The sequence below is a fragment of the Bubalus kerabau genome, chromosome 1 (assembly GCF_029407905.1).
Source record: "Bubalus kerabau isolate K-KA32 ecotype Philippines breed swamp buffalo chromosome 1, PCC_UOA_SB_1v2, whole genome shotgun sequence".
NCBI lineage: Eukaryota > Metazoa > Chordata > Mammalia > Artiodactyla > Bovidae > Bubalus > Bubalus kerabau.
Genome location: NC_073624.1, coordinates 100,163,403 through 100,307,581, shown reverse-complemented (window position 1 = coordinate 100,307,581; position 144,179 = coordinate 100,163,403). Strand labels below are relative to the sequence as shown.

Sequence of the window (144,179 nt, the reverse complement as noted above, 5' to 3'; positions counted from 1 at the left end):
ATTTATATTTCTTCTTCTGAATTCATAATTTGGTCTCTGAATTCATACTCTTCATGAGTATTTTATATGAGGTGTCTATCCTATACATATTAATTTGTAGATGCTCTTTCTATATTAAAGACAATAATTTTTTACCAGTAGTGGGTGCTTCCAATATTTTTCCCCAGTCTTTGTTTATCTTCCTCTCTCCATATATATCCATATACGTTTATGAATAGGTGGTCTCAAGGAGGTCTGATACAATAAGTCTAAATTAAGTGACTCCACTTTAAAAATAGAACAAAATATCATGGAAAATACATTTTTAAGTTGATTTAGTCTTAACCTTAAAATGATGACAAGCAATTAAGGTGCTATTTTTCTTATATTAAGTTTAATTCTAAAAATTAGCCAATTACAAAAAAAAAAATTATTGTTTCGCCACACCATGAGGCAAGTGGGATCTTAGTTCCCTGACCAGGGATCAAACCCTCACCCCCTGCAAGAGGAAGTACAATCTTAATCACTGGACCACCAGGGAAGTCTCCCAATTAGCTAATTTTAAAACATCCAAAGACAATTATTTTATTTTGATAGTAGGTTAGGTGTAAGTCAGATTGTACTCTAGCCCTTTAAAAAGCCTTCCACAGAATAAGTGCTTTCCCACTATGATCATAAAGAGGATCTATTTTGTAGAAATATTAGAGGGTTTTATTCTTTTGCCTAAGGGCCTCTAAAGTAGCTGTTAACTGCTCTGACTCTTCTGGATCATCATTTGTCTGCGACATTGCTTATGATTCAAATAATTCTCCAACATCACTGTAATCACTTAAGTGAAAATCCTAAAACATTTATAAGATTTGTAACTTCACTTATCAATCAGGTTGTTTTGAATTGTTTATTCACTGTTTGCAACATCAGACAATAATTAGTTCACTGACATAATGGGTAGAAATAGGTATTAGTATACTAGTTAGGGAAGGGATTCCCGGGTGGCTTAGCAGTAAAGAATCTGCCTGCAATGCAGGAGACACAGGAGACATGGGTTCAACTCCTGGGTTGGGAAGTTTCAATCCCTGGATAGGGAAGATCCCCTGGAGAAGGGAATGGCAACCCACTCCAGTATTCTTGCCTGGAAAATCCCATGGACAGAGGAGCCTGGTGGGCTATGGTCCATGGGGTCTCGAAGAGTCAGACATGACTGAAGCAACTGAACATGAATACTGTTCAGGGAAGGAACAGGAGTGTTAATATTTAATAAACATTTTTGTATTATGAAAATTTTGACTCTGCTGAAACTGAAGGAACTTGGATAATAAACTTCCTGAGACCTAAAACTCTTAAGGTCAAATCTGTATTTTCATATTTTTTTTCCATTATGGTTTCTGAGTTTCCTGTCTTACTTAGAAGTTTTCCTCAGTCTGATGATAATATTTTTACTACTTAGTTTTCCCAATGGCTTTTACTGTTCTTCCTTTTACAATGAGATATTTACCCCATCTGGGATTTAACTGTGAAATACCTATGAAACTTTATTATTTTTTACATTTTATTCAAAGAATAATTTTCTTAACACATTTTTGAATAACATTTTTGATAGTAAATTTTGAATTTTATAGACCAGCAAAGTCTAGATATTTGTGGAGTTGACACATAGTTGTTAATCCTTCAGTTCAGTTCAGTTGCGCAGTCGTGTCCGACTCTTTGCGACCCCATGAATCACAGCATGCCAGGCCTCCCTGTCCATCACCAACTCCCAAAGTTCACTCAAACTCATGTCCGTCGAGTTGGTGATGCCATCCAGCCATCTCATCCTCTGTCGTCCCCTTCTCCTCCTGCCCTCAATCCCTCCCAGCCTCAGGGTCTTTTCCAATGAGTCAACTCTTTGCATGAGGTGGCCAAAGTATTGGAGTTTCAGCTTCAGCATCAGTCCTTCCAATGAATATTCAGGACTGATTTCCTTTGGGATGGACTGGTTGGATCTCCTTGTAGTCCAAGGGACTTGCAAGAGTCTTCCCCAACACCGCAGTTCAAAGGCATCAATTCTTTGGTGCTCAGCTTTCTTTATAGTCCAACTCTCACATCCATACCTGACTACTGGAAAAACCATATCTTTGACTAGATGGACCTTTGTTGGTAAAGTAATGTTTCTACTTTTTAATATGCTGTCTAGGTTGGTCATAACTTTTCTTCCAAGGAGGAAGTGTCTTTTAATTTCATGGCTGAAATCACCATCTGCAGTGATTTTGGAGCCGAAGAAAATAAAATCTGTCACTATTTCCATTGTTTTTCCTTCTATTTGCCATAAAGTGATGGGACCGGATGCCATGATATTAGTTTTCTGAATGTTGATTTTTAAGTCAACTTTTTCATTCTCCTCTTTCACTTTCTTTTTATTTTATTTATTTATTTATTTTTTTAATTTTATTTTTAAACTTTACATAATTGTATTAGTTTTGCCAAATATCAAAATGAATCCGCCACAGGTATACATGTGTTCCCCACCCTGAACCCTCCTCCCTCCTCCCTCCCCATACCATCCCTCTGGGTCGTCCCAGTGCACTAGCCCCAAGCATCCAGTATCGTGCATCGAACCTGGACTGGCAACTCGTTTCATACATGATATTTTACATGTTTCAATGCCATTCTCCCAAATCTTCCCACCCTTTCATCAAGAGGCTTTTTAATTCCTCTTCACTTTCTGCAATAAGGGTGGTGTCATCTGCACATCTGAGGTTATTGATATTTCTCCCGGCAATCTAGAGTCCAGCTTGTGCTTCATCCAGCCCAGCATTTCTCATGATGTACTCTGCATATAGGTTAAATAAGCAGGGTGATAATATACAGCCTTGACATACTCCTTTCCCTATTTGGAACCAGTCTATTGTTCCATATCAGTTCTAACTGTTGCTTCTTGACCTGCACACAGATTTCTCAGGAGGCAGGTCAGGTGGTCTGGTATTTTTATCTCCTTAAGAATTTTCCACAGTTTGGTGTGATCCACACAGTCAAAAGCTTTGGCATAGTTAATGAAGCAGAAGTAGATGTTTTTCTGGAACTCTCTTGCTTTTTTGATGATCCAGTGGATGCTGGCAATTTGATCTCTGGTTCCTCTGCCTTTTCTAAATCCAGCTTGAACATCTGGGAGTTCACAGTTCACATACTGTTGAAGCCTGGCTTGGGGAATTCTGAGCATTACCTTGCTAGCGTGTGAGATGAGTGCAGTTGTGCAATAGTTTGAGCATTCTTTGGCATTGCCTTTCTTTGGGATTAGAATGAATATTTTAGACTTAAATTGTTAATCCTTAGCTTATCCAAATAGGGATTTGAAAACCATCATGTTAGCATCTACAGCCTCCACTGTTTCATAGAATGACTCCAAGGAGTGGAATTGCAGAATTAAAATAGCTTACAGTTATTGAACCTCCCTGACTTAACCTTATTTTTCCTCATTTCACAGTGGATGGGTAAGAATTTGATCACAGAGTGAAATCACTGTGGGTACCAGTAAGTAGAATCAACTACTTTAAATAATAACTGAACTCTGTGATTGGTTTAAATTCACAAACATTGATCCTTAGTTAGGGAGGCCATGTAACCCCTGCATCTCAGAGCAGACAGATTCCCACCCAGAACAGAGACATGCTGTTATACATGATAATGGCAACACTCCACCCTTTATCATATTGTAAAGATTCTGAAGCTCTGAGCATGACCAAATTACTGGAAGAAACGAAAAACTGAAACGGATGGGACTCGTGGGAATCATGTAGAAGACACTTTCAATGGAAAGCACCTAGTACTCAGCACAGTTCACAAAACTCAATTATGAACAACTGGCTGTGCTGAATGAGGTCAGTCCCACCACTGACTGATGTGATGAGAGGTCATTAGAAATCTCTAGTTGCTCAAGTAAAGGAAACAGCTAGAATGTTGCAAGAAGAATAAGATACTCTTAGCATGTGTTTTCCAGGAGTCTATTATTGCAGGATAAATTGTTGAAAATTTGTATGTGGCGATTTTTTATTCTGTGCCTCTATACACATTTATAGAAATTATTTCACCCCATACCTAGGAAGATTACATTAATGCAGTAATGCGGTTTGAATGTCAGTTGACATGTTCCTTTGTTTATCACTAAGTCTGGCTGTGTAAGCTACTTATTTACATAGTAGTGCTGAATAGTACTTGTAAAGCTATCATTTTATTCATCTCGAGTTCTCTGTTATCCAAATAAAAACAAATCTCCTCAGGCATCAGTTTGGGAATGTTGCCTTTGAAATCTAATAGTGAACCGGCTGCCTCAGCATCTGTGGAGCCCAATTCATTCCATCATTGTCCAGAATTATAATTCTCCATTTGGATGCTTGGAAATGTAGTGATTGGGGGAAAATCACATTTAGAAAAGTGACAACCGATCAGAGCATTCATAGTGCTACAAGAGGAATTTTTATACCTTTGCTCCTTTTAGTCCCTTGGTCTGAACAGGTGTTGCATTTTGCAGAATAGCATGCCTTTTAAAAAGTTGTCTGTAAGGTGAATTTCAATATAGCAAATCATAGCTGTCTATTTATCTGTAAAATTAAAGGTATGTTTGTCAGGTGGAAAAAAATCAACCCTCCTTATTAAAACTTATATATGCCTCACACCTGCATTTAAAAAGAAAAACCTAAAAATTTTAAACAAAACATGAGGAATAACTTCAAGAATAAATTACAGAATGAGAACGCAAAGGAGCTTGGATTGTTTTGCATTTGGAATAAGAAGCATGAAGATTTAAAAGAAAAATAACAACATCATACTGAACAGAACACGCCAGGGGCAGAGCTGAACAGTCTTATGAAAGACATTTTTCATCCTTAACCAGAGTATGCTTGTGTGTACAAGACGACAAAATAATCGAGTGAAGAGTGAGTAATTCATCTCATCAACAGGTTGTTTCGTGTTGAACCAATGCAATGCCAAGCAGTTAGTTTGGCTATTTTCCCCCTTGGGATATTTGTCTAAACAAATACTCTTAAAGGAAGAAAGCAGCTGCATTTCAGTAAAATGAGCCCTGAGCATAGATTCTGAAAGCTTGGATCCTGTGCCTAGATGTGTACTTCTGGGCAACTTGCTTGAATTACCCATTTCCTGACCTGGAAATGGAGGACATGACCACTTCAAAGGGCTGTGAGGGTAAAATTAGAGAAAGTGCATTAAAGTATCTGGTAAATAATATACACTCAAAACAGGGCTCAGAGATGGTCCAAGCACTTGTTTTTTATGGCGTGTGCTGCGTATTTCATAAAATTTTGCATAGTTTGTTTTCTGTATTAACAGTTTGTAGATGACCTACAAGGAGAACCATGTGGTCAGAATACTGCATCTTCTGAGTGATGAGCCAAGGTGTGTCCTAACAAAAGGAAAGCTTGGATACCACTTAGGATAGATCAACTACCGAATAATTTGTAATCATTCACTAATTCACTTTCCAAAGCACGTACTTGTTGTCTACCCTATGCCACGCACCTGCCAGGGCTGACCAGGCCAGCATCTGTCCACTATGCCCTTACAACCTCTTTGGGAAGAAGGGTGATATGTAACAAACTTTGATTAAAATGTCATAAAGGCTACAGTAGAGGTTGGAATGAAGTATACGAAGAAGAAATTTGTATCATTTTGGAAAGTGTCACATAGAAGCTGATATTTAATAATTTAACAAATGCTTTCATTTACAATTTTAAAAATAGATTCATCTATCATGGCTTTTCCAGTAGTCATGTATAGATGTGAGAGATGGACCATAAAGAAGGCTGAGTGCTGAAGAACTGATGCTATCAAATTGTAGTGATGGTGAAGACTCTTAGATCAAATCAGTCAATCCTGAATATTCATTGGAAGGACTATTGCTAAAGCTCCAACACTTTGGCCACCTGGTGAGAAGAGCTGACTCATTGGAAAAGACTCTGATGCTGGGAAAGATTGAAGGCAAAAGGATAAACAAGGGGCAGAGGGTGAAATGGTTAAGTAGATAGCATCACTGACTCAAAGGACATGAATCTGAGCAAACCCCGGGAGATAGTGAAGGACAGGGAGCCTGACGTGCTGCATTCCATGGGGTCTCAAAAAGTCAGACAACTGAGTGACTTATCAACAAAATCATGGAATCATCTTGCTATTCCTGTATGTATGTGTACATGCACGCATGTAAATGTATGTGTGTGTATTTTCATTTTTATAATTTATTTTTTACCTTGGATAATTCAGGAAGTCTTTCTGAAAGCTCAGTGCTCGCTGACTTAACTCCCACATGAACAGTGATGCTAGCTTTTGTATCAGACACAAAAGACAGTAAAGCAGCTAGTGGAATCCTTTCTTTCAAACACTATTCTGATATGGCTAATCTTGCTATTTGGTCAAATAATGCAGCTCTGTGCTAACTGTACTAGTTAATTTATACAGCTTAGAGGACTGCTGTTCAAGGCAGAGGAAAAGGAAAACAGAGAATTAGCTGTGGTGTATAATCTATATATAATCCCTCTTCATATATTTTTATGCCTTGACATTCAGAATAAACCAGAACCATCAATTCCCCAGACTCCTAGATCATAATTACCTGGAATATTTGATTCTCTGAAAGATGTGAGAATTTCTAAGCTTATCTGCTTTTATACAAATTTATTTGCTAAGGAGATTTCATAAAAAGCAATTTAACTCTGGGTCTCTTAAGGAGATATATATATATATATATATATATATATATATATATATATAATGAAAGAAAAGCATTCAATTTTCAGTTTTCTTCCCTCCACTGACTTCATTTATCTGCTTTTACTTTTTTAATCCACAGAGATTCTGCAGGCAGTGATCTAAGGAAATGATTTTATCGTATCATCACGTCGTTTGCATCTGGGCTACCACAGGTGTGTGAGACCGCGCATGGTGTGGAGGAGCAGAGCGTGGTGGGAAGGTCTGGACTGGGTGAGCATCAGAACCATCAGGAAACCTTTCCAAAGTGCACGTCCCTCTTCACCTCCCTCCTCAACCTCAACCAGTTACAGAACCAGTGATCAAATGAGCTAAAATGGCCAGGGAGTATGTTCCTACAGGGAGCAAAGAGCCGTAAATCATTCAGGTACAGACATTATACATCTTGTCAAGAAGCGTACTTACAGGGGCAGAGTAATGTGAAAGAACAGCTATTAATTTATTAGTGTGGATTTTTGTCATCAAGGAAAGGTTTTAGTTGTCATTTACATAAGAACCATGAACAGCCAGCTGGGAAACTTCTGAACCAACTTGAGTCCTCTTACTTAGCAGTTCACTAAAGTTCCCTTATGAGTGCAAAAGAAATGTTTACACAAATATGTTGGTAATAGCTTCCATATAGGTATCTATTCACATTGTTATAAAACCACTGTCAAAGCCAAATCAACTAAGTCAGATAAACGGGATTATTCCTTGTGCACAGTCATACAGACATGTAAGATGCAAAACGATGATGTACAAATTTTAAAAAGGATTCACTAATTCAGACTCATTAATAGGAAGGGCCAGCCTGGAAACCTCCAGAATCTGATCCTAAATCAATCTTATGTATGTGTAGTTATTTTAGAGAGGTGATTCCAGGGAGCAGGAGTGAGAGACAAGAGAATTGAAACGAGGAAGGAGGGAACTTGACACAAAAATGGCTTTTCCAGTTCACCATTGTTGGGGTTAACTGGTGCTTGCTGCTACAGAATCTTTGGAGGAGGTTTAACAGAGGCATCTGGGAGCTGGCCATGGGTGATGTAAGGAGGAAGTGCTTCATTGGCTCCCATCCCACACTGGTCAAGGGTGCACTCATGGGCATTAGCTCCCAGATACTTCTGGATTGTGCAAGAATGAGTGGCATGGTTTCCCACAAATGTCCTAAGTATCAGAGAACTGAGATGAGATACTGCCAGCTTGCACCTGCTAAAACTGGTCAAAGCTTCATGAAACTGGTTATTGCATCTGAGGTTAGATAAGAGGGGGAATTGAAAGGACTTAAAATTCACATGAGAGATGGTCGGTGCATTACAAATTGAACATCTTTTAAAACTAAAACAAAACTTTTTCACAATGCATATATTCAGTACCCAGGAAACAATGGAACTCTGAATGGAGAATCTTTAATAAATAGGAAGCATGGGAAATGGGTTTAGAGTAAAATATGACAGGCCCTAAATCTGATACTTTCTGGCAGTATGAACTTAGACCAGTTACATTCTATTTTGCTGAGCCTCAGTTTCCTGATCGCCAAAGACAGGGGTAAATGATATCTTTCTCATGGGATCCTTGAATGCTAAATGAGATGCTGAATGTAGCAGTACGGTTAGCATTTCAGAAAAGGGGCACTCCTAATAATAATTATTAGCATTCAATCAAAGTCAGCACACAAGGCAACTTGGAGGGACCCTGCCATTGTTAGGGGCTGTGGATTTCAGTCAGCCGGGACCAGGGGAGAGAGAGAACAAAGGTGGCAACAGCTGGTGGGAGCTAGTGGAAGAGCTCTTCTGCGCCCTGGGAACTATAGATTATGCAGAACAATCAAAACGGAGTTGGGAGGGTCAGGGGTCACAATGAGGTCAGAGATCAAGTGTGGTGACCTCTGATCCAAAGCTAGGAAATAGAATGCTCAGAAGTGGAGGTCAAGTCCTGTCAGGAGTCAAAGACAGGCAAACGGTTGTGCCAGCCCACATGTTGCTCTGTTACCAGCTTTCCTTGTCAGGAAGCTTGCCATTGCATTTCCCGCCATGCTGAATACAGATAAGACTTCCAAGGTGTGGTCAGCCAAAAGTCTGAGAGATCAAAGATACCAGTCCCACAAATGCCTAGATTATGCAGCAGATAACAGGAAAAGTTCTATTCAAAACATCTGTATTACGTACCTATTCCAAGAAGTTATGCACTTTTCCCCAAAGATGTCTATAACTTGAGTTCTTAGTTACAAAGTGTGACAAATTTTTCTGATATTCTTTGAACTTCCTATATCCTTCTGCCCTGGCCCTGTGCCTTTAAATGGGTATTGTGAACAGAACTCAGTTAAAAGAAGCTCTTTAACGTCATGCTTGTAAATGTCTTACGTCTTAACATGCTTTACATTGTTCCATACTTCAGATCAGCCCTGGGATTTCTTTGGAAGGAATGATGATAAAGCTGAAACTCCAATACTTTGGCTACCTCATGAGAAGAGTTGACTCATTGGAAAAGACTCTGATGCTGGGAGGGATTGGGGGCAGGAGGAGAAGGGGACGACAGAGGATGAGATGGCTGGATGGCATCACCAACTGGATGGACATAAGTTTGAGTGAACTCCGGGAGTTGGTGATGGACAGGGAGGCCTGGCATGCTGCGATTCATGGGGTCTCAAGGAGTCAGACATGACTGAGCGACTGATCTGATCTGATCTGATCTGATGCTTCCCTGATTTCAAACAACCAACCATCCATCCACCTACATTCATCTATCCATCCATCTGCCTTAGTCTATTGGGCTTCTATAATAAAATATATAGTAGAATACCATAGACTGTCACTCTGGAGGCTGACAGATTGCGTGTCTGGTGAGGGAGGGCCTGTTTCCTAGTTCATAGAAGGCTGTTTTTTTGATGTGTCTTCACCTGGTGGAAGGGTCAAGGGAACTGTCTGGGTCTCCTTTATAAGAACACTAATACCATCACGAGGACTCTACCTCAAGACTATGTGTCTCCCAAACACCCCCAAATACCATCACATTAGGGATTAGTTTCCAACATATGAATTTTAGAGGGACACAAACATTCGGTCTAGGACACCACCCATCTATTCATTCAACTATTCAATAATCTGATAATTTAATCATTTAACTAGAAAACATTGATTATGTGCTTTCTAAATTACTGTTGCAAAGTGTTGTGAGTGTATCTGACAAATAGTATAAAGCACAGGGGTGCCTCATGCATTTGTCCCTTAGATTATGCTGTATATTTTATAAATTTTCATACTTTGGTTTCAATATTAAGCCCATAGGTTACATGTGACATTTAAGTAGGTAATTGTGTAGTACTATCTCACTGAGGTTTTAATTTCATTCAAAGGCTAATGATGTCGAACATCTTTTCATGTATTAATTCCTTTCTGTATGCTCTGTGAAATGTCTCTCCATCTCATTTGCTCATTTTCTAACTGGATTGTGTTTTTACTATTGAATTTTGAAAGTTGTTTGCATATTCTGTACACTTGTCCTTTGGATAGGTGGTTTGCAAATATTTTTTGCCAGTCTGTATCCTGTCTTTTCATCCTTTTAATAGGATTTTTCACAGAGCAAAAGGTATGATTTTGATCAAGTCTAATTAAGTTTACATAATAATTTTTTTCTTTTATAATTTTTGCCTTTGATGTCAAAACTAAGCATTTTTTGCCTAGCTCTAGATCCTGAAAATTCTCTCACTGCTTTTCTAAAAGCTTTCACATTTTATTTTGTACATTTAGGTCTATGATCTGTTTGGAGTTAACATTTGGATAAGGTGTCAGACAGGTTGAGGTTCAGTTTTTGTCTGTGTATCTCCAATTGCTCCAGCACTAATGAAAATGCTGTCTCTCCTGCTTTGAATCGCTTTTGCACCTTTCTCAAAAATTGGTTGAGTATATTTGTGTGAATTTACTTCTGGGTTCCTTCTCTATTCTGTCCCACTGACACATTTATGTGTCTATTCCTCTGCCATGACCAAATATTCTGATTATTGAAGTTTTATGATATGTCTTGCAATCAAGTACATGATTCCTCTTACTTTGTTTGTTTAGGCTGTGCTGTACAGTTTCTGAGAGCTTAGTTCCCCAACCAGGGATTGAACTCAGGCCCCAGCAGCAAAACTCCAAGTCCTAACCATTGGACTGCCAGGGAATGCCCCACCCCTCCTCCCACTTTATTCTTCTTCACAATTAGTTTATCTATCTTAGCTCCCATGCCTTAAAAAAAAAAAAAATGGAAATAGTCTTGGCTACATCTACAAAACTCTTGCTGGGATTTTGATAGGAATTGGGTTAAAAGCTGTATATCAATTTGGGGAGAATTGACATCTGTCTTAGGTTGAATCTTTTAATACGGTATGCCTCTCCATTTGATTAGGTCTTCTTTGATTTCTTCTGTCAGCATTTTGTAATTTTTAGCATGTAGGTTTCATACACATTCTATTAGATTTATACCAAAGTGCATCATTTTTGATTGACTGTTCTTCCCTGATGATTCAGATGGTAAAAAATCCACTTGCAATGCAGGAGACCCAGGTTCAATCCCTAGGTTGGGAAGATCCCCTGGAGAAGAGAATGGACACCCACTCTAGTATTCTTGCCTGGAGAATCCCATGCACAGAGAAGCCTGGAGAGCTATAGTCTATGGGGTCACAAAGAGTCAGATGTGACTGAGAGACTAACACACTCACATGCATATAGTATTTTATTTTTAGTTTAGTGTTTATGTGTTAATTGCTAATATATAGAAATACAACTGAATTTTTTATGCTTTTTGAATCCTGCACCTTGAGAAACTCATGTATTAGATCTAGGAGGTTTTTTTTTTCCTTTGTAGAAAATCACATCATCTGGAAATAGGGGAAGTTTTATTTCTTTCTTGCTAATTTGTATGCCCTTTATTACCTGTTTAAAATGTAATTAGCTTAAATATTTCCTCAGTAAACATTTGGAACCACATGAGACGTTGTTATAATTTTTGTTCCAACCATCAAACATAATTTAGAAAACTGAAAAGTTTATTGTAATTTAATCTTATTATTGCTAATCATGTTCTTTCTTTTTTCCTAACATTCTAAAGTCAATCTTTTATCATTTCCTTTCCTTAGAGAATTTTCTCCAGCCATTCTTTTTTATTTATTTATTTATTTTAATTGGAGGCTAATTACTTTACAATATTGTACTGGGTTTTGCCACACAGTGACACGAATCAGCCATGGGTGTACGTGTTCCCCATCCTTCTTTTAGGAAGTTCTGTTGGTGAGAAATTCTCTTTGTTTTTATTCATCTGAGAATCTCTTGATTTCTCTTTCATTTCTAAAAGGTATTTTCACCGGATATAGGATTTTGCAGTGCCAGTTCTTTTCTTTTAGCACTTGAAAAATGATGTACTGCTTCCTTTTGTCGTATTTCTGATGTGAAATCCACTTTTATTCAAGTTGTCTTTCCCCTGTAGGTAAGGTATTGTTTCTCTCTCACTGCTTCCAAGATTGTTCTTTGTCTTTAATATTTAGTCATTTGACTATGATGTGCCTTTAATGCGGATTTCTGTATTTCTGTGTTTGTGGTTAGCTCAGTTTCTGGAACCTGTAGGTTATGTCTTTTGCCAAATTTTGGAAGTTTCAGCCATGGTATTTGAGCACTTCTTCAGCCCCATGTGTTTCTTTTCTCCTTCCAGGACTACAAGGACACAATATTAGATCTTTTGATATTAGTTTTACATGTTTCTGAGATTTTTACTCATTTTTTCCCCAGTATATCACCTCTTTGTTCTTTATACATTTATTTTTCTAAAGAGAGAATTATATTCAAAAGTCAAAAGGTAAAATATTTCAAATGCTTCCTGATGAGATTAGAAAGCCCTTTAGCCTAGGATGGCTATGGATTTCAGCCTGATCACATGCCAAGCAGTAGGATGGGCTTGGATCCCCTATTTTATTGAGGCTGTTGGTGCAGTGAGGGTTTAAGCCACACAACATAGGAAGTACCACTATTATTACCATTTGACAAATGAGTAAGATGAGGCTTCGGGAGAGGTAGAGTAATTTGCCAAAATAACACAGCTAATTAATGGTGGAGCTACAATGTGAACCACGGGGCCCCTGTGATCTCCAAGTACAGGATGTATCACTGACCAGGGTGCCCAGCTACAGCTCAGTGAAATTGACTGCAGGCATGCTGCGCGGGGCCATTCCTGGATCACATGGCTTCTCTGACAGCTCACTTTGCCTTAAGAACTCCAGAAGATCCTTGCCACATCTTTCTTGGACTTCACAGCAGATTGAGATGCTTCCACCCAACTTCCCTCCCTCTCTCTTCATTCAGGGTCAGACATGCATCACTGATAATGGCTCGCCCAGCCTATCCCAGCTCCCTCTCTTGTTCTCTCCAATTCAGGCATTTCCCTTAAGAAAACTCTTCCATGTTGAATCCATTTTGGCATCTGTTTTCTGGAGGGCCTAAATTAACACAATCGGGTAATCTGATTTAAGAGCCCGAGCTATTGACTACCCCTCCATAAGTAGTGGAAAGAAATAAGTGCTTCTGAGGAATTACTTGAGATTCCACTGGGGCGCTCAAATAAAATAATATATGTGGGAAGATTTTATAATCTCTTAAATTGAATGCAAATGCAAGTTGTCCTTATTGTTTATAGTTCACACAGCATAGTTTGCCTTGGACTCTGCCTGCTCTCAGCCCCTGGCTTAGATGTGGATGATCTTCAATTTATCATATAATCTGATGATTGCTGTCTCATGAGAATTGCAGACTTATCACTTTAATTTTTATAACACTTACCACAGCCATGATTTATAAGACATGTATGTGACATTACAACCCTAAGTCAGTTTTTATCCAAATAAACTGAAATTTGACAACAACTTTGTAAAAATTGATGTAATGTACACCTAGGAATGATCCCATTCATCACTATCCCCATTTTCTAAATTGTCTTTAAACAAGGGTGTGGTGAGTTCTTGGAAAACTGACAATAACCTCCACAACCTGTTCTATCTGGCCCACAACAGAGGTAATTGAAAGCTATACCTGTTATTATCTGGCTTCCTTACCTGGGAAGCAAGATACTGACTGTGAGAAGCTCTTATGCATTTATGCCACAAAAATAGGTTTGAATAAATCACTTAGCTATCCTCAATAACTAATACAAAATGCTTCTGTTTTTATTGGTAAACAGACTCTTGACATTGAGTCACGTCAGAATGAATCAGAGTTTGCCAAAATGCCAAGAATATTAAATAGAATATTTCAAAGTGTACTGGAAACAAGAAGAAAAACATAAGGATAAGCTTACTTGGGGTAGAGGGTACATGATTAATATGTGGCAAAAACAAGTTAAAGTTCTCCACTCCTTTGTGTTTTCATCTTTGCCATCAAAAAGTAGCAAACTGGAAAATATGGAAAATAGAAATTCTGTTCAAAGGAGAATCAAAGCCCAAGATAGATAAGAAAGCATATCACAATTATATGAACTCAAGTCTGGATGAACTGCGTTCTAAGGTAGTGATAGTCATGGAAAATACTGATTATCAGATTTACAGTTCTGCTCTAAGTGCCTGATATATATACCCTAACTTAATCCTCACAAAAACCTAGAAGGTAGATGGTAGTATATTCCCACTTTTCAGATGTAAAAACTGAGGCTCAGGGAAGTTAAATAGCTTGTTCACAGCAGGCCTGGAATTTGAACCCAGACAGTCTGATTCTAGAGCCTTCCAGTCAGCATACAGTTCACAAATCAGAAGCATTTTTATTATCCAGATGCGTGTTAGATGTGTGGAATCTCAGACCCATGGAATCAAAATCTGCATTTTAATAAGATCTCCAGGTAATTCTTACACACACTGCATTGTGCTGTGCCATGCTATGCTAACTGACTCCAGTCATGTCCAACTCTTTGCAACCCTATGGACTGCAGCCCACCAGGCTCCTCTGTCCATGGGATTCTCCAGGCAAGAATACTAGAGTGGGTGCTGTGCTCTCCTCCAGAGTCACATTGCATTGCACACTGCAGTCAGAATTACTGCTCCAAAGCCCATACTCTGTCACTCAATCATACGGTTTGCTATCTCCTTCACACTAAAGACCAGATAAATGTGAGTGTAGGACTCTGTAAACGACCTTTCAGAAGTCATGAAGTATGAGAGGGATAGAAGGAGAGAGATGATGAACGAACTCCATGGTTTTCAAAAAGATTGTTTGAGGGAAGGGGGATCAACAGAATAAACTCCAGTGCAACTGACAGAAATTTCTGGAAAATTTAAATTAGAGAGCTAAAGGTTAATCTCAAAGAACCAGTGTGGGGTCACTAAGAAAATGTTCTGTCAAATGAACCTGTGTTTCCTTTTGGGTGGACACATGGATATCAGGAAAACACCACAGCTGTGTCACACATGAATGTCAGTATCAAGAATGAATTTTGGGAAAGTCATTTTTTTTGGCCACCTACGTGGCATGTGGCATCTTAGTTCCCCAATCAGGGATCAAACCTATGCCCCCTGCAGTGGGAGCACAGAGTCTCAACCACTGGACCTTCAGGGACGTGCTGGTAAAGGCTTTCTTGCTATGCCTGTTGATAACATGGACATACAAGCAGAACTGGTAGCTAACTGAATAACTATATCTAAAGGGGGTTGATTAACAGATCATTGTAAATAAGCAAAAAGGTATTATTCTTTCGTTCATTCAAAGAATGTTTATTGAGCATCCCTGTAGTCTAATGTTCTTCTAGGTGCTGGGGATACACTGATGAACAAGACAATATTCTGCTCTCATAAAACAACTAAATGCATAAAGATAATTACAGATGTCAAGTAAAATATAAATCATGCACATTAGTTACAGTGAGGAGAGGAAATTTCTTAGGTGTTCACATTTGACCCAAGACCTGACTATCAAGAGGGAAGCAGCTACAAGGGGACTTACGTAAGAGCACTCTAGACCAAGGGACTAGCAATATATGAAGGTCTGGGACTCGCCATGAGCCTGCATGTTGGAGGAATGAGGCAGATGAAGTCTGATAGGAAAGGTCAGTGCAGTCTCGAATGAAGAGTTTTGTTTTTTGGCTGCGCTGTGAGGCATATGGGATCTTAGTTCCCCAGCCAGGTATTGAACCTGTGCCCCCTGTATTGGAGGCAGAGTCTCAACCACTGGATAACCAGGGAAGTTCCTCAGAGCGGTCTTGAAGACCATAGAAAGTGTAAGGAAATTCACCAAAGCATTTTAATTTGAAGTATGATGTGATCTCATTTATGATTTTAAAAGATCATAGAGTGCCATATGGGGAAATGGATTATATTGGGGGGTGGATAAAGGACTCTGTTCTTGATTCAGTACTCACCATCTTTATTAGAAATTTAGATGAAAAGTCTGCAGAGACATAAGATTTCATGACCATATTTGTACATACATCTTAGCTAAGGTCTTCTGTGGTAGGTTATTGATTCATAATGAAATGAGCAGTCCTGAAGTAGCTTCCAAAATTAGCACATAAAATATAAAAGAATAGAAACACAAGTTATGAACTTAAGTCTCATGGATTCCATACAGATTGAGAGAAACCTGGTTTAGCTGAGTTTACAAGGAAAAAGTAGACTTTAACCTAACATTTTGACCAGTTTGGGACAGCATATATGGGATTTCAAAGTTCTACTGGAGTTTTATTCTGCATGGAAAGAAAAACTAAGGTGACAATTCTTACATCTGAGTATGTATCAGAATCACCTGAGGAATGAAGCAATGTGCACAGATACACAAGTGTGCAAGGTTGCTTTGGCTTGTTTCATGCTCTGATGATTGTGGTGTTCCAGAGAGTAAGTCCACAATGTCAGTCATACTGGAAACATACATCACAGAGACACTCGATCCAACAGTCTCGTCTCAAGGAGATCAGTGTTACTGGAGAAGTAGATGTGGGTTATAGAAAAGATGCATGGCTTTTGAGAAGGGAGATATTAAAAATCCTTGGGGATTTTCAGATAGGGATGTTCCATGTACAGTAAATTGATATTAGGATGTCTTAGTGAACCAGATAAATGTATTGGTAGGATTAATAATATTCCGTGATCGAGGGTCTAAAAATGCAAAGATATAGGAATAAATAAAAATTTATTTATTTTTATTTATTAAAATTTTCAGTGGCCACTGCAGTCCTATTCTAGGATTTTTGAAGGTAAGGATTAAAAAAAAAAATGTTCTAAAAATCCAGTGAGAAAGACAGACATGGCAGATAATGACAGAGATAGCCACAGAGTCTTAGAGGAAACAGTAGAGAGGAATGGTCCTTGTTCCATCTGGGAGTTCACAAGAGGTTTCCTGGAAGAGATAATGCTTTAGCAGAGTATTAAAGATGAGTCAGACGTAATTAGCCTGTGAAGAAGGGTGGGATGAGTGTTCCAAATTGAAGAAATAACTCCTGCAGAGGCATGGAGCTGGAAGCAGCAGGGCACATGTGGGGAATTAAAAGGATATTACAAGAGGAGAAAGGGACAGGAGGAGTTATTGGGAGATAGCACCAGGAAAAAAGTCAAAGAGGATCTGAATAAGTAATTTAGTGCTTAGTTCTGTAAATGATGGGGAGATTTTAAACATTTTTAAGTATTTTAGATAGATTATTCAAGCTGCTATGTAGCCTTAAATGAGTTAAGGCAAGAGGCAAAGGGACGAGTTATGAGCAAATCAGGATGACTCTAAGAGCTTGTGCTATGGCAATAGTAATAGGAGAATGGAAAGAAAGAGAAACACTGAAAAAAAAAATGCTCTTCAGAATATGAAATCAGCATAATTTGGTAATAAATATGCATGTGTTAGAGTGGGTAGAGATGGAGAAGTTAAGGGTAACTAATTCTAGTAAATGATCAAGTGTGATACCAATAACAGAGCCAAGAAATAAACGAGAGGAGCAAGTTTGGGGTGAGTTTCAAATATGGTTCAGGTGTCTGTTCTACATGCAGGGCTCAGAAGAGGGATATGGTTTACAAGTCATCAACTATAATTGGTAGCTGAATCCTTGAGACTGGAGGTTACCCAGGGACAGTGGGGAGAGGCCTGGTGAAATTAGTGCACCCACATTTTCCAAATGGATATCTGATGCCAAATTGGGGCAGAGTCGTAATGGACTTAAGCCAGCTGGGTCTACCTAGGGGAGATTGTTATAATAATTATAAATGTTACAATAATAATCTCAGACGCTCAGGACATTGGTTTAGGAAAATGACAAGTTGCTCAAACCCTAAGGAAAATAAGTCAAATACCTAGTCCAAAAGACTGCGTTATTTCAGGAATTGCCTGAGTTCTATCTATCAGAGATATAGTTGATTTGCACCCCTACATGGTAGGGTCCTTGTTTCATTAAAGTTATAATGAGATAGGTGGGAAGGTACAATATCAAGCTCTTTCTCAATGGTGAACCATTTGTCGTGGACAGTGTCTAACAACTTGCCCAAAGACAGTAGACGGAGAAGCCTCTACAGAAATAAATCATTAGGAAGGACTTTCCAGGTACCAAACAGGTGCTGCTTCTGTTGTTTGTTTCAAGCCCTTAGAAAAGTGCAAATTATCCCAAAGCCACTGGGCAAATGCCATCTTGCCTGTAGGAGTAGCTCTGGAGAAGCATCACTTAGGAAACATCAAATTCCCTGAGCTTGTCCACACATGACAGCTTGTGAAGGCCCCTAAGGAAATCAAGGTTATTGAAGAAAATATCACCGGTTGGCACGCAGGTCTGTTTTTCCCACCTCCTATGCCTTTTGCTACTAAGCAGATGGTGCTATGGCACTTGTTAGGACGCTGGGCCTAATTCAAGAGGCTATCTTTGCTTTCGCCAAAGCTCCTGAATTTGAGAGGACCCAGGGAGAATTAATAACCCTCAATATTCCTCTAACATCCTTTCCCTGTGTGATACATCCATTCTCACCTGCTGTTTTCATATTGTACTCCTTTCATGCCTCTGTCTCATACTGAAAGCCTGCTGTGCTGGAACACTGCCTCTATCATTCTTAACTGGCTGCACACACCATCAGAGTCTGCAAATGGCAATGCCCTGCCAGTGGAAATCTCTTCCCAGGGCCTCATCCCCAAATGTTCCAGGCCAGCAGGGGTTAACTAGAGTCCTGCCTGTGAGCCCTTCTCTGGGAAGCCAACGTGTTCCTACTTGTCTGGCTTGGAACTTCTGCAGCCTGTTTCAACAATGCCATGTTTGATTGAGTGGGGTTCATGGGATAACTGTGAGGGTCATTGCTAGGGAGAAAGTCAAAGCAAGAGGAGCAATTAGATGATTAAATTGAAAGATGTTCTTTATGAAACAATTCACCACAGTTCCCAATGATATGTACACTCTGCCCCTCTTTCAAACTCACTTACATATCCTTTCCTGCCCTTAAAGCAATTATTCCCCTCAATTCAAGTGTCTGGAAGGAGGCTGGATGGAAAGCAGAGTTCCATTTCTGCCTAGAGATGTTGGATTCTTCAACAACTGGCCCCACCTCCAAAAGACTCTTCACGGTCCAATTCAAACACTCTTCATTAGGTAAAAACCCAATCCTCACCTTTATTTGTGAGTCACAAATTCTTTGTACCTCGTTGGTCTAAATTTGAAGATGATAGATAGAATAATGTTTACTTTTATGTGTCAACTTGGCTGGGCCATGATGCCCAGATATTTGGTCGAACATTACTCTGTATGTTTCTGTGAAGGTGCTTTTTTGAATGAAATTAGCCTTAATGAGATTAGCCAGAGATTAGTCTGTCAGTGGACTTTGGTTAAAGCAGATCCCCCTCCACGATGTGGATAGTCCTTATCTAACCAGTTGAGCACCTTAATGGAACAAAGACTATGGTCCCTTGAACAAGAAGCCAGAAGACTGCCTTTGAACTAGAACTGCAACTCTTTGCTGAGTCTCCAGCCTGCTGGCTCACTCCATTAGATTTTGAACACTCCAAGCCTCCACAATCACATGAACCAATTCACTAAGATAAATCTCTTTTTCTCTTTCTCCATACACATTCTGCTGGTTTGGTTTCTCTGGAGAACTCTGACTACACAAAAAAATTGTTAGCTGGCTAGATTTACAGATACGTACATACATGCATGCACAGAGAGATGATAGTTAATATGCTTTTAAAGTATTGCCGTAACAAAATTTCCCCAGATAGATAGATAGACACATATATACATACCTAGATACACAAATAGTTGATAGTTAACATGCTTTATAAGTATTGCTATAACAAGGTTGTCTCAGATAGATAGATACTATAGATAGGTAGATAGCATGTTATAGGGGTTGAGGGATGGAATGGAAAGTTTGGGGGTTGGTTATTTTTTGAGCATAGACTCAATGAAAGCCTTGCTCCCTCCCTGACAGATGAAGCTAGGGTTCCAAGGGAATAGACATTTGTCTTATGATATACATAATTCATTGTTCTCCCTTCAGTTCTTATAAGAACACACTGAATACTTCAGATAAGCCATTCCATCCCAGCACTGTAGGACAGCCCCTGGTTGAGGAACATGAACCAAACCCTCTTCAATAGAAATTACCTCTCAGCCTTTCTGGGACATAATAGCCTCACTTTAACCACTCGCCTTTTTTGGCCTCTATATATCTGTTTGAATAATTATCATCTGCTTGGCCTTTCACAGAATTCCAGCTGTAAATAGCACTCATCATCACCCCCATCACCACAGCTGGTAATGAAGAGAAATGTGTCAGCTAAGGAGAAGAGTGGCCGCCATGACAGTAATGAAGAAAAATGGACAGAAATGCTGCAGGAATGGCAGCTCCACTATTTCCCAGTGTAATTGGCACGAGGTAATTGCTTTTTTATCCTCCCTGCCTTCATCTTTGCAAACTACTTCCAAATTCTTTACGTGCATCACAAAATAGACAATTGAAGTAGTGTCATAAATTAAAAAGGCAAAAGAGCTCAGCTTTGTGGTACCAGTCTTAAAACAAAGAAATAAAAACATTTACAGGATTAATAAAAAGGATAATTATGGGGGGGCGGTCGGTGGAGGGATCATTTCTTTGTTGTTATTTTTGCTTCTTTCAACCACATACAAAGACAGACTCAAACAGGAATAACTCTGAATGTGCTCAAAAAACATATGCCACGCTCACTACTACTTAAATGGTTCCCACTCAAACGCAATAAAATGAAACATGAGGCAGACCTACTTTGATTCCTCCTGCTGGTATATCCAGGCCTAAGAGCAGCATAGAAATTAGGTCTGTGTTTTTTCGGTATCTCATGTATCAAAATGTACCTTATTAGGGCAATTTGTATACGGCATGTCATTCTTCTGGTTTGTCCATTTTCAGCACTTTGCTCTGTTGGGGCTACTCCAGGTACAGCCCTTGGAAAGATTCTCAAACTCAGCATTTTACAAAACCAACAAGAGAATTAAGAACAATGACCAAACCCCATGAAAAAAATCATGTGCAATCAGTAAAATTAACTTAAGTATTTTTTTTATTCTTTTAGAAATACACTTACAAATTCTTTGATATTCCTCTCCTTCCCTTTCACTTGCTAGTGGGCTCGATTCAGTGACTTGCTTCCAGGGACTAGATTACAATGGAAGTGGTGGTGTGTTACTGCCGTATTAGATTTTAAAATATGCAGCAAAGGTGGAAGCAAGCCAAATGTCCCTCTACACATGAAAGGATAAAGAAAATGTGTATATACACACAGTGGAATATTATTCAGCATAAAAAGGAGTGAAATTCTGATACATGATACAATATGGATGAATCTTGAAAACATTGTGCTAAGTGAAATAAGCCAGACACAAAGAGACAAATACTATATGAATCCACTTATATGAAGTACCTAGGATAGGAAATTCATAGAGAAAGAAAGTAGAATAGAGATGACCAGAGGTTGGGAGTAGGTGGATAGAGAATTGTTGTTAATGGGTATATAAAGCTTCTGTTTGAGATGATGAAAAGATCTGGAAATGGATAGTGGTCATGGTTGCACAACAACTGAATGTCCTTAATGCCACTGAATTATACACCTAAAAATGGTTAAAATGATAAATCTATGTTATATATTTTTTACCAAAATAAAAAAAGTTCTCCCAAAAGACTGCACCTTTCATGTCGAGTATTCTGTCTCTCTCTCTTTCTGTCTCTTGGACCATTTCACTCTAGGAGAGCTAGCTACTATGTCTTGAGGCCACCAAAGCAGCTCTGTGGAGATGCCCACATGGAAAATAGGTAAGACTTCTGGACATACTAGGGAGGAACTGGTGACTCCAAAGAGTGAGCCTTCTTGGAAGCAGATCCTCCAGCCTATCCAAGCCTACAGATAATGCAGCCCTGGCTGGTATCTTGACCATAACCTCATAAGAAACCCTGAGCCAGAAACCACCCAGCTAAGTCACTCTGGAATTCCTGACTCTCAGAAGCTGTGAGATAATAAATGGTGGTTGTTTTAAGCCACCAAATCTTGGGGTAATTCATTATATGGCAATAGATATTGAATATAGTATAACTACATATGAGCTTCCACAGTAGCATAGTCATAAAGGATCTGCCTGCCAAAGCAGGACAAGCGAGAGATGTGGATTTGATACCTGGGTCAGGAAGATCTCCTGGAGTAGGAAATGGCAACCCATTTTAGGATTCTTGCCTGGAAAATTCCATGGACAGAGGAACTTGGCAGGTTACAGTCCATGAGGCCACAGAGTCAGACACAACTGAGCGACTGAGCACACACATAACTATATATATACAAATTTAGAACAATATTGAATGAGATAAATTCACAATAATATTAGATGACAATAATAATCTAAAACAAGCTTCTACTTCTTTCTACAAAGCAAACGGGGGTGGGGGGTGGGGGGAAAGGTTTTCTACAAGGCTTAACCCAAAGCTACTGGGGTTAAGAAAATGTCTATATCCTGATGCCATTTGTATCTTTTCTTCGCATTTCATTTGAAATATGGCCATTCCTTCTCAGGTTCCATATGGTTCCCTCTGCCACATTTGTCTGTGTGGGAATGGGTATTTTTATATCAACTGAAGAACATTCTTGGTCTCTGTCTGCAGTAATTCAAAATGCATAGTTCAAGTACAGAATCTGTATTTCAACTCTATATCTAGCACTCCAGATACTACTTTGTTATTGCAAAGACACACACTAACTGGGAACTCCACGAACTAACCCCCACTATCTGTTTTCCTCTCTCTCTCATTCCTCTTAAGTTCTGTCTATCTTTACTGTAGTGACAACAAAAGCAATTTGTATGTAGTTCCAGAGTTAGTAATTACAATAACGATCACCAGAAAAGGTCTTCACCACTCACCAATGTCTATTATAGACTGGGTCGGGGCTGTCTACAAGCAGCATATAGGAGGTAAGACTGGGAACCTGGTTGACCCAGGAATAGTGTTACCTATCTGACTTTTGAAGAATCACTCAGCTATTGAGGAAATACCCAAGAAAAAGCAGAAAACCAAGTAGAGGTGGCAAGTCATGAGGCAAATGGGGGAAGGATAGGAGGAGACTTTAACAGAGGACCAGTATGGAATAAAGTTAACAAAAATAGAATAAGAAACAACATGCTATACCATAAAGTCCGGCATCGAAAGCATTAATCCATAAACACTGACTATGCAACAGGGCACTACTTTGATTGAGTTTGGACCAGATTCTTAAAGGAGTCAAACTAGACTAGGAATCAGAAGGGACTGATATCATGAGACTTCCTATATTGCATTGTTGGGAAAGTGTGTAATTTCCTCTGTTCTGTCTCACCACAGCAAGGATTTGAAACAGCAGACCAGTGTTACAGCTCGGTTACAGCTGAGAGTTGTATTCAGCAAACAAAGGCTAGTACACCCAGAGGTGTGAGTGTGGGCTTACCCCAAAGGAGAGGTCTCAACACGTCTTGGCTCCCTCTTTTTATATGTCTTGTCTGCCCGCCACCCTTTGCCTGCCCTATGCAAATTAGGGCTAGCCAGGAAGGGGGCATGTTTGTTTCACCTGAGGTTCTTACTCTGGTCTGAGGATTTTTGCTTTGTTCCCTTTTCATGGACTTTTCCCTTTCTTTGTCTTTTAGCCACTACCATTTTGGACTCCTTTTTCCTATTCTAACTACCTAACAGCTTTATTAAGTATTCCATTCTTTTTCTTTCCAATGCAAACAACACATGTACCTAAGTCACTACATGTTGGCATCACAGGCCCCTTTAAATATCTATAAAGTAGCATAAAGTAGGGGGCAGAAAACAAGGGCCCTCAGCACTCTTAGAAGATAACCAAGTAACTTCAGATATGACCCCTAGTTCTCTCCAGGCCTCTATGTCATCTGTAAAATAAGGTCACTGTATGTAAGATATTTGGACTGGATCAAAGAATCTACTGAAATTCCTTCTAACTATAAAATTCGAAATTCTATGGGTTGAATTTTGATGCCCATACTTTCCTCCATAAGGTATTCCTAGGGAATCATCCTAGCATGGCTACTTGGACAATTCAGTTTCTCCATGTCCATAGTACATGTCCTCCAACTCAGAACAGAAGCATAGTTTGTACCCGAAAACTTAAGAACTATGAATGGTTTAAGAGTAATCAGTGGGGATTGTGAGCACCTATAGTCAGAGATCCATTTCCAAGGAAGTTCTTACTGCAGGAATTTAGAAGGAAGACAACACCACAATGGGTGAAAATCTGGCCAATGGTCCCATTCAACCAGGATGGTAAGCCTGGAATTCAATTTAGGGCAACAAGAGAATGCAACTTGAAACTTGGTCTGGGATACATACAAGGATGGTACAAAGCTAAGAATTTATAGAAGCCAAACTGTATCAACTTCAAGAATCTGGAAGGAAATGAGTTTAGCTGGTTCTCAGAACATGCTCTGGGGAAGTGAAAGAGCAAGTTATATGCCCCACTGCCCTACCCCGCCACTTTTTTAAAAAGAGTTTTTCCATGTCTCATCCAGTGGAAGAATCCCTGTACGTGCGTTCTCAACCAGCCAATGAGAATCTGCTGGTAGATCTCGAAGCCTGATCTGATAGAGCTTAAGTCAGTGGCCTGGGGGTTGACAGCTTGCCCAGAAAGGAGTAAAACATCTGCTGAAATCTCCCCACCCCCATCGGTTGACCTTAAAGCTTTGAAAATGAAAGTGAAAGTCACTCAGTCGTGTCTGACTCTTTGCGACCCCATGGACTATACAATCCAGGGAACTCTCCAGGCCAGAACACTGGAGTGGGTAGCCTTTCTCTTCTCCAGGGGATTTTCCCAACCCAGGATTGAACCCAGATCTCCTGTACTGCAGGCAGATTCTTTACCAGCTGAGCCACAAGGGAAGCCCAAGAATACTGGAGTGGGTAACCTATCTCTTCTCCAGTGGATCTTCCTGACCCAGGAATCGAACCGGGGTCTCCTGCATTGCAGGTGGATTCTTTATCAACTGAACTATAAAGCTTTTCGGGAAATGAAAAACAGCTTCTCTTAACAAAAAGATTGGGAATCCCTGCTGCCATGTCTTACTGTTTCCTTAAGCCATGAAGCAAAGATGAAAGATGTTCACAAGCAAAGACAGGTCAAATCTATTAAGAGAGAGGGCCAGGCATTTTCCTCCTGAAACCTGGAGAAAAACATAAAAGAATCTTTTCAGACAAAATGAATATTTTGGTTTCCTTGTTTGATTTTGTTTCACATTTGTTTACTGAACAATAGGGAGAAATAATCTGAGTATGAAAATAACTAGCTATTAGAAGAAGAGGGGAGAATTTCAAAGATGATGCCCCATAGTCTACACAGTCATGTAAGCTTGCTGCCCCTTCCCTCAGCCTTTCCCACCTCCCTTCAGCAATTCTGTTTCCATTCTCTCAGCTCCCAGAGAACCGTCGAGAAGCTGAGTTCTAGTAGCACTTCTCTAAAGCACATTTCATTCTTTATCTAGCCCCCAAATGGACCATCATCCCAGAACTCCTTCTATCGTTAGAGGGGAGAAGATGAGTTGAGCAAGTCTTTCTCCAAACTATAACCACATTTTTATATGAATCCAACACCTGCCATCTGCTTTACTTCCAGGAAGTTGTTCTTAGCGGGAAGGTGGCACTCCAAGGGGTAAACAGATAAACACTTGGCTGAATGTCTGTGAGAATTCATTAGATAATATCCAAAAAGCCCTTCAGAGAGCCTTGCTAAATACAACCAAAGCTGGTTCCTTGAGTTTCTAAACCCAAGATTTCAGGTTTACTTTTGATGTTCCCTGGATACTTAGCAGTGTTTGGCTATATACAGGAAGGAGAAATATTAACCAATTTTTATTTCAGCTGATCTTTTATAGAGACAAGAAGTAATTTTGCTTGAATTCTCCATTTCAGTCTAGGACAGTAACAGTTGGGCAGGGACTTTGCCCAACACTTGTGAGGTTTACACTCAACCACTTCTGTCAAATGGGCATTTTATATTAAAACAATAGAGCACTGTTATTAAGACACCAGACTGCCACAACTTTAGGAAGATCTTAAACCAAGAAACTTTCTCTGGACCACAAACAAGAGTCTCTATGACTGTAAAAGTCTGACTGAACAAATCTATTATAGTCCAGGGGGCATTATAGTAGAAAGATCTGGAATCAGACTATATTTGCAGATTTTTTTTAACTTTTAATTTTGTATTGGGATGTACCTGATTAGCAAACAATGTTGCAATAGGTTCAGGTGAACAGGGAAGGGACTCAGCCATACATATACATGTATCCATTCTCTCCCAAACTCCCCTCTCATCCAGGCTGCCACATATCATTGAGCAGAGTTCCATATGCTATGTTGTTGGTTCTTGTTGGTTATCCATTTTAAACATAGCAGTGTGTCGATAGCCATCCCCAATTCCCTAACTATCCCTTCCCTCATTGAAGATTATTTGAAGATTCAGTCTACCATTTGCTTACAAGTGCTGTGATTTTCAGGAATTCCCTGGAAGTCCAGTGATTAGAATTGGTCCTTTCATTACCTGGTTCAATCTCTGGTCAGGGAATTAAGATGCCACAAGACACGTGATGTGGCCGAAAATAAATAAAATAAAATACATAAAAATTTAAAATAAAACAAATGCAGTGATTTTGGAGAGAGTGGATCACAGGGGTTAAGAATATAGGCCTTGGGGGCAGACTGCTTGGGTTGGCACCTTGATTCCACTGTTTACCTGCTGGATGATCTTAAAGTAGTTCTCCAAGCCTTTGGCCTCAGTGTCCTTATTTGTAAAATGGACTGTTAGTGGCACCTCCAAATGTTGTGGGGGAGGATGAAATAACTTGATGCTATTATTATTCCCAAATTTTCAGCATTTTAGCCAATGCCAGGCAAAATCAATAAAGAAAGTGAGCTAACCAAGGAAAATATTGGAGAAAATGTTGTATTTGGGAAAACTGGGAATCAAGCAGAACTTATTCTTAGGTGCTTTCTCCAATTCTGTCTCTCCTGTTGATAATGTCAATGTCCCAGTTCCTTCTATAGCACTGCACCCAAGCTCTAGATTGTTTGCTCGGCTCTGCTCTATACCCACCCTTCCTCAATCAACTTTTATTCACACTGGTTCTATTTCTTTAGGACTTCTCTCTGAACCAGGTGCTAATATAAGAAGAAAAAAATCAAACCTGGTTTAAGATCTTAATGAATGCTGGTAAGTAAATATTATGCTTTCAAGATGTCACATTTACATTGTACAAATTGAAGATTGCCTTATCACTAGGAGGAGTGACCAAAACCGAGAACTTCAAGTATTGTGGGAGGGAGGTAAGGATAAAAATTTTGGGCAGGTTGACCATTGGTTTTCTTTGAATTACAACTAAGCGGCTATTTAGATAACCTTTAGAGCTTGTCCTAAAGTTAACCTGTTTAATATAAAGCATCACAGACCGACTCTGAGGCAAAAGCAGAATATGTGTTTGAACACAGCATTATAAAGTTGACAGGCATGGCACTGAGGTCCCAGCATTACTGGTCCCACAGCTCCCAGGGTTGCTGTCAACAAATCATGACAAATTGGACTAGCCAAATTTTTCAGTCATATTTGATTTTACAGAAGATGCAGATATACCTGCTGAAGATGTTCCAAACAGAGGAAAGCCAAGATTGCAGAACAGAGCTAGCAGATGGAGGAAAATGGCAACAGCCCAGCGCTGGCTTCTATCACCCATTATTACAGCCCTGGGATAGGCAGTTTTCTGAATTCAAAAAAGGGGCCAAGGGTAAGGGGATATGAGGTCGAGATCCATCTTGGCCATTAACTGATTGTGTCTGTAAGCAAGTTGAGTCACTCTACCTTGGAGGGTGCAGTAGCAAAACTAGGAGAGAGAGAGATTCCAGAACACTCTCCTTTCATCCTCCCCCAGTCAAAGAACCCTGCCCTGCAGAGCAGTTTAAGTGCCTCTACAGACATGCAATGGAAGGTAACCAGGTTTCCTGATTAAAACAAACAAACAACAAAAAAAATACCCATGACTTCCCTGATGGTCCAGTGGCTAGGAATCCATGCTCCTAAGGCCAGGGGGCAAGTGTCTAATTCTGGTTGGGGGACTAGATCCCACATGCCACATCGAAAGATTTCACATGCTACAACTAAGATCCAAAGCAGCCAAATAAATAATTAAAATCAAAGCATTAAAAAAAATCATAAGGAAATTAAGATACTGAGACGATTAATCTGGGGGAGAGGAAAGTAATGTGGAGTAAGACAGACAGTAGCAAGATTGGACAGGATCAGCAGCTAGGTCAAATAGCTAGAATGGTTAAAATTCGTGTGTGTGTGTGTGTGTGTGTGTAGTCAAATGAGATCCCTGGACCAGAAACAGCAACCCACTCCACTATTCTGGCCTGGAGAATTCCATGGACAGAGAAGCCTGGCGGGCTACAGTCCACGGGGTCACAAAGAGTTGGAGGCAGCTGAGCATGCACATAGTCAAATAAGAGAGGTTAGGCAAGTGGATCTCAGCGCTGGCTGCACCTTAAGGAGTTTTTAAAAATTTCAAATGCCCAGGTGCTATCCCTGAGGAGTCATATGGAGCATTCTGGGTCTAGGGTCTAAGCTTCTGTATAAGGTAAAAAGCTTTCTATGTAATCCTCAGGTTTGCTGCTAAGTCACTTCAGTCATGTCTGACTCTGTGCGACCCCATAGATGGCAGCCCACGAGGCTCTGCCGTCCCTGGGATTCTCCAGGCAAGAACACTGGAGTGGGTTGCCATTTCCTTCTTCAATGCATGAAAGTGAAAAGTAAAATGAAATCGCTCAGTCGTGTCCGACTCTTCGTGACCCCATGGACTGTAGCCCACCAGGCCCTCCATCCATGGGATTTTCCAGGCAAGAGCACTGGAGTGGGGTGCCATTGCCTTCTCCAATCCTCAGGTTTAGTCAGTGGTAAAAATCACTGAGGTTAGACTATGCCGGTTTTTAACAACAAAAGGAAGAGGTGTGTGTAAGAGACTTCTGAAGGTGACCTGAAAGGATTGACAACTGATTAGACAGAGAGAGAAAGATCAGCAAAGATTCCCAGAAAACTTCAATCGCAAGCAATGGTGCTTAAGAGGAGGAGGTTGCAGTACCCTGTTAAAGTGGAAATGGTTTTGGAAGGAAGATAAATTTGAACTGAAGTGGTTAGCAGGGTATCTGCGCAATTCCATCTTTCTACAGTACTCAAAGTAATGAGCAACACCACATCTTTTCTGACCAGAAAATTTAACTTCGATTTGACTTTATCAGAAGTCCAGCTGAAACAACTGGCAGTATAAGAGAGATGCACTAAGAGAAGGGTACCCTGTATTTCTTCAGTGTTTGCCTTTTTTTTTTTTTTTTTTTTTGGTCTTAACTTCTTTGGGAGGGATGTAAGTACTTTGCACATTTGCAAAAGCTATGAACCTAATTTCCAGGGGGGAAAGTACCATTAAAAGAATATATATAGAAGTTAATATGGAGCCCAGGTTAAAAATCTGTTTTTTAGATACGGACAAAAGGGCTCACCAGGCCAAACAAAGTTTTGTTGTTGTTATTATTATGATTATAGTTGCTATTTTATGATGAAGAACTACAGGTAGAAGAGAAATATCAATACAGAAGAAGAGATAGGGTTTCCCAGGTAGCTCAGCTGGAGAAGAATCCACCTGTAATGCAGGAGACTCCGGTTTGATTCCTCGGTCAGGGAGATCCCCTGGAGAAGGGATAGGCTACCCACTCCAGTATTCATGGGCTTCCCTGGTGGCTCAGATGGTAAAGAATCAGCCTGCATTGCAGGAGACCTGGGTTTGATCCCTGGGTTGGGAAGATCCCCTGGAGAAGGGAATAGCTTGCCCACTCCAGTATTCTGGTCTGGAGAAGTCCATGGAGACAGGACCAGTAGGGTACAGTCAATGGGGTCACATAGAGTCAGACACGATTGAGTTTGACTTAAGTCAAACTTCACTTCAAGAAGAGATAATAAAGAAATAGATGTGTTTTAGACAGCCTTTGTCCTAACAATGAGTCACAGCCAAGTGTCCAAAGGAAGCCTTATTTTTCCTAAATGCTTTGAAGCAGTTCACATCTTATCCCTTTTCTTTGTTCTTTGATTAAAATGCTGATGTATTATTACGTGCACCTGTCCTTAGCTTTGTCGTTAAAACATTCTGGCAACCACAAGAAAACATGCCAGCTTGTGATAACTATTTGCATTTTTAATAATGCCTAGCATTTCCAACAAATAGGATTTCAGCATCTAGAACTTTGGATTTGGAAAATGAAACAGCTTTTGTTAGTTCTAATAGAAAAAGGCAGCTTGATTTCCAATGCTCTGCTTTAATTTGGGTCTTACCAGCCAGTGATTTTATTGAAAGTGAAATCCATATTCGTGTTTAGCTTTAGTATCTCAACTCTAAAATGGAAAAATCACAGCTTCAGTAACAGAATTGAGAATGAGGTCTTGGCATCTTTCTTAAAAGGAATTTGGATAAGGCTTCTCAGTAAATGCTCACAAATTACTTATGCCATATGTCTAAACACACACAAACAGGTTTAGAAAACCTGGTTGAATTCAATGAAATCATTAGGTATGAAAAAAAAATAACCCAGGCTTCTTTGCTAGATGTTTATCAATAAGGACCATACTTGGTCTAAGGCAATAAAGAGGGTAGGAGGGTCAAGTCATGACCAGGAAGGAAATTTGTGTGTCCAAGCTCTCTTCATCTTCATGAAAAAGTTCTGCACTTTCCACTACTACCTAGAGAGGGGCCCATAATACATTGTTCTGGGTTCCCCTTGTAACTTAAACAGAAATGTTTATAATGTCAGAAGTCTTTGATGTCCTGCAAATGAAGGAGGAGAATGTCCCAAATTCCTTGCAGGAGGAACCCACTAAGGTGGCACCAAACTTGACTACCAAATGCAACAGTACACCTATGAAAGGAAAAGTGGTGGCGTTACCTCTTACACCTACGGAGAACCCGGGAGAAGCCTCCACTGGCAGCTCAGGCCACTGTTGCCACTGGAAACCAGGCTGATGTCAGTGTCTCGCCCTCCAGGGATACTGGCCAGCAATCTGTGCTGAAGTTTGCTGCTGCCACTGGAGTCACTCCTATTGCTGGCCGCTTCTCTTCTGGAAACTTCCCTAAGCCAATCCAGGCCGCCTTCCCAGAGCTGAGACTTGCCTTGGTGACTGACCCACGGCTGATCTGGGAGTCGTCTTCTGCTAACCCGCCTGCCGTCACTGTGTCTCAGCAACTCTCCTCTGTGCTGCGTGGACATCGCCACCCCTGAGCCACAACCAGGGGGCTCCCTTGGTGGCTCTGCTGTGGCAGACATGGCACCAGCTCCCGTGAGCACCAAGTGGGGGTCCGCCTGATCTCTACTCTGCAGAGATGCTGAAGACCTTGAAAAGCAGGTGTGGATTACTGCCGGAAAGGCTGTGATGGAAGAGGAATTTCTGGCTTTAGCAATGAAAGGGTATGACTCCTCAAAGTTTCCCCTGTCCTTGAGGCTTAATATTATGTGGCTCGCAGCGAAGACTCTCATGAGTCTACTTCATTTGAAAGAGAGTTAAGTTCAGTTCAGTCACTCAGTCGTGTCCAACTCTTTGTGACCCTATGGACTGCAGCACACCAGGCTTCCCTGTCCATCAACAACTCCCAGAGACTACTCAAGCTCATGTCCATCGAGTCAGTGACGCCATCCAACCATCTCATCCTCTGTCATCCCCTTCTCCTCCCACCTTCAATCTTTCCCAGCAACAGGGTCTTTTCCAGTGAGTCAGTTCTTTACATCAGGTGGCCAAAGTATTGGAGTTTCAGCTTCAGCATCAGTCCTTCCAATGAATATTCAGGACTGATTTCCTTTAGGATGGACTGGTTGGATCTCCTTGCTGTCCAAGGGACTTTCAAGAGTCTTCTCCAACACCCCAGTTCAAAAGCATCAATTCTTTGGTGTTCAGCTTTCTTTATAGTCCAACTCTCACATCATACATGACTATTGGAAAACCATAGCTTTGACTAGATGGACTTTTGTTGGCAAAGTATCATCTGTGCTTTTTAATATGCTGTCTACCTCCTGCTAATATTGTGCATAGGTAACGGATCATTTGGAGTCTCAGTTCACCCTACACTGCTGATGGCCCCTCCGAACCCTGTCCTAGTTGAATCCGTCCTAAGAAGGCCATACAGAAAGGACACAAAAGCAGGGGTCTTGGCATCTAATAGAAGTGGGTTTCAGTTCAATTCAGTTCAGCCACTAAGTCATGTCTGACTGTTTGCAGCCCCATGGATTGCAGCATGCCAAGCTTCCCTGTCCTTCATCATATCCCCAAATTTGCTCAAATGCATGCCCATTGAGTCAGTGATACCATCCAACCATCTCATCTTCTGTCTTCCCCTTCTCCTGACTTCAATCTTTCCCAGCATCAGGGTCTTTTCCAATGAGTCAGTTCTTCGCATCAGGTGGCCGAAGTATTGAAGCTTCAGCCTCAGCACCAGTCCTTCCAGTGAACATTCAGGGTTGATGTCCTTTAGGATTGACTGGTTTGATCTCCTTGCTGTCCAAGGGACTCTCAAGAGTCTTCTCCACCACTAAATCCCAGCGACATCAATGACTGGCTGAATATGAATAGACTTTGAAAAGTCACTTAACTTTCCTAAACCCTGTTTTCTTTTATTGTAAAATGGAGGTAATAATATTCAACAAATGAATTAAATGCAATGAAAATGCACAGCCTAGCCAAGGTCTTCAATACACTGTGCTGCTGCTGCTGCTAAGTTGCTTCAGTCATGTCCGACTCTGTGTGACCCCATAGATGGCAGCCCACCAGGCTCCCCCGTCCCTGGGATTCTCCAGGCAAGAATACTGGAGTGGGTTGCCATTTCCTTCTCAATGCATGAAAGTGAAAAGTAAAAGTGAAGTCGCTCAGTCGTGTCCGACTCTTGGCGACCCCATGGACTGCAGCCCACCAGGCTCCTCCGTCCATGGGATTTTCCAGGCAAGCGTACTGGAGTGTAGTTCCTCTTTGTTCGTGCTTCCTCCCTTCCCCCCTCCTTCCTTCTTGGGTCATAGCCAAGAAGTGCCATGCCTTTTCCAAGTCAAGTAGTGAGAATTCTGTTTGTCTTGTACAAACTCAAGGTAAAGCATACCCTCACTTCAAAGGAAGCTGGAAATTCACACACACGGGAAGATTAGACTTTAGATGTTTTGTTTGTTCTTTTTTTCTATTTAACTTTTCCTCCCTTTTACAACATGGGCACTGTTCCCTTGGCATTTGCAAGTTTACTTTTTTATTTCTACAGGTGTAGGTGGATTGATTCAAGAAGAGAAATGGTGGTACAAAAAAAGATTTTTTCCAAGTGCAGAATTCATTTCAAAAAGGGGAGTGTTTTTCATGATTAGCTGACATGTGAATGCCTGCTAAGTGCCAGGCACTACTCCATATATCAATCACCTTCATCCTCACAACACCAGGAAGTGAGAACTTGGGTTAGTAGGCAAGGAAACTGAGGCAGAGAGAGGTTAAGTAAATTACGCAAGAATCACACAACTAATACATGACAATAGATTTGAACCCCGATAAATTTTCTGTCGGGCTTCCCTGGTGGCTCAGATGCTAAGGAATCCGCCTGCCAATGCAGGAGACAGGGTTTGATTCCTGGGTCGGGCAGATCCCTTGGAGAAGGAAATGGCAACCCACTCCAGTATTCTTGCCTGGGAAATCCCAAGGACAGAGGAGCCTGATGGGCCATAGTCCATGGGGTGGCAAGAGCTACAGTTCATGGGGTCACAAAAGAGACAGACACGATTTAGTGACTAAACAGCAATGACAACAAATGTACCGTCAGAATACATGCTCTCTACCATTTCTGAAGCTTATTCATCTCCTTTCCCTAGTAGCTCAATATATAGAAAGCTGAGGGAAGGTGGATGTGGAAAACACAGATTAGAAGAAAATGAATCATGAAGGACATTTGAAATAGGTATTGAGCTTATGTAATTGAAATTTGATGCTGTTTCCGAATATTCATAATAGAAGCACTAATGTTTTATAAAAGGGCAGGTGCCTCCGTCTGATCAGCTTTAATGTTCTAAGTAATGATGTCAGAAAGCCAGGGGAGACTCCTGAGAAAGTGTTTGGTATTTGCTTTATTTCCCTGTGCTAATATTCCTTGACCAAAAACAATCTCAAGGTTTCCAAGGGTAGTCAGGCTCCCCAGCCTGCTTTCTTTGAAGGAAGAAATATTTCCATTTTGAAGAGATGAAATGAACATTTTCTTGGCTACGTATTTGATGATGTTTCTTTACTGGAAATACCTCCATTTTTTCTTCCTGAATCAGACTTTCAGAATTAGAAAAAAATTTTTTTCACCTAGAAGAGACCACGGATACCATTTTATTTCCTCTCCTTTCTCTGGTAATGAAGAAGTGAAGGTCAAATAATTTCAGTTCTCTCACTGCTCTAGAAGGCAATCTAGGATGGGAATCCAGTTCTGACCCCTCATGCAGTTCTACCACTCAACCACATGTGTTTCTTTCTCTCACACACAGGCTCTTTTTGGCCACCAGTAAACACACTGACCTTTGAAATATGGAAAGAAAAGCGCTTTGAAATAAAACTGGCACAAACAGCGGTTAGACAGCCGTCATCTGGAGTCCTAAACAAAGAGGGGCATAGTTTTCGAGCTGTCTTCGTAATTACACGAAGCAGTTATCACTCATGCCCCAGTCTGAGCATTACCCCCCAAACAAACAGCCGGGGGTTTGAGAAAGCACATAGGCTACTTTGTTGGTCTAGCGTCCTGGGGGGTGGGAAGCCCCTCAGCTAAAAATCACATGTGGCTGGGACTGTTTTCCAGAGCTCCAGGCTCTTTCCTTTCTTCCTTTCCATTAAAACCCTCTGCTCTTCTTGGCAAAAGCCTTCAGGTGAGGTAAGTGCCAATTAACAACAAAGAGCTTGATGTATTTCAAGTTTATGACTTAGAGCTGGGTTCTCATGAAATATATGCTTCTTCTCTAGCCCAGAAGCCTCGATGTGCAAGAGAGCAAAGATTCTACGTGTGGTTGAAATTTGGTTCATTTTTTGCTATGGCCCTAAAAGTGATTTCTCTTTCTGGGGTTTGCTCAACTTAGGAAACCAGGCAAATGAACCCCAGAAAAGGGGAAAACTGATTCTGAAAACTTCTACTGCAGAGATAACTGGAGCAGAAGGCTCAGCAAATTGGGGTTTTGGAAAAAGTGATCTTAAATGTCTCATGAGTTCTTTGAAAATCGATATGGTCAGATCTGTGAATGAGTAGGAGAAATGGGAATAACAAATCCCCAGGCTCTCTACAGCCTGTTCCAGCTTTCAAATTTGGATATGAAAATTTTCTACCGTAGGAGTGATTTTAGTCATGACAATGATTATCTGAGTGTTATCACATCAGTTTATGGAAAATACTTTGGCGAGAAGTTCTTAGGTCACAGTGATCTGACCAATAAGATGATCTGATTTGACATCTCAGAGCCATTAAAGACCAAGAGGTTTGGCAACAGGAACATGAACAGGTTAAAATATATTTCAAAACAATTCCTGTAATTATTAAGTATACTCAGTTACTTAATATTTTCAGCACCTACTGAATTTAGCCAAGGGAATGACAGATGCATATTAAAATGCATGCAAATACTACACATAAGCCACATTTTAATATATTGTTTTGCATCCATAATTTTAGTCTTGTGATTTGTATTTTCATTTGCTTGGGAACAAAGACTTTCTTCTTTCTCCACTTGGGAAACAAGGCAAGACTTGTTTCTGCCAGCATCCTAATAGAATTCCTGAAAAAGCAGCAAACTTGATGGTTCAGGAACCACTCTCCACCACCTGCTTTCAGGCCCCTTAAAGAGGGGCTGCGTTTACAATGCATTGAAAAGGTGAAAATATGCAATCAATCAGCTGCTTTGTTGCAGAGTGGCAGGCAATCATATTTTTTTGTCCTTGTGTTAAAACTAAACAGACTGGTTTTTTTAAAAAAAATTAAGCTGTTTAAATGTATAATCTCTTTTCAAATAAAGGGTGTGGTAGAGTGCCGGCTATGCATTTGCCAAATCCCATTTCCTTTAACCCAGGGTCACAGAGAGAACACATTTCCCAGTCTCCCCTGCAATTAGGTGATTTCTGGCTGGAGGACTGTGGGCCAAAGTGATTTACACAATGCCCAAGTCTGGCCACTGGGATCTACTGTGCAACCCTTACACTGGTGTGTTTTCCTTGTCTTGAACTCCTGGCAAGATGCAGAGGATCAGGTGGAGAACACTAAGGGTATAAGGAGGAGCCTCAGAACGGAAGGAGGTGGGGGTCCTAGATAAAAGTGTGGGGAGCAAAGTCTGCCCCTGTCCATCACCCTTGACCGGTGACTCACAAACAACTATGACACATGTTCATTGTGTGGTAGCCAGTCTCCAGCGGCCGCATCTTCTGGTATTCATACCCTTGTGTATTTATCTCCAATAGCGTATGGCAGAAGTGACGGTGTGCCACTTCTGAGATTAGATTATGAAAGACTGTAACTTCTGCCTTGGGTGATTTCTCAATTGTTTTCATTCTGTCTCGGGGACACCAAGGAGCTACATCTGTGAAGATGCCCACTTAGTAATGAACGGAAACCTCCTCCACCAAACAGCAAGGACTTAAGGCTTGCCAGTAGTCAGGCGAGTGAGCTGGGAAAAGAATTCTAACTCCAGATGATCCTTCAAATGGCGGCAACTCCAGGAGATAGTCTGAATACAGTGTTGTGAGCGATGCTGAGCTGCAATCCCAGTGAAGCTGCTCCTGGAGTCTCAAATCTCACAAACTATATGAGAAAATTCCTCCTTTTATAAATTATAAGTAGAGTTGATATGTTTGTTGTTTTAAACTGTTAAGTTTTAGAGTCATTTGCTGCCAAGCAGTAAATAACTAATACAACATGAGTAAGAAGTAAACTTTCACTGAGCCACGGGATTGTTTGTTACAGTACTTAACACTGACTAATACAGCTGCTGCTGCTGCTGCTAAGTCGCTTCAGTCATGTCTGACTCTGTGCGACCCCACAGACGGCAGCCCAACCAGGCTCCACCATCCCTGGGATTCTCCGGGCAAGAATACTGGAGTGGGTTGCCATTTCCTTCTCCAGTGCATGAAAGTGAAAAGTGAAAGTGAAATCGCTCAGTCGTGTCCGACTCTTAGCAACCCCATGGACTGCAGCCTACCAGGCTCCTCCGTCCGTGGGATTTTCCAGGCAAGAGGACTGGAGTGGGGTGCCATCGCCTTCTCCGGACTAATACATCAGGGTGATGCTTACAGTGACCGTGGACATACAGTGAGCAGCACTCTAAGCTCGCTAAGCGTTAAGGCTTTGGTTTGTTCCTCTTTGATATTTCATTGCCTAACACAGTGCCTGGACAAGGGTAGGCATTGAACAAATGATAAATAACACATGTGGCTTTCAGTAAGATGCAACATGTGGTCCTATGTATGGAATGTATAACTTTAAGGTTAGATGGCATTAAATGCACTCTATTCAGGGTCAGAAAAATTCTAGGATTGTATTCCTACCAAATATGTAGACTGTAATTGATCAAACATTCATCCAAAGAAGAGAACTCAGTTATCTAGTTATGTATGTATTATTTCCAGACCAAGTACTCTGCTGCTGCTGTTGCTAAGTCGCTTCAGTCATGTCTGACTCTGTGCGACCCCATAGACGGCAGCCCACCAGGCTCCCCCGTCCCTGGGATTCTCCAGGCAAGAACACTGGAGTGGGTTGCCATTTCCTTCTCCAATCATGGAAGTGAAAAGTGAAAGGGAAGTCGCTCAGTCGTGTCGGACTCCTAGCGACCCCATGGACTGCAGCCTACCAGGGTCCTCCGTCCATGGGATTTTCCAGGCAAGAGTACTGGAGTGGGGTGCCATTGCCTTCTCCGAGACCAAGTACTCTAATTGGTATTAATACATCTGTTAATTTAATCTTTATAAAAACTTGATAAACAGTGTGCTATTGCTCTTCTGGGTTTACTAATGAGAAAACAAACTCAAGAAAGTTAAGCACTTCATCCCAGATTTCAGAGAAATTCAGTAGCAGAGCCTGTGCTTGATCTGTGAATTGCAAATGCCAAGGATCATGTGTGCATGCTAAGTCGCTTCAGTTGTGTCCGACTCTGGAGTGGGTTGCCGTAACTTCCCCCAGGGGATCTTCCCGACCCAGGGATCAAACCCATGTCTCTTAGGCCTCAATTGGCAGGTGGTTCTTTACCACTAATGCCATGTTATGCTAGGTTGCTCCCTGAATTGAATTCTCAAAAGAAACAGGACAGAGCTCTAAAATCTAAGAAAAGGCCGTTAAATTGATGGAGTAGATTAAGAGATAACCCTGTGAAGACAGAATAGAATAATCAAGACAGGCCTTGAGAGATTCCTATTAAGAGGTGCTAAGATCAAAGTTTCTAAAGTCCTGGAGGATGTGGACTGGGTCGTCCCTCAAACTGATACACATGCCAGGGATGGGATCTCACTTGAAGCTTATCAGAGATTGTTTAGGAGAACTGAAACACCTTCTGCCCGTAGATAATTAGATGCTTTCTCTCTGCCTCATATCAGCTGCACAAAGTCGTGGCTCACCACCCCAGAGGCCACCATGGAGAGAGAAGTAAAGAATATCCAGAAAGTGAAGTGAAGTTAGTTGTTCCGTCGTGTCCAATTCTTAGTGACCCCATGGACTGTAGCCCTCCAGGCTCCTTTGTCCGTGGAATTCTCCAGGCAAGAGTACCGGAGTGGGTTGCCATTCCCTTCTCCAGGGGATCTTCCCTACCTAGGGACTGATCACAGGTCTCTGGCATTGCAGGCAGATTCTTTACCATCTGAACCACCAGGGAAGTCCAAAGAATATCCAGAACCACAGGGCAACCAGCTCCACTGGAGCGGCAGAGACAGGGAGGCTTGGCTTCCCTCTAATTGACAAAAACCTTCATAACACATTCCTTCCAAGGCTTGCAAATCAGCACTAGCCTCAGAGAAATCAGGTATGAACCAAAGAAGCACAGGGAATAGATAGTTATCTCTGTGTTTGCCTCTCCGGTCGGTCCTGTTTTTGCTTGTTTTTCATGGGAACTTGTGTGTGGTGAGGAGGCCGGGTATATATTTACTTCGGGCAGTAAGTTCTCTTAGCCCAGCCTTGTGGGAAGAAGTGGAAGTCGCTGTTTACAAGGAACACTGCCAATGGGCTAATAAGAATTTTTCATGACTTTTGGATGTTTGTAGAACTAAAGGCTTTTGAAGTCAGAATCTAAGGCTGACCTAGAGTCTTGGAGACCAGGATAATGACCTCTGGAAAGCTGCTGTGGCTAACGCAGAAATACCTTACTTATTCTCACATTTACAAACTTTGGTTGCCTAAGTATGCTCCTCTCCATCTTAGATAGGGAGACAGGTTTTTAATCTGTAACCGTTGGTGGTACGTCAGAGTTTTAAATTTATCTTTCACTTCATGGGGCGGTGGATTTTTCTAAAGAAATGAACGATGCATTCACCTTTAGCAAGGAGAATATATTAAAGTTGTGCAAAATAATATACCATTTAAAAATGTGGAAGATCTGTTTATATAAAAAACAATTGATATGTACATTATGAATCATTCTAAATAATGTATTTAAGGAGGCCCTCAAAGATGTAATTGTAACAGGAACTAAGTTTAAATTTTTACGCTTGAAAATAAAACTGACTACTTTATAATGATTCACAATTTAGAATATATTTATGCTAGTAATTGTTTTCTCCCAATCATTTTGAATTAGCAACGTCTTGCTAGAGAAATAAAAAAAACCCTACATTTATGCATCTTCATACTCCTTTGCAGCTGTGGCTCACAAAATCAATTACTTGGCATTAATTCAACACATAGTTTTTTCCACTAGGAAAAAATATAATTAAAAAAAAGCCAATGATTGTCATTGTATAAATGAATTCAGGGTCCACTAACAAATGGATCAGTGGTGTGTGAAAGGCTTTGTCAAGGCCACCTGCTAAGTAAAGGGGCAACTTGGGGAGATTCCGAGGATCCTCCTACAGCCACCCCATTTGTCACACGTGTTCAATCTCCATCTTTTCCCTTTACTCCTAAACGAGTATAAATTAGGAGTTAGAAGAAGGTCTGAGCCAGATACAACACAGAGGAAGCCAGTGACTGGAGAGAAAGGTGAGCAGGTGCCGGGACAGTACCTGCCTAGAGCTAACAGCAGAGCTCCCAAGGGAAGGTTCTGGCAGTCGGCTCCTCTGTGATTCCTGCTCTTCCTGTGGCTGGTGGGTTGCTTCTTTACATAAATGTCTTTACTGCCAAAGAATACTTTGTGTGTATGTCCTGACAACAGCCCTATTGTTTTTACACTCACGTTGTTGTTGTTGAGTCATTAAGTCATGTCCGACTCTTTGAGACCCCTTGGACTGCAGTACACCAGGCTTCCCTGTCCTTCACTATCTCCTGGAGTTTGCTCAAATTTATGTCCATTAAGTCCATTGAGTTAGTGATGCCATCCAACCATCTCATCCTCTGTCGTCCCCTCCTCCTCCTGCCTTCAATCTTTCCCAGCATTGGGGTCTTTTCCATTGAGTTGGCTCTTTGCATCAGGTGGTCAAAGTATTGGAGCTTCAGCTTCAGCATCAGTCCTTCCAGTGAATATTCAGGATTGATTTCCTTTAGGAAATCACTCATGAAGAATGTCTAACTGCTCCCCGTCTCCTACATTGTTCCCCATCCAACACCACGCTGCCCCCTGACTACTCTCTGATATGCAAATTTGATCATGTTATTTCCCTATTACAGAAAGGTTTCTCACTCACGGTTTCTCAACCCAACACTGGCTTTCAAGATCTTCCATGACCTGCCTCCAGCCTACTCTCCGGCACCATAGTCCCTCACTCTCCCTCCCAGCTCTGTGCTCACAAAACACCTAAAAGGGTCTACCCTCTCCACCTTGGTATGCTTCATCTGCTCTCCTCTCTACCTGGAATCCTCTCTTGCTCCTACCTGTCCCCATCTGTGGCATCCTCTGCCTGATAAGCCCCTCCATCATCCTGTAAGACCTAGATCTTCATCTTGGAAGCCTTCTCTCTACCAACCAGGGCTGTGCTCTCCCACCTTGGAGCCTCCACTGTGACAGATGATGCAGCATTTATTACTCTATTTTCAAGTTGGGTTTTTTTTTTTTTTTTTTTACATCACTTCTATATATATCAGTATTTCTCTACATATGGCCTGAAGAACAAGTGCCTCAAAAATATTTGCCTCTGAGGCTTCCCTGGTGGCTCAGTGGTAAAATAATCTGCCTGCCAATGCAGGAGACATGGGTTTGATCCCTAATATGGGAAGTTCCCACATGCCTTGGAGCAACTAAATGAACCTGTGCTCTAAAGCCCAGGAGCCGTGACTACTGAAGCCATGATCCACAACCAGAGAAGCCATTGCAGTGAGAAACCCATGCACAACAAGAAAGAATTGCCCCTGCTTGAGAAAAGCCCATGCACAGCAACAAAGATCCAGAACAGCCATAAATAAATAAATAAAAATATCTGCCTCTGAGAAATGCAGAAGGCTTGTTCCTATTTGAAATAGGCCTGCCCAGGGCTTCTTAGGTGACTTAAACTGCAAACCACTTGGACTGGACTTTAAACTCCCAAGGGCAGGCATCATCTATTAGGACATGGTTGGTGATGAATGAATAAAAAGAGTTAATTGCTCTTCTGCCACAGGTTGAGCTTCTGTAGTTCCTACTCTCTGTAATGTTTATGAATGCAGCTCAGAGTATAAGTTAGTCTTGTTTGCCATCGCATCTATCCTGGATCCTCGCCCAGGGCCCCAGGGCGTGATAGACACTAAATAAACACTTTTTCACAGATGGAAAGAAACTATGGCCTGAGGAGGCTCTGAGTGCTGTGCAGTAGGGCAAAGATGCAGCCAAAGCATGAAGAAGATTAGCACAAGGCCTGCTCAGTTACCCAGGAGGAGGCACTAAGTCCAACCAAGAGCATAGCTGGCAATGCTCTGATGTTCCTTTGTAGAAATCCTTGATGTGGGCTGTGAAATGTCAAATCCAGATTTGATTAAGCCCAACTCCAAAGCCCCAAGGCAAGTGTATATCCACGGTCTTAATGTAATTATTGGAGCCACCTCCGTCTGTTACTTTCAAAAGGGCTGAGCTAGCACCCCATCCATTGATACCAACTCCTACAAAATGAAGCCTGCAATTAATTCAGCACATCCCAGGTGGATCATGACTAAAAAGCTTGATCTGGCTCCTTTCTGAAAATTGAAATATTAAATGAACACCCTTCCCCCCCCCCCCCCCCCAGAAAAAAGGTTCTGATCTACTGTGAAGCCAAAAGGAAGGGTGGGCTCCAAAGGCTACAGTAGAAATCAAAGTTCTGTTTCTTTTGCTTAGGGCTAGACTGGTGTCTATTTGGCACTTTCCACTTCCTCCTTCAAATGATAACCTATCAATTTTCAGATAACCCATGCTTTAAATGTTTAAAGGCAAGCCAGTAAACACCATTAGCTATTGTAAGGGCTATGCACTTCTAATTGAATGATCAGTGTATACGAGTGGAAACTTGGCTTTCCCTGCTTAGGCACACTTTGAGGGATGGACCCCCACCCCCCAAAAAAAGTCAGGACAGAATCGAGTCTCCAACCAAAGTAGGCACATTGGGATCTATCAAATTAAACCCAAATGCCACAGTTTCACTGGAGCAGACCTGATTTCACCACTGCATTCTCAGAGGGAAGAGGGGTGGAGGGGTATCCACTCACAAGCTCCACCACAAGCCAGAACTCCACTTTGTTCTGTGAAATTCAGAACATATTTAATTCTTTTTTTTTCCTAAAATTTACTCTTGCCCTCACTTAGGGTCTGGCTGGAGCTAAAATCATAAGAGCCAAAGACAGCAGGGGAAAGGCTGCTTTATTGTGAAATCCAATCTGAGTAAAAGCAAAATGGATCAGCAATCTTTTGACCTCACCTAGAGGCACAGTCTGACTGACCCACATGGTTTAGAGAACTTGGAAAAGGTCTGATGAGCTGTCAAACCACTGAAAATTTAAAGCTTTGTTTGTCACCCTCTATAGAAGTGATTCCACAGTTTCTCAAATTCCAGAAGCTTCCTAAGCAGGACCAACAAGTCTGAGGAGACATAAGTCTCTTAGTGACCCTAAAGAACTATCCTCATGTGTCTGGGACTCTGGAGATCAGCCCAGGCCAGTTATCTAGAGGTGATAATGGATTCTGCTGGAGCCGTCTGCACTAGACTTACCCCAAGAGATAGATCATTTCTAAACCAGTATCAAGTGTAAGAGGGTGGGGGAAGCAAACGGATTTTCACCACTTTTTGGTTCCTGCGTCAAGAGCTAATCCCAGACATGGCAATGACATTAAGGCAGGAGTCCTGGCAGCAGCTGCCACTGAGTCAACAGGTTTAAATTGCAAGCAGTCTTTAATGCACAGATTATATCAGACAGAGTTCCTGCCTTTCAGGGACTCCCTTGCCTAAAGTAAGTAAGTAAGCGTCAGTCACTCAGTTGTGTCTGACTCTTTGCAACCCCATGGACTGTAGCCCGCCAGTCTCCTCTGTCCATGGGATTCTTCAGGCAAGAATACTGGAGTGGGTTGCCATTCCCTTCTCCAGGACATCTCCCCACCCAGGGTTCAAACCCAGGTCTCCCACATTGCAGGTGGATTCTTTACTGTCTGAGCCACAGGGGATCCCTTGCCTAAAAGCACCCATTATCTCACTCTCTCTTGACTTATATGTGACACCCAAACTCATGTAAACCCCTTCCAGCTTGTCCTTATGGACTCTTCCATCTTCCCACCATGTCCGCCATACATTCTATCCTTCAGACCAATGACTGGCAACCATCTTCTGTGAAGAGTCATATAGTAAATATTTCAGGGTTTAGGGCTGTATGGTCTCTTTCATAATTATTCAACTCTGCTATTGTAGAACAAAATCATTCGTAAGGAGTAATGTAAATGAACGAGTCTGACTATCTTTCAAAAAATCTTTTAAAATACATACATTTATGTATGACTGTGCTGGGTCTTCAGTGCTGCTTGAGGGCTTTCTCTAGTTGCGGTGCATGGGCTTCTTATTGTGGTGACTTCTCCTGTTGCAGAGCACATCCTCTGGAGTGCGAGCTCAGTATTTGTGGCACATGGGCTTAGTTGCCCTGTGGCACACAGAATCTTCCCGGACCAGGGCTTGAACCCGTGTCTGCCACATTGGCAGGTGGATTCTTAACCACTGAACCACTAGGGATGTGCTCAACAAAACTTTACTAACAAATACAGGTGGCAGGCTAGATTTGGTCCCCAAGCTGTCAGTTTGCTCACTTGTGTTTTAAATAGACCCAACTTATTCCTTTGTAGGTGCTAGTTCTTCTGCCTGGGATCCTTTGTCCTTTTATCTCAGCTCAAATATATTAATTCATTAAAATTCCTTATTTACTGCAAGATTATTAGATGCCAGATACTGTGCTAAGATCTAGAGATGCAACAGTGAAAAAACAGACATTTTCAACAGTGATAGACTTTAAATTCTAGTGGAAGCAAATGAACAATAAGCAAATAGCAAACAACAGCATGCATGCCAGGTGGAACCAGGATGAAGAGAAATAAGGGAGGGTAGGTGAGTGAGTACGTTATTTTATTTTTGAAATATTTATTTATTTGGCTGTGCTGGGTGTTAGTTGCAGTATGTGAGATCTATAGTTGTGGCATGTGAGATCCAGTTCCCTGACCACGGATTGAACCTGGGCCCCCTGCACTGGGAGTGTGGAGTCTTAGCCACTGGACCACCAGGCAAGTCCTGAGGATGTTATATTAAATAGTGGTTGAGGAAGGCCACTCAGACGAAGTAACATGAGAGCAGAGACGAAAATAAAGCATGAGTTCAGTCAATGTGGATGTAGAAAGGGAGGGGGTGATGGTGGTGGTAGGAAAAGCATTTTAGGCAGAGGGAATAGCAAGTGCAGGGCTCAAGGCAGAGCCTTCTTGGTATCTTAGAGGAAGTGATAGGAGACCAGTGTGATTAGAGTGAGGTGAATGAGGGAGGGATGAGCTCAGAGAGGTAGGGATGGGCAAAATTTTGTAGGGCCTCTTGGGGCCATGGAAAGGACTTTAATTTTTATTTAGAATAAGGCTAGAAATCACTGAAGGGTAGAGAGCAGAAGACTGAAATAATCTGCCTTATATTTTAACAAGATCTCTCCCCTAGCCCTGTGTAGGATAGAGTACAGGGAGGCAATAATAAAAGCAGAAAGACCTGATAAGAGCATTTTATAATAATTCAGGTGACAAATGTTTCCCAGGGTGACAAGAGGGGAAGTGTTAAGAGTTTTTAGGTTCTGAATATATTTTAAGCTGCAAGGTAAAATGTGAAGGAAATAGTCAGGGATGATGCCAAGAACTTTTGACCTGAGGAACTGGAAGGATGAAGTTTCCATTTATCGAGATGGCAAAGACTGTAGAAGGAACAGATTGGATGGGAATAATCAAGATTTTTAAAAAATTATGTTATGTGCAAGATACCTGCTAAACCCGTAAGTGGAAATTTCAGGTAGCCTGTTATAGGACATAACTGCTTTGGAGTTCAATGGGAATATCATGGGGTGGGTATTGGGGATTTATCTGAAATAGATGATATTTAAAGCCCTGAAATGAGTCAGGAACACTTAGAGAAAAAGGGAGAATAGAACAGAGTTCAAGGCCTGAGTTCTGAAGTACACCATGTTCAGAGTTTGGGAAGATAAAGAAGAGTCAACACAGAAGACTTAAAAGGAGTGAACACGAGACAGGAAGTGAAGCAAGAGTGGCCTCCCAGGAGCCAAGTGAAGAAAGTCTTCCAATAAGGAGGAAATGAATAACTGTGTGAAATATTACTGACATATTGAGCAAGATGAGGACTAAGACATGACCCAGATTCAGCAGTGTGGGAGGCATTGTTGTCCTGGATAAGAACAGTGTGAGGACTGGTGAGTATGAGAGCTTGTAAGGAGTGTGTCAACAGAGAATGGGAGAGGCCCAAAGAGTACCTTCCTTCTCCTGGGACCCCATAATACTTCATACTCTCATAACATTTTTTCATCTTATATTTCCATCTCTGCAACTACTCAGTGAGCAATCTGAATGCTGAGCCATGTTCATCATCTATACAACCCAGCATGAGGTGCTCATTAACTATTTCTCAAATGAATGTGAAACTGTAATCTAAGAAAGAAAGCTTTCATATAAATGAATATGGGTACCATTTAGACTGGGCTTCCCTGGTTGCTGAGTGGGTAAAGAATCCACCTGCAATGCAGGAGATGTAGGAGATGTGGGTTCGATCCCTGGGTGGGCAGATCCCTTGGAGGAGGGCACAGCAATCCACTCCAGTATTCTTGCCTGGAGAATCCCATGGAGCCTAGTGGGCTACAGTCTATGGGGTCACAAAGAGTTGGACATGACTGAAGCAACTGATCATGCAAGCATTCCATTTAGACCAGCAAAAGTAACACTAATAAATGGGATTTTAAAAGGAAAGGTGATGGATGCTATATATTACATATGGTGTTGTAACACTGTAGATACTTGGGTTTATTCCCTGAATATTTTATACTATTTTTGTGTTTAAATTATGCATAAATTATTCTCCATAGTGTATGGTGAGATCCCTCAGTACAACTTGTTCAATTTTGTTAAAAAGTAGAGTGAAGATCTATAGAAATTAGGAGCTTTACCCTCTTCCTGTAAAGTTTATGTACTTGTGAGATTAAGTAAAATGTCTCTTACCTCCTTTCAAATTTTCCAAGTTACCAACTCACCATTGTTGCAGGAAGTCTCCAAAAATGCATAGTTCCTTATTCTCTCTCTTTATATTAAGATTACATTTTTTAAAAGCAAGAATCACTCAAGTGAGTTACTTTGGGGTCTGAATAACACTGAGTTTGTTATTTCTCTCTTTGTTGGAATAATTATTTGAACATTGAGTTCTTAGAGCCATAACTATTAAGGTCCAGAAGCACAAATTATTACATGATGATTCAAGTGACTTTCTGATTATACTGCTTAATAAAATTAACACTGGAATCTGAAACACTGTGTCCAGAAGTCAAATGGTGACTTTCCAAGGGCCCATTAAAAAAAAATAGATTCATTTTAGAGCATAAAATTTTGCAATCTTTATACTTCCAAGTGAGAGCTAGTTCGTTCAGTTAGTTACTGCAAATTAGTGATTCAGTTACATTTTATTTATTCAGTATGTGGGGAGAAGTTTTAAAAAGTGTTAAGTGAGTCATTTCATAAGACCAAAGCCAAGCAAAATTAGAGCAGCCCCTGGTTGAAGCTATTTTTATTGCAATAAGAAGGTTTCTCACCGCATCCTAGGTACACAGGTGTGGTCAAACTTCAGCATGGAAAGTAAGATGTCATGGATTCTAAGGCAATGGTTACTAATGCTTTGAATATGTAAAGCCACAGACACATTTGCTATAAGAAGCCAAAAACATGTGACAGAGGAAATTAGGTAGAAACAGTTGAAATTTTTTCCCCTTTATATTCCACTTATCAATGGCTCAAAGACCCAAATTCCGACTTTACATAAAGGCTTTCTTTTTTCTATTTTATAGAGAAATAACTTTATAAAAAACTGTTCTTACGAATTACTCTTTTGTGTCTATCTAGCTCCTTATTTTCTGGGTCGTGGATTTAATAGGTTCTAATGCTATTTAAACACCACAGATACTTCATGCAGCATGAAAAACCCTTAAGCTACAGGAAATTGAAAAAAAAAAAAAAGTCTCAGTGCCCTGGTCACAAAGTGAAAGATCTTCTTGACGTGAACCTCAAAAGTAAAACAAAATTACGTTTCCCTTAGGTTTCTGTGTGTCCCGTGATCAGTAACCATGGTCTCCCATGATTTCCTTCACGTACCTCTTAGGGGTTCTGTTCCAGCCAGCCAGCCAACTCTCAGCTCTAGGTGCTCTGGAAACTCAGCTCTGGAAAATATCAGGAGCTAAATCAATGATAAAGCCAAGAGGTTGCAACCATAAATGTCTTTTGAACACTCAAAATAATTACCTTATGCACATCAGGGAGCAAGTTCCTGGTAGTCTTGGTGTCAGTAACAGGCTGTTCAATCAGGAGTCCTTGATCTAAAGAGAGTGTGGGTGCTAAGTCGCTTCAGTCATGTCTGACTAAAGAGAGGATCTGTCAATAATGCAATCATGGCCAGTACCCATTATCGTTGTCATCAATTTAGATAAACTAATACAAATCACCAGAGATGTTTAAAATCAGTATCTAATAATTATACAGATATTATAGAACATAATAGAATTTGAAAAATATATAAAAGAATAAAATATGATGGGCTTAGCATGCAGTGGGGAATGTATAAACATGATGAAGTAGGCCTCTGTCTTTACATTTCTTCTTGTTTTTATCCTTATTAAAGGGTCAAGAGAAAGTATATGAAATTTTATGCTAGCAGACTAGAATTTTATGCTTTCTTTATTAAGATGGAGAAGACAATATCCTCTCCAAAGACCACCAATTGATAAAGGAGATTACACTTCAGTTCAGTGATTTTTTGTTTATTAGAGTTAGGTGGAGTTTGCATCAAATTCAGCAACCAGTTTTTCAACACAGTTTTACAGGCATTGCCTGTAATTATTCTTGGAAACTGGGTACCTAGATAACATGCTTTCTTGTATTAAATCAGCTTTGTGTAAAACAAAGTGTTTCTGCCCTGCCCTGTCCCGGGTTTAAACAGCCACTCCTTCATTCTCCCTTCTATTACCCTCCTACTATGCTCAAACAGGGAACTTTTTCATTTCTTTTACTTTCTTTCCTGTGCTTAAAAAGAAACTTGTTTTTCTCTTCTTCTTCAACAGTTTTCAAGCTGGTCATGCACGTTTTTGAAAGGCAGTTGAACGTAGCGGTTAGTATAAAGGTTTGGAGCTAAAGAGTCCTGGGTTTGAAACGCAGGTCTGACACTAACTGTGCCCCTTTGGGCAAATTATTATATACTTAGCTCTAAGCTTCAGACCTTCATCTGTAAAATGGGGATATTGATAACTACTTTCTTGGTTATTGGGGTGACTGTTGGAGAAAAAGCAGTTCAAAAGCGTTCACAGAGCACAGCAGGCAGAAATCACAGCTATTATGATTTTTAAAATATGACAAAGGGACTTGTGAAAACATAGGAAAGATAATGTTTTCACAGAAATACTATTTGTAAGGTTCTAATGGACCCACGAACACACTGCAAAATTAGTGCCAGATGACATTAGTGGGGATTAAATGAAGAGCTTTGTCACCAAACTCCAGGCAAGCTTCATTTAGAATAGACACACAGCAAAAACAGAAAAAATCCAGAAAGCTGCTTTCATTTAAGAATTGTATATTTCTGCTCTTTACTTTGTCCAGAAAAGTATTTTAGAAGGTATATCTTTCCTAAGAAGTTAAGAATGTGTGGTATGGATCAATTAAGGTTATAAAGTAACAGAGAAAATAGGCCCTCATCAGAGTTTGGTGCTTTACAATAGATAAAAAAGCAAAGAGCAATTTAATCAGCTTCCATAGGTCTGGGTTTCTCTTCTTGAGTCTTAGAAGAAGGGATCTTGCTTTATTTCGGCTATTTCCCATGGAGAGCCCTCCCCGCCTCCCTTCAGTATTAAGGCTAATTACAACTGGTGAGGTAGTTTCCAGGCTGAATAAGAAATCAAAAGGGAAGGGAGGAGAGGTGGTGTGGATTTCAGAGAAAAAATAACTTAAGAAAAAGTATGTTCTCAGAGGGGGGAAAATGAGAGAATCAGGTCACTGAGCTGGAGCCAGGAAAAATCCACATGAGTGGAAACTGGAGCGATGAAAGTATTTCATATTAACACATCTGACGGCTGAATGTGCCTGGCCCAGAGCATGTTCTTCCCCTCCTGGAAAGTGGCCGGGGGCTGAAAGACCTCTAGGCTTTCCTCTGTCATATTCATTCACTAATCAGCGCTATTCAGCCAACTGGACACGTGGTCTTACGAGAGGTGCCCTGGAAAGCTGGAGGACCACATAGCAACGGTTATAATCAAAACCACCGGAGACTCTTATTTCTGCTTCTGAAATACGAAGCTTCAAAGGCAGTCATGCCTCCAATGCAAACAGCACTGTCTTTTCTTTCTTTCCTTCTTTCTTCTGTTTACAGTTTTAGATTCAAGTACTTGCTAATTATATATCAATAGGGACAGAATGCATTTGGCCTAAAGCAGAGATATAAATGGTTTAAAGGGCAGGCAAAGTGTCATATGTCAGTAGACATTAGTTGAGGTTAAACTCTGCTGATGTGACCAGAATATTGACATCTCTGTTAGAGTCAATATCTCGAAATTGATGGTGTGGTTTGGCATACGTACTTCCTTAATGACTTGCCAGTGTAATTCGAATATATCTAATAGCACTCCACACATGGGAGGGCCTTAAGCTCCTTCCTCTCGTGTTTTCACCAAAAACTCTCAAACCTTTTTGCTATCCAAATCTCAGTTGACAATGTGATATGAGGCACAACATTACAATCCTGAAAATCTTGGCAAAAAAATATGTCTGTCTGTCTATCATCTATATATCTTGTTTGTGTGGCTAATTTTGCTGCAATTCAGGTGATACTGGGCCTGAGTTTGAGGATAAGGACCTAGAAGACTCATGAACACACTGCAAACTTAGCTTAAGATGACATTAATGGGAATGCAATGCAGACCTTTGTCACCCAACTCCAGGTAAGTTTCATTTAGTACAGACACAGAAAAAAATGAGATAGAAAAAAAAAAATAGAAAAATTATACTTGTTCAGAAAAAAAAGAGGAATGTTCTTTTATCTTTCTGTTTCCTCCTTTATCTCTAATTGCTGTGTTCTCAGTTTGTGCCTTTGCAGCTTCCCCAACATAATGAGGCTTGTGGTCAATGACTAAGGAGTTTTTGTTTTATTTTGTTTATCTAGCTAATCCTAGTTGTTCATGACTTCTGAATTTTATCTCTCTGTTTCAGCTCAGTTTGACTCTCTAATTCAGGGTATCCACTTACGATTCTACCTGGACCAGTGATTCTGAACTCTAGTTCTACATGAGAGTCTGATGGAAAGGTTTAAAATATACCAGTATCTAAGCAATTGAATTAGATTACCTGGATTAGGGGTCTGGGAGCTAACCAGTACCCTTTAATTTAGAAATGGTAAAATTCTGGTCCAAACTACCACATTTCAGTTACTTGTTGGTGTGCAATAAACCATCCCAATATGTAAATAACTTAAAAGTGAAAAAAAAAGTGTTAGTCGCTCAGTAGTGTCCCACTTTTTGATTCCATGGACTGTAGCCCACCAGGCTTTTCTGTCCATGGAATTCTCCAGGCAAGAATATTAGAGTGGATGCCATTCCTTGCTCCAGGGGATTTTCCCAACCCAGGGATCGAACCTGGGTCTCCTGCGTTGCAGACAGATTCTTTGCCGTCTGAGCTACCAGGCAAGCCATTTTTTGATAATTCTATGGGACAGAAATCTGGGCAAGGCACATCTGGCTGGCTCTTCAGTCCCACATAGTGTCACCGAGAGTCATTCAGCTGCATTCAATGGGCCCGAGGGTCCAATAAGTCTTCACTCATATGATAGGCACCTCAGTGATCTTCAGCATGGCCCCTCTCTCGCCACAGGGCTATCTTGGGTTTCCTTATAACATGGTGGCCTCAGGTTAGTCAGACTTCTTAGAAGGTGTCTGGCTTCTAAAAGAGAGGAAGCAAAAACTGTTAATCTCTTTCAAGGCTTAGCTTCTGAAGTCCAATATCACTACCTCCAAATTTGGTCAAAGCAAGTTACAAGGCCAACCCAGATTCAAGGGGCGAGGAAATCAATTCTCCCTGATGTGAGAAGTAGCATGCATGCTCAGGGGCTGAGTAACCGCTGGTGGCAATATTTTGAGATTACAGATCACACACCATCAGTTCCCAATCCTAAAGTCATGGCAGACATTTCTATCTCATCATGGCAGTCTCTCCCCTTGGTCCTGGAATTGTTCTCGGTGCTGTACCTCAGAGGTCAGAGGTCAGAGTTCAGGATATTGGAATGAGCATGCAGGTTGAAATGTACTGACTAAACCTGCTCTATTGGGAAAAGAGAAAGTTCTAAACTCTCCCTGCCATGGCTTATGAAGCAGAAGGATTGACATTCTCAGGGAAAATTAGGGATGGTGCCAATGGTCTCCTGGCCCTACATGGGGGACAGGACAGTCTCTTCAGTTCTCATAGTAATCTGTGAAGTAGGAATTTCAGGTTTTGTTACTCTCCTCTAGGTTTTTTTTTTTTTTTTTTATGTTAATTTGGCTACTCTGGGTCTTAGTTGTGGCACATGGGATTTTTGATCTTCATGGTAGCATGAGGGATCTTTAGTTGGGGTGTATAAACTGCTAGTTGCAGCATGTGGAATCTAGTTCCCTGAACCAGGCATTAAACCTGGCCCCCCTGCATTGGAGCACAGTCTTAGCCACTGGACCACCAGGGAAGTCCCTCCTCTAGTTTATAAAGGGGGAAACTGAGGCTGGCTGAATACAAGGCACTGCTTTAGGTGCTGTAGAGAACACAAAGCTTGCCTAGACATTGTTGCAATTCTTAATATCATTTTCTGACAAAGGAAAGGCATTTAAACAACTAACTATAATACCCAACATAATGAAGTAAAGGTAATCAGAGAAGCAGGGAGGGAAAAAAAGGCCCTGAAAGTCAAAGGCAGAAAAAGAATAAGTGAGGTGATCTAAGTTGGATTTCATGAGGGACACGGATGGTGACCGGACAGTTTCTTCAGAAGAGAATGACTTGAACATCAGAAGATAAGGGAAATATTGGGAAAATTAAGCCAGTCATAAATTTTTTTTGTAAAAATATCCTCTTTAAGATCAAGCTTTTATCATGCCACTTCATGACATCATACATTTTGGTTGCAAAAATGATGCTAAAACAAACCCAAGTTGATTTGTTATGTGTTTATTCGAAGAACTCCCATATGAATATACATGCATACTATACATTTTTAAAATGTGCATTTTAATACAGTTAATTTCATAATTTTAGTTTTGTTTTTCAAAATGGTTTTACTCCTCCCTATGAAACTTAAGACCTTAGTTTTGGTTGATTCATTATAAGTGGCATATTTTTCTGGTACCTGTTATTTTGGAGTTATGAAGTTAATGTATAGAAAGTACCTATCATGTAATGAGTGGTTCATAAATTTTACTCTTTGTGCCGTAAATTTGTATGACTTTTGACAAATGCATTGTGTCAAATACCTACTATGCCATTGTTATCTCTACTTTAACAAAGATGTATATGGTACTTACTATGTGATAGACACTAACTTATTTACTCCTTTTATAACCTTATTAGATGCCATTAGCACATCATCTCTGGTATAGGTAACAAGATTAAGATAGAAAGGCTAAGTAATTTCTTTAAAAATCACACAGCTAACATGGGTAGATCTCCACTGAGAACCTGGGGCATCCACCACTCTAATACCTTTCTGGTGTTATAATTATTTTTTTTTAATTAAAAAAAATTTTTTTAATTGGAAGATAATTGCTTTACAATGTTGTGTTGGTTGCTGCCATACAAAAATGTGAATCAGCTATAAAGTATATATATATACATATCTCCTCCCTCTTGTGCCTCCCTTCTGCCCACCCCATCCCACCATCTAGAATGTCACAGAGCACCAGGTTGAGTTCCCTGTGTTATGCAGCAACTTCCCACTATCTATTTTATACATGGTCTGTATTTGTTTCAATGCTACTCTCTCAAGCCGTCCCACCCTCTTTCCCCGACTGTGTATACAAGTCCATTCTCTACGTCTGCATCTCCATTCCTGCCCTGCAAATAGGTTCATCAGAACCATTTTTCTAGATTCCATATATATGTGTTAATATACAATATTTGTTTTTTATTCTATATATTTTTTTACTTTTATGGCATTCTTCTCTTCCTCTTCTTCATCCTAAAACAATTTCCCTTTTACCACACATTGAATTTAACTTTTACCTGCTACATCTCATTACCTGCCTTTTCATTTTAAAAAAATTTTAATATGGTTTTCCTTCATTCAAAACCTAATAATCAGTCTAACAAAAATTTTCAAACACATTAAAATATGATTTATTCTGTAAGCTGAGTAGAGACTAGAGTACAATATGCTGCTGCTGCTGCTAAGTCACTTCAGTCGTGCCTGACTCTGTGTGACCCCATAGACGGCAGCCCACCAGGCTCCCCCACCCCTGGGATTCTCGAGGCAAGAACACTGGAGTGGGGTGCCATTTCCTTCTCCGAGTATAATATAAGGTAAAGGAAAAAATACATTACACTTTTTTAAGTATAATTTAAATATAACTTCAGGTGTATAGCATGATGATTTGATATTTATAAAAACTTCAAAACAATCACTACAATAAGTCTGCTGCTGCTGCTAAGTCGCTTCAGTCGTGTCCGACTCTTGTGCGACCCCATAGACAGCAGCCCACCAGGCTTCCCCGTCCCTGGGATTCTCCAGGCACGAACACTGGAGTGGGTTGCCATTTCCTTCTCCAATTCGTGAAAGTGAAAAGTGAAAGTGAAGCCGCTCAGTCATGTCCGACTCCTAGCGATCCCATGGACTGCAGCCTACCAGGCTCCTCCATCCATGGGATTTTCCAGGCAAGAGTACTGGAGTGGGGTGCCATTGTCTTGTTAGCATTTAATCAATTGCTGTTCAGTTCAGAAATTTGAAGAGTGCAGACAGCAGCTCCATGGTAAAGTTATCACACACAAAAATGATGGTTACTCTGATGCCACTAACATGCTGTCTGAGAACAACAGCTGACTGACCCTTGTCTGCCTTGGAACCAAGGTACTTAAGAATCAATAAAACATGAGATTTTAAAGAAAAGGCAGTCTGAAAAGTTAATACAATCATTTTATCACTTGTAAATGGTTTCTATCTTCCCGTCAATCACCAAAATATACAAAAGCAGACTTTCTATCTCCTTTAGAAATTTTAGGAGATGCTAAAGAAATGGATAATATTTAGGAGAAGTGGATTCTAATCATCTCTATGTCTTTTCTTTTGGAAAAGAGGATGCATATCTTGAAGATAATCATAAAAAGCTTTTCAGGAGACATAATATCTCAACCAAGATGCATTCACTATTCTCTTTTCAGTGGATTTAGAGTGAAACTATACATGGAAAGAGTTGGAAAATTACTCAAGCAAATATCAAAGAAAGAAGTTCCTTCAATTCACTAATTACATCCTATATATCCTGATATAAAAATCAAAATCAGTTGCTGTCAAAAAAGTCTGAGCTCAGAGAGCAGACAATTCAAATTTGATATTCACTTGGCTTTGAAAAAAGTCTCAAAAGGCAATGTTCCTTGGAATTCTAAGACATTTTACTTTTTCCACTGTTCTATGAGCAAGGCCAAAATTTAGGCCAATGACAGTGAAAATTATGTTACCCATCCCTGGGTATTTTCCTAAAGTTCCTCAGTGGATAATAAGAGGAATGTAAATAGTATCAATAACCTCAGATACACAGATGATACCACCCTTATGGCAGAAAGTGAAAAAGAACTAAAGAGCCCCTTGATGAAAGTGAAAAAGGAGAGTGAAAAAGTTGGCTTAAAACTCAACATTCAGAAAACTAAGGTCATGCCATCCAGTCCCATCACTTCATGGCAAATAGATGGGGAAACAATGGAAACAGTGACAGACTTTATTTTGGGGGGGGGTGGTGCAGGGGCTCCAAAATCACTGCAGATGATGACTGCAGCCATGAAATTAAAAGATGCTTGCTCCCTGGAGGAAAAGCTATGACCAACCTATACAGTATATTAAAAATCAGAAACATTACTTTACCAACAAAGTTCTGTCTAGTCAAAGCTATGGTTTTTCCAGTAGTCATGTATGGATGTGAGAGTTGGACTATAAAGAAAGCTGAGTGCCGAACAATTGATGCTTTTAAAGTGTGGTGTTGGAGAAGACTCTTGAGAGTCCCTTGGACTGCAAGGAGATCCAACCAGTCTATCCTAAAAGAAATCAGTCCTATATATTCATTGGAAGGACTGATGCTGAAGCTGCAACTCCAATACTTTGGCCATCTGATGCAAAGAACTGACTCATTAGAAAAGACCCTGATGCTGGGAAAGATTGAAGGCAGGAGGAGAAGGGGACAACACAGGATGAGATGGTTGGATGGCATCACTGACGCAATGGACATGAGTTTGAGTAGGTTCCAGGAGTTGGTGATGGACAGGGAAGCCTGGAGTGCTGCAGTCCACGCGGTCGTAAAGAGTCGGACACGACTGGGCGACTGAATTGAACTGAACTGAATTAATATCGATTGAATGCCTGCAAGGTACTAGATGCTTTTCATATTGTTTCATTTAAACCCTGTAACAATCACGTATGAAAATTACAGACCAAGAGAGGAATTTGTTATTTTTAATGCAAAGGAAGCTATTCAACGTGAGAAAACTGGAATGGTAAGAGATGTTCATTCCCTTTTTTTTTTTGCATAAGCAAGTGGTGGAGTTAGGCTCAGAACTCAGGTCTCTGTGCTCAGTGTTTATTTGTTCCACTGAGTCTGTCATTAGCTTCTGAGCTCCTAAGCTGGGCAGGGGGTGGGGGTGTGGGGAGGAGATAGTCTAGAGGAGGGGGATGTAAGTGGCGGGAAGGCAGCTTCATTGAGGAATGTCAGGACAGAGAGGAGGTGGGGTCCAAGGTGATGACATGTAAGAAGGACACCAGCCAGCTAGGGAAGACTTGAACAGGACCCTCTACCTGGATGCGCTAGCTTCAAGTTCCAGGTTTGATTCTAGCTTCTCTTCACCTACTAAATCCAGCTCCTGGGCAGTTTCCCACAGCCCATTAAGACCCACCTCCTTCCACTGGTGGCGTCATGCTCGCTGTAAAGCTGAGGTGTTGCAGGCCTCCTCCAGCATGGCTGTATTTCCTGTCATTAGACTATTTTCCTCAGGGCCCAGCTCCAGAGAGGTCTTGGCTTCTCAGCCAAAAAGACCTGGGATCGTCAGGCAGTAATTCTTCAATTTATTGCCCCTGTTTCACATTCCTGACCTGTGAGTATTTGCAGACAGAGACCAGCTTTCCGAAGCCCAGCCTAAGCTGCTTTGATTTTGTCATTGTCCTATAATTTCATGGAAATGGATGCTCTGATGCCAACAAATGACTAATAAAGTCCCTCTGCCCACTCGTTTTTAATGTCATTCTGGAACTCCAGAACAGGGACCATCTGGTCACGGTGCTTACTTTAATATAAAAGAGGGGCTGAGTTGAAAATCATATTTCTGAGAGAAGGCTGGATGAACCTTCTGTTTGTGTACCCAAAGCACAGCAAAACAAGTGTAGCGTTTCATCTGGGGTGCTGATGAGATACGCTGAGTGCCGTGTAGGCACCTCTGTCCATGGGGAGGTTAAATTCTGACATACACACATATGATATACAGATATCAATCAGTACTACTAACTGTCACATGAAGAGCACTATCCATGTGTCAGGCAATGTGCAAAGCACCCTGGATTATTTTGTAATAGGCATGTATTAGTGTACTCACTTCACAGGTGAAATAAATAGAGACTTAACGGAAGTTAAGGAAACTTGCTCCAACTCACACAGCTAGCAAATAACAGAGCCAGGCTTGGAACCGAGGTCCATCAGTCTCTACTTATGTGCCCTGAGCAATTGACTGACTCATTGCAGTAAGGGCTTTTGGAAGAAAAGCCATCCTGAGCAATGACTAATCTTTCAGCTCTGTAAATGGTGAATCCAGGAAGCTATGTGGAGATTTTTTTTTTCCTTTTTAATTTTGGAATGATTTTAGATTTTACAGAGAAGTTACAAAGACAGCAACAGAGTGCTCCTGTCTACCTTCATTCAGCTTCTTCTAATGTTAACGTCTCACCTAGCCATACTGTATTTGTCAGAACTAAGAAAGTACCTTTGTTACAATACTAATAACTAAACGACAGACTTTGTTCAGATTGTAGTACAATTTTTATTTGTAAGTTTTTCTTGTAACTTGATTTTATCATCCTTTTTAGGATCTTTTTTGTTGTTCTTTTAGTAAATTTGATAAGGCTTTGGTTTTTTAGAGCAGTTTCAGGTTCACAACAGAACTGAGAGGAAGGTACGGTGATTCCCCATATACTCTCTGTTGCCTCACATGAATAGCCTCAGCCATTATCTCAATCATTAACACAATGGTACATTTGTTACAGTTGATGAATCTGTTTTGACACGTCATCACCCAAAGTCCCTAGTTTATATTAGGATTCACTCTTGGTGCTGTATATTCTATGAGTTTGGACAAATGTGTAATGTCATGTATCCCCCACTGTATTACAACACAGAATAGTTACACTTCCTTGAAATTCCTCTGTGCTCTTTCTCTTTAACCCCAGCTCTCCCTGCCAACTCCTGGCAACCATGGATATTTCTTGCTATCTCCATAGTTTTGCTTTTTCCAGAATGTCATATAGTTGGAATGACATAGTATGTAGCCTTTTCAGATTGGCTTCTTTCTCTTTTAAGAAAATTAAATATGTGTTTAAAGTTCTTCCGTGTCTTTTCATAGCTTAACAGCTCATTTGATTTTGGTGGTGAATCATATTTCATGGTCTGGATGCACCACACTACACAGCATTTATCCATTCTTCTAAGGAGGAACATCTTGGTTGCTTCCAAATTTGCTCTAAACATCCACACGCAGGTTTCAGGGTGGACAAAATTTTCAACACCTTTGGGTAAACACCAAGAAGCACAATTGCTGAATCGTATGGTAAGAATATGTTTAGTTTTATAAGACCACCACACTGCCCTCCAAAGTGGCTGTACCATTTTGCATTCTTATCAGCAATGGATGAGAGTTACTGTTGCCAAAACCCTATAGTGGTGGATCTCTATATATATATATGTATATACACACACATATATAAATGTTACAGGAAGTTGAATGTCGATTTCCATTTTAAGTTATATACTTCATCACCACTGCTGTTGCCTGACATCAAGGGCTCCAAGCATTGCTGCATTGGGCTGAGTATATACCTCCTGGTTGCTCCTGGTCAGTTAAGATCCAGACATTCTCCCTTCTGCTGCTCTTCTCCACTTTCAGCCTCACCTGGTTTCTGTATGTGAATCTCAACCCCGTGACTCGACTTAGTCATTCTGACTCTGCTCTCAGATGCTTCTTACCAAGATTTTGCAACCTGACTCAGAATGTGCAAGTTTCTGACCTCAGTTTCTACGTGCCACATCGATTATCCTTCAGGACATGTTCCAAATTGACTGGAATTCAATTTCAATTGTCTCTCGAGCTTGACATTTCAGTTTTTGTGTTCTTGTCATTGGGCTGTACCCTTACTCTGCTTATCTCAATAATCACAGTGCATACAGAAAGACCTAAATCCCCACCCAGCATGTGTGGGTGCTCAGTTGCTAAGTCGTGTCTGACTCTTTTCTACCTCAAGGATGGTAGCCTGCCTGGTTCCTCTGTCCATGAGATTTTTCAGGCAAAAATACTGGAGTGGGTTGCCATTTCCTTCTCAGGGGATCTTCCTGACCCAGGGATTGAATTCATGTCTCCATTCATTTATCCCATTATATGGAGAAAATGTGAAGCTAAAGTGAATAGTCTGAGTTACATAGCACATTACTGGAAAATTAGAAGACACGGGGAAGGAGAGAAAACTCTAAGTATTCTTTAGTTGTTAGGAGAAGTGGAGCTTAAAATAAAAATTAAACAGAGATCAAACATCATGGAAAGGTATATTTTGGAAAAAACTTATAAGTCTTTTCCCTGCCAAAGGGCAGAAATATTTTAATCCAGTTTTGGAAAGGAATGCTGTTATAATTCACAGAATTTAAACTTGGGCTTTGACCAGGCAAAACAAGTATTAGAATCAGACTTAACATGTCTGAAACAAATTGATTATTTTATTTTTTCTGAAGTCTGTTCTTCCTCTTGCCCTTCCTCGTTTTATTACTGAGTCTACTGTGTTCCCAGGCACCAGGCTAGAAAAGTCATCTTTTATTCTGTTCATGCTGATGTGAAATCAGTTACCAATTCCTGCAGACTTTGTCTCTGTCACTCTCACATTTGCCCACATTTTTCCATTTTGACTGTTGCTAGTCCTTTGCTTAGATTGTTTTACAAATGTCTTGAGCTATGTGTGTCTAGTACATGTGTGGGCAGTTTAATTACTAATGTTTAGTCACTGCAGGTCATCAATCTGTTCAAAAACTTCAATGGTATTCCCATACCTACTGGATTTAGAATAGACTTTATTCTAACTTTTGAGGCTGTCCATAGTCTACCCCACTTGCCCAGATGTATCTATTATGACTCCCGTCTTTGCACACCATAAACTAGCCTTACTGGTCTTTGTTTTTCCCTGAATGGATACTGCCACAGGGCATTTGCACATGCTACTTATTCCACTTGGGAAGGCCTTGTCTATTCCCATTCCTAATATCAACTTGATGGCATATAGTACCTCAATGGTTAGCAAACTACAGCCTGAATGCCAAATCTGGGCTACCAGACTGCTTTTATAGATAAAGTCTCATTGGAACACAGTCACATTCATTTCACAGCTCATTCTTTTCAGTATGCTCTCTAAGGCTGTTTTTGCACTGAAACAGCAGTGTAGAGTAATTGTGACAGAGACCTTATAGCCTGCAAAGCTTAAAATATTTATTTTCTGGTCCTTTACAAAAAATAGTAATTCTAATCCCCAATACTAATTCCCTTAACTTAATATCCAATTCAATGTGTTTTAGCAAAAATTTGTTGAGCTCCTACCATGTGCTAAATATGTAAACACAAAAGATATGAACCATCCCTCAAAGATTTTGCTGTCTAAAATTGATGAAAAATTTATAAGTAAATTCCTCTGCAATATGATAAGTAGATAGCATATACAGGAGATATCTGGAAGCAGAGAATAGATAATTATTAATCTTTTGGAGGGCTGAAGAGGTAGGTAAAAAGAGTTAATAGCTGAGTTGGGTTTGAAATTATGTATAGGAGTTTACCCTGGAGACAAAAGATTAAAGCTGTTCTAGACAGAGGAAGAACAGATGCAAAAGTGTAGAGGAACATAGTCTCATGGTCTCTTTGGGGAAACTTGGGAAGGCTCTTACAGAAACAAATGGAAAGAGACTAATTGGTTTATGCAGTCAGATTAACCTAGGTTTGAATTCTGACTCTGATACTCACTAGTTGTACAACTTTGAGTAAATCCTTAGCTTCTAATAGTCCATTTTTTCATCCTGGCAGTATTTACACAAATCAACTGATGTGATATAGGTGAAAGTTTCTGGCATAATGTTTGATACAGTTTAAGTGCCCCCCAAAAATATAGTTCCTAGTATGTAGCAAAACAAAAATGTTTATGTAGGTTAGAATAGGACAGGAAGGGTAAAGAGAAAGACTTGTGCATGCTCAGTTACTCTGTCACATCTGACTCTTTGCAATCCCATGGACTATAGTCCACCAGGCTCCTTTGTCCTTGGGATTTTCCAGGCAAGAATACTAGAGTAGGTTGCCATTTCCTACTCCAAGGGATCTTCTCGACCCAGGGATTGAACTCATGTCTCCTGGGTCTCCAGGCAAATTATTTGCCACTGGGAAGCCCTGCTGCTGCTGCTGCTGCTGCTGCTGCTGCTAAGTCGCTTCAGTCGTGTCTGACTCTGTCCGACCCCGTAGACAGAAGCCCACCAGATTCCCCCATCCCTGGGATTCTCCAGGCAAGAACACTGGAGTGGGTTGCCATTTCCTTCTCCAATGCATGAAAGTGAAAAGTGAAAGGGAAGTCGTTCAGTCGTGTCTGACTCTTTGCGACCCTAGGGACTGCAGCCTACCAGGCTCCTCCATCCCGTGGGATTTTCCAGGCAAGAGTACTGGAGTGGGGTGCCATTGCCTTCTCTGTGGGAAGCCCTAGAGAAAGAAAGACCTCAGCTCAAAACACAAAGATGCCTAGTCTTTTCTCTGCATCTTAGTCTCTGTTCTCCCCAGAGCACTTTTTCTTTCCTGCCTTATATATGGCAGGTGTTGATCTCATCCTCTCTTCCAAATGGGCAGGAATATTTGAGGGCAGAGATATTTCTTTATTCCTTTTGTGTCTCCCAAAGTGCCTAGCACCATGTCACACATAGAACAAGCCACTGATGAATGCTTGTTGAATTTTTGAATCTTAGATTGTGAAGGTATTTTTATAATAATCAACCTTATTATTTTATATGAAATTGAGACTGATGGGTTGGAAGATGTTTGATTTGCTCAAGCTTGCCCACTTTGATGATCACAAGCCTAACACGTAGCTAGCTTCCAAGAAGGTGGAATTTGTTTTAGTCCTTTCTTCTACTCTTCCCTCATGTGTTCAATCTAGGGCACTTTTCTCTTTCAGGAACATCCTCCATTCCACCTTCCACTGCAGATACCTCCTCTATCTGTTGTTACATTCACACTGAGATGCTCAGGTTTTGTGTTACACCTTTTCTGGGTGGGCACATGGAAAAGAGAGTTAGAATAATCAGGAGTGGATTGGTGGTGGGATTTCAGGCATCAGGAGGAAATCAGTATGTCTTCAAATCCTTTCACAAAAGCAATCCTTAATCTGCCATATATAAGGACCATCCTATGGGTTCCAGAAATAACAGAACCTTTATAGCTGTGTGAATAACTATTATATATTAAGAGCTTACCATGTAGTAGACACTTTGCATGAGTTACATCTAGCTCTCACAGCACCCATGCATGTTACTTTCCCCTTTCACAGATGCAGAAACAGAGGTTCAGAAAGGTTAAGCAACTTTCAGAAAACCACATAGCCAAGGAGCAGAGCCCAGATCTGCCTATTTCATCAGAGTTCCTAACAATGCCCTCTAACTGCCCAGCGACTGGGAAGGGGGTTAGATAAAATTTTCAGGCTTCAGTTCCCTGCTGTACATTCCTCCTTTCCAAAAATTTCCAAGATGGTGATCCTTGGAAAACCTGCCTGAGAGCAAGGCTAGCTATATAATATGCAGGCCCAGTGCAAAATAAAAATGCACAACCCTTTGTTGAAAAATACTTAGGAATAAATCTACCTAAAGAAACAAAAGACCTATATATAGAAAACTATAAAACACTGATGAAAGAAATCAAAGATGACACAAATATATGGAGAAATATACCATGTTCATGGATCAGAAGAATCAATATAGTGAAAATGAATATACTACCCAAAGTAATCTATAGATTCAATGCAATCCCTATCAAGCTACCAATGGTATTTTTCAGAGAACCAGAACAAATAATTTCACAATTTGTATGGAAATACAGAAAACCTCAAATAGCCAAAGCACTCTTGAGAAAGAAGAATGGAACTGGAGGAATCAACCTGCCTGACTTCAGGCTCTACTACAAAGCCACAGTCATCAAGACAGTACGGTACTTGCGCAAAGACAAAAATATAGATCAATGGAACAAAATAGAAAGCCCAGAGATAAATCCACACACCTATGGACACATTATCTTTGACAAAAAGGCAAGAATATACAATGGAGAAAAGACAATCTCTTTAACAAATGGTGCTGGGAAAACTGGGCAACCACTTGTAAAAGAATGAAACTAGAACACTTTCTAACACCAACAGTTCAGTTCAGTTCAGTCGCTCAGTCATGTCTGACTCTTTGCGACCCCATGAATCACAGCACGCCAGGCCTCCCTGTCCATCACCAACTCCCGGAGTTCACCCAGACTCACGTCCATCGAGTCGGTGATGCCATCCAGCCATCTCATCCTCTGTCGTCCCCTTCTCCTCCTGCCCCCAATCCCTTCCAGCATCAGAGTCTTTTCCAATGAGTCAACTCTTCGTATGAGGTGGCCAAAGTACTGGAGTTTCAGCTTCAGCATCAGTCCTTCCAAAGCAATCCCAGGGCTGATCTCCTTCAGAATGGACTGGTTGGATCTCCTTGCAGTCCAAGGGACTCTCAAGAGTCTTCTCCAACACCACAGTTCAAAAGCATCAATTCTTCGGCTCTCGGCCTTCTTCACAGTCCAACTCTCACATTCATACATGACCACAGGAAAAACCATAGCCTTGACTAGACGGACCTTTGTTGGCAAAGTAATGTCTCTGCTTTTGAATATGCTATCTAGGTTGGTCATAACTTTCCTTCCAAGGAGTAAGTGTCTTTTAATTTCATGGCTGCAGTCACCATCTGCAGTGATTTTGGAGCCCCCCAAAATAAAGTCTAACACTGTTTCCACTGTTTCCCCATCCATTTTCCATGAAGTGATGGGACCAGATGCCATGATCTTCGTTTTCTCAATGTTGAGCTTTAAGCCAACTTTTTCACTCTCCACTTTCACTTTCATCAAGAGGCTTTCTAGTTCCTCTTCACTTTGTGCCATAAGGGTGGTATCATCTGCATATCTGAGGTTATTGATATTTCTCCCAGCAATCTTGATTCCAGCTTCTGTTTCTTCCAGTCCAGCGTTTCTCATGATGTACTAACACCATACACAAAAATAAACTCAAAATGGATTAAAGATCTAAATGTAAGACCAAAAACTATAAAACTCCTAGAGGAAAACATAGGCAAAACCCTCTCTGACGTAAATCATAGCAGGATCCTCTATGACTCACCTCCCAGAGTAATGGAAATAAAAGCAAAAATAAGCAAATGGGGCCTAATTAAACTTAAAAGCTTTTGCACAACGAAGGAAACTATAAGCAAGGTGAAAAGACAGCCTTCAGAATGGGAGAAAATAATAGCAAATTAAGCAACTGACAAAGAATTAATCTCAAAAATATACGAGCAACTCCTGCAGCTCAATTCCAGAAAAATAAGCGACCCAATCAAAAAATAGGCCAAAGAACTAAACACATTTCTCCAAAGAAGACATACAGATGGCTAACAAACACATGAAAAGATGCTCAACATCACTCATTATCAGAGAAATGCAAATCAAAACCACAATGAGGTACCATCTCACGCCGGTCAGAATGGCTGCTATCCAAAAGTCTACAAGCAATAAATGCTGGAGAGGGTACAGAGAGAAAGGAACCCTCTTACACTGTTGGTGGGAAGGCAAACTAGTACAGCCACTATGGAGAACAGTGTGGCGATTCCTTAAAAAACTGGAAATAGAACGGCCATATGACCCAGCAATCCCACTGCTGGGCATACACACTGAGGAAACCAGAATTGAAAGAGACATGTGTACCCCAATGTTCATTGCAGCACTGTTTATAATAGCCAGGACATGGAAGCACCTAGATGTCCATCAGCAGATGAATGGATAAGAAATTTGTGGTACATATACACAAAGGAATATTACTTAGCTATTAAAAAGAATGCATTTGAATCAGTTCTAATGAGGTGGCTGAAACTGGAGTCTATTATACAGAGTGAAGTAAGTCAGAAAGAAAAACACCAATACAGTATATTAATGCATATATATGGAATTTAGAAAGATGGTAACAATGACCCTATATGTGAGACAGCAGATTTGGGAGAATAGCATTGAAACATATATATTATCATATGTGAAATAGATCGCCAGTCCAGGTTCAATGCATGAGACAGGGTGCTCAGGGCTGGTGCACTGGAATGACTCTGAGGGATGGGATGGGGAGGGAGGTGGGAGGGCTGTTCAGGATGGGGAACACATGTACACCCAAGGCAGATTCATGTCAATGTATGGCAAAAACCATTGTTAAAATAAATTAAAAAAAAAAAGAAAAAGCAGTGGGGAGAACTATACTCAATATTTTGTAGTAACCAATAAGGGGAAAAAATTGAAAAAGAATATATATAAATATATATATATATATAACTGATATATAACTGAATCACTTTGCTATATACCTGAAACTAACACTACATTATCAGTCAACTATCAGATCAGTTCAGTCGCTCAGTCGTGTCCGACTCTTTGCGACCCCATGAATTGCAGCACGCCAGGCCTCCCTGTCCATCACCAACTCCCGGAGTTCACTCAGACTCACGTCCATCGAGTCAGTGATGCCATCCAGCCATCTCAACCTCTGTCATCCCCTTCTCCTCCTGCCCCCAATCCCTCCCAACATCAGAGTCTTTTCCAATGAGTTAACTCTTCGCATGAGGTGGCCAGAGTACTGGAGTTTCAGCTTTAGCATCATTCCTTCCAAAGAAATCCCAGGGCTGATCTCCTTCAGAATGGACAGGTTGGATCTCCTTGTAGTCCAAGGGACTCTCAAGAGTCTTCTCCAACATCACAGTTCAAAAGCATCAATTCTTCGGCGCTCAGCCTTCTTCACAGTCCAACTCTCACATCCATACATGACCACAGGAAAAACCATAGCCTTGACTAGACGAACCTTTGTTGGCAAAGTAATGTCTCTGCTTTTGAATATTCTATCTAGGTTGGTCATAACTTTCCTTCCAAGGAGTAAGCGTACTTTAACAACAAAAAAAGAAAGTAAGTAAGAGCAGGGGTAAAATGATATTAAAGGTATTAAAAGACATTTTTTTCCTTCTGTGGCTTTCCCCATGGACAGAGGAGCCTGGTGGGCTACAGCTCATAGGGTGACAGAGTCGGACGCGACTGAAGCGACTCAGCACGCACGCACGCACATACTTATATATTTTGTTCTTATCAGAAGAATGGAAATACTGTGCTGTGTTTGCATCATGTCTTGATATATACACATTGTACCCGCGCTCTCTACCTTTCGGCTGAGTAAAGAGGAACTGAAAGAAGGAACTATGTGTTGCCTATCTCTCCCTTTCCTCCTATGTCATCATTTTTGGCAAAAGTATTTGGCTAAAGCAGGAGAATAACATGAATGAAAAACGATGGGATTCTTAAATTGCCAATGCTTCTTTTAGAATCCAATTGCTTTTTTTTTTTCTGTTCAAAGCATGTTCTGGTTCAGGCTGAAAGTGTAGACTTGGGCTATCAGCACCCTTGGATTACTCAGTTTTAATGTTACTTGTACTCACTTTCAGCCTTGCTGAACTTGCCTGTGTCGTGGGTCTCTCAGAAGTCTATGCTTACGGGGTATCTTAAACACTATATGCAAATGAGGTGACACACATGCTGCTTGTGGGTATCCTCTCGGCTCATGTGCACACTCCATTGCCCCACAGAGCCTTGCTTATAAAATAAAAGTTCTAAAATAAAATTCTGGAGAATTTCAAGATGGCAATAGAAGAGCACTGAAGCAAGTATAGAGCCCCTAAAGCTATATAAGGTTGTATGTCCATGAATCTGGACCTTCCTGGGAGTTATTAATATGGGTGTGGAAGGAGGAATGTTCTATAAGTCAAACTGTAAGCTTTCTTATGGCTTAGTCCCTTTAAACACTTACCAACCTTCTTTAGCAAGGATTCAAATCCCACTTGAAAATCTTCAACTCAGCCAGTCCTTTAGACGAGGAAGTGAACTCTCAGGCCATTATCTCAGGTGTTCAGAATCAACTCTACTTGTTTCTGATCTCAGCAACTGTACCTGTCTTCCCAGTGGTCAATCTCCCACCCTACACTCTGGCAGCTTCAGACTCTGTCTGGTCTTGTCCATATTCACCTTTCTTGCCCCATCTGGGTCTGTAGTTTCGTATAGGTAATTTTAGTGTCAGTCTAGAATTTAGTATAATACTCAAGAGGAAATCTCAATGATAGAAAGATCAATTACTTAAAATTCTCTATTCTTTGTTCTATGTGAGTTTTCTTTTTTTATTCAGCGTTCAACAGACCTTGACCAAGTAGCTCCTGCATTGAATGAGCAAGAGCTCTTGGGGGTGGGGAGGGGGAGCTAAAGTAAAGATGCCATAGTCACTGACTTCCAGACAGTCATGCTCTAGGCTTCTGAGCCTGGAGCATTGTTACTAAATGTATCATTTAAATTAAGAAGTGTTCTAGGCATCTCCCTCTCTGGACTCCTTTCTATCCCAGAAGGGTGGTTAATGTGATAAACGTAAGGGCATGTGCACTGGGGCCATTTTCCCAGATCAGCCCTCCATGCTCTCCATTTTTGTTTGTTTTGTTTTCCTTCTATTTTTTTGTTCATGCTGCCTTGGCATGTGGGACCTTAGTTCCCTGACCAGGGTTGGAACCTGTGCCCTGCAATGGAACACAGTGTCTTAACCCCTGGATCACCAGGATAAGTCCCTCCATGCTGTCACTTTAAGGGGTGATGCTTTTAGCACAAACCGTACTCTATATTCAAGTAAATAAAATATGCCCCTTAATCTCAAAGGCTTGGCCAAAAATTTTCAAAACTCTCTAACTATGGTTTTCTAACTGATTTCCAGACTTAACTTCAAATACTTTATACAAGGTTTCTAGTGTCTGTGAAACAAAAGTAAAACAAAGTCGCTCAGTTGTGTCTGACTCTTTGTGACCCCATGGACTGTATAGTCCATTGAATTCTCCAGGCCAGAATACTGGAGTGGGTAGCTTTTCCCTTCTCCAGGGGATCTTCCCAACCCAGGGATTGAACCCAGGTCTCCTGCATTGCAGGTTGATTCTTTACCAGCTGAGCCAAAAGGGAAGCCCTCTAGTGTCTGTGGCGTCTTCCATTTCCCTTAACCCTTAATCAAAGACTTCACTGTATGGAACTTCTCTTGTCTTGCATTTTTAACTCCTTCTCTTAAGAGCATTCTTGATTTCAATGCCAAGGGTGTAGGAGACTTTCTGTTCCAAACCTGAATTTGCAAAAACATTTGGCTTGAATGATTGTAGAGATGTAGACATGCTTCAGTATCACTGCTGACATGACAGTTCAGTTTTAAAGGTGGCGGATTGGAAAATTATAGTTAAAAGAACACTCTCCTCTCCAAAGGGGTGGTGACATAAGTGGTGGGAGAGGGAAGGAGTCACTACTTATTTAAAATCATTTTTGTCTGTGACTTGGGAAATTGAATTATCATCAAGAATTCTGCTTCACTGTGGCCAGCGTTCTATATGATATTCATTAGTCATTTACTGATTAAACAAAGAGTTTCTTAAGGGTTTACCATGTGTCAGTTACTGTGCTAAGCTTTGAGAACACAGCAGAGAAGACACAGCCCTTGCTGTCTCAGCAGTAATTATGATGTAAAGGTTATGAAGTGAAAGAAAATACAGTTATCTGATCTTGAGGATTAGGGAAGACTTTTAAAATTTATTTAAAAAAAATTGAAGTATTGCTAATTCACAATGTCATGTTAGTTTTAGTTGTACAGCACAGTGATTCAGTTATGTATATATGCTGCTGCTGCTGCGTCACTTCAGTTGTGTCCGACTCTGTGTGACCCCATAGACGGCAGCCCATCAGGCTCCCCCATCCCTGGGATTCTCCAGGCAAGAACACTGGAGTGGGTTGCCATTGCCTTCTCCAATGCATGAAAGTGAAAAGTGAAAGTGAAGTCACTCAGCCGTGTCTGACCCTTAGCGACCCCATGGACTGCAGCCTACCAGGCTCCTCCGTCCATGGGACTTTCCAGGCAAGAGTACTGGAGTGGGGTGCCATTGCCTTCTCCATATGTATACACACACACACACACACACACACCTTTTTTTTTTTTTAGAGAAAAAATATAGATATAGTTCAGCATCTCAATCACTGGTTTTCAAATTTTAGAGAACCCTCTGATTCCATAAGTCTGAGACTAGCCAATAATTTGCATTTTTAAATGACAGGTAAGTCTAATGTAGAGGTCTTCAGAGTGCTCTTCAAAAGATATTTAACAAAGATACGTACATGTGGACATGGAGGGGGAGGGGAAGGTGGGTCAAATTGGGAGATTAGGATTGACATATATACACTAACGTTTATAAAATACATAGCTAGTGGGAAGCTGCTGTATGGCACAGGGAGTTCAGGTTGCTGCTCTGTGATGACCTAGAGAGGTGGGATTAGGGTGAGAGGGAGGCTCAAGAGGGAAGGGATATATATATATGCTTGTAGCTGATTCACTTCATTGTACAGCAGAAATTAACACAACATTGTAAAGCAATTATACTCCAATTTAAAAAAAGATATTTAACTAAGCTGCTTTATATTCCCATTATCATTTCCATTTGTTACTCCCTGAAAAAAAAACACACGCAGTTTTTGTTTCACAAAAAGAAGCACAATTTGATAACCCGCTGCAGAGAGAGCTATTCGTCACTTTCATTTTTCTCCTGTAAAGAGAGTTGTAAAGTTTTGTCATGATGTTCAATCATTTGTTAGAAGAGACTGAGCTATCATGAGGTTTGCTTCAAGACCCACCATTATTGCAGATTTGAACCATGTTAGGTAAACAAATATTTTTGTAAAATAGAATCATGTATTTTTCTTGAGAATATGAAAATGGGCTATCAATGTGAATGCACATAAATATAAGAAGAAGCACTATATGGATTAGTCCATTTTCACTTTAATAGAATATTTTATAGAATACTTTATTTAGAATACTTTATTTCCTTAGCTTAGTAATTATTTTTTAAAGATGTAGCTGGTTAGCAATATTTTAAGGATATATTTTTTTATGAAGTTGACATTTTTGAATTTGCATTTTATTAGAACACAATCTAATTTCTAAATCCCAACCATGAAGGACTCAGCTGATAATTATAGTCTTGAAGGGGCTTCAAATCCACCTTAATGGTACTGTATCAACCAACCAACCAGAGGCCATACTTCAATTTTTAAATAACATAGTAAATAATTAAACAGCATATCAAATTATGTTTTGGATAACTGTCACAGCCTAATTTTTTAAGCACTCTTAAAAAAAGTGTAAATGGTTCATTAGAGGTACTTTTGAAGCCAAAAATGCTAATACATATCACGTGGAAATCCTAAAAGGAACTTGGTATGAAACAAAGAATGAAATTGCCACTGAAAATGGAAGAGTAAACAAAAATTCTATCAATATGGCTATAATTGAAACACATGTACATGTATGTAGATGCAATAAATGTTTATGGTAGACACACTGATGATCTAACTTTCTCTCTTTGCATCAGTTTTGCATGCGTTCATAAATGCCTTTGTTTAAACAATTTTATGATTGATTCCATTATACCTTGCTATGGCTGTGAATGAAAAATACACTTCTTGACTTTTAAAACACCAGGCCAGAAGCTACAAAAAAAAGCATCAGTCTTTATATCCAATATCCCATCTTTGTTGACACACATTCCTTTGTCTTACAACTGAAAGAAATCTATCATTTTATGATCATTATCAGAATGCTTGTTAACTGCATTTTTCCCTGAGACACGCTTGAGAAATTTTAAGGTGGTACTGGATTATTTCGTTCACGGATTCCTTATTCTGAGTTCCAAAGAACACTAAGTCTTAGTCAAAACCCAATATTTATGTGGTGTAGATGTTATCACATTCTTTGCAGTGGTGGTTCTTTCTTGATGTTTTTAAAAAACTGTTTTCCATTTACATGACTCCAATTCAGTTCAACATAATAAAATCATCTTTTGCTGAGAGGATATAATGGCAAAATTCCTATAATCACACAAGACTATACATTTTACATGGCATGCCTAATTGCGTTTTTTAAGGAATAAAATGTTCTGGGGCTCAGATGAGAGAATGGCCCAAGGAATCCAGAAAGAATTGAATCGAAAATGCTTAATCAGCTTCAAGTCTGTTCACCAGCCTTGTAGTTCAACTGAAAAATAAACCCTAGTCCCAGGAATTTTAATTGATTATACCAGTTCAATCAAAACAACTGCTGACCACCTCAGCTCAGTCATTGGTTTGTCTGGACATGGAAGACGGAGTTTAAAGCAAAAGGGTGGCAATAAACACTTCCCAGTTCAGTTGTCACTACTAGTTATGTGGCCTTGGGGAAAGCATGTCACATCTCTGGGCCTTTTATTTCCATAAAATGATAGAAATGACATTCAATAATCCCTTAGCTCTTCCTGGGCTGGAAAATTCAGTAAGTTGTTTAAAGCAGTTGTTCTACCAGCATCGTTAAAAGGCAACTCGGAAAGGATGGAATTGATGAAGGGTGTCAAAGACCTTGACCTGATGACATGCACCTACTGCTCCTTACACATAATGACTGACGCATCCTCGACCACCCAGCTGACTCCCTCAGGGCTGATGTCTTCACATCTTTCGGGAGGGGAGATGAGACCCACTCTAACCTTTCTGAACCCAAAGGCAGCTGGTTCAAAACAACAGGGAAGACAGAGTCAGACCTGAGAATGTTCCAGCACAGCAGCCTCTTCTTCCTTCCTGTGAGCCCTGCAAAGATAAACAAAAGATGAAGATACTGGGAGAGGTGGTGGGGGTAAGGCTCAATTACCATCTGCAAATGTGCATATATCTGCAGGTGTCAGGGTCTGTGAATTCAAAATCTCCATAACCAACCAACCAACCAAAAGGAGAACGTTTTCACACATAACATGTGAAAACTATATTACACTTCCATTTCTTAGCCTGTCTGGATAGATACACACACACTCCAATTTAACAAGTCACAAGTTTCAGAATGTGACTATGTCTGCTGCAATAAATGTTACTCATAGAAATTTTAGGGCTAGGCCGAGTTTAAATTTCAGCCTTAATTCCATCCTGAAGAGTTACTTAGATATTAATATTTTCTGTAGTGTATTAGTGTAGAGTCTAATTCTAAAACATTTCCTTATGTGAAATGAATATTTTAAAGACACAACTCATTCATCATTTCCTTTCTAAATGATTTTTGTCTTAGGATATCGCAAGGCTTTTCACAGTTCAGAGATTAAATATTCAACACATTTGTTGTTGTTGCTGTTTAGTCCCTAAGTCATGTTCAACTGTTTTATGACCCATGGACTGTAGCCTGCCAGGGTCCTCTCCATGGGATTCCCCAGGCAAGAATACTGGAGTGGGTTGCCATTTCCTTCTCCAGGGGGTCTTCCCAACACAGGGATTGAACCCACATCTCAGTATGTTTCCTGCATTGTCAGACAGTTTCTTTACCATCGAGCTACCTGGGAAGCCCATTCAATACATAGTAGACTTAAATCCAAACTGGATTTTGAGGTGTAACATTTTGAAAGCAGAAGCAAATAAAAGCATCCTATTATTCACAGAAGTATTTCTCAGAAGGTTATGTGGTAAAGAGGAGAGGTCCTGGGATTTGGTTTTACTGGACTTGGCCTGGATTTTGCTGGCAGTTCTAACATAAACTCTGTAAAGTTGATAAGTTAACTAAAATGCCAAGGAGCTCAATTCTGTCATATGTAAACTGGTTTGACACTACTTTTCCTGTGCTCAGTTGTGTCCATCTCTTTATGACTCATTGGACTATAGCCCACCATGCTCCTCTGTCCACAGGATTCTCCAGGCAAGAATACTGGAGTGGGTTGCCATTGCCTTCTCCAGGGGATCTTCCCAACCTAGGGATCAAACCCGCGTCTCCTGTGTTTCCTGCACTGCAGGTGGATTCTTTACCTGCCGAGTCATCGGTTTCCTTACGTACTTACAAAGGTAGTATTGAGATTGAAGACACAAACTGGTATGAAATATAACACTTAGCACACCCAGATTTGATTAAACCCTATGAAAACAACGTTTTACTAAAATGGGGAGTCTACTGAGCTTGGACTGTCCATCCTAAGACTGATATTAAAATGTCATTTGGGGGTTCAACTATTCCAGGTGTCATTAACAGTAACAGAAGGGGCTTTTTAGTGAAAGGAATCATTGAGGATGATTGAATGTACTATAATATGAGAATTCACTGTAAGTTAATGGTGTAACATATGATGAAAGGTTGGATGTGGTATTAACATCCAGTTCCTCCTCCTGTCAATTCTCTGCCTTATGTGGTCTGGGATCCCTTATCTGTCCATCTCCAGATTTTGTGTCTCCTAACACAGTTAGAACTGGACATGGAACAACAGACTTGTTCCAAATAGGAAAAGGAGTACATCAAGGCTGTATATTGTCACCATGCTTATTTAACTTATATGCAGAGTACATCATGAGAAATGCTGGGTTGGAAGAAGCACAAGCTGGAATCAAGATTGCTGGGAGAAATATCAATAATCTCAGATATGCAGATGACACCACCCTTATGGCACAAAGTGAAGAGGAACTAAAAAGCCTCTTGATGAAAGTGAAAGAGGAGAGTGAAAAAGTTGGCTTAAAGCTCAACATTCAGAAACTAAGATCATGACATCTGGTCCCATCACTTCATGGCAAATAGATGGGGAAACAGTGGAAACAGTGTCAGACTTTATTTTTGGGGGCTCCAAAATCGCTGCAGATGGTGATTGCAGCCATGAAATTAAAAGATGCTTACTCCTTGGAAGAAAAGTTATGACCAATCTAGATAGCATATTCAAAAGCAGAGACATTACTTTGCCAACAAAGGTCCATCTAGTCAAGGCTATGGTTTTCCCAGTGGTCATGTATGGATGTGAGAGTTGGACTGTGAAGAAAGCTGAGCGCTGAAGAATTGATGCTTTTGAACTGTGGTGTTGGAGAAGACTCTTGAGAGTCCCTTGGACTGCAAGGAGATCCAACCAGTCCATTCTGAAGGAGATCAGCCCTGGGATTTCTTTGGAAGGAATGATGCTAAAGCTGAAACTCCAGTACTTTGGCCACCTCATGTGAAGAGTTGACTCATTGGAAAAGACCCTGATGCTGGGAGGGATTGGGAGCAGGAGGAGAAGGGGATGACAGAGGATGAGATGGCTGGATGGCATCACCGACTCGATGGATGTGAGTTTGAGTGAACTCCGGGAGTTGGTGATGGACAGGGAGGCCTGGCGTGCTGCGATTCATGGGGTCGCAAAGAGTCGGACACGACTGAAGCAACTGAACTGAACTGAACTGAACTGAATGTTTGTCATCTGTATTTCTGGTAATCATCTAGACTCATTAAAATGGTTAGTTTCCTTTGCACATTAACTAGGGATAATTTCCAAATTTCATGGAATTTGCATCAGTGACTTCCACATCCCCATTGTCCTCTGCGAAACAGAAACACTGATTATTTCCTACAGGGAATGCTGTTAATGCTACATGTGGTTCCTGTTCTGCTTGTTGTTTATTGAGGTATTACTTACATGAGGAACACTTAATGTACCTCTCTACTTCTCTTTTGTTGTTTAGTCACTCAGTTGCGTCTGACTCTTTGCGACCCCATGGACTGCAGCCTGCCAAGCTCTTCTCTCCATGGGAGTCTCCAGGCAAGAATACTGGAGTGGGTTGCCATTTCCTTCTCCAGGGGATCTTCCCGACCCAGGGATCATGCCTGTATCTCCTGCATTACAGGCAGATTCTTTACCTCTGAGCCACCTGGGAAGCTCTTTCTTGTACAGGATTGCATTTTTCTGAGCTGTTTTGTGAGGATAGGAGGGGTTAGGCATGCTTGAAATTTTGGCAAAATGAGAAAACTGTTTATGGTAACTGACTTAAAAATGTCTCTGTTATTCAGAATTTATGAAGTTTAAGGTACTTTCTGGGTCTCCTCATCCTCCTTTATTTTTTCATTATAATTGTCACTTATTTAGTATCTAATATGTGCTGAGTGTTTCATACATGTAATCTCATGTAATCCCCATAAAGACTTTTTGAAGTATCTCATTCTACTGACCCAAAAGCACACATGTAAAGGGGTGATTTCACCTCTTTCTCAAGATCACACAGCTAGCTGGATTCATCCTTGTCCTATCTGCTGTACCAAAGCCATGATTTAATCACACTCTTCTGTCAAGCCCCTCGTCCACCCCAACTCTAGCCACTCAGGACTGTAAAGCTGAACTTTTTAGTGTCTATTTTTAAGGCAATCATTTTCAGAGTTAAAGGTTTTAGTTAAATATAGGGTTTCATTAAGATTTACTTCCAAAATGTACACTTAGCAATACAGTGATAGAGTTTTTACTTTAATCCTTTAATAACGTCATCAACATGTATTCTTAACATCATAAACTCTCAGAGTAAAACATGGTATTAAAGGGCATTTAGTTTGATGCCGGAATTTCCTCTATAACATCTTTGCTATCAAGCTTCACCTCTTTTTGAACAAAGTGTTCCCACTGTCTGCCCCAGCATCCCATCCCCTCCTTGGACACTTGAGGCTTTGAGATTTAATGTCTGGTCACTGAGAAAAAACGTTGGTGTTAGACAGGGGAGGCACTGGCCCAGGGAAATCACATGTAATCAATTCCTGGATACAGGATGTACTTCAGGAACAAGGACTGGTATTGAAAATTTTCTTTTGTCTTGCCCTCACTTGTTTAGATTACTGACCACCAAAATAGGGAAATGTAAACTTGCATGGGAGTTTGTCATTCTACCACTTGCCTTCTTTCCTCAGTGGAAAAGGTCTGCCTTGAATGGTAGGATTTTAAAAGATTCAGCTTTATAATCACAACACATCGATGCATCTTTACTGATGACCAGTGAAGACAGTAAACTAATAGTTCCTTATGCATTTTCAGACATTGTGTTAAGTGTTTAAGGGCCTTCTTTTGTTTAATCTCATGAAAAGGAAATACCACCTACGGATACGATGAGGACTAAATGAGATAAGACAGAAAAGGCACTTAAACCCAGCCTGTCTGGACCCCCATAATCCTTGGTGAATGTACTGTGATTATGATCAGTTGCTTTCTTACTCTTACAGGAGAGGCTGGAGTAGGCTGGTAATGGATAATCACCCTCAATATCAACTCACATTTTTTTACTTGATACCATTTTCAACCTGCTGTGAAACTCTATCCAGACCCTAACGTGACCCTCTATCTACTCTGCTGCCAGTTTCAACATGAAGTGTTCTACTTTTCACCACTGATCAAGTCTGTTTGGGACAAAGGCTGATCTGAGGTCTGATCACAGTAAAAGAGATTCTATTGCCAATAATAAACAGTGAGCCTGGCCAGCCGTGATCAGAGACTTGACCTTAAAGTGTTGACACGACAGCTGGCAGATTTGAATACTGGGAATGAGCAAGTCACAACAGCTCCAGCAGGCCTCTGGACAAACATATAGACAGTGACGTGCATTTCAGTTATTAGAGTCCAGACAAGGTATTGCAGGGAAGCCAAGGGACCAGCCCGCAACACTTAGCATTCTTAACTTGTTTACCTAGAAACTAGAGGAAGGAGAAGTCAGTGATTAGTAAAACAAATGTTTCATGAACAAGCTTACTCTTGGGTACAACTTCTTTTTCTGAATCCTAGAATTTCCACCCACCACTGACCTTGATTTGTAATAATGCGTCCATTCAGAAAACGAACATCATGGGATCCAGTCCCATCACTTCATGGGAAATAGATGGGGAAACAGTGGAAACAGTGTCAGACTTTATTTTTCTGGGCTCCAAAATCACTGCAGATGGTGACTGCAGCCATGAAATTAAAAGACGCTTACTCCTTGGAAGGAAAGTTATGACCAATCTAGATAGCATATTCAAAAACAGAGACATTACTTTGCCAACAAAGGTTCATCTAGTCAAGGCTATGGTTTTTCCTGTAGTCATTTATGGATGTGAGAGTTGGACTGTGAAGAAGGCTGAGCTCAGAAGAATTGATGCTTTTGAACTGTGGTGTTGGAGAAGACTGTTGAGAGTCCCTTGGACTGCAAGGAGATCCAACCAGTCCATTCTGAAGGAGATCAGCCCTGGGATTTCTTTAGAAGGAATGATGCTAAAGCTGAAACTCCAGTACTTTGGCCACCTCATGCGAAGAGTTGACTCATTGGAAAAGACCCTGATGCTGGGAGGGATTGGGCGCAAGAGGAGAAGGGGACGACAGAGGATGAGATGGCTGGATGGCATCACTGCCTCGATGGACGTGAGTCTGAGTGAACTCCGGGAGTTGGTGATGGACAGGGAGGCCTGGCGTGCTGTGATTCATGGGGTCGCAAAGAGTCGGACATGACTGAGCGACTGATCTGATCTGATCTGAAGTCTCATTTCCAGCAAGAGAAACTAGAGGAGGGTGCTCTCTGTTTTCTTTTAACATGCTGAGAAGAATATCTGGGAGCAGGAAGTAAGCTTTCAAATTAATTAATTATAATGTATGACATTGAAAATGCCAAATAAGAACATCAAAAAGCTCATTATTACTTTCCCAGATTCCAATCAACTGTGTATTTGTAAAAGTGTTCTGAGTTAGCAAAATTTTGAGTGGAAAAGGGTTTGAAACTTACCCAATAGATAACCTTTCATAATGGTTTAGCAATTCCAAGATTATCTAGGTCAGACTGCATGGTCTCAAGATCATAGTGAATTAATAATTTCTTATACAGAAATTGCCAGAAAACAGGAGGAAATTAGATGCATAAGTAGAGATTTGTGAAAATTGGGAATGACAGGAATAAGAAAATTCAATTTCTTACTATGTATATCAGGCACTTCATTAAAAACTTAACCTTGTTTGCTTTTTAAAAATCAAGACAATACATGTTTACAATTTTAAAACACAGATATACTAACAAAACTTTTACTACCAACTTCTCTCTCCCTCAGTCCCAAATCCATTCCCACTTTCAACCATTTTAGAAGTATCTTTTATTTCCATATTAATACAATACATTTATAACGCTTTTTGATTATTTTAAAAACGTTTAGACATTGTCTACTGAATAATGATTTTCTGTTTGGAAAATGAGGATTCTCTCTCTTAGCTCAACCCCTTGCTCCATAGACCTAATATGATTCTGTTCAAATTTTATTAAACCAGGAACGTGAGGACAGGTCAAAAGACTGAAAAAAAAGGGGGGAAATTGAATGGAATGATGATTTTTTTTAACTTGGCTACTCATTTTTGCTTGAAATTACTGCTTAAGCAGCAAATTAGAAATGCAAAATATATACCTAAGCATCAGGCTACAATTCTATGGACAACTGGTATTCTGGGCCTCTCTTTGTTTCTCTCTGAAGTACAGACTGAGTTCAAGGTTTCCAAAGTCGACACAGTGTCCAGACTCCTCCAGGTCAGATGAAGCAGGACATGGAGGTCATAGCTGTTGAGCTTGCCTTTAGTGATGGTGGTGGGCACTGGGGCTCTGTCAACACTCTGCACACGTGTGCATGCTAAGTCAGTTCAATCATGTCTGACTCTCTGGGACCCTATGGATGGCAGCCTGTCCATGCGGATTCTCTAGGCAAGAATACTGGAGTGGGTTGCCGTGCCCTACTCCAGGGGATCTTCTCGACCCAGGGATCGAACCCAGATCTCTTATGTCTACCTGCATTTGCAGGCAGGTGCTTTTACCACTAGTGCTACTTGGGAAGCTCCATGTCAGTACTCCAGGCCTACACAATTATTTTATATACATATATATATATTGCTTGATCTATGAAATAATTCTATTCAAAAAATATTTTTTAATTTTGTCTAAAAATTCAAAATAATATGTATTCATGTAAAGCTTAAAAACACTTTTATGATTATATAAATATTAAAAATAGTATGAGAATAATTATTCTTGGTACCTATTTCTGTAGTTTTATCATTTAAAGTTATACCTAGATCTAATATCAAGACACTGGAAAATTTATGAAGAGTGTAATTTTTAATGGTCTTATTATTTTAGTTTTTGTCCACAAAATTGCCTGCAGTCTTCCTTAAAGGTGCATTTTTTAGTGGTTAATAAGTTTGACATTTTGAAAACCTTAATTGACTTTTCTCTGTTGACCACAAATTTTTTACTGAGAAAATACTCTCTTTAAGGCTGCTGAGATATTTTGTAATTTCAAAGTAAATTCTGCTCAATGAAGGATAGTCTTAAGGGAGTTTATTGAATTTTATAAATATTTTACTCTAACTATTTAAACATACTGCCTTCTACCCTTCAGAGTGCTTCTTTTTTCAAATATTTTTAGGAATCCAGACACATCAAATAAGTTTTCTCTATTTTTGCAATTATTTTAATCTTTTGCCACATTTAGATGCTGCAATGTCACAGGTCTTCTTAATTTTATTGCATTCAGAAGAAGAAGTCCATAAAAAGGTTCTTCTCACAAGTTGAAATATTCAAAACACAACTACAGAATTTCAGACTTAAATTCTGTTCACCATGCTACCATCATCTAACTTGTTCAATTCCTTCCTTACTTTTGTAGAAATAAATTATAATGTATTTTCATCTGCAGAGTTTATTTTTAAGAACTGTAATTACCAAAAGTTTTAAAAATCAGTTGGAAGCTCCTTTACTTTTTAAGATTTTAATAAAAGTTTTCTAACTATCTCTGAACATAATTTAGAATTCTCATTTTCAGAACACAAGTTTAATGCCGAGGCAGAATATTTACAATGGTACAAAAAGTAGTGTGTGTGTGTGTGTGTGTGTGTGTGTGCGTGTGTGTATGTATACACATATAGTAAAGTGAAGTGTTCAGTCCTGTCTGATTCTTCGCGACCCCACGGACTAGGTCTCCTAGGGGGGCAGAGTCAGGCACGACTAAAGTGACTTAGCACAACATTACACTACGGTACTGCTAGTGTATATACAAATGAAACATTGTGCTAAGTTGCTTTAGTTGTGTTCGATGCTATCCCCCTAGGAACCATAGCCCACCAGGCTCCTCTCTGCATGGGATTCTCCAGGCAAGAATACTGGAGTGGGCCGCCATTCCTTTTTCCAGGGGATCTTCCTGACCCAGGTCTCGAACCTGTGTCTCTTATGTCTCCTTCGTTGGTATGTTGGTGCTTTACCAGTAGTGCCACAAGATTATTTAGCCATAAAAAGAAGGAAATCCTGCTATTTGTGACAACATGGATGGACCTTGAGGGTATTATGCCAGTGAATGCCAGACCAAAAAAGATAAATATTGCATGATCTCACTTATAAGCTTTAAAAAAGCTGAACTCATATAGATTGCTGCAAATGTAATTTCAGATTTTGCATTATTTAAATTTTCATGTGATATTGGAATACATTCTTAATAAATGTGGTTATATTTTACATCATTTTAATGCACATTTTTCGCTTTATGCTTTTTGCTAATGACTTATTCAGTTCAGTTCAGTTGCTCAGTCATGTCTGACTCTTTGCAACCCCATGGACTGCAGCATACAAGGCCTCCCTGTCCATCACCAACTCCCAGAGCTTACTCAAACTCATGTCCACTGAGATGGTGATGCCATCCAGCCATCTCAACCTATGTCGTCCCCTTCTCCTCCTGCCTTCAATCTTTCCCAGCAGCAGGGTCTTTTCAAATGAGTCAGTTCTTTGCATCAGGTGGCCAAATTATTGGAGTTTCAGCTTCAACATCAGTCCTTCCAATGAACACCCAGGACTGATCTCCTTTAGAATGGACTGGTTGGATCTCTTTACAGTACAAGAGAGTCTCAAGAGTCTTATCCAACACCACAGTTCAAAAGCATCAATTCTTTGGCACTCAACTTTCTTTATAGTCCAACTCTCACACCCATACATGACCACTGGAAAAACCATAGCCTTGACTAGATGGACTTTTGTTGGCAAAGTAATGTCTCTGCTTTTTAATATGCTGTCTAGGTTGGTCATAACTTTCCTTCCAAGGAGTAAACATCTTTTAATTTCATGGCTGCACTCACCATCTGCAGTGATTTTGGAGCCCCCAAAAACGATGTCTGCCACTGTTTCCACTATTTCTCCATCTATTTTCCATGAAGTGATGGGATTGGATGCCATGATGTTAGTTTTCTGAATGTTGAGCTTTAAGCCAACTTTTTCACTCTCCTCTTTCATTTTCATCAAGAAGCTCTTTAGTTCTGCTTCACTTTCTGCCATAAGGATGGTGTCATCTGCATATTTGAGATTATTGATATTTCTCCCAGTAATCTTGATTCCAGCATGTGCTTCTTCCAGCCCAGCATTTCTCATGATGTACTGTGCATATAAGTTAAATAAGCAGGGTGACAATATACAGCCTGACGTACTCCTTTTCCTATTTGGAACCAGTCTGTTGTTCCATGTCCAGTTCTAACTGTTGCTTCCTGACCTGCATTCAGGTTTCTCAAGAGACAGGTTAGGTGGTCTGGTATTCCCATCTCTTTCAGAATTTTCCACAGTTTATTGTGATCCACACAGTCAAAGGCTTTGGCATAGTCAATTGCTTTTTTGATGATCCAGCAGATGTTGGCAATTTGATCTCTGGTACCTCTGCCTTCTCTAAAACCAGCTTGAACATCTGGAAGTTCATGGTTCACGTACTGCTGAAGCCTGGCTTGGAGAATTTTGAGCATTACTTTACTAGTGTGTGCTGCTGCTGCTGCTAAGTCGCTTCAGTTGTGTCCAACTCTGTGGACTGCAGCCTACCAGGCTTCTCCGTCCATGGGATTCTCCAGGCAAGAACACTGTTATAGCTTCTTCTGTTTGCTGGTCTCTTCAGTGTCTGATTTCCCTGCAGATGACATGATCCTCTACATAGAAAATCCTAAAGACTCCACCAGAAAATTACTAGAACTAATCAATGAATATAGTAAAGTTGCAGAATATAAAATCAACACACATAAATCCCTTGCTTTCCTATACACTAATAATGAGAAAATAGAAAGAGAAATTAAGGAAATAGTTCCATTCACCGTTGCAACGAAAAGAATAAAATACTTAGGAATATATCTACCTAAAGAAACTAAAGACCTATATATAGAAAACTATAAAACACTGGTGAAAGAAATCAAAGAGGACACTAATAGATGGAGAAATATACCATGTTCATGGATTGGAAGAATCAATATAGTGAAAATGAGTATATTACCCAAAGCAACTTAGAGATTCAGTGCAATCCCTATCAAGCTACCAATGGTATTCTTCACAGAGCTAGAACAAATTATTTCATAGTTTATATGGAAATACAAGAAAACCTTGAATAGCCAAAGCAATCTTGAGAAAGAAAAATGGAACTGGAGGAATCAACCTGCCTGACTTCAGGCTCTACTACAAAGCCACAGTCATCAAGACAGTATGGTACTGGCACAAAGACAGAAATATAGATCAATGGAACAAAATAGAAAGCCCAGAGATAAATCCACGCACATATGGACACCTTATCTTTGACAAAGGAGGCAAGAATATACAATGGATTAAAGACACTCTCTTTAACAAGTGGTGCTGGGAAAACTGGTCAACCACTTGTAAAAGAATGAAACTAGAACACTTTCTAACACCAATCACAAAAATAAACTCAAAATGGATTAAAGATCTAAACGTAAGACCAGAAACTATAAAACTCCTAGAGGAGAACATAGGCAAAACACTCTCTGACATACATCACAGCAGGATCCTCTATGACCCACCTCCCAGAATATTGGAAATAAAAGCAAAAATAAACAAATGGGACCTAATTAAACTTAAAAGCTTCTGCACAACAAAGGAAATTATAAGCAAGGTGAAAAGACAGCCTTCAGAATGGGAGAAAATAATAGCAAATGAATCAACTGACAAACAACTAATCTCGAGAATATACAAGCAACTCCTACAGCTCAATTCCAGAAAAATAAATGACCCAATCAAAAAATGGGTCAAAGAACTAAACAGACATTTCTCCAAAGAAGACATACAGATGGCTAACAAACACATGAAAAGATGCTCAACATCACTCATTATCAGAGAAATGCAAATCAAAACCACAATGAGGTACCATTTCACACCAGTCAGAATGGCTGCGATCCAAAAGTCTACAAGCAATAAATGCTGGAGAGGGTGTGGAGAAAAGGGAACCCTCTTACACTGTTGGTGGGAATGCAAACTAGTACAGCCACTATGGAGAACAGTGTGGAGATTCCTTAAAAAACTGGAAATAGATCTGCCTTATGATACAGCAATCCCACTGCTGGGCATTCACACTGAGGAAACCAGAAGGGAAAGAGACACGTGTACCCCAATGTTCATCACAGCACTGTTTATAATAGCCAGGACATGGAAGCAACCTAGATGTCCATCAGCAGATGAATGGATAAGAAAGCAGTGGTACATATACACAATGGAGTATTACTCAGCCATTAAAAATAATACATTTGAATCAGTTCTAATGAGGTGGATGAAACTGGAGCCTATTATACAGAGTGAAGTAAGCCAGAAAGAAAAACACCAATACAGTATACTAATGCATATACATGGAATTTAGAAAGATGGTAACAATAACCCTGTATACGAGACAGCAAAAGAGACACTGATGTATAGAACAGTCTTTTGGACTCTGTGGGAGAGGGGGAGGGTGGGATGATTTGGGAGAATGGCATTGAAACATGTATAATATGTATGAAACGAGTCGCCAGTCCAGGTTCGATGCATGATACTGGATGCTTGGGGCTGGTGCACTGGGACGACCCAGAGGGATGGTATGGGGAGAGAGGAGGGGGGAGGGTTCAGGATGGGGAACACATGTATACCCATGGCAGATTCATTTTGATATATGGCAAAACCAATACAATATTGTAAAGTTAAAAAATTAAATTAAATTAAATTAAAAAAAAAGAACACTAGAGTGGGTTGCCATTTCCTTCTCCAAAGCATGAAAGTGGAAAGTGAAAGTGAAGTTGCTCAGTCGTGTCTGACTCTTAGCGACTCCATGGACTGCACCTACCAGGCTTCTCCATCCATGGGATTTTCCAGGCAACAGCATTGGAGTGGGGTGCCATTGCCTTCTCTGGATACTAGTGTGTGAGATGAGTGCAGTTGTGTGGTAGTTTGAGCATTCTTTGGCATTGCCTTTCTTTGGGATTGGAATGAAAACTGACCTTTTCCAGTCCAGTGGCCACTGCTGAGTTTTCCAGATTTGCTGACATATTGAGTGCAGCACTTTTATAGCATCATCTTTTAGGATTTGAAATAACTCAACTGGAATTCCATCACCTCCACTAGCGTTGTTTGCAGTGATGCTTCAAACAAAGGCCCACCTGACTTCATATTCCAGGATGTCTGGCTCTAGGTGAGTGATCACACCGTAGTGATTATCTGGGTTGTGAAGATCTTTTTTGTACACTTCTGTATATTCTTGCCACCTCTTCTTAATGTCTTCTGCTTCTGTTAGGTCCATACCATTTCTGTCCTTTATGGAGCCCATATTTGCGTGAAATGTCCCCTTGGTATCTCTAATTTTCTTGAAGAGATCTCTAGTCTTTCCCATTTTATTATTTTCTTCTATTTCTTTGCACTGATCACTGAGGAATGCTTTCTTATCTCTCCTTGCTATTCTCTGAAATAACTACTTACTTTATTTATTTCATATTTTTTAGACTATAGAAATGATGCTGCACAAAAAGCAAATTCAAGTAATTTTCTTATTCGAGTTCAAAATGGGTCATAAAGCAGCAGAGACAATTCACAATATCAACAATGCATTTGGCCCAGGAACTGCTAACAAACATACGGCGCGGTAGTGGTTCAAGAATTTTTCCAAAAGGCGATGAGAGCCTTGAGGATGATGAGGCGCATAGTGGCCGGTGATTGAAAGTTGACAATGACTGATTGAACGCAATCATCAGAGCTGGAGCTGATCCTCTTACAACTACACAAGAAGACACTGAAGAACTCAACGTTGACTCTTCTACAGTCATTCAGCATTTGAGGCAAATCGGAAAGGTGAAAAAGCTTGATAAGTGGGTGCCCCATGAGCTGACTGAAAATTTGAAAAAAAAAAACACTGTAATTTTGAAGTGTCATCTTTTCTTGTACACAACAACAATGAACCATATCTGGATTGGATTGTGATGTGCGACGAAAGTGGATGGTATATGACAATTGGAAACAACAAGCTCAGTGGCTGGACTGAGAAGAAGCTCCAATGCAGTTTCCAAAGCCAAACCTGCACCAAAAAAAGGTCATGGTCACTGTTTGGTGGTCTGCTGCCTGTCTGACCCACTATAGTTTTCTGAATCCTGGCAAAAGTATTACATCTGAGAATTATGCTCAGCAAATCAATGAGTATCCCTGAAAACTGAAATACCTGCAGCCAGCATTGGTCAACGGAATGGGCCCAATTCTTCTCTACCATAACACCCAACCACACATGGCACAACCAAGGCTTAAAAAGGCGAATGAATTGGTCTACGAAGTTCTGCCTCATCCTGCATATTCACCTGACCTCTCACCAACCAACTACCACTTCTTCAAGCATCTTGAGAACTTTTTTGCTGGGAAAATGCTTCCACAACCACCAGCAGAATGCAGAAAATGCTTTCCAAGAGTTCACAGAATCCCAAAGCATGGATTTTTATGCTACAGGAGTAAGCAAACTTATTTCTTGTTGGCAAAAATGTGTTGATTGTAATGGTTCCCTATGTTAATTAATAAAGATGTGCTGGGGCCTAGCTATATGATTTAAAATTCACAGTCAAAAATAGCAATTACTTTGGCACCAACCTAATAGAAACAGTAGATGGTGGTTGTCAGGGTCTGGCAGTGAGGGAAATGAGATGCTGGTCAAAGGTCACAAGCTTACTTTTGGGGAAATTTTCCTAATATTATTCTCCAAACTTTTAGTTAGATGTCTTAATTCAGCTGGCATGCTTTAAATTTCCATTTTCATTCCTATCCTAATCGTTTCATTTTATTAAACATTTTATCCCTCTGGGGATACTAATTGTAACATTTTGAAGTTTCTTTCTACTTTCTGTACTATTTCAATACCCTATGATTTTCTTTTTTGTTGTTGTTTGGTTTTGTTCCTCATATTTTTTCTTATACTCTGAAGGTATTTGTTATTTCTCTGAATCTGAGGCATTCAATAGCCACCCTGATATATGCTGTGTGTGACAGAGGCTTTTAACTGGTCAACTGTATACCATAGATTAATCTTCCTTTTCTCTTTTATCCCTGTATTTCTTCCTCTTTTCTTTTTAAGTCTTTATTGAATCTGTTACAATATTGTTTCTGTTTTATGTTTTGCTTTCTTGGCCATGAGACATGTGGGATCTTGAACTCGTATCCCCTGCTTTGGAGAGAGAAGTCTTAACTGGACCACCAGGGAAGTCCTTGTATTTTTCCCTCTTTCCTTCCTTTTCCTTCCTTCCCTTCCTTCTTTCATTTGTTTATTATGCTAATACTTAAATATATTCTCCCTGTAAGATATAAAAAGCTGCCCATAGTCCTTTGGCCCACAAGTTTGATCCTAAAACTTGTACTTCTGATTTGACTTTCCATGAATTGAGGAAACTTTAATGAGGTAAGAACTTCACATGGCTTAAAATATATATTGTGTGTCACAGACAGAGAATGAAGTGCTCTGCTTAATAAAATACTATGATTAACAGTTAGTCAAATATAAGCCTTGAAAGGAGTACCAATTTCCAAATATCTAGACAAAAATACAATACAATGAACAGTATTTTTATATAGAGAACCATTTACTATTTTCTTGATTATCCAAGAGATTGTTTAGGATCATGAAGGCCTGTATGTTTTCATTCTGAATACTGCTATAGATGTGTCAATATAAAAATAATAATAGTCAATAAAGTACTTTTGAATTCTAATGAATAATAGAATTTCCTATAGCAAAGTTATTAGAATCTCATGCATTCTGGTGATTCCTACCATCTATATCAGGGCCAGTAAATGTATTTGGTAAAGGGATAGGTAGTAAATAATGTTGGCTTTGTGGGCATAACAATTTGTTGAAACTATTTGACGTTTACACAGCAAAGCAGCTGCAGATAATGTGTAAATAAATGAGAGTAGCTGCGTTCCAATAAAACTTTACTTAAAAAATAGGTGGAAGGCCAGATAAACTATAAGGTTAATTTGGGTCAGAAGAGTCTTATAGTTTGTAAGGCTGTAGATAGCTGATTTCTGATCTATTTGCATACAGGTTCCAATCCAAATTTCTACTACATTTTAAAATATTTCTCTTTAATTCTAACATTTCCCTTTAAATATATTTCTAACACTAGTACCTAAAATCCAAAATATCAAAAATAAAACTCAGAATGTCTGTATAGATCATACGACTATACCACCCCATCTATTTCTCTTATAATTTTTCTTCCATTCTTTTCATTTTAATTTTATTTATGTATTTATTTTTGCTGGCCTGGATGTTCGTTGCTTAGCCCAGGCTTTCTCTAGTTGTGGTGAGCAGGGACTACTTTTCACTGCGGGATGCGGACCTTCTCATTGCAGCGGCTTCTCTTGTAGAGCATAGCCTCTGGGCATGCAGGCTTCAGTAATTGTTTAGCACATGGGCTCCGCAGCTGAAGCTCACAGGCTTTAGAGCACGGGCTCCATAGTTGTGGCCAATGGGCTTAGCCGCTCTGTGGCATGTGGAATCTTCCTGGACGAGGGATCGAATCTGTGCCCCCTGCACTGGCAGGTGGATTCTTATCCACCACACCACCAGGAAGTCCCTTCTATTCTTTATTCCCGCAAATGCATTCTTCTTCCTTGCTCTCCGGCTCTTTTAATTAGTTCTTAGTTCTGTTGTTTCTACTTTCATGATGTATTTCACATCTCTCTCTCTTTTTTCTTAACTACATTTCCTTTATCACTGTCCTTCATTAACTAGTGTTCAGGTTCTCATTAACTTGTCTAGATTCTCACTGTATGTGGTCTGATTCCATGTTGTATCCTTTCTAGTTCCACACATCCACAGCTGCCAGTGTAATCTTCCCATAGCAGACGGCTGATCGTACCACTTCCTAGCTTGGAAGCCACCACCACCTCCTTATTAACCAAAAATAAAGGCCCAAATTCAAATCTTTCATGATCTGGACCTACTCAGCTTTACCAAACATCATTTCTTACTTATTTTCTTATGTGCTCAATTTCAGCTAAAATAGACAACTTGTTTTACCTTTCATGCAAACCCTGTACTTTCCATTCTTCCCATCCTATACTTTTGCTTGTGCTAAATGCTTGTTTCTTGGTCTAGTATTGCAGTGGCCAATATGCAGACATGAGACATGCAGTTGCTGAGTTAACTTTTCACATGCTCAGTAGCCATATGTGGCCAGTATCTACCATGTTACACAGGGAAGATACAGAACATTTTCATCATTGCAGAAAGTTCTGTTGAATGGTGCTGGCCTAGAATATGCTGCTCACCTTGCCTCACATTTAATCCTATATGATCTTTACTGCCTAGCTCAAATAACACCTCTTTTGACCACCCCCACCCCCCACTTTTTTTGACCATGCCTTGTAGCATGTGGGATCTTAGTTCGCCAACTAAAGCCTGAACCCACACTACGTGCATTAGAAGCATGGAGTCTTGGCTACTGGACCACCAGGGAAGTCCCCCACCCCTTTATGTGATAGCATTTTATATGTGTTGGCGTTGTGGCACTTACCACTTTCTATCTAGATATACAGTGACTTAAATATGTGTTATGTGCTAGACCATTTGCTCATTCTTTTGTTTCCTTGTTAATAACTAATCCAATGTCATGTGCATAGTAGGTGTTTGAAAAGGATTTGTTGACAAGCCGCATTGAAACATTCTCTAAAGCTTTGTAAAAATGGAAATATTTCCATAACAAAGAGTAATAACCCTGCTTCACAAACTTACCAGCTAGAATTGGCATAAAATTTGAGACATGGAAACTATATTTGTAGAAATGATGTTCTATTTTAGAAAGCCTAATGATAAATCAACATGACTTTCATAAATTGTGATTGATTTTCATCAGCTTGGGGAGGCAACATAGCACAAGGAAAAGAAGATGGATGTGAGAACCAGATTGTCCTATATTAGAATCCTGTTTCCATCAATTACCGACTCAGCATGGCCAAGTTACTTAATTTCTCAGCCTCATCGAGATGGTAATAGCTACCTGCATTCATTGAAACTTTTTGATAGCAAGTGACAGAAAAAGAAATCAAACTAGCTTTATCAGAAAAAAATACTAATGGACTCATATAACTGAAAAAGCCCAGTGTCTTCAACATTACTGGATCTGCATTCTCAAATAATGATACAGCTTCATTTGTAGGGAGGCTCTTGCTACTGAGTAATGAGATGGCCACTACAAGATTAAAGTATCACATGTTCTTTACAACTCAGGATCCAAGAGGAAGAAAAGCTCCCGAAAATGTCTCAGGAGGTACTCTCATTGGTCTGTCTTCTGTTAAGAACATTTTTGAAACATCTGTGGCTAACAGAAGGAGAGTCAGGCCAAATCTCGGTCAAATGACCAAACTGAGACCTGTGGCAAGGAAAACAGGCTCACCGGATAACATGGATGGAGCAGGATTGCTACAGAATGGAGGCGGGTTCTCCAAAAGGAGGAACACTAGACAAACAAAAGTGGTTATGCCCTCTAATTTAGGGGTGTTGTATTACACAGCTGCCACAGGCCCGCTCTTCATTGTATTCTCTGTGAATGGTGTCTGTTAGATCTGGACAAAGTGTAAAGTCTCTCTCCCTTATAGGTTTGTAGTGAGGATTAAATGGTATAATATAGATTAAATGACCAACAACTGATACTCAAAAAAAGTCTTTTCTCTTTATTCTTTTGCACCTCCCACCCCCCACTTAAACCAAGGGAAGGCCAATCAGTTAATTCAATAGTGATGAAGGTCTGAATTAAAGCCCTCCAGATTTACTAGCATTTGCTCTGAAATAAAAGAGAAACAAATTTTATTTTCTTTTAATATTTGCACCTCAAAGAGCAATCTTCAGTCAATTCAGAAGGCTATGATTCTAGTAAGATTAAGTAAGTTGCATATGTCCTTTATATTATTAAGTGCCTCCACAAATGCCATATTAACTCAAAGTTGCTTACTAAATATCTTAGAATCCAGTATTATGTTAGGTAGAACTCTGGTCTCCATTCACCTTTAATCAGATAATGTTTATATTTGTAGTTTAACATTCAACAGATTAACATGGATCAATTTAACAGTTTAATATTAAAACTGGCTCATTTTTGCTAATGCAGAAACTTTTAAATTATAGCATACAGAAGGCAGGAGATGTTGGTTCTACCCCTGGGTTGGGAAGATCCCCTGGAGTAGGAAATGGCACTCCACTCCAGTATTCTTGCCTGGAAAAGTCCAAGGACAGAGGAGCCTGGTGGGCTATAGTCCATGGGTCCCCAAAGTCAGATACGACTGAGAGAAATAAGTAACATAGAGAAATTTTTCTCTCTCAAAATAAGTCCAGAAGTATAACATTTAGAGGTTGGAATGATAGTTCCATGGTTATCATTAGATACCCAAGTTTCTTACAGCTTTCTAGTCTCATATCTTTAGAATGTAGCCCCATCTTCATGTCCTCAAGAAGGCTGTCAGAGCTCCAGCCATCATATCCACTATTCATTAAGACTAGAAGGAAAGAGCCAAAGGGTATATACCAGAGGATTTACTCCTCTTTGAAGAGTTTGGACACATCATATCGTGTCTCCTTTTGGCTATGTTAGGTAAAATAAAAACTAGGTAATTCAGTTTTTATTGATTTCAGCTGGGCATACTGCATCTCCAATAAAAATTGGAGCTTTGTTAATGACAAAAAAAGAGCATGGCTTTTGAACTAGTAACTAGCAGGTTCTGTAACATACAAATTATCATTGTCTCCAATATTTTGTTTGAATAAAAGGTTTTAAACTTTAAAGGAAAAAATGTAAAAACCACTCAAAAAAATGTACTCAAACTCTAGAAATAGAACAGCCACATGTGCTTAATTTAACGGAATGATACTCAAAAAAGGCAGGATGACTGTGATATTCACACCTTAGGTTCAAAAGCCTTAAACTTAACTGTTCATTATGGATATTTTGAATAATAAATAATACTGGTGTACACATTTCACCACCTCCTTTAGAAGCCTTTGAAAATTGACCTGTAGCCTTATGTATATGTTCCTGCTTGTCACTTCCTTCTCGTTGTATCCCTGTACCCATTTGGATCAACAGCTCGTTGAAACATGAGTCAAATAGGAAATGCATGATGTGTACAGTTCCACATCTTGGAACTGCCACTGAAGCTCAGCCTGCCTTCTGGGGCTCCCTGGGCCCATGCTCTGGTCCCTCCATAACCATGGGGTAGTGATTATGTTAGCAAAGCAAATGGCTCATTCATGTGGTTGGGAACCAGAGTGAACATTTGGAAAACACTCACATATTTAAATAGACTAAAATGGCTTTTCTGCTCAAGACACTAAGCTGGTTTGCCCATGACATCAGCTTGCTTTGAAGAGCAGAGGGAATGATTTTTACAAGCACTTATTCAAATTGAAAAAAATCATGTTTTGCTTTGATTTCAGCCGAGTCTCAGGGGTTTATTGCACGAACTTCTTTTTTCACTGCCTATTTGAATTTGATGTGTTCTATAAGAGCCAGTGTCAGTCCTCAAGCCCTTGCAATTTCTGCCTCTAAAATGTGGTTCCATTCACTGGTGGTACAGGTCATATACTTAGCATGCATCACACATTGCTTTCTTGCATTAGTGGCCTTTTCTTGTTTGTGTCTCCAGTCTCCCTAACTGAATTTAAGGCCTCTTAGGTCTAGGGGATCATATAATGTATTATCCAAATTGGGACACTTTTGAGACTAAAAAGAGATGTTGTTAATAATTATAGTTCAGTCCAGGCATGAACCTGAACTGTTCAAGCAAATTATAATGTGTGGCCACTCTTTTAAGGTTAGAAGCCATTATTTACTGTTTCTTTCTTATCACTCACAGGACCTAGTGTAATTCTTGTGTAAGCAGACATTAAAGTCTTAAAAATAAATACCTTAGTGAGGCAGCAAAGAATTTCTTCTAAAACAGCTGTGAAATAGATGGAAGATGGGGACAGGACCCTGTGGGTAGGAGATTTAATGGCCCAATACAGGAGGTAACCACAGAGCAGAAGCCTTTAAATAATCAGAGAAAGACTGTTCACAGGAGAAACCAGCCTAGAATTTATATTTTTAACACCAAAATGCACCTTCATTGCAAGAATAGAGAAGGGAAAGTGTTTTTAAGGGCCATTTTTGTAGAATGTGTTCTTGTTTCAGAAGCATCACACTTCCTAAGCATCACATGAATGTCCACATCAGCCTGAGGAGGAGGAAATAAGAACAGAATCAGAGAAAAATAAAGACCCTCAACCAAGACACTATGAGTACTCTGCAGTTCCCTTTATTGATAAAAACTTCATATTGTCTAGCGTGGTCCAGCCAAGGATGAGAACAAAATAGATCTTCCTCAATGGAGAATGAAATCTGAACCACAGGTTCTCTACCCTAGGGTATATTTCATATATTCTCAACATTTTGGATAACTCTCATCATTGCTCTCGAAAGTGACATAGAGTCGTCCAGTGGTTAAGAATCCACCTTGAAATGTGAGGGGCATGGGTTTGATTCCTTGTTGGGGAACTAAGATCCCACATGCCGTAGAGCAACTAACCCACACACTGCAGCTTCTGAACCCTCACACTGTAGAGCCCACACAACCCAGAGCCCGCACACCACAACTAGAGAGTCTGTGTCCCGCAAGTAAAGATCCTTAGTTAAGAAAACTAAGCAACACTGGCATTATGGCATCAGCCATCAGATTGAAAACATGGTTCTAGCAAAGATTCTAGTAAGGTAATGCTCAAAATTCTATGCAGGTCAGGAAGCAACAGTTAGAACTGGACATGGAACAACAGACTGGTTCCAAATAGGAAAAGGAGTACGTCAAGGCTGTATATTGTCACCCTGCTTATTTAACTTATATGCAGAGTACATATTGAGAAATGCTGGGCTGTAAGAAGCACAAGCTAGAATCAAGATTTCTGGGAGAAATATCAATAACCTCAGATATGCAGATGACACCACCCTTACGGCAGAAAGTGAAGAGGAACTAAAAAGCCTCTTGATGAAGGTGAAAGAGGAGAGTGAAAAAGTTGGCTTAAAGCTCAACATTCAGAAAACGAAGATCATGGCATCTGGTCCCATCACTTCATGGGAAATGGATGGAGAAACAGTGGAAACAGTGTCAGACTTTATTTTTCTGGGCTCCAAAATCATTGCAGATGGTGATTGCAGCCATGAAATTGAAAGATGCTTACTCCTTGGAAGGAAAGTTATGACCAACCTAGACAGCATATTGAAGAGCAAAGACATTACTTTGCCAACAAAGGTCAGTCTAGTCAAGGCTATGGTTTTTGCAGTGGTCATGTATGGATATGAGAGTTGGACTGTGAAGAAAGCTGAGCGCTGAAGAATTGATGCTTTTGAACTGTGGTGTTGGAGAAGACTCTTGGGAGTCCCTTGGACTGTAAGGAGATTCCAACCAGTCCATTCTGAAGGAGATCAGCCCTGGGATTTCTTTGGAAGGAATGATGCTAAAGCTGAAATTCTAGTACTTTGGCCACCTCATGCAAAGAGTTGACTCATTGGAAAAGATGCTGGGAGGGATTGGGGGCAGGAGGAGAAGGGGACAACAGAGGATGAGATGGCTGGATGACATCACTAACTCAATGGACGTGAGTCTGAGTGAACTCCGGGAGTTGGTGATGGACAGGGAGGCCTGGCGTGCTGCGATTCATGGGGTCGCAAAGAGTTGGACACGATTGAGTGACTGAACTGAACTGAACTGAGCAAAGATTCATCCCAACACACACTGGACATTAGAAATATGATGTGGGGGGAAAACAGGCTTTTGAGGCAAGCCACCTCCATATATTCTACCTCTTTCTCTTTTCTTCAAATAATAACCCATCTAAAAATTAGGGACAATAATAGTACCTCTGTCTGCAGAGCCTTTGGGATCGTGAAATGAGATAATACATGTGGAAGTGTTATAAACTCCAGATCTCTTTAAAGATACACATTCTCTTTTTCATTGCCTGTTTGAATTGACTCTTTGAATTCCCTCTCTCTCAAGTAGCCTAAGGCTAGGCCACCAAAACGCAAACATACAGTTACAAGGTTTAAAAAAAAAAATCAGCAAAACAACTGGTTGTTACGTGATCCTTGACAACAGTTGGACAGACTTCTCCTCCAAATTAAATGAAGTGTTTTGGCAGCCGGTAAATGTAGCCTAATATATAGCAAGGGAAGAGAGCTATTTTCCTTAGGGAGAGTGTAATTTTAACAGAAGTTCAACTTACACATTTTAAGATCTGTATTTTGAATGTCTCTGTTAAATGCAAAATGAATATAATTAGTTATGAGATATCTTGCCCTTGGCTACAGTATGCATTCAGCCACAGCATAATATCATTCACAAGCTATTCATACTCTGTGGTATATTTCAGGACTTCCTGTGCTGTAGTCTCTTAAAGCAAATACTGTATCTAGTTTCAGAACCTAACAGTTGTTTCTTCAGAATGGTTAGGAGTGGGTGCCACACATCTGGGGACTTCAAATAGTCTAGCCAGACATATAAATTCCTATGAACAGGATCTACATCTTTTAATGCATGGGTCCATGACATGTAAACAAAACCCGGGACAGTGAAATAAATGTGTATAGAATAAATAACATAAGAGGCAGACCTCTGATGAAATATTCCAGAGATGTCATGTCCAGAAAATGATCATTTTGAGCCATTTTAGAGCCCCACGCTACCTGGAACCTCCATTTTCCCTCTGTCTATCCTCCAGAAGCGGAGAAGGCAATGGCACCCCATTCCGGTACTCTTGCCTGGAAAATCCCATGGATGGAGGAGCCTGGTGGGCTGCAGTCCATGGGGTCGCTAAGAGTAGGGCACGACTGAGCGACTTCACTTTCACTTTTCACTTTCATGCATTGAAGAAGGAAATGGCAACCCACTCCAGTGTTCTTGCCTGGAGAATCCCAGGGACGGGGGAGCCTGGTGGGCTTCCGTCTATGGGGTCGCACAGAGTCGGACACGACTGAAGCAACTTAGCAGCAGCAGCAGCATCCTCCAGAAGTGGTCACTGTGATTACTGAATGGTGACGGTGCCGTTGTCAGTGGACATGCCCTTTCTGGAATCTCCTAACTCTGTGACAATTATCTCAGTGGATAAAATACAAAGTTCTGCAAGGTCACTAAAGAAAGAGTGAGCATGCGGCCCAGGATGAGCACGTGGCCCACAGCCTTCGTCAACAGAGAGCTGTTTTTTAATAATTCGTGTTATCTAGTATGTTCATACATTGAAAACCAAAAAGAAGTTGTGCTTCCTCTTATGCGGTTTTCCTGAGTTCTTCTGCAACCTGAAAGAGCTAACTTAAGGAAAAGTGAAGAACAGGGTGTACACGATTTCTTCTGTTTGTGAAGCCTAACACAGGAAATAATGTCTGTTTCTAGAATATGGAGAGAGGTTCACAGCCCAGTGACAAGATCTGCAGCTTGATAGTGATTTTGATCAGGCCTGTAGTGCCATTGGTCTTGAGCTAACTAAAGATAGGGATGGGCTTACTTGTTTTCCGTCTAACACTTTGCATTTCTCTAAAGCACATCTGCAAACAGTGAGTGCTCAATAAATGGTGACTAGTTGTGTGTGTGTGTTTTAACTCGTTTTAAAGGGCTAAGGAAAAAAAATTTCTTAACTTGTTTCTTAACCAGTTAAATAGTAGGTTGAAAAAAAGAGAGAGAATGAGTTTCAGTTAATTGTACATCTTTCCTGAGTGAAAAATTATATGCCAAGTACTACACCCTGGAGGGGGTGTAAAAAATACAAGCAAAGTATAGCTCCTTTGCTACATGGCTCACAGCTTCATGGCTCACTGGAAACTCAAACAGAAAAAGATGTAAGGAGTAGCATTTCTACAAATATATTGCATTCATTAGCATTGGACATTATAAAACATGTTTTGCCATAACGGTGAAGAACCTATTGGATACCAAAAGTCCAAAATGAATCTGTTTGATATCATATACATGTAACAACAATTGATTTCCAATAACTGACTTCTCAAATTATCAACATCTTAATAGTCCCAGAGAAACTGTCCAGTTTAAATTGTTTCAATTTAATAAGTTGGTGAATGACTGAATTGTTTTTCAGTTTATGGTGGGGGTTTGTGGACATAGCCTATAAGAGCCCAACTCTATCTTCTTTAATAGTCCAAAATGATTATAGAGGTGTATATGTACATACACGAATGCATATATATATATATTTATATACATATGTTTACATATATATCTAAAACTCACATCTCATACATTGTCTCATTGTTAAACTGAGCACAGATCTATTGGTGGAGCCCAACTGTATCTTCTCTAATAGCTCAAAATGATTATACAGGTGTGTGTGTACATATATGAATGCATATATATGTACAGTATGCTGCTGCCGCTGCTGCTGCTAAGTTGCTTCAGTCGTGTCCAACTCTGTGCGACCCCAGAGATGGCAGCTTACCAGGCTCCCCCGTCCCTGGGATTCTCCAGGCAAGAACACTGGAGTGGGTTGTCATTTCCTTTTCCAATGCATGAAAGCGAAAAGTGAAAGTGAAGTCGCTCAGTCGTGTCTGACTCCTAGCGACCCCATGGACTGCAGCCTACCAGGCTCCTCCATCCATGGGATTTTCCAGGCAAGAGTACTGGAGTGGGGTGCCTTTATACATATATAAATGTATATACATATGTGTGCACTTCCCAGGTGGCTCTAGTGGTATAGAACCTGCCTGCTAACACAAGAGATGTTACAGAGACGGGTTTGATCCCTGAGTCAGGAAGATCCCCTGGAGAGAGGGCACAGCAACCCACTCCAGTATTCTTGCTTGGAGAATCCCATGGACAGAGGAGCCTGGCGGGCTGCAGTCCATTGGGTCGCACAAAGTCAAACACAACTGAAGTGACTTAGCATGCACATCTAAAACTTATACCATGTTTGTTCTCGCATTGTTAAACTGAGCACAGATCTATTAGTGAAGCTTTTCACTCAGACTACAATAGCCAGCTGTCTTTAGAAAGCGTTACTGAGTCTTTGCCATGCAGACCAGAAAAGGAATATTTGAAAGTGTAATGAGCCCGTAAGCACTCAGATATTCATTGCACATCATGATGATTACATCTGAGAATCTGTTCCTGCTTTATTCTATTTTTTCTTAAGAAATAGTCTTATCTTTAGGAATGCGTGGAAGCAAAATGACTAGTTTCTAACAGACGGCATTAAAACTGTTGTGAGTACAAGGCAGAAACACAACAGTAAAATTGCAAACTGAGACGAGGAATCAAATCGGGGCAGAAAAGTGTAAGATTTGAGAATAAATTATGCATAGGACAAACTGGTAATCATTTTGAGAAGGAGACACAGATTTAAATAATCAAATTTAAAAAAAAAAAGTGACTGGTAGAGACTGTCAAGTGTAGTGTTGAACAAGACAGACTCCACCTCCCATGCTGAGTTTGAATCTTCAACCTCCCTTCCACTTACAAATCATGAAACTTTGAACTAGAACTTAAGCTTTCTCAGTCTCTTTCCTCTCTCTGCTTTGCAAATAATACATACTTAGTGAAAACAATGGTTCATGACAGTGGTAACATTCACTGAGCACTTTACTATGTGTCAGGCACTATAGTAAGAATGTCACATGAATAAGTTAACTCGCGTATTAAGTCCAATGAGGCAAGTGCTATTACTGTTTTCCTATTTAACATATGAGAAAACTGAAGCTAGACTAGATTAGGTGACTTGCCCAAAGAGAGAAAGCTGAGATCTGAACCTGGCAGAATGATTCTAAAGCCTGTGGCTTAAGAACTATGATATCATATTGCAATATAAAGTGCTTATCATACCTTGGCACAGAGTAAGGGTTCAATAAAGTCCGTCAAAAGAGATACATTCAAAATTAACTGAGGAAGAAAACTAAGTAACCTGCCAGAGGGAAACCGACTTGGCCCTGTATTCCAAATACGTGCTGTGGTATTATGTATGGAGATGTGAGATGATGCTGAGGTAGCTGACAGAGCCCAATTTAACATCAAACAATGAGCTTACTGGGAATAAGCTCAAATGAGCCTAAACTGTTCATCACAATCTCACGCTCGGTTAGTTGATACATCCTGTCCAAAGCATATGCATCCCCGCTTCCTTCCATTTCACATGTCTCCTTTCCTTCCATATCTATTATAATGGTGGCAACTTGGGTCTAATAACGTTCGTACTGGCTTGGCTGTAAGCCTTTATCTTTGCAGCTGATTCATAGTCACGCTGACCTCGTCCATTTGCGGCTAAAGTGAACACCTCATTAGAGCTGACCTTGAATCCAATTCAAACGGCAGAGATTTGGACACCCTGAAAATCCCCTTCTCTGTCTTTCAGAAGTATTCAAAGAGTCAAACGCCACTGAGCGATTTCCCCTCACTCCTATTCTGCAAATCAGGGAATGAACCAAGCCTGCCTCCTCGTTCTTCTTGTCCCCTCTCCTGACACAAGCCAGGGGGTGCTTGCTCCACACAACCACCCTTGTTGGCCGCCACGGCCCTCAGGAAACCTATTACCCTAAATAATTGTCATATTCTCGTGCACTCAGTCACAGGGAAGAATTTTAATCTCCCTCTTCTCTCCCCTTGGAGAGGAGGTTGAGGTCATGGGACTGAAAGGGTCCTGTCTTGTCTCCCAACAAGAGGGGTCTGTGCAGCTGCTGCGTCCACAGCAGACGGAAGGCGTGTGGCAGCTGAGGCTATTCCAGCCACTTCCTGTGTCTGGCTTTGATTTCTTAGAGGGCAGATGCACATATTCCAGAGTCGCTCCCTGATTCAGCGGCGACCAGCAACAGCAACTGTGACCAGAAATCTGAAGCAACCCTTTTCTTTTCTGAAGCTCCTCCACTTTGTCCCAGATCCTCTCTTTTCTTATCTTCTTCCAGTCCTCTCTCTCCTTCCACTCAGAGCAGCATGTGGCTGAGTTCTAGCAGTAGTAGCCACTCAGTTGTGTGTGACTCTTTGCGACCTCATGAACTGTATAGCCCACCCGGCTCTTCTGTCCGTGGGATTTCCCAGGCAAGCATACTGGAATGGGTCGCCATTTCCTTCTCCAGTGGCTGAGTTCGACTGAGCGCTAAGTAATCACTGGTCTTAATTATAAACAGCCTCAGCTGAGAGAAAGGATTTCATTAATGCTAGGAAAGCCAAGCCCAGGAAGCAAAATGGGTGTAGGTAGTAAGATGGAACCCAAACCAATTTCCCAATAAAGAACAGAAAAAACCTGTAACCAAGATTCAGTTCATCCTCCAAGTCATAGCTCTCTGTGACCTGACCCTTGCCTACTGTTCCAGCTCATTTTTCCCTTACATTTCCCTTCAAACTTTACACTACAACAACATTGTTGATCTTACCTCCAATATCCAGAGTCATTTCCTGCATCTGAGTCTTTGTGGAACTTCCCCTCTGCCTGAAACACCTCACTATCTTCCTGTGTGTGTGTGAGTCGCTTAGTCCGTGTCGCATTCTTTGTGATTCCAAAGACTGTAGCCCACCAGGCTCCTCTGTTAATGGGGTTTTCCAGGCAAGAATACTGGAGTGGGTTGCCATGTCCTTCTCCAGGGGATCTTCCCAACGCAGACATTGAACCTGGGTCTCCTACATTGCAGACAGACTCTTTACTGACTGAACCACAGGGAAGACCCACTGTCTTCCAGGAAATATTTCGTTTAACTTTTAAAACCTGGCATTGACACTGCTTTATCCACACCCATTGATTGATTTAATTGGCTTGGGTTGTGGCTTGAGCCTTGGGAGTTTTAAAGACTCTCCAGGTGATACTAATATGCACCAGTTTTGAGACTCACTGCTCTGCTACTGCAGAGAAGGCAAAGGCACCCCACTCCAGTACTGTTGCCTGGAAAATCCTATGGACGGAGGAGGCTGGTAGGCTGCAGTCCATGGGGTCGCTAAGAGTCAGACATGACTGAGCGACTTCACTTTCACTTTTTACTTTCATGCATTGGAGAAGGAAATGGCAACCCACTCCAGTGTTCTTGCCTGGAGAATCCCAGGGATGGTGGAGCCTGGTGGGCTGCCGTCTCTTGGATCACACAGAGTTGGACACGACTGAAGCAACTTAGCAGCAGCAGCAGAAATATTCTAAAGTATTACCCAAGTTAAGCAACACTGCATATAAGCGCCTCCACAATCGCTGAGATGAGCTCTATAATCTGAGCCAATTTCTACTAAAATGTGAACAAGTTATTCAATCTTATATACCAATGAAACTAAGAAGCTGAGATAAGGAAAGATGAGGGATATAAGAAAGCATGGTAAAAAGAACAAAAGAAACAAAAGTGTATTGTTAAGCTTAAATTCTTATGCTTAATAGAAAAAAAAAATTTACTAAAATTTCAAATGATCCCAAATTGGGAAGTAATGAAACACAAGGAAATGAAACAGTATTAACATACATATTTTGTTTTCTGGGAGCATATAATGCTGATGAGCTCTATTTGTTGTCCAAAACTGCTGCTGCTAAGTCACTTCAGTCATGTCCGACTCTGTGTGACCCCATAGACGGCAGCCCACCAGGCTCCCCCATCCCTGGGATTCTCCAGGCAAGAACACTGGAGTGGGTTGCCATTTCCTTCTCCAATGCATGAAAGTAAAAAGTGAAAGTGAAGTCGCTCAGTCATGTCTGACTCTTAGCGACCCCATGGACTGCAGCCTACCAGGCTCCTCCGTCCATGGATTTTCCAGGCAAGAGTACTGGAGTGGGGTGCCATCGCCTTCTCCACACTGCTCTAGGTCAGTGGTTTTCAAACTTGAACAAGGATCAGGATCCGCTAGAGGGTTTGTTCAAGCAGAGATTGCAGGGTTTACTCTCTGAATTTAGAATTCAGTAGTTCTGAGGCCTGAGAATTTGCATTTCTCATAAGTTTCCAGATGATGCTGATTCTGCTGGGCCTGGGACCATGTTTTGAGAATCAGTGCTCTATGTATGGGCTTCCCCGGTGGCTCAGGGGTGGAGAATCCACCTGCAATGCAGGAACCGCAGGAGAAGTGGGTTTGATTCCTGGGTGGGGAAGATCCCCTGGAGGAGGGCATGTAACCCCCTCCAGTTATGCTTGGCTGGAGAATCCCATGGGCAGAGGACCCTGGCGGGCTACAGTCTGTAGGGTCGTAAAGAGTCAGACATGACTGAAGCGATTTAGCACACACACATGCTCTGTTTAAACTAACTTGCATAGGTTCCTACATTGCACTTACATTACTTAAACTGCACTTAATTGCAGTTGCCACTCTGCATTGTTATCAGTGTACCCACAAGTCTATTCCTGTCATCATAAGGTAAAAATACTAGCTTTTTTTTTACTGCACCTGGTATATGGTAGGTTCCCAATAAATGATATCTGAATGTGATGTCTAATTATCACAGAGATAGAAAGTCACATACTAAATTTATGCTAGTAGTTTTTGGGTACTGGATCTAACAAATGTCCCATGCATCTGAGTTTAAATCTAGAAGGCAGTTTTCTTAGCTTCTGTGAATTCCGTCTGGGATTTTGGTGATAGGATTGGTTTGGCAAAGTACTCCTCAAACACTGGGATGAAAAGCCTTATGCAAAAGCAGATTATATTACACTACATCAACAACACCTCTTTTAAAATTGACATTTAATGAGTATCTCTATCAGTATAGACCTTTTAAGGGCTCTCCACAAAATGTTACGAAAAATGAGACCATTTAAAATACAGGCAAACAATGAGTCCCATTCACACAGCTTCTTCACATGATTTCTCTAGTATCACGAATCTCTAACATGATCACTCACTCTCCTCCAGGGAAGTTGGCACAAGTTAGACATATTGATTGTCTGATTACAAATATAGAATGTGGCAGTGAGGACTATGGGAGGAACCCATTGGTCCCTGTGCCTTCTGCATAGACCTCAGACTGAACACACACTCAACTACAAAGCAATGGAACCAGATAGTAAAATGTTAAACTCAAGGAGATCAGACTCTGATGCAGAACACTGATTTCATTGTTTCACAGAACCTTGTAAAATAAGTCCAAAGAGATATTTACAAAAGGCTTTCCTAATCCTTGCTAATTCCTTAAACACCTACTTTCAGGAAGAATAAATGTGTTCTCTATCCACTGCTCTGCAGAACATTAAAATTACAAAGTGTGTTGGCATAGATCTTTCTGAACTCAGAACCCTGAACTGATGATATGGTATTTTTCATTTGTAACTATGCATTTATCTGTGTGTGTGTGTGTGGGGGGGTGGGTCTTGCTTGTTGTACATTTTAGGTGTCTTCTACCTTGCTGCTGCTGCTGCTGCTGCTAAGTCACTTCAGTCGTATCCAACTCTGTGCGACCCCATAGACGGCAGCCCACCAGGCTCCCCCGTCCCTGGGATTCTCCAGGCACGAACACTGGAGTGGGTTGCCATTTCCTTCTCCAATGCATGAAAGTGAAAAGTGAAAGTGAAATCACTCAGTCGTGTCTGACTCTTAGTGACCCCGTGGACTGCAGCTTATCAGGCTTCTCCGTCCGTGGGATTTTCCAGGCAAGAGTACTGGAGTGGGGTGCCATTGCCTTCTCCGCTTCTACCTTGATGACCACCTAATTGTTCTGGAAAGGCAGTGCTGTCCTTGGCGGTACAGAAGGTAATGCCATTTGACATCTGAGTAGTATCCAAGTTGTTGTTCAGTCACTAAGTCATGTCTGAATCATTGTGATCCCATGGACTGCAGCATGCCAGGCGTCCCTGTCCCTCATCATCTCCCAGAGTTTGCTCAAACTCATGTCCATTGAATTGGTGATGCCATCCAACCATCTCATCCTCTTTCTCCCCCTTCTCCTTCTGTCCTCAATCTTCCCAGCATCAGGGTCTTTTCCAGTGAGTCAGCTCTTTGCATCGGGTGCCCAAAGTATTGGACCTTCAGCTTCAGCATCAGTCCTTCCAATGAATATTCAGGATTGATTTCTTTTAGGATTGACTGTTTTAATTTCCTTGCTGTCCAAGGGACTCTCAAGAGTCTTCTCCAGCACCACAGTTCAAAAGCATCAATTTTTTGGCACTCAGCCTTCTTTAGGGTCCAGCTCTCACATCCATACATGACTACTGGAAAAAACATAGCTTTGTCTATATGCATCTTTGTTGACAAAGTGACGTTTCTGCTTTTTAATATGCTCTCCAGGTCTGTCATAGCCTTTCTTCCAGAGAACAAGCATCTTTTAATTTCATGGCAGCAGTCACTGTCCACAGTGATTTTGGAGCCCAGGAAAATAAAATCTGTCACTGTTTCCACTTTTTCCCCATCTGTTTGCCATGAAGTGATGGAACTGGCTGCCATGATCTTAGCACTCTGAATGTTCAGTTTTAAGCCAACTTTTTCATTTTCCTCTTTATTTGAAAAATGTTGACTGAGTGAGGGACACAAGATGAGAAACTTGCCCTTTAATCTCTGAAAATTTTAAACCAGAAAATTTGTCTGGTCAGTCTCTCTTAACTGGAGCTCTGTGTCCCTGGTCACCTTTAATCATTATCTATGACTGCATCCTTATTCTAAGAATGTCAAAATACCTGGATATTGGCTTTCTGAATTAAGTGCATTACAACTGAATTCCACTGTTAGCAAGCAGTCAAACATGAGCAAATCAGGAATGAAACATTCTGTAGGTTGTGCCTACCTTTTTTTGTAAAAAAAAAAAAAATAATAATAATAATAAAGGGCAAATTTGCCTAAAATTTATGGGCAATGCACTTGGAGTTCAGAGTGTCTGTGTTTAGGATCTAAAGTACATTATGAGGGCAGGCGGAAACAGATTCAGTGACTGCTTTTTGTTGTTCTCTGTTCTGTCTTTGGCTAGTTGGTTGGTTTTCAAATTGGCATCACTGCCTTCATTTTTCTGTTTCAGGCTCAACAATCTTGGATGAGAAGACGTATAAACCACCAGATCCCAACCTTGCTCTCACTTTAGGAGTACAAATGGAGTAAAAGTACAACTCAAGCATACAGACTACTTGATACTATCTTCTTGATTTTATCACCTATCTTAATAAGAGTCTATCTTTCTAATGATAAATTTGTTAAAACTATATAAGCTACGGTTTTTATAGCTTATATAAAGTCTAAAAACTATCAAGGATGACTGAATTTAATTTAAAATATTTACATGTCTAAACAGTCAGTTGATGGGCTGCCAAACTTAAGGTGAGTAATTAAATAAAACCATGTGTGTGTGCAGGCTAACTCACTTCAATCATGTCCCACTCTTTGGAATCCTCTGGACTATAGCCTGGCAGGCTCCACTGTCCATGGAATTCTGAAGGCAAGTATCCTGGAGTGGGTTGCCATGCCCTTCTCTCCAGGGGATCTTCCCAACCCAGGGGTCAAACCAGGTCTTTTTCATCTCCTGCCCTGGTATGCAGGTTCTTTACCACTAGCACCACCTCAGTTCAGTTCAGTTCAGTCGCTCAGTCATGTCCGACTCTTTGCAACCCCATGAAGTGCAGCATGCCAGGCCTCCCTGTCCATCACCAACTCCCAGAGTTCACTCAAACTCATGTCCATTGAGTCAATGATGCCATCCAGCCATCTCATCCTCTGTCGTCCCCTTCTCCTCCTGCCCCCAATCCCTCCCGGCATCAGAGTCTTTCCAATGAGTCAACTTTTTGCATGAGATGGGTAAAGTATTGGAGTTTCAGCTTTAGCATCAATCCTTCCAAAGAACACCCAGGACTGATCTCCTTTAGAATGGACTGGTTGGATCTCCTTGCAGTCCAAGGGACTCTCAAGAGTCTTCTCCAACACCACAGTTCAAAAGCATCAATTCTTCAGCACTCAGCTTTCTTCACAGTCCAACTCTCACATCCATACATGACCACTGAAAAAACCATAGCCTTGACTAGACAGACCTTTGTTGGCAAAGTAATGTCTTTGCTTTTCAATATGCTGTCTAGGTTGGTCATAACTTTCCTTCCAAGGAGTAAGCGTCTTTCAATTTCATGGCTGCAATCACCATCTGCAATGATTTTGGAGCCCAAAAAAATAAAGTCTGACACTGTTTCCACTGTTTCTCCATCCATTTCCCATGAAGTGATGGGACCAGATGCCATGATCTGTTTTCTGAATGTTGAGCTTTAAGCCAACTTTTTCACTCTCCTCTTTCACTTTCATCAAGAGGCTTTTTAGTTCCTCTTCACTTTCTGCCATAAGGCTGGTGTCCTGGCAATCTTGATTCCAGCTTGTGCTTCATCCAGCCCAGCGTTTCTCATGATGTACTCTGCATATAAGTTAAATAAGCAGGGTGACAATATGCAGCCTTGACATACTCCTTTTCCTATTTGGAACCAGTCTGTTGTTCCATGTCCACTTCTAACTGTTGCTTCCTGACCTGCATATAGGTTTCTCAAGAGGTAGGTCAGGTGGTCTGGTATTCCCATCTCTTTCAGAATTTTCCACAGTTTATTGTGATCCACACAGTCAAAGGCTTTGGCATAGTCAATAAAGCAAAAGTAGATGTTTTTCTGGAACTCTCTTGCTTTTTCGAGATCCAGCAGATGTTGGCAATTTGATCTCTGGTTCCTCTGCCTTCTCTAAAACGAGCTTTAACATCTGGAAGTTCATGGTTCACGTATTGCTGAAGCCTGGCTTGGAGAATTTTGAGTATTACTTTACTAGCGTGTAAGATGAGTGCAATTGTGCGGTAGTTTGAGCATTCTTTGGCATTGCCTTTCTTTGGGACTGGAATGAAAACTGACCATTTCCAGTCCTGTGGCCACTGCTGTGTTTTCCAGATTTGCTGACATAGTGAATGCAGCACTTTCACAGCATCATCTTTCAGGATTTGAAATAGCTCAACTAGAATGCCATCACCTCCACTAGCTTTGTTCGTAGTGATGCTTTCTAAGGCCCACTTGACTTCACATTCCAGGATGTCTGGCTCTAGGTCAGTGATCACACTATTGTGATTATCTGGGTCGTGAAGATCTTTTTTGTACAGTTCTTCTGTGTATTCTTGCCATCTCTTCTTAATATCTTCTGCTTCTGTTAGGTCCATACCATTTCTGTCCTTTATCGAGCCCATCTTTGCATGAAATATTCCCTTGGTATCTCTAATTTTCTTGAAGAGATCTCTAGTCTTTCCTATTCTGTTGTTTGCCTCTATTTCTTTGCAGTGATCGCTGAAGAAGGCTTTCTTATCTCTCTTTGCTATTCTTTGGAACTCTGCATTCAGATGCTTATATCTTTCCTTTTCTCCTTTGCTTTTCGCTTCTCTTCTTCTCACAGCTATTTGTAAGGCCTCCCCAGACAGCCATTTTGCCTTTTTGCATTTCTTTTCCATGGGGATGGTCTTGATCCCTGTCTCCTGTACAGTGTCATGAACCTCTGTCCATAGTTCATCAGGCACTCTATCTATCAGATCTAGTCCCTTAAATCTATTTCTCACTTCCACTGTATAATCATAAGGGATTTGATTTAGATCGTACCTGAATGATCTAGTGGTTTTCCCTACTTTCTTCAATTTAAGTCTGAATTTGGCAATAAGGAGTTCATGATCTGAGCCACAGTCAGCTCCCAGTCTTGTTTTTGTTAACTGTATAGAGCTTCTCCATCTTTGGCTGCAAAGAATATAATCAATCTGATTTCGGTGTTGACCATCTGGTGATGTCCATGTGTAGAGTCTTCTCTTGTGTTGTTGGAAGAGGGTGTTTGCTATGACCAGTGTGTTCTCCTGGCAAAACTCTATTAGCCTTTGTCCTGCTTCATTCCATATTTGAAGGCTAAATTTGCCTGTTACCCAAGGTGTTTCTTGACTTCCTACTTTTGCATTCCAGTCCACTATAATGAAAAGGACATCTTTTTTGGGTGTTAGTTCTAAAAGGTCTTGTAGGGCTTCATAGAACCGTTCAACTTCAGCTTCTTCAGTGTTACTGGTTGGGGCATAGACTTGGATTAATGTGATATTGAATGGTTTGCCTTGGAAATGAACAGAGATCATTCTGTCATTTTTGAGATTGCATCCAAGTACTGCATTTTGGACTCTTTTGTTGACCATGATGGCTACTCCATTTCTTTTAAGGGATTCCTGCCCACAGTAGTAGATATAATGGTCATCTGAGTTAAATTCACCCATTCCAGTCCATTTTAGTTCTCTGATTCCTAGAGCATTGAGGTTCACTCTTGTCATCTCCTGTTTGACCACTTCCAATTTGCCTTGATTCATGGACCTGACATTCCAGGTTCCTATGCAATATTGCTCTTTACAGCATCGGACTTTGCTTCTATCACCAGTTACATCCACAACTGGGTATTGTTTTTGCTTTGGCTCCATCCCTTCATTCTTTCTGGAGTTATTTCTCCAATGATCTCCAGTAGCATATTGGGCACCTACCGACCTGGGGAGTTCTTCTTTCAGTGTCCTATCATTTTGCCTTTTCATACTGTTCATGGGGTTCTCAAGGCAAGAATACTGAAGTGGTTTGCCATTCCCTTCTCCAGTGGACCACATTCTGTCAGACCTCTCCGCCATGACCTGCCCGTCTTGAGTGGCCCCTTATGGCATGGCTTAGTTTCATTGAGCTAGACAAGGCTGTGGTCCGTGTGATTAGATTGACTACGTTTTCTGTGATTATGATTTCAGTGTGTCTGCTCTCTGATGCCCTCTCGCAACACCTACCATCTTAGTTGGGTTTCTCTTAACTTGGACGTGGGGTATCTCTTCACGGCTGCTCCAGCAAAGTGCAAAGCACCACCTGGAAAGCCTAAATAAAAGCATCAGTTAAGTTCAGTCACTCAGTGTGTCCACTCTTTGTGACTCCATGGACTGCAGCACCCAGGCTTCCCTGTCCATCACCAACTCCTGGAGCTTGCTCAAACTCATGTCCATCAAGTTGGTGATGCCATCCAACCATCTCATCCTGTGTCATCCCCTTCTCCTCCCACCTTCAATCTTTCCCAGCATCAGGGTCTTTTCCAATGAGTCAGTTCTTCGCATCAGATGGCCAAATATTGGAGTTTCTGCTTCAGCATCAGTCCTTCCAATGAATATTCAGGACTGATTTCCTTCAGGATGGACTGGCTGGATCTCTTTGCTGTCCAAGGGACTCTCAAGAGTCTTCTCCAGCACCACAATTCAAAAGCATCAATTCTTCAGCACTCAGCTTTCTTTATAGTCCAACTGTAACATTTATACATGACTACTGGAAAAACCATAGCCTTGACTAGATGGACCTTTGTTGGCAAAGTAATGTCTCTGCTTTTTAATATGCTTTATGTTAGTCATAGCTTTTCTTCCAAGAAGCAAGCATCTTTTAATTTCATGGCTGCAATCACCATCTGCAGTGATTCTGGAGCCCCTCCAAATAAACTCTGTCATTGTTTCCATTGTTTTCCCATCTATTTGCCATGAAGTGATGGGACCAGATGCCATGATCTTAGTTTTTGAATGTTGAGTTTTAAGCCAACTTTTCCACTCTCCTCTTTCACTTTCATCAAAAGACTCTTTAGTTCTTCTTCGCTTTCTGCCATAAGGGTGGTGCCATCTCCACATCTGAGGTTATTGATGTTTTTCCCGGCAATCTTTATTCCAGCTTGTGCTTCATCCAGCCCAGTGTTTCTCATGATGTACTCTGTATATAGGTTAAATAAGCAGAGTGATAATATACAGCGTTGACATATTCTTTTCCTGATTTGGAACCAGTATGTTGTTCCATGTCCAGCTCTAACTTGCTTCTTGATCGGCATACAGATTTCTCAGGAGGCAGGTCAGGTGGTCTGGTATTGCCATCTCTTTAAGAATTTTCCACAGTTTGTTGTGATCCACACAGTCAAAGGCTTTGGCATAGTCAATAAAGCAAAAGTAGATGTTTTTCTGGAACTCTCTTGCTTTTTCAATGATCCAGTGGATGTTGGCAATTTGATCTCTGGTTCCTCCGCCTTTTCTAAAACCAGCTTGAACATCTGGAAGTTCACGGTTCACGTATTGCTGAAGCCTGGCTTGGAGAATTTTGAGCATTACTTTACTAGCGTGTGAGATGAGTGCAATTGTGCGGTAGTTTGAGCATTCTTTGGCATTGCCTTTCTTTGGGACTGGAATGAAAACTGACCATTTCCAGTCCTGTGGCCACTGCTGTGTTTTCCAGATTTGCTGACATATTGTGTGCAGCTCTTTCACAGCATTAGCTTTTAGAATTTGAAATTTCTCAACTGGAATTCCATCACCTCCACTAGCTTTGTTCGTAGTGATGCTTCCTAAGGCCCACTTGACTTCGCATTCCAGGATGTCTGGCTCTATGTGATTGATGACACCATCATGGTTATCTGGGTCATGAGGCTCTTTTTTGTATAGTTCTTCTGTGTATTCTTGCCACCTCTTCTTAATATCTTCTGATTCTGTTAGCATACATAATTTAAGCATACATAATAAAAAATTTATTGCATATTTATTTCACAAAATTCACGTTTTTGCCTTCCTTTCAGCAACATCATTATTTATATTATTCTTCTCAAAATTTTCATAGAGTTTCATTCCATTAATAATAGTGATCTAAGGCATTACAAATGAAAGTGTAATTATGTCTAAAGCATGACAAATTTGAATATATTTTAATAAAAAATACAGAATAAAGCAAACCTAAAATGTAAAAAAGTATTTTTCATGTGCTTTCAAAAGTCATTTTTTCTCTCAAACATAAAATTATTAAAATTAAACGACAAACACAAGTTATAACTGTGAAGTATCAAAATATAAATCAAAATTATTAAATAAAATTTGTTTTATTTATTTTCTTTAAAAAGTTACATAAGATTATTAAATGCTTCTATAAAACAAACACAATTCTACATTTAGCTGCCAATATAAGGAACCAATATCTTGATTCACACCTGCTTCATAGAGGAAGAATTTGACAAGTTAAACAATTGGTTTTTATTTTTTTTTATTTGGGTGCTCCTGCCAGCCAAATGTGCTCCCTGTCTTTCTAAACAGTTTCTGACTTCCACTTGAGCAGCAGCACAATCCACAAACCTTTATGGCATATGGATGCAACTGTTGTTTCTTCTGAGGACATAAGTCAACAGACTTGGAGAAGTATTTTCCTAGGGCTCCAATGGTGTTAGCAAAAGAATGGTGTCTTGGGTTTCAGTCATGTGGTTGCTGGCCCTGAGTGCAGGACTCCAAGTCACAGAGGCTCCCAGGTATTCTTTCATCAATGTAGTTTGACAAGCAGGGTGCTCTAAAGCCCAGAATTCATGGGGACGTTTACTCTCATATCCTTCTGCTTGGCTGAGGCCTTGAGAGATTCTCACTGAGATTATCACAATAGACTGCTTACAGATCACTTTTCTTCTAGATTCAAATTTTTTCTTTAGCCTCATGAACCTGAATATTTATTGGAAGGACTGATGCTGAAGCTGAAGCTCCAGTACTTTAGCCACCTGATGCGAAGAGCTGACTCATTGGAAAAGACCCTGATGCTGGGAAAGATTGAGGGCAATAGGAAAAGAGGGCAACAGAGGATGAGATGGTTGGATGGCATCACTGAGTCAATGGACATGAGTTTGAGCAAACTCTGAGAGATAGTGAAGGACAGGGAAGCCTGGCATGCTGTAGTTCCTGGGGCTGCAAAGAGTTGGACACAGCTTAGCAACTGAACAACAACGAAATAAACATACTAACGGAGATAAAGTAAGAATCTTGACTGATTACTCTTTCCTTACCTCAAACCCAAACTCTGAGGTCAGTTGTGACTAGAGGAGGTAAAGCAAATAAAAACCATGTTCCAATGTACATGTAGCCAGTGAATCACTCATCCCTTCACCCAAAATACATCACACAAAATTGAAACTGCCTAACTTGACAGACAACAGTAGTGGCCTGATTCCAATACTGACAGGTAAGCAGTATTCAGGACAGAAATACCGCTTCATGATTAGTGCTTATTATCAGCACACAGCTGGGCTCAGCCACAAAGCATAAAATATTAGGCAATACTAATTGAGCACTCATTATGCTAATCACTGACACAATGGACACGAGTTTGAGCAAACTCCAGGAGACAGTGAAGGACAGGGAAGCCTGGCATGCTGTCCTCCATGGGGTCACAAAGAGTCGGACACGACTTAGTGACTGAACAACAACAACTTTGCTAAGAGCTTCATACGTATTTTTTCAAGTGACTCTCCCCACCGTCTTAGAGTTACATAATACTCTGAAGCTGTCTTTAAAGATGGAAGGACTGAGGCTTCAGAGGAGTTGAGAGGCTTGCCTAAAGTCTCACAGTAAGGAAGTAGTGGCAATGGGGATTAAGCTCAAGCTGTGCAACCCCAACGCCTGTAAACTCAAACACTCACTATTCCACTCTGCTTGCCTGTGTCTTACTGGCCTTGAGCAGAGGGATGGGAGCATCCTGAACCAGCTAAGGCTAAGAGAGAGAAAACTGAATCAACAGCCAAACTGTGCCCCAGGGAAAGCAACCACCAATCCAGAATAACAAGTCCAGAGGACACAATGACCTTGTGTTTATTTGGGCTGCTGTTACTTCCAAGGAGTTATGGAAGTGGACTCAAGTGGAAGTCAAGTTATCAATGGAGGGAGCTGGCAGGTGGACACTGCACCAGAGGATAGGATCTGGGATGCCACCCTCATTGGACTCCCTGGGTTTGAAGGACAGAACTCCAGTCTAAGGGAAGACAGAAACAAAAATAATACCATCTGCACATCCCTCTGGTCATTTAATTATTGTAATGAATAATAATGCAAGTATTATTCTTCCCATTTTCCAAGTAAGAAAAGAGATTATAATATGCCCAAGACCAAACAATAATAAGAAATGGAAGTGAGAGGAAGACTAGATTAGCTTGACTCTAGATTGGTGTTTCTTTCTATTAAGTATTTCGCATTGCCTCTCACACTGGACCCAACTAAAGGACTAGGTAGGAAAAGAGAAACACAAAGTCCCATCCTAATACTCAGCCCTTACTCATGTTGACTGATGCCTGTAAATGCCCTGCAGGTTATGGGGAAAGGCATACACAGATGGCAGGACTGGCAACCAGGACTAATTAATTCTGGAGTCCACCCACGGGTGGGGCTCACAGCTCCCTACTTTAAACCTAGTCAAGACTGACTCACAAGGTTTGAGTTTGAGTCTCAGGACAAGGACTTCAACGATGGGGCAGATTAAGGACACATGTACTGAATTCTGTGTTGTTGACAGGGTCTGTCCTGGGACACTTGGCCTACTTGCGCTTCCAAGAGTGAGATCATTGTGATTTTTTTTTCTCCCAACCTGGAAAGCCCTTGAAGCTGTGCCCCAGGATGCCTGTCCATGAACAGACCTTACAAAATACTTGGGACTCAGGGTCCTAGGAGAAGAAAAGGATACCATGTAGCCAAAATGGCAAAAGTATAATAGAATTCCATCTACTGTAAATAAAAACTTCCTTCAATTCAAAAAAAGAAAGTTGGGTATTATGATGGATTTTTAATTAGGGAATTACCAGGAGCAGGTAAAGAAAAGTAAAAGCAAGTAATGATGAAAAGGGTGCTTAAGGAATATTATAAGCACATGGCTTTAGATACATAAAGGGGAAAAAGTACGAGAATTGGCAACTATAAACAAAACTCAATGAAACGTTTGCTTCAGTTCCTGACTGGCCCACAGCTGTCTGAAATAGTCTGTTTTTAAACCAGTCTTCCTCTTTGTCTAGAGGTAATCTGTCCCTCTGTGTCCTTTTTAATTTCTTTTTTTTTCAAGGTTAATACGCATAAATCATATTTCCATATGAGAATAATTAGAAAATGAATATTAAAAATGACACAATACCAAGAAAAATCATCAAATACACAGGAATAAATCCTATGAAGGAAGACTTTTACACAGAAAACTATACTGCTATATTTAAAATGGATAACCAACAAGGACCTACTAAAGCACATGGAACTCTGCTCAATGTTATCTGGTAGCCTGGACAGGAGAGGAGTTTAGAGGAGAATAAACACATGTATATATGTATGTCTGAGTCCCTTTGCAGTCCACCTTAAGCTATCACAATATTGTTAATTGGCTCTACTCCAATACAAAATAAAAAGTTTTTTAAAAAGTTATAAAAAAGAATACTTTACAGTTTTCTTTTTAATTTCAACATCAATTGTCACCATCATAGCTAAAGTCATAAATACTGCCCGGTTCAATTCTGCACAGTCACAGGCTCCAAAAAGGGAATGTGGGTGTGAGGACAGGGAATCGTTATTTTCTGTTGGAGGTTGATGAATTTGGTGGTTAATAAGAAGACTGTGAGGCTTTGTACATTTTAGATGAGAGAACACAGAACTTGAATCGCAGTCTCATGTCATTTCCACCAACATATATACAGGATCTACTATGCGTCAGGCACTTCGGAAAGTCTCAGACTAGATAAGACACAGTCCCTGGGCTCAGGAAGTTCAAATGTAATGTTAGAGATGGAGGTAGACAACTGGCAATCAAATCAAACAGAACAAAATAAGAGTCAGGTCACAGGTACAAAGGGTGCACTGTGAGAGCAGAGAGAGAGACACTGCCGAGAGGTGGGAGTGTTGTCAATCTTGGAAGTAGGGAAGGTCATTCCAGGATGCAAGAATGAGCCCGCAGAGCTGTTCAAAACATTTCAGTCTGAGAAGGAAGAGGAGAACCAAGACAGGGTGGGTCATTACAATCAGTAAGTGTGCTCAAATACCCCTATCTGCCAGCGTGGCACCCCTTAACTCTATTTCCTTCCACCATTTATCAAATTCTCCCCTTTGGCCAGAGCTCTCACTGCCTCGTTCTGTTCTTGGCAGGCTGAGTCCTTTTACCCTCTTTTGGTTTATTGAAGGGTATATTTCTTCTCCCTGTCCTCTTCTCTCCTCTCAACTAAAACTGATTTCACTGAGACATCCTGATGCTCAACAGATATAAATAAACTTGTCCCCAGATGCTTGAAGCACCCAATAATGGTCATGATATTGGCCGAAATGCTGGGATGTGCAGGGCACTGTTTAAGTGCTTCATAAGGTGCACACGTGTGGGACCCAGACCTGAAGGTGGCCTTTCACTAGTCCCACCTCCCCACCTTCCTCAAGGGCATTCACACCCTTGCATACTCCCCCTCCCCCGAGTCTGCACTGGGGTTGATCTGTGCGACTCATGGAACATTCCATGTGAATCACTAAGGGATCATCATGCACTTCAGATTCTGACTTAGAGGTTTGAGGTAAGGCCTAAGGACCTGCATTTCTAAGAGTAGCTTCCAGGTGATGTTGAAGCTGCAGGTCCTTGGACTGCACTTTGGGTAGTAAGGCTAGAGTTTAAACGGTAGCATTTATCCTAAGATTGATGTACAACAAAATGCCTTGGTTAACATGATTTGGGTACCCATGTTGAGCTAGGGATTTGGGTTTGTTTTATGGCAGAAGTCTGACCCCTGCTCTGAAACCTGGTTATCTGGTCAACTTTCTTTTTGTTGTTATTGTTGCTGCAATCTTGGGTCATTCATAGATTTATTTTTTTAATTAAATAATTTTGTCTGATCCTTGGTCTGAAACCTGATCAATTTTCTTTTTTTTTTAATCTTGGCGATCTTGGGTCAGTCTTAGACTTATTTTTCTAATTAATTAATTAATTTTAATAGAGAATAATTACAATAGCATGATGGTTTTTGCTGTACATCAACATGAATCAGCCACAGGTATACATGTGTCCCCCACCCCCATCCTGAATTGCCCCCCATCCCCACCTACCTCCCCACCCTCTGGTCAACTTTCAATACAACCTTTCTCTTGTTTTCTGCTTTCAGGGTGTTGATAACTCCTGCTAAGTTGCTTTGTGACTGAACTTATAAATTGATCTTAGCCTTGCCAGGAATTCTTACCTCCTCTCTTAAGTCCAGGAGAGCACCAGTTACCCTTTACTGCACTCCCACTAACATGTCACATACTTGATATCATTTCTTATCTCAGATTAACTAAAAATATAGTTATCATTTCCACTTCTCAGCTGAGGAAGGCAAGGCTCAATGAGTGTTCTAAAGTTTGCCAAAGTCTCAAAACTGGTAGAAATGCTAGGAAACACTCCAGGTTGTCTCCTACACTCTCATTCTTTCCACTTCAGTTCATGTGGTTGCTGCCAGCTCACATGTTGTGCCCAGCACAATAGACTATGGACCTACTCAGCCCAAGGCCAGACCTCTATTCTGGTGTGTACTTCAAGTGTGTACTTACCAGTCCAAAGGAGCCAATGGGGGTAGTTTCAAAGACATGGTACAAAGTGATGCACTGATTTACTGAGTTGCAAAGAATTTGTCCAGTCTTTTGTAACTCATTCTTGGTGGAATTTGAATAACTGAGCATGTTCCATGGGTGAGGCAGTCCTAGGTATCAGTGATAGGAAGAAGAAAAGAATGAGAGGAAATAGATACAAGTCCAGTTGGGCATAACAGACTATAGACATTACTAGGAGTGTGAGAGTACAAGTCAAACAGGAAAAGGGATCAATTTACTGGGAGCACTGAGTAATGTTGTTCTAGATATTTATTGGTCTTCCAGGGTAAAATATGAGGGGTAATATAATCCCTGCCTTTTTGTCAGCACTAAACAATAGCTAGTGATTATAGCAAATGTCGCTAGTGGTAAAGAATTTGCCTGCCAGTGCAAGAGATGCAAGAGACACGAGCTTGATCCCTGGGTCAGGAAGATCCCCTGGAGTAGGAAATGGCAACCCATTCCAATATTCTTGCCTGGAAAATTCCATGGACAGAGAAGCCTGGTGGGCTATAGTCCATGGAGTTGCAAAGAGTCAGACATGACTGAGTGATTGAACACACACACACACACACACCAAATGTGTATTGAACACAGCTCTGTGCCAGGCACTGTCAATCACTTTACCCACTTTACTTCATTTCATTCTCACAATACTGTATGAAGTAGGTAATCTTATCATCCCTACCTCACACGTGAGAAATCAGAGAATTGGGGATATTTAAGCAACTTGCCTAAATACTGCTGCAGCTAGTAATTGGAAAGCTAGAATCAAAATCCAGGTCTGTTTAATTGAAGAATCCAAGTAAAGACTGTCTCTATTTGAGGGAAAAAAAGCCTATCTGGGAGCACAGTTGAGGAAGGGTAAAATGGGAATCCCATAAGGGAATATTATTCAACCATAAAAAGGAGGGAAATCCTGTCATTTGCAACACCATGGATAAAACTAGAGCATATTATGCTAAGTGAAATAAGCCATATAGAGGAAGATAAATATTGTATCATTATCACTTATATGTGAAATCTAAAAAAAAAGTCAAACTCACAGAAACATAGTATAGTAGAATTATGGTTGCTAGGGGTTGGCATTGGGAGGGGGGGATGGGAAATATTGGTCACAGGATAAAAATTTATAGTTATAAGATGACTATGTTCTGAGTATCTAAAGTCCAATATGGTGATCATGGTTAATAATACTATAGTGTATACTTGAAACTTGCTAAGAGAGTAGATTTTAAGCATTCTCACCAGAAATAAAAAAAGAAAAAAAAGTAACTATATGAGGTGATGGATATGTTAATTAACTTGATTATGGCAATCATTTCACAATGTAGACTTAGAGCAAATCATACTATTGTACACTTTAAATATATACAATTTTGTCAATTACACCTCAGTAAAGCTGGAAAACATTAAAATAATCAATAGTTTAAACATTCAAGACCTTTAATGGTAGATCATCTTCAAGAGAATGAGTGCTCTCCAAAGTGTAGGATTTTGCAAGGAAATGAGGGGCTCTTGCCTGAAGATGCTCTGACGCTTGGGAAGAGAGACAGAGAAGGAGGGCGTGGCTTGTTGTCCCCGCCTGTGGGGTGTGAAGAAGCGCTCGCAACTGTTCTCCTCTGGGAAAGATGGAAGAAGCTGGGCAGAGCCACGGGACAGGCAGGCAGGCAAAGCCATTGCAAGCTCCATTCCAGGTCTCCTCCGGGGAGCTGCAGAGGGTAAAGAAACTTTCTATAAGGATTTCCCTTTGAGATAAAAATGGGAGAATAAGGAGAAAAAAATGGATTTAGGAGGGAGCATAAATCCAGTTAAGGCCACCTACAAACACAATAAGTAATCACATACCTAGCCCTTCACAGCTTTCAAAGCCCTTTCTTCTACAAGAGCCTGGATATCAAGCTGAGTGGAAGAAGCAATGATTTGGGGTCAACGAACTTGGGTTTGAATCCTGGCTTTTCCACTCACTGTGTTGATAACTCTCCAAGCTGCAATTCCAATGTCTCGATAACAGGGTTTTGTTGTGGACAGAGTAAAGTCATGTAGGTAAAGTTCCCAAAACATGGTATGCACTTGAGAAATGGTAGCACTTGCCATCTTTTGTAAACTTCACCCAAAGAAAACACCATAGAGGTAATTGTTGATGAACTAACTCCAATTTGCAAGTGAGAACACTGAGACTCAGGTCAAGTAGTTTCCTAAGGTCACAGCTAGAAAGACAGCAATTTTCGGCCATCGAATACTGCTCTCTGTGCAGTTTTTTTCTAGGCAAACTTGGATTTGCAGTTGTATTTCTATGCAGGTCAGACACCCGAATAATGAAAATATTCAGAGAGGTCTTTCCTTTGATATCAGCCTTTGATCTTAACAAAAATTGCTATACTATTTTCAAATGAAATACCTTTGTAAAATCCTTTTCCTGCAGAAACCTGTGTTCAAACCTCACACTTCAATGAAATAATTGCTTTATCCTTTCAGATTGTTGATTTATGTTTGAGTTCAGACACCTGGTAAGTAGGTGATGTTTCTAAAGTCATTTTCAGTCACTGTGTGTTCCATAGCTGGATGAAAGGGTCATATCAGAGTCATATGGCTTGTCTAAAATGCCCATGTCTTATCTTTATCTGACAGCGTCTGAGCACGCCAGACAGTACAGCACTGGCAGAACAGTTCTGAATTCTGCCACCTATGCTGAAAACCGGTGAAGATGAGGTTGAAGCAATCTGGCCCAAGTACCTAAGAATCATTACTACAGCAGCTCCTGTAACACAAAGAAACTGAATCTGGTGATCTTTATGGTCTCTTTCAGCTAAAAAATACTATACCATTTGATCTGATTTCTTCTCTATCTCATCCCAATTTTATTGTTGACCTCTTAAAAGTTTAGCTGGATGTAGGTCATTCTACATTCTACATCAGTGTTTCCCACTGAAAAAGAAAATCAAGATGAACCAAGACCCAGTCTGCCCAAAACACCCTGCTCTTCATATAAGATGATGATATTACTACCCCAGGGACAGGGATAAAGCTTAAAATCCAAGATTCACTGGCACCATTTTTTAAAGACATAAGCCAACCAAGTCATTCATCTGCCCATCCATCTGTCCCTCCATTTGACCATCTATTTATTTATTTACTCTTCAAATATTTATTAGCTATCTCCTATACTCCAGGCACAAATGCTAGATGTAGGGACTATGATCTATAATCAGACTTTGCTTCCATAAAGATTATAGTGGAAAAGATTGAAAAAAGACAAACAATTTCACAAACAATTGTGAGGATCAGTTCTTCATGGATGCTAGGAGTGAGCAGACAGGGTTTCCTAAGAGAGGAAGTGCAGCCGAGTGGTTGCGAGAATGATGGGCTCTGGGTTATAACAAGGAAGCTCCAGTTTTGTCCTTCCTCACACCAGCCCTCAGACAGGGGGCCAGTTGTTTGATTGCTCTGTGCCTCAGTTTCCCCAGCTATGCCATGGGGCTATAACAGTACCTCCCTCTGAAGGTTGTTGTGAGGAATAAAGGGCAGCACATGGGAAATATTTAGAACAGTGTCTGGAACTAGCAAGTGCTCAGCTGGTGGGATGGGGAGACACACTCAGCTGGTGCTGTGGGGGAGACTCTTTAAGGAAAGGGTAAGCTGAGACATGAAGGATAAATAAGAAGGGGTGACAGAGGTGAGAAGATAGGGGAGGACGGGAATGGAGGGTGGGGATGGGCAAAGGAAACATGATGAAAAGGTGCAGATTCTGAGATGGAAGGAACACGGGCATGGCACTCTGGAAAAAATAAACATGGTGAGTGGTAGAAGAGGGCTTCCCTGGTGGCTCAGTGGAAAAGAACCTGGCAGCCAACACAGGGGACACAGGCTTGATCCCTGGGTTGGGACGATCCCCTGGAGAAGGGAATGGCAACCCACTCCAGTATTTTTGCATGGGAAATCCCATGGACAAAGGAGCCTGAGGGCTATAGTCCATGGGGTAGCAAAGAGTTGCGCGTGACTTAGTGACTAAACAACAACAACAACTGCCAAAAAAAAAGAAGGGCAGTAAAATATTTGAGACTTCTCTGTAAATGACGTCCTTTCACATGTCTCTATCTGTATTTTTATTTTCTGTCCCTAGAGGCCATTGTGGCTGTCTTTGAATATCAAAGTAGACTCAAAGAATTGCATTTCATTGTCAAATGATTGCATCCAGATAATTGTATTATGGCTTTTAAGGGCACATGATCAAGTTTTACAATATATTAAGAAAAGTCTTGAAGGAAATAGCATTTAATTTTTGTTTAATTCTGCTTTTCTCTGTCTTTGGCTTAGGGCTATAAAAATATGCTATGTTCCTGATTTATCTTATATTTTTCAACTTTTTTCTTCTTTTTCATTAGCTTTAAATAAACCACAAAACACATTACTGTTTTTCAACAGTCACTTCAAGAACAATATCAGAAACAAACTGATAACATGGACTGGTCATGGACCTTGGAGTCTTTCAGTCCTGGTTTTGAATTCTGGCTGTACTGTGTGGCCCAGGACAAGTTACTTAATGTCTCTGAGACTCAGTTTTTCAAATTGTAAAAATAATTACACTAATACTTATATTTCCTTGTTGTGAGGACTATATAACGTTTATGAATACATCTAAACCTAGTGACTAATCAAAAGGAAATGAGAGGGAGAGAAAAAAAGGAAGAATAAGAGAGGAAGGAAGGGAAGAAGGAAGGGAAGAAGGAAGAAAAGAGGAATTAATGACGTAAGTGACAAAAGATACAGATGGTACCATGAGTGAAGTGACCTATTGAGGAATCATTCAGAGGTTTCTTCTAATGTCATATTCTGAAATGATGGAGAAAGGTATTCAGTATTTTTAAAAAATTATTTGGTGTTGCAACTTTCTTCATGTGTATAATACTTTGATATTCCCAAGGGACAAAGACTATAACCCTATCAACCCTTAATCTTTTGAAGGGCTGAAAAATTCCCCCAACTCTTCTGTTGACTAAAAAATGGTAATTTCAAGAAGTCCCCTTCTGGGAGTCATATAAACTCTTTAGGATGCACTGTTTTGTTAATGTATTTATTTTTAATTGAAGGATAATTGCTGTACAGTGTTGTGTTGGTTTCTGCCGTACACCAACATGAATCAGCCATAGGTACACTTATGTCCCTTCCCTCTTGAACTTCCCTCCCACCTTTCTAGGTTGTCACAGGGCCCCTGTTTGAGTTGCCTGAATCATGGAGCAAATTCCCACTGGCTATCTATTTTACATATGGTAGTATATATTTTTCCATGCTACTTACTCTCTCTGTTCATCCCACCCTCTCCTTCCCCCACTCCTGTCACGTCCATAAGTCTCTTCTCTATGAGTCCCCATCACTACCCTGCAAATAGGTTCATTAGTACCATCTTTCTAGATTCTAGGCACATGCATTAATGTGCAACATTTGTTTTTCTCTTTTTGACTTACTCTCTGTAATAGGCTCTAGGTTCATAGGATGCATCTTCTGTGATATCAGCAGCCAAGTTTCTTCTTTACATTTACTGTCTTCTAGAACTAAAATCAGACAGTGATGCTGAGTACACATGAGCACCTGCTGTCAGGAGAGGTGATTATGCAGAGTGCTGAGTGAAAGAGTGAAAACTGAACTGAGACGTCATTCACTGGTTCATTCATTCCCTCAGCGAACATGTACTGGGCATCACCTCCAGTGCCACCAGAAATTTCTCTTTTAAAAGGGTCACTTTGCTCCTGACCAGAGACTGTAGTGCTGATTAAATCAGACGAATACCTTAGCAGCCCTTGTCATTCAATAAACTATTCTGAAGTGAAGGTGTAAATGCTGCATTTTCAGGGACTGCATAGTCAAGGGTAATGAGTTAAATTGACTAAGTTTGTCCTTTGGAAATGGTGGCACTGACTTCTGGGTTTCTGAGTTTGTGGCTTAAAATTCATCAGAAGTGTTGGCTGAACTCAGGAAAGTTCATTTAAGATAAATGAAAGCCACTGGCTCCTCTGTAGCTGCAGAGCATCCCCACCTCTGCTAAGATAAGGTGTTGGCTGACGATAACAATAAGGAAGTAAGCCTACACTTCCGCAGGGCTGTGAGGCGGGCTGACCCTGTGGAATTTCAACACTGGTTCTCTCAGGGCAGAAGCAGGCTCCCCCAAATTCAGCCTGGAGGAGCCAGGACCCCCTATATTTCTCCTTTTTGCTTCATCATTAGGACAAGGGATAGATAAAAATGTTGTGTGGTACGTGTAGTTCCATTAAAACTTCCACACTAGTGATGATTTGGAACAGGGAAGAATTAATGTGTTTGTCTCTTTCTACTACGTGAATCCCTACTTTACAAGGATGGCACCCCACTCCAGTACTCTTGCCTGGAGAATCCCATGGATGGAGGAGCTTGGAAGGCTGCAGTCCATGGGATCGCTGAGGGTCGGACAGGACTGAGCGACTTCACTTTCACTTTTCACTTTCATGCATTGGAGAAGGAAATGGCAACCCACTCCAGTGTTCTTGCCTGGAGAATCCCAGGGACGGGGGAGCCTGGTGGGCTGCCATCTATGGGGTCGCACAGAGTCGGACACAACTGAAGCGATTCAGTAGCAGCAGCAGCATGGGAGCAGGATTTTACAGGATTTCATACAGTGGAGAATGCTTCCTGATCCTTTCACCTGGGTGAGACATCTACATCTTGCATTTGGGGATGAAAGTACAAATAAAGCTCAGTCCCTTCTGCTAAGGAGACTAGTGGGGGAAAGAGACAACACCGTATATGAATAAATACAATAAAGTATTGTGTGTAGGAGGGTAGGGGAGTAAGCCCAGGTACCAAATGATCCAAAGGATGGGGCCATCTATGCCACCTAAGGAGGGAGTAGGGGTCAGAAAAGATAGGGCAGGAACCGAGTCACAGACATAGAGAATGGGCATGCGGACACAGGGAGGGCAAGGAGGGTGGGACAATCTGAGACACTAGTATCGACATGTATACACTACCACCATAGGAAAATAGATAGCTAGCAGGATAGCTAGCTATAGATAGCTAGCTATAGAAAATAGATAGCTGCCAACACAGGGCACTTAGCTCGGTGCTCTGCGATGACCTAGAAGGTTGGGATGAGGGGGTAGGAGGAAGGTCCAAGAGGGAGGGGATGTGTGTATATTTATAGCTGATTCACATTGTTGTACAGCAGAAAGTAACACAACATTGTAAAGCGATTATACTCCAAGAAAAAAAGAAGAAGAAGAAATATCTGCTGTGGACTACTCATCAATTACACACATTTTCTAAAACCTTCATTCCTATCACTCCAGGCTGGGGGAAAAAAGGTAGTTGCAAAGTGAGGTCAGACTACCCAGTGCATTTTCAGAAATCTTGCTACAAGTCCACGTGGGTGGCCTTCGATATATCACACGGAGGACACTGGCCCCACACTGTGCCCGTCTATGCACACAATGCACCTCTGGAGAAGGTCTGAGTTTCAGAGCTGACCACAGCATAAAGAGAACAACAAGTCAGATACCTAATGTGAAGGACCCTTCCAAGGACCTTTCAGCCTCTAAGTCAGTGTTTATTGAGGCCACTTCCCAATGCTTAGACATATTCTTCCTTTCCCTTTTAAAACCTTTATTATCTCCTTTTGGGCTTCCCTGGTGGCTCAGTGGTAAAGAATTCGCCTTCCAATGCAGGAGATGCAGGTTGGATCCTTGGGTCAGCAAGATCCCCTGGAGAAGGAAATGGCAACCCGCTCCTGTATTTTTGCTTTGGAAATCCCATGGACAGAGGAGCCTGGCGGGCTACAGTCCATAGGGTTGCAAAAGAGTCCCACATGACTGAGCAACCTAACAACAATTTCCTTTAATCTCTGTAATGGCTGGGTCACCCCTTTTTAAACATAACTTTTTTCAAAGCTATCAATATGCCAGATAACATTTGGCTGAAAGGGTAGTGAAGGAGCTATAGTTAGAGAATAAGCAGACCCCTTGAGCATCACTGTTCCGAGTAGAACGAAGATGTGTGTGATGCGGTCCCTTCCCAATGCGTCAGTCACATCCAGGAGACTAAAAACCACAGCCAGAGGCGAAAGAGCAGGACTAAAGTCCTGAACACCATTTTTAGACTCCAAATGGTATTAGCATGAAGGCAAGTACATTTTATTTTTAAGTTCACTTAGAGGAAATTTAGAAGGCACAATGTGAGGAGCTAGCAGGATTTTTTAAAATGGTCCATAAATTGAATCTTGGAAGAAAGACTGAGGACAAATATAGATGTCTGAAACTCCTTTCTAAGATTATCAGAATTTCTAAAATGTCCTGAATTAAACCACGGGTGCCAATTAAAGCATGGGTGTTTGCAATCACTTATGTTAGTATTTAATATATGTGACCCTCATCTATTTTTTTCTAACCTTGCCAGTCTGAAGTGTGGGAATATTTGTGCTTCCTATTTAAAATCTTTGCAAGGATTATGTTGTCTATTTCAGGGCTTTTTTGTTTTAGTGGTCTTGTTCAAAAGAAACGTGGCTATGCATGTATGCGATATTTATGCTAAAGTGGAGTGCTAACAAATGCCCCTGTAATATACGAATAGATGGACCAAGACAGAATCGCTCGGTTCCATCATTCTCAGACTATATGCTTCATAGTCTTTTCTTTATTCTTAAGCTCTCTCTTCAAAGTCAACCAAGGAAATGATGAAAAATTATTTCCTAGATCACAAGATGACTTTAAAAATGTCTTTTCTCTGTACAGTCCCGTCGCTTATTCACCATGCAATATTCAATTCTGCCTCTGCTGGCCTGGGAGGATGTCTTGACATTTATTGAAAAGCTGTCTGGAGGGAGACACATGGAAAAAGATTTTAACCTTGATCCACTGACAGTAAAGTCATTATCTAGCTTCACCAAAAGGAAATTTGGGTCTTTTCCTCCTTTATTTATCCTCTAGGTTCTCACTCACCCTATCTATCTATTTTCTACAATCCTCTGTTCTTTCCTTGATTATCAGTTTGGGAGATCTTGCTTTTATGGGAGAAAGACAAATCCTGAATATGCTTATTGAACATCTACTATGTGCTAGGCATTGTGCTAAATAGACAAGTCCTAATTCTTCCCTTTTTTCATCCCCACTTCTGCTATCAGTTAGTCCCTTAATGAGTCCTGTTCAGCTCAATTCCAAAATTTGTCTATTGTATCTGCTTTTCTACATTTTCTTCTGCAGCCAGGTCAATACAAGCCAGCATGGTACCAACTGCCTTCCCTCCAGCCATCACTCAGTGTCAGGTTCCATGGTGCTCTGATAGCTTCTCCAGCCTTTCTCAGCTCCCTCCCCATTACCTCTCATAGGAGTTCCTTCCAATAAAATCTTTGTACATTAAAAAGAATACAGGCCAACAGAACCTTTTGCCTGGAGCACTGCAACAATTCCTTAACTGGTTCTCTGGTTTCATTCTTGTCCCCGCTCCAGCTCATTTTCTTCACAGAACTCTGAGTGATCTTACTGACATATAAACCAAATTACCTTACACTTGTGCTTAATGTTCTTTAATGGCCTTCTATCGACTTTGAAATAAAACCCAGCACATGGCCCTTAAAGGGTCTTGTAGGATCTGACCCTTGGCCCCTCTCTAAACTCCCCAAGAGCTTCCTTCTACAGCTCACCACACTGCAGCTGCATATCTCTCTGTTCAGTTGCTATTTCAGGCAAATCTCTCTTTCAAGAACATCCTTCCCTTGGAAGTCACTCACACAGGTCTATCTCTTGTCCTTTGGTCTCAGCTTAAACATCCCTCTTCAGAGATGCCATCTCAGATGGACCATATAAAGGTTTTCTTTCCTGGCTTGCTAGCTTCTGTTTTGATCTTCTTCATCATACAAAATCTAGTTGGAATGATTATATTAGTTTGTATACTTACCACTGGTCTCCACTGATAGAACATAGGTTTCATGAGGGCAGAAATTATGACTTACTTCTTTCTCTCTGTGCTATCACAAACCTTAGAGAAGTACTGGTTATTTAATAAATGCCCAGAAAATATTTGTTATAGGAATAAATATACACATCCTTAATACCCTCAGGATACAGTTTTCCATACAACCAAAAGGCTAGAAGTAAGCCTAGACAGCTGAAAAGTGTGACATGGGAGAACTCAGCCAGGTTCCCTTGCTCAAAAAGTTTTTACTGAATGAAAAAGGCATTTAATTTTTAATACATTTCTAGAGAGCTTTAAAAGTTTTAAATGGATGTTTAAATATAACATCTCATTTTATGTGTATAACAATCAAAATATTTTATTGCTTTTGTTCTCCATGACGATGGTTGAGAAAGGTAAATTTGAATCACCAAAGAAGGCTGAGACTGCAGTTCAAACTCCACCAACACCAGAAGCTTCTAGAACTAATACTCATACATTTCCTGATTATCTAAATAGTTAGAGGAAAAGGTGGGCAGAGAACTCTAGAGATATGTCTTTAAACCCAGACTAAAGATATAGAGTATATTGTGAATGAGGCCATATTTGGTAAAAAAAAAAAAAAAAAAAGTGAAGTGGGCTGATGCCATTGTAAATATAGTTCAAGCCACATTTTAAAAAAAAAATCAGAGAAAGAAGAACTTTCAACAGAAAGGAGGATGGTTTCATAAATGATGAAAATGATGAAACTTCTCAAGTGAAGTTCTTTCTTCATTTTTGCACTCAGATGATGAGTGTGAATGATTTATTGGTTAGGTGATCTATTATGACTTATAAATCTGCCATAAAGTCTTCTCTGCAAACTTAGTAGTCAATGCTTTATGTATAGTAAACAGGCTCAGAGACTTTGAAGAAATGTTCTCAGGTTCCTTGGTAACTGGCAGATGTTTAGCTCAGAGAGTCCTTTCAACACCAAATCTGCTGCTCAAGTCCCAGATCCACTCAAGACAGAGGATGGGACTTGAATTTCCTCAGATGCACATATTCACTTTGGCAATCCCCTCAAATACTTGGTGATAACATTTTCAGCCAACCCTAGCAGATTAAAAGTGTTTAGAGCACTTCAACAGGGTATTTTAATTTCTATAGATAAAAGGTCCTTTCTGAATGCCTTGTTCTTCCTTAAACCACACAGTAGAATAAAGAAGATATGAGTACACTGGGCTGGAAATGGGAAAAGAATAATTTGAGGCCTTTTCCTCATTCTATTTAAACAGACTGAAGACTCTTTTTGGCAGGAGGCCTATGTTTAACCAGCGTTACTGAATATAGAATAATCATGGGTAAGGAGTCTGTTTTCCTTAATTGAGTATGTTTTCTTGAGATAAATGTGGATCTCAGGTTCCTCACTAGTCAAAGCAAAAGTTTCCAAGTTGTCTGAGATTGTGAAAGCCTAGGAGGCAAGCCTTGGTACCCAGGCAGAGGCAAGAAGCACAAACCAGTTCAGTTCAGTTCAGTTCGGTCGCTCAGTCGTGTCCGACTCTTTGCGACCCCATGAATCGCAGCACACTAGGCCTCCCTGTCCATCACCAACTCCCGGAGTTCACTCAGACTCACATCCATCCAGTCAGTGATGCCATCCAGCCATCTCATCCTCTGTCGTCCCCTTCTCCTCCTGCCCCCAATCCCTCCCAGAATCAGGGTCTTTTCCAATGAGTCAACTCTTCGCGTGAGGTGGCCAAAGTACTGGAATTTCAGCTTTAGCATCATTCCTTCCAAAGAAAGCACAAACCAAAGTGCCTGCAAATGCGGGGGCGGGGGAGTTAAAATAGCACTGACGGATTAGACTGCTTCCCTCTCATCCACTCACTGCTGTCACCTCTCACCTCTTGGACATCGTCCATCATCCTCCTTTAGCTTGTGTCCAGGGGTATCATCCCCAGGAGGTTTCATTCAGTGCCTCCTCTACCACTGCCTCTCCTTCGCTACCTGCCTCCCCTTAGACTTGACCACATGGAGAGGTTTGTGGTCAGGCAATTTGGCCAGATGTGAAAGCTGAGGGCCCGGTTGAACTCTCTCTTATGGGTGTTCAATTATCTTTTCTTTGAAAGGATTCCTCTTCAAACCAAAGAGAAAAAAGTTTCCCCTTCTCCCCTGATACTAAAGAGGACTAGGGCATCCATGTTGGCAGCATCCCCTAATTCTCCACTGCCAGCTCAGCTGCCAGAGATCAAAAGGGCAGACGGCCTTTGAGCATTGAACACCAAGGGTTCAACTGGCACCTGGACTGAACTTCTCCCTTCATGGATGATATATTCATTTCCTACGGCTGATGTAACAAATTACCACAGACAAGATGGCTTAAATGACGGAAGTTCATTCTCTCACAGCTGAGGAGGCCAGAAGTTCACAATGCAGGTGTCTGAGGGTTGGCTAGGGGGAGGGGTCTGTTCCCTGCCTCTTCCTCAGCTCCTGGTGATCACTGGTAATCATTGGCATTCTTTGGCTTAAGGCAGCGAACTCCAGTCTCTGCCTCCACTGTCACATGCTGTCCTCCCTGTGTGTCTTATCACCCTGGACTCCTTGTGTCACTTGTGAAAACTCCAATGTTAGGGCCCACTTAATCCAATATGGACTCATTTCAGCTAAACACATCTGCAAAGACCTTATTTCTAAATAAGGTCCTGAATGTTGGATGGCATCACCGACTCAATGAACATGAGTTTGAGCAAGCTCTGAGAGTTGGTGATGGACAGGGAGGCCTGGTGTGCTGCAGTCCATGGGGTCACAAGGAGTTGGACGTGACCGAGTGACTGAACTGAACTAAACTGAACTAAATGGAACTAACTGAACTAAACTGAACTGTGTGGAAATATTTACAGGAAAAAAATATTTGTCTGTGTTCACCATTTATTTTTCCCAACCACTATGGGATGGCTTGACATTGTAAATACCTGTCTAGTAATTTCAGGACAGCTAACAGAGTAGCTTTGCCCCTACATATATCTTCCTAAATTACTAGTCTCATATTTGAGCCTTAGACCAAGCTTCCTTAGATGTGAAATTACTTGCTGGCTGGTCTACACATTAAGGTGTCATTTCTCACAAATACCTTAGTTTAAATTAACGTGGTTAATTTTAAATTTGGCATACAGAGAAATGAAGCCATGTGAGGAATCTATCTGGCAACTGGATTCCATGACTGAAAAAGAATCAGACTACTTGTAGATTACAGACAGTAACCTAGTATCTGACTGAAGAACTCAATCATTTAAGTGGATCAGAAAAAGAACATGCTGGTTAATTTGGATACCTAGTGACTTGCAACTGAAACTGTGGCCCAAAGACCCAAAGCATTGAAGCCTGTTAGAAAGGCAGAATGTCCCAAGGATATACTCAAATCTATTGAATAAGGATCTGCACTTTATCTGGATTCCCCAAGAAGCCCTATATGCACACTGGAGTTGAAAAATGCTGGTCCGACAAAACCTTTGTAAAGTTGAGTTGGAGGAAGGTATGAAGGGGCCTTGGACTTCCCAGGTAGTGCTACTGGTAAAGAACTTGACTGCCAATGCAGGAGACATAAGAGATGCAGGGTCCATCCCTGGGTGGGGAAGAGCCCCTGGGGAAGAGCATGGCAACCCACTCCAGGATTCTTGCCTTGAGAATCCCATGGACAGAGGAGCTTGGTGGGCAATAGTCTATAGGGTTGCGAAGAGTCAAACACGACTGAGCAACTTAGCAACCACACATGATAAAGGGGCCTTAGTCAGGATACGCTTAGAGCACAGGCTATTAGAAGGAATCCTAAGGTCAGACGAGGTTGTGAAGAGGGAAGAAGGGCAGCTGGGAAGTGTTGGGACAGAACAGATAAAGAGGAATGTGTAACAATAACCACTATGGATAGGACACAAGTCCAGGTGCTTCGTTTTGCTCAAATTCTTTTCTTACAGTGTTTACAGCAACCCAGTGGGTTGGGCACCATCATTATCACAGCCACTCTTTTATGGACAAGACACTGAGGCAGGGCACTTAGGAGTTTACTATCTGACTCCAGATCCCACTTTCTTAATTAACATCTGTGCTCTCCAGACTTGCAAAAAGTGGGTGTAGTGGACAAAAACCCATTGGTAAACTGATTACTTTAATGCTTGACTCATTGCTCACAGCCTTGTTTGAACTTGTATGTCAGCTTACATTATTTTGAAGACATGAATAGTCCTGGCATTGATCCATTTCCTTCACTTTCATCACCAGTCAGTTTTGCATGAAACTCACAAGTTCCAGATCCTCGCCCATCGATGGGCTCTCAGTCCTGGCCTCATCTACCACCTCCCATTAACACACGAACAGCCAGGACCAATCCCAAGCCTGGTGTCTTCCCTTCACAGGTCTGTCTTCATGAGCATCCCTGGGGAGAGGTGACTAATGCTGTGTTTTTCCAATTTTGTCCTCTCCTGGATCACTGGAATGACTTATTCTTGCTCAGCGAACCCGTAATTGTGTGTTACATATAAGAGGTAAGATTTTTAGGCGGATGTGGGATCCAGCTGCCTGATGTGATCCTCAAATGGCCTCAATACTTTGCACAATTGTTTTCAATTCAATAAGATCCAAATTGCATTTGGGATGAGATGTTTATTTTTTAGCTTCCTTTTATGTTTCAGGGAAAACAAATCACCATCAATTTTTTTTTTATTCATTTACACTTAGCTCCTAAAAATATTGCTCTCAGGATGACTGTTTGTTTGTCATGTCAAGAGTGGTTTATTTGGTTTCCTGTTAGAGAAAATCCACATACAGCCAAATTTAAGCTGACTGACATGCCTCAAAGATGTTTGCAAATCTCAAAACTCTATTTCTCCCCCATACCTTCAAAACATAAGTAGAGCTCTGAAGAGAGGTTTAAAAAGAGATGGAACAGAGAGTTGCATGGGGAGAAGGTGCAGAAATTAGAAAAATAAAGTGAAACTTAGAGAAACTCGTGATTTCTACAAAAATATCCATATTTTCTGAGGACATGCTTTTAAGTTGCATCTGAATTAGGTTTAATCTTCATAATTCTTTTTTACTGCCTCCATATTGTGTACATACATACTTACAAGTTTACAGACATGAATAACTGTGCATTGAAATGACATCTTGGGACTTTATTGGATTCTGTCTTTGGGGCTGAAATAGTCTACCTACTATTATCCTGTATTACAGCTAGGAAAACTGAGCCCCAGAAAGGACATGCAACTTCCCCTTGATTATACAACAAATGCCTGGCAAAATCAGAACTAGAAGCTAGATGTCCTTAGTTCTCAGGAATCTGTTTTTTTCCCATGACACCCACACATTGGCAAGCAGGTCTGACAAAGGGGCTGGAAAAACACTTGAACACGTAACGTTTGTCAAGATAAAGTTATCCCTATAAATATTTAGCATTAATTACCTAACTCATTATTATAATCAACTACAAAACTTTCATAGAAATCTTGATGACTCGCAACAAATAAACCCCCTGGATTCTGTAATCTCTAAAATATCAGCTGAAGTTATTTCACTGATGGCAAGAACTGCAGGTAAATAATTGCCTGTGGCTAGATGACAGCTGTCAAGTTCAAAGAGGGTAGAGTCTGTAGGCAGGAAGGTGATTCTCTCTTCTGTATAAATCCCAAATTCATATAACTGCTTCTCTCTGTCCTTTGTTTCCTCTCTAAGCAGAAAATCTAGAACACTCTGCTACATGAGCAGAGACTACATCTGGTTAAGTGCATACCTACATTACAAATTTTCCCCAGCTGATTGTAGATAAGTATTTGGTGTGATGTTTCATATTTATTTGGCTGTTATTATTTAGCTATTATATTAAGTTAGACTGTGTTCATGCTATGTGGTGTCAGAGGCTAAAATTTCTTCTCATGTCATTTTAGTCACCCAGGTTGTCTTTGAGTTTTCCTGCAGAGACCTTAATTAGAGTCTGAGGCTTGCAGTTCTTTTTTTTAAAAAATCTTTTTATTTTGTACTGGCATATAGCCAATTAATAACGTTGGGATAGTTTTCAAGTGAACAGCAAAGGGACTCAGCCATGCATATTACATGTGTCCATTCCCCCCCAAGCTCCCCTCCCATCCAGTTCTTTCAGCTATAATCTCTTGTTATGATTCAGGAGCATTGTAGACAGGTTGGTAAAATGTGGGGTGGGGAAGCACTCTAAAGTCCTATGCTTAGGTCTGTTTTTCACTGACTGAGTTGGACAATTCCCTCCTCCAAGTCCTTTGGTGAAACTCCAGTGGATCAGGCTTTGATAAAGTAGTTTTCCTTGAGGGCAGGTCTTGTTAAGGAGATTGGAGGGCTCTGGGGGTACTCTAAGGTGTAGTAAGTAGTCACTGTTGTCCTCCCCCTGCAGGAAACAGGAGAGAATGACCCCCGCCCCAACCCCCCACCACCTTCATCTTCACAGCGGGAACCTGATGGAGCTCCTGGAGGTGAAGTTCATAGAACTGTGGCCCTCCTGCTGCTGCTGCTGCTGCTAAGTCACTTCTGTCATGTCCAACTCTGTGTGACCCCATAGACAGCAGCCCACCAGGCTCCCCTGTCCCTGGGATTCTCCAGGCAAGAACACTGGAGTGGGTTGCCATTTCCTTCTCCAATGCATGAAAGTGAAAAGTGAAAGTGAAGTCACTCAGTCATGTCCGACTCTTCGAGACCCCATGGACTGCAGCCCACCAGGCTCCTCCATTCATGGGATTTTCCAGGCAAGAGTACTGGAGTGGGGTGCCATTGCCTTCTCCTAGGAGCTTTTAATTCTCAGACTTCTCTACACACAGCTTCTGGTAAGTCGTCAATTATAGTTTAGGTTGTCCTTCTCTGGTATTGATTCTGAAAAGCTTCTGCTTCTGGTAAGCTGTAATTCTCCATATCTATCTGTCTGTCCAGTTTTGGGGACAATGGTTTGTCCTGTGACTTCAATTATCTGAAAGATCTAAGAAGAGTTCTTGGTTTCCAGTTTGTTCAGTTTTGTTCCTGTTGTATGGATAGAAGTGAAGACTTCCAAGTTATTTATGTGTCAGCCCAGAAACTAGAAGTGCTCCCAGTTTACGTACACAGTGTTCCTTTTCTCAAGTTTCTCCTAAATCTGATCTCTTCCCAAAATGGTAGCGGTGGTCCCAAGTGAGAAGATCAATAAAATTAACAGGAATAAAGAGTCTGAATTAAACAAATTGGGTGAATCACAAGGCAGGGCTCACAACTTGAAGCTGCCTCTGTCTTCTTGAGGTGCTCTGTTTCCAAAACAGTCTCACTAAGGGAAGATTGACCTTTTAAACTCCACTGTTTAAAATGGGCAATGTTCACACAGGAGGTTCTATTGTGTGGATCAACCAGCTTCACAGATAGGCCAGTTTTTCAGGATTGCCTCCCGGAAAGGCAATTGAGTTGCTCCATTTTGTAGACATTTGTGTACAAAATACATCTGCTCCACAATCTTCAGTGTGACATTCACAGATCAGTGAATGCTAATGAAAAGGAAGAGGAGAGTGACGCACAGAAGTTGCAGAAAGAGGATGTTGAATTTTAGGCAAAGCAGCAGAAAGGAAGCACCATTCAAGTCCCTGAGCTCACCAATAGCCACCTGGGCTTCTACAGAAAGAGAAAGAAAAGAAGGGGGCAGAAGGGCAGAAAAGAGAACTTTCCTGTCCTCTTTTCATTCTTGTTTTGGGATTTATGAGAAGGAAAATAAGAGGAGCAGATCTACTTCTCTAAGGTGGTCCTTCTTAGGGTTTACTGTGCCCGTGGATCACATGTGGAATCCTCTGAAAATGCAGGTTCTGGCTCCATGGACCTGGCCCAGGGCCTGAGGTTCTGAATCTCAAATATGTTCCCGAATGATGGAGAGGACATTGGTGCCACACGTTGAGGAGAAAAGGCCGAAGGCACCTTCCAAAGAGTCATTTCTCAGCTCCTCCTCTATGTTCACTTCTGGAAACAACAATGATAACCACCACCATTTTCCACTTATTTCCTGAATCCAACATGCACATTCTTAGCTCAGGATGATCCCCATTTTTAGACAACTGCTGGCTTCTTCTCCATTTCCAAGTTCTCCATTTTCCCTCTAAATGTCATTCAAATCTCTGTCCTTCACCAGAACTCTTTCACCACTCAGGGTCTCCATAATCAATGTCTCCACTGAGGTCCTATACCTTTCCTGTGGTTCTCCTTGGCCATAGTTTTTGGCAAGTATATATAGTTATTGATTTTTTTTAATCTGTTTGTCTCCTTACTGAATTGTAAGCCTCTTGAGCACAGGGTGTATGTTTTGTCACTCTTTTATTCCCCAGACCTTAAATAGAGCCCCGCTTATTAAGAAATTGCACAGTGTAGTGCTATTACCCCAGGGAGACAGGGGTTCAACCCCAGCTCTACCATTCAACAGCTGTTGGAGCCTGGACCAAGTGTTGCTGCCTGAGTCTTGGCAGTGGCGGTGGTGGTACTGTACGTAGAATATTTATATCTCCCAGAACTGTTGAGAGGAACAAAGAAAATAAAGTTGGCTGCATGTGAAACCAAGGCACAGAGTGAGCATTTGATAAATTTAAAGTCCTCTTGCATTCAACTCATGTTCCCCTCTCCTTAGTATGGATTATGATGGTATATCTTTCCCCCGACATTCTTCCTTTGAAAAATATTATGTCAAATTCAACAATCTTGGGGGAGGATTTCTTCTGTCTCAGTCGAAGTGCCCTGGCATACCCTGAAAAAAGTCCTTCCTTCATAAAAAAAAAAGAAAGAAAGAAACTCACAGCTCAAAATAGCAACATGCATGACAGCGTTTTCTGATGCGGTCAGAAGTAGAGAAAGGAGATATATTTTATTTAAATTTATTAATAATATTTATTAAAAATATTATTTTATTAACATTGTGTGTATTGTTAAATCACACAAAATCTGCCTTTATCCGTTTCCCACATTTTCCCCAGCATTTTCGTGTCCACTGAGAGTTGTAACCTTGTGGTGACTGTCAGTGTATCCATTGTGCTGTCGGTGTTCACGTCTCAGGGAGGGTCTGTCTTAAGTGGTGAGAAACACAAATGCATAGCCATATTGGGAGAATCATTGGCCAAAGCAGAGCACACATGCTTGGGCAGGGTCTTGCCAGTGAGGCATAGGGATACGGAGCAGTGCAGGAAACATTGTTTAGGGCAAGCTATGCCAGAGAGCCAGGGCCACCAGGTTGGAAAGGAGGTGCTAGATCAATTTCTTGGTAGAGCAGAGATGAAGCGCATATGAGATGATGGGACAAGCCCAGGCATAGCATTCTCAATGCAGATTTGGATGCCAGCTCCTGGCTTGTTAGCTATGTGATCTGGGGCAAGTTTTTCAACCTCTTTCACTAAATCTATACAAATGGGAAAACGTTGTTCCTTCACAAGCTTGTCTGAGAATTAAACAAAACCATATAGCTAAGGCACATCAAGTGCCAAAGAGCCCAGTAAACATCACTTCCCTTCTAAAACCTCAAGGAGGGATGGTACCTGGTAATATTGCCGAGGCAGGCATTTAGGAGGGTCCTGCTAGCCTCTGTTCCTCTACCCTAGTAAATATCAAATATCAAATCCCTGGGACATCACCAGGGATTGGGTGTCTGGGTCGGGGAGAGGATGCACGGGTTCACTTTTTGATTCTTTAACAAGGTGGTGTCATCACCTCTGTCTTCTCTTCCTGCCTTCTTCTCCTCCTTTTCTCTTCTCCTTTAAATGTGCTTTAAAGGCAGGATAGATTATTCTTTAGAATAATAATTATTCTATAGATTATAGATTATATAGTATAATAGCCATTATACTGAAAAAATGGCTTATTTATCATAAATGATTAATGACTGCCTAAGGATTGAACTGTATTCTACCAAACCCTTGGTATTTCTGCAATATAGCAGTTCTTCTTGATCTTTATAAACATACCCTTACATACCAGGATTTGTTTGGAGCTTGATGATCTCTTTTTGTTTAATTTAAATTCAACTCTGAGTCTTTGGCTCCTATGGCACAAAGTATCCTTGGTTTTACCTTAAAGCAAGAACATATGGGAATTGTAGAGAACAAATATAACTATCCAACTGCTTTCTCTTGTAGAAATTTTGAATTCTTTATTTGCCTTTATTTATTTGGTTTTTTAATTAAATACTTTTTGTTGTATTTTATTAAATGCTTATATTGTATTGTGTGGCCGATTAACAATGTTTTAATAGTTTCAGGTGGACAGAAAAGGATGGCAAAGAACACGGAGTCTGCATGTAATTAGAGGGGGGAAGTTAAGTAAAAATGACAATTTTTTTCATTTAAATTTATATTAAATTTAGTATAGGAGCTAATTATTTAGGTGATCTAGAAATATGCAAAAAATCTTCATTGGTTTTTCATCATAAAACAATACACCTTTGCAACAAACTCCCACAATATTCTCCATTCATATTTCTTTATTGACTTCTCCTGCTGATGTAAATTGTCCTTGAGTAAGCCCAGAGAGTTTTGTTTAGATAAGAATTCTAGTCAAAACTAAATGGTACCTACTATCAAGCAAAGTATTCTTAGGCTGCCAGTCCCACAGCCGTCATGCATGAAAGCAACTTTATCACAGTGGGCACTATGCCCTTATTCAGAAAAAAATCCATTTTATGGTGGCGAAGTCTCTAATTGAGGCCAAAGGATGAAAAAAGGAGGAGCTGTAATCAGAAGATATCAAAGCTCCAGGCAGGTTAAAGATCCTCTAGCAAAGTCAGACTCCCTAGTGTTTCTACAAAAGGAAAATGTTAAGAAACAAAATAAAGTGGAGAAGGATTGGGATTAAAGGGGATTTCATTCAATATCAAGCCCTATGAAAGTATCACGTGTGAGTGGATTTGAAAAAGTCCAGTGGACTCTCGGATAAAAAGAAATACGCGTTCAGGGATGTGTCTGGTATAAAATAGAAGCATTCATACTGCTGAGATAGATGGTGACTGATTAAATGGAAGCAGCCATACACCCATTCATTTCTCTGAGAATCAGCAGCTGTCGGCTAACAGACACCTTTCTTACACATGCTCTTGCTCAAGTGATAAGAAGTGAAAAGAGCTCTAGGCAGGACTATTCTGGGTTCCAGACAATCTGTGTTGCTATGAGATCTGAGATTAGCGGTTAGGTTGGTGCCAGATGTTGTCCAGCAGCTGATCATGAAACCTCTAAAAGTTAAATTCATTTCTCAGAAGTCAGCTGTGCATGTGGGCTACAGGAGAAGGTGATTGGATCGTTCTGTTTCTTGGGGATTCCCCACCCTCAGCTCAGGGGAATGCAAGGGATTAGTAGCCTCAGTCCTGTAAGGAATTTTTTTTTTAAGTCATCACATTAATATGCTATAAAATCTCTCCCTGTGTTCCTTGAAGTGCCCCTGATTCAAGTGTTGTCCAGGACTCGATGTTGATAATTTAGAAATTATACCAAAGTACCATTTTAGCTTCTTATCAACCACTGGGTTAATAGGTTCTACTTTGAAGCATGATATATCAAAGTCAAGTAAGTTAGTGAAGAGTGTCCACAAAAGGGCATGTTATGTGGTCTGAGACTTGACTGTGGCAGGCTGGCAGCTGAGCCATCTGGAGGTGAGTGGCGGGGCCTTTGTTCATTTCTGAGTGGTAATTTGCATTCTACAGATGCAAAGTCTATTTAACTGGCTCTCCTGCTATGTAACCCTGGACAAATTATATTTTCTATCTATCAATTTCCTCTTCTATGACATGTGGCTAATAATATAATACCTACCGCATAGCATGTCCCTCATACAGAGTATATGCTCAATCAATATTAGCTATTGTATTACTATTATTTTCTCTGCTATTGTTACAGAAAAGGCCAGTGTACCAGTCTCAAATAAATCATTACCAAAGACTGACTTTAGTAAAGAAGACCAGAAAGCTTGATAGATTAAGCTCCAAGTTCAAGTTTTCACAAGAATGAAGAGGGTGACTGTAGAAGAGTGATCACAGAGGAATTATTAAAAAGAAAGTAGATCATTCTTGAGAGAGTACTTAGTAGGATTTAAAAAAATCAGAATGTTCCCATTTTCCAGGTTGGTACACTGAATCTTCTGGAGCTGGACTCCACTTATTTATGATACAGAGTCTTAGAATCATAGGTTTCCAAGAAGTCATCAGGGCCACCAAGGAGCCTGCTGGGTGCAGCTTGCCCAAAGTAGCATCTGCAGTATCTGCCTGCTTATCCCATCCCATCTTTTGCTTCCTTCTTATCCTTCCCTAAACCCACATGATGTGGCAACACACACAGAAACTCCTGCCCATAAAGAAGAAAAGGCTAAAGAAATTTGGGTTAAGACAATGATTTAAGTTACATGTCAAGAAAATGAGCTGGGGTTTCTTTTTTTTTTTCCTTCAGCTTTTCAAAAATAGAGGGGAAAAAAAATCCCAAACACCAGCTTAATAAATATCCCTGGCATTAGTGGTCTTTTCTCAAGTACTCTGGGCCAAAAGGGCTTCCCAAGTGGCTCAGAGGTAAAGAGTCTGCCTGCCAATGCAGGAGATGCAAGAGAGGAGAGTTCAATCCCTGGGTTGGGAAGATCCCCTGGAGAGGGAAATGGCAGCCCACTCCAGTATTCTTGCCTGTAAAATTCCATGGACAGAGGACCCTGGTAGGTTGCAAAGACATGACTGGGTGCGAGCTTTCAAGAGCTGGACCAAAAGAAATTCACACTAACAGGTGAGTCTTAGTCACTCCCCTTGGATGTTGATTTAACCTGTATTAACCACTGTTAGGGAACAGAAGAGCCCTAAGGGTACAGTGACTCCTCCTTTCAGATTGAAAACATTGAAAACAGAAGATCAAATAGAATATGCCAGAAATGTATAGCTAGCAATATAAGAATCTTCTCTTGAATCCAAAGAAGTCTACAACAATAAAAGAGACTTGGCTCAACAATTACATTTATATACATTTTTAAAATTTTATAAATGTAATTATAGTTACATATATAAATATAAATTTATAAATAATTTATAAATGTAATTATCATGTAGAAAATAAGATCAATAGGTATCAATTTGGTGATGTGGTAGCTAGAAAAAGTAACATGATCTTAGGCTACATACATAGATGTATAGCAGCTAAAAACAAGGAGGTTATAGTTTTGCTGCTCTTTCCCTTGATCAGAGCATACTAGAATCTTATATTCTTGTAAGAGGGCTACTCCCTTCAAAGGGCCATAGATACACTGGACCACAACCTGAGAAGAGTGACCAGGATGAAGAAGGAATGTTAAATCAGGTCATATAAGGAGCAGCTGAAGATTCTGAAAGATACTCAGAATAGGGGGCAGAGATACCTTTAGATATCCAAGGAAAAAGATACCTATTTTTTGAGCACAGAGGTGGAACAAGGGCCAATATACCAAGCATTAACAACTCACATATATTGAGAATTTGTTACTTATCAGGCACAAACCCAGGCAAAAAAACATGGGTTAATTTATGAGGAATAGATTCCAAGAAATGAGTAACTGGCCAAAGTTGATCAGTTTGGATACAAACTGAAGCCGTCTGGTTTTAGAGGCCACACTCTTAAGTACTATGCAATCTTGCCAATGCAGCAAAATATATGTTAATTCAGTGAAAGAACTCGAACTGTCTGGGATGTTTAAAGAATATGTTATCTTACTCAAAGAGTAGTGAGTTCTCTGTCACTAGGGAGGCCATGTAACTACCTGGCAGCTAAGACTGGGGGCATCTGACCATCTCCTCTGACTGAGTGTGCCAGTATCCTCTGCAGTCAGACATGGGCCAGTGGATGAGTTCTGGCTCATGAAACGTAGTGGATGTGGTACCCATCATACTGGGCTGCCCTTTCAATCACTGTGTGATCCTCACCCCCTTACACCATTGCTGTTTAAAGCAGGGAAGACCCTGGTTATCTAACTGAGAACAGAGCCACAAGTTAGAAGGAGCCTGGGTCCCTGAAGGACACTGCCTCCTCCTGCTATCTGCGTTGGAATAAGTTGTGAGTGAGAAATAAACTTCATTGTGATGAAGCCAGTGAAATTTTAAGGTTATTTGTTAAAGCGGTAACCCTGTTCTGACTAATACAAAGACAGTACTGTCGGGAGAATTTAAGTACTTGATGAGAGGTTGGCATTCTTCTCTTTTAAAGTCTGCTCAAGTTTGACACTCTTCAATTTGTGAGTAATAAAGCAAAGTGGATTTTTGAGAATCCCCCAATAAAGAAAATCACAATCTGATGATCAATATCCTCAGGAAAAAATACAAATCAAAACTCTGAAATAAGCAGATTTTTGATTTACAGGTGTTAGAATATCTACATTCTCCAGTCGTATACAACTCTGTGACCCCTTGGACTGTAGCCCATCAGGCTCCTCTCTCTGTGAGATTTTCCAGGCAAGAGTACTGGAGTCGGTTGCCATTTCCTTCTCTAAATTAGGTCCAGGACCAGCAAATTAAAAAGTATAAACACATGAACAGGAATAAATGACAGGAACTTGCCTGGTAGTCCAGTGGCTAAGACTCTGCTCCCAACGCAAGGGGCCCAGGTTCCATCCCTGGTCAGGGAACTAGATCCCATATGCTGCAACTACGAGTTTGAATGCCACAACTAAAAATATCCTGCATGCTGCAACTAACTATCCCACATGCCATAACTAAAGATCTGGAGTGCCGCAACTAAGACCCAGTCCAGCTAAATAATTTTTATTTTTTTTAATAAATGATAGGTTTGATCTTCCTTTATCACTCTAAGCAGTGAGTTTGGAAATTTGTTTCCTCGCTGAATTGTAACCAACCACACATCAACACTTTTCAAGATCTTTCTGTGTTGTTGGGTGTTGTCATTTTAGACATGCCTGAACTGGCTAAGTCTGCTCCTGCCCCTAGAAAGGGCTCTAAAAAAGCTGTGACCAAGGCCCAGAAGAAGGATGGCAAGAAGCGCAAGCACAGCCGCAAGGAGAGCTACTCCGTGTACATGTACAAGATGCTGAAGCAAGTCCATCCGGACACCGGCATCTCGTCCAAGGCCATGGGAATCATGAACTCCTTCGTCAACGACATTTTCGAGCGCATCGCTGGCGAGGCATCACGCTGGCGCATTACAACAAGCGCTCGACTATCACATCCAGGGAGATCCATACCGCCGTGCGCTTGCTGCTACCTGGGGAGCTGACCAAGCACGCCGTGTCCGAGGGCACTAAGGCTATCACCAAGTATACCAGCTCCAAGTAAATATAATATGCCTAGCTGCTGTTAACAGAGAAGGCAATGGCACCCCACTCCAGTACTCTTGCCTGGAAAATCCCATGGACGGAGGGCCTGGTGGGCTGTAGTCCATAGGGTTGCTAAGAGTCGGACACGACTGAGCGACTTCACTTCACCTTCACACATGAACACTATCCTGCCAGGCAATCTGTGAGAGGCTAGAAACAAAGTTACATAAAACCCCAAGCTTTATATTTGAAGAGTTTATAATAAAGGATAGTGGTTTTCAAAGCACTGAGGGCATAACATTTCTCTGGAAACTTGTTAAAAAATGAGGATTCCTGAACTCAAACAGGGCCTCTGTATCAACCTAGAGGGGTGGGGTAGGGAGGGAGATGGGAGGGAGGTTCAAAAGGGAGGGGATATGTGTACACCTATGGCTGAGTCATGCTGAGGTTTGACAGAAAACAACAAAACTCTGTAAAGCAGTTATCCTTCAATAAAAAAATTAAGTTAAAAAAAAAAAAAGAGGATTCCTAGAATTTTCTCCAGAGATATTAATTCAGAAGGTGTGGGGAGAGGACCACCAATCAAAATCTAACATAACACCTGTCACATAGTATATACTCAGTAAATAGCTTTGATAAATCAATGGCTGCATTTAGTGAATATGTCCTCTGAATCTAATGCAGAAAGTATATGAACCACCTTGTCATAAAAGGTTGACCATTAGGGGAAAAAATTTAATCAGGGATCAATTAAATAAGATAACTGAGCTCTATAGTTCAAAATGTTCTGGAAAAAAAATTAATGCCACTTCTTTATAAAGCTGATATTTGTTTCCTTTTAAGAGAAGCTGAATTTAGTATAAAAGTAAGTAAGAAAAAGTCTGGAAACAGAAGGGAAACAGAGACATATCCAGGAATTTTAAGCAGAATGAGGTCATAGGAAGCTGTTGTTTTCCTGCACCTTCCTTTTTTTTTTTTGAGCAGGAAAATTCCACACAAGAAGCAGACCTGTTGATCTTGCAACTGTGCTCCCATGTCTGGCACTTATCTGGGTCAAGTCAAGGAGAGCTGCCCCCAGGCCCTGGAAATAGACAACCCACCCAGTGGCCGGGACACACAGCAGGTACAGCCCTTCTTATCGCCAGACTTTCTCCCCCAGCATCCGTCTGGAAGCAGATTCTCTGCTGAGTAGGCAGCACACTGGACTGACAGAATCACACAGGGCCACCTGAGCAAACAGCCCTTCCCTTCATACATCCATCACCCCATCCCAGATCCTAGAGGCACCTCTCTTGGTGTTCGTGTAAAGGTACCAAAGGTGTTTTCCTTTCAGAAGGATTTAAGACAGCAGCCTGTCACTGGGCCTGGGCTCGACTCTTACTGCTGATTTCCTAGGCGTGTGCCTTAGCACCAGCTTCATAACCTCTCTGTGCCTCAATTTACTCATCGGTAAGTTGAAGATACCAGGCATACCTACCTCATGGGGTTCTTTAGCAGATTAAGTGAGGAAAGAGATGTAAAGCACAATGCCTGCATGCAATAGTGAAGGTGAAAGTGTCAGTCGCTCAGTCGTGTCCGACTCTTCGCAACCCCATGGACTGTAGCCTGCCAGGCTCCTCCGTTAATGGGGTTTTCCAGGCAAGAATACTGGAGTGGGTTGCCATGTCCTTCTCCAGGGGATCTTTCCAACCCAGAGATTGAACTCTCCTCTCTTGTGTCTCCTGCATTAGCAGGTAGATTCTTTACCATCTGAGCCACCAGGGAAGCCAGTGCATGCAGTAAATGCTAAAGATGTGAATTGTGGCTAGGGGTCAGTCCACAGGACTGTCTAGGACAATCCTGGCTTCAGAGCTTCATGTGCCATGCTACCGCTGGTTTGGGGGAGTCTCTGCCACTGCTGCCCACTGTGGGTAGCTGCCCACTGTGCTTTCCGTCAGGCTTCCTGCACTTGAACACACTGGGCTACCAGTGGCCCCAGCCTGCCTCATTGTGGGTCTGTGTTGTAGACCTCCATGTTAATCGTGGCCATTTTTCACACAGTAAATAGCAAATGTTAGTTTCCTTGATGACAGACACACAGAGAAGCATAATTTTTCAGATTCAATTCATAGATCAGTTCTCAATCCTTAAGTCATCTCTCTTGATCTTTGAGTCGCACACTGTAAATTTTGATTATCTCTGTTTTATAGCATCCTTTGTCAGTCTGATCCCATGCAATATGGAGAAATTGAGGTATGGATGACATCATTCAAAAAGCACCTGCAATTTTTTTTTTTCTCACTAAGTACTTACAGACTTTTCTAAGGTAACTTTCAAAAACCCACTGAAATACTTTTACATGTTTTGCAGATAAGGAAATTAATATTCAAATGCATTAAGTATTGGGCCCAAGTTCTCACAGCCAGAAAGCAGATAAATAGGGCTTGAACTGAAGTTCTCTTATACCCCAGCTTGTGCTTATCTCATAACACTGGGAAATGAATCATGAACAAATCTGATCTCATATATTTCCAGTGTTTATTGAAAATGTGTTTTCTAAAAATCTTACACTCACTCAGTAAGTTCACTGGAAGCCTGCTAACTTCTTGTCCTTTGGCTGTTATCACTGTCTACTCTCCTCTGGGGCTCTACTCTCCTTTGGTAATGTTTTATTGTTATTAAAAAGCATTATTTGACTATAAAGGGGAAAATCATACAGACATGTTCCACAATATGGCTAATCTCAGTATGCAACATCTAATAATTACATAAAAAGTC

The 144,179-nt window shown here is 40.8% G+C and overlaps 2 long non-coding RNA genes and 1 pseudogene across 4 annotated transcripts; 2 read left to right on the top strand and 1 right to left on the bottom strand.

Annotated features, from left to right (window-relative positions):
- The first annotated feature begins 6,041 nt into the window (after nucleotides 1-6,041).
- LOC129641757 (uncharacterized) lies at nucleotides 6,042-22,164 on the top strand. The gene is made up of 4 exons (XR_008709416.1): nucleotides 6,042-6,144; nucleotides 6,815-6,887; nucleotides 20,377-20,545; nucleotides 21,890-22,164. It is a non-coding gene; the product is annotated as an uncharacterized LOC129641757 (long non-coding RNA).
- Nucleotides 22,165-47,631: 25,467 nt separating this feature from the next.
- Nucleotides 47,632-100,732, bottom strand: LOC129655394 (uncharacterized). 3 transcript variants are annotated; one of them, XR_008715983.1, is made up of 6 exons: nucleotides 100,375-100,732; nucleotides 72,484-72,529; nucleotides 51,697-52,000; nucleotides 48,323-48,396; nucleotides 48,176-48,240; nucleotides 47,632-47,731 (listed from the first exon to the last, which is right to left on the bottom strand). It is a non-coding gene; the product is annotated as an uncharacterized LOC129655394 (long non-coding RNA). The 3 variants fall into 3 exon arrangements; XR_008715984.1 differs by lacking the exons at nucleotides 47,632-47,731; nucleotides 48,176-48,240; nucleotides 48,323-48,396 and adding an exon at nucleotides 48,824-50,293 and having other exon boundaries at nucleotides 100,375-100,729; XR_008715981.1 differs by lacking the exons at nucleotides 47,632-47,731; nucleotides 48,176-48,240; nucleotides 48,323-48,396 and having other exon boundaries at nucleotides 48,824-52,000; nucleotides 100,375-100,723.
- Nucleotides 100,733-141,061: 40,329 nt separating this feature from the next.
- LOC129641756 (histone H2B type 1-L-like) lies at nucleotides 141,062-141,441 on the top strand (annotated as a pseudogene).
- The last annotated feature ends 2,738 nt before the right edge of the window (nucleotides 141,442-144,179 follow it).